This window comes from Stegodyphus dumicola, chromosome 7 (genome assembly GCF_044657685.1).
Source record: "Stegodyphus dumicola isolate Sdum_Otavi_A_Nest chromosome 7, ASM4465768v1".
Taxonomy (NCBI): Eukaryota; Metazoa; Arthropoda; class Arachnida; order Araneae; family Eresidae; genus Stegodyphus; species Stegodyphus dumicola.
In genome coordinates, this window is record NC_140774.1 from 119,018,499 (window position 1) to 119,162,677 (window position 144,179).

Genomic DNA, 144,179 nt, shown 5'->3' on the forward strand with positions numbered 1-144,179 from the left:
GATAAAAATTAACCCTACCCCCCTTTTGTGTGGGAATGTTGTCTCACTGTTTCTAAAAATAGACCATGACTCATTCTAGGAATTATATGTTTTAGAAAGGATGAGTCATAGTCTTTGGGTTTCTCCATTCCAATGTAAACAAAGTGAAGACATCAAATTAATAGAAAAAAAGGAAGAGTTTTTTTTTTTTTTTTCAGCTTTGGAAATATTTTTCCCATTCAACAGCCAAGAAATATTTCCAGCCAATACAATTTCATTTTTACTTTCACTTTCAATTCATTTCTTATATCTATAAGAACATTTCATGTTTCTGTTCAGATCAGTGTGGGTCGTTCAAGATGCAGCAACTCTACTCCATTCCACAACCAGGAAAAAAAAAGATGTTCTTTCATGATGAATTCTTTTGGCTTTCGAAAACAATGATGACATGATGATTGTAATACATTTCTGTTCTCATGTCCCATGCTTGAACTCAGAATTATTTCCAGAATTCTGAAAATTTTTCCTAGTCAGCTCGATAACCCAACTTTCGTATATTTATTTTTTAAGCCACTCGAGTTTCGACTTCCCATCCGTGTGTGCTGTGCATTCAACCTAGAGACACATTCCCTGAGCTCTAAGAAAATGTTTCCCAGCCCACTCAATCCCTGAAATGGATTAAAAATAAATTCTTTCATACATATTTAAACCTCAAGAGTGTTAGCAGTCATGGAAAGAACCTTTTTTCCCCTGAGCTCTAAGAAAATGTTTCCCAGTAGACTCAATCGCTGAAATGGATTAAAAATAAATTCTTTCATACGTTTTTAAACCTCAACAGTGTTAGCTGTCATGGAAAGAACCTTTTTTTCCCCTGAGCTCTAAGAAAATGTTTCCCAGTAGACTCAATCGCTGAAATGGATTAAAAATAAATTCTTTCATACATTTTTAAACCTCAAGAGTGTTAGCTGTCATGGAAAGAGCCTTTTTTCCCCTGAGCTCTAAGAAAATGTTTCCCAGCCGACTCAATCGCTGAAATGGATTAAAAATAACTTCTTTCATACATTTTTAAAGCTCAAGCGTGTTAGCTGTCGTAGAGCTGCAGATGAGGTAGAGAGAGAACAAGCATGTTGCACCATGGAGAGCCCGCACGGTTCTGAACAGAAAACGTGGAATGCTTTTATAGAAAAGAGTTGAAAGTGAAAGTAAAAGCCGATTGGAAATTTTTCACTTGGTTGCCGACTGGGAAAAAATTTTCAGAGCTCAGAAAAAAAAATCTGCGATGTAAAAAAAAAAAAAAAAAAAAAAAAAAAAAAAAAACTTTTTGTTAATTTTTATCATGTCTTCTAGACATGATAAAAATTAACCCTACCCCCCTTTTGTGTGAGAATGTTGTCTCCCTGTTTCTAAAAATAGACCATGACTCATTCTAGGACATTCCAAAGTAAAAACAAATTCTTTCATACATTTTTAATGCTCAAGAGTGTTAGGTGTAATGGAAAGAGCTTTTTCTTTTCACAGCCCACTCAATCGCTGAAATCGATTAAAAACAAATTCTTTCATACATTTTTAAAGCTCAAGCGTGTTAGCTGTTATGGAAAGAGCCTTCTTTCCCCAGCCCACTCAATCGTGTTAGCTGTTATGGAAAGAGCCTTTTCCCCCCCCCCAGCCCACTCAATCGCTGAAATGGATTAAAAATAAATTCTTTCATACATGTTTAAAGCTCAAGCGTGTTAACTGTCATGGAAAGAGCCTTTTTTTCCCAGCCCACTCAATCGCTGAAACGGATCAAAAATAAATTCTTTCATACATTTGTTTAAACCTCAAGACTGTTAGCTGTCATGGAAACTGAAATTTATGTCACGGTTTGTGTGTCACACGTCGTCAACGGTATGATTTGACGTGAAAATTGAAAACCCGGTATGAAAAATCTCTTTAACTTCACTTTAGAAGAAGATGTGGGATAGAGAGATTTCGTCATGGGAAAATGTCTTTCAATGTCCGTCATGGGAAAATGTCTTTCAATATCATGTCATCTCTTTTCAAATAGGATTGAAGGATTTTTCTTAAACTATGTTGAAATCTTGATGCATAAAAACCACGGATGGGAAATTCTAATCCATGGATGGATCATCCAATTTCGCTAGACCCTGATAAACGGTTGCTGATGAAATCCAAGCGAGGGGTCCTAGCTTTTTAAATGGAAAACATTTTTCCCTTAACGGAGGAATGATTTCTATTCTGTGAGACGTCAAAAATTTGAAAAACGCTTGTGTTCACAGAAGCTCTTTCTAGAAGAGTGGTCCTGGGTCCAGATGAGGTAGAGAGAGAAAAAGCATGCTGCACCTTGGACAGCCCGCACAGTTCTGAACAGAAAACGTAGAATACTTTTATAGAAAGTGTTGAAAGTGAAAGTAAAATTCTTGGCTGGAGAATTTTCACTTGGTTGCCGACTGGGAAAAATTTTTCAAAGCTCAGAAAAAAATTTTGAGATGAAAAAAAAAAAAACTTTTTGTTAAAGACATGATAAAAATTAACCCTACCCCCCTTCCCTAAAAGGAAGAGTTTTTTTTTTTTTTTTTTTTTTTTTCAGCTTTGGAAATATTTTTCCCATTCAACAGCCAAGAAATATTTCCAGCCAATACAATTTCATTTTTACTTTCACTTTCAATTCATTTCTTATATCTATAAGAACATTTCATGTTTCTGTTCAGATCAGTGTGGGTTGTTCAAGATGCAGCAACTCTACTCCATCCCACAACCAGGAAGAAAAGATGTTGTTTCATGAGGAATTGTTTTGTTCCTCATGGCGTGATGATTGTAATATATTTCTGTTCTAATCCGTGGGGTTTGTGGAAAATACATTCTCGGTACGCAATCCCCCACCCAGGAAGAACAGAAAATGTTTTAAAAGGAATACTTTGGCCTGACTTTTGAAAAAAACAATGATCACAGGGCTGTTGTGATAAGATTGAGAACCCATGATGATGTTGTGCGATGGGGTTAATCGTTTTTACTTAAACGGATCTTCTTCTAAACATCCAAGGTATGATTGTTTCCCTAGATGAAAGAAAACAATACTTTTTTTCTTTTTTACAAGAAAAGTATCCTCAATAATGTTACTGAAAAGATTAAAGCGATATTTTGTCATAGACCTATTGGACCCCTCGTCTATAGTAATGTTGCACCTTGGACAGCCCGCACGGTTCTGAACAGAAAACGTGGAATACTTATATAGAAAGAGTTGAAAGTGAAAGTATATCGCGTTGGCTGGAAACATTTCTGTTGGCTGTCGACTGGGAAAAAAATTCTCAGAGCTCAGAAAAAAATTCTGAGATGAAAAAAAAAAATCTTTTATCATGTCTTTTATCATCTTTTATCATGTCTTCTAGACATGATAAAATTTTTAATTAATTTTTATCATGTCTTCTAGACATGATAAAAATTAACTCCACCCCCTTTTGTCTGGGAATGTTGTCTCACCCTTTCTAAAAATAGACCATGTATACCAATATACTACAAACGGACTTGAACGCGTGTTCTCAGTATGTAGCTATACAAATTTGAAGGTAAAATTAAAAAAAAAAAGACATCTTTTTGGGGAAAAGGGAGTAAATTTGTATAGGAATATACTACAAACGGAATTTAAGGCCTGTTTTCAGTATATAGCTATACAAATTGGAAGGTAAAAAAAAATAAAAAAAAAAAGACATCTTTTTTTTTCGGAGGAGGGAAGGCAGTGAATTTGTATAGGAATATACTACAAACGGACTTTAAAGCCTGTTTTCAGCATATAGCTATACAAATTGGAAGGTAAAAAAAATTAAAAAAAAAGACATCTTTTTTTTTCGGGGGAGAAGACAGTGAATTTGTATAGGAATATACTACAAACGGACTTTAAAGCCTTTTTTCAGCATATAGCTATACAAATTGGAAGGTAAAAAAAATAAAAAAAAGACATCTTTTTTTTTTCGGGGGGAAGGCAGTGAATTTGTATAGGAATATACTACAAACGGACTTTAAAGCCTGTTTTCAGCATATAGCTATACAAATTGGAAGGCAAAAAAAAAATAAAAAAAAAAAAGACATCTTTTTTTTTCGGGAAATTAAGTGAATTTGTATAGGAATATACTACAAACTGACTCTAATGCCTGTTTTCAGTATATAGCTATACAAATTGGAAGGTAAAAAAAAATAAAAAAAAAGATATCTTTTTTGGGAAAAAGGAGTGAATTTGTATAGAAATATACTACAAGAACATCAATAAAAGAACATCATGGGTCCAAGAATTGAAACTGAAAGTCCAAAAACGAAATGTTAACGACTGGGAAGAAAATTATCAAAGCTGAAAAAAGATTTAAAAAAAAAAAAAAATCCTTTTTCTTTCTTAATTTGATGTCTTCATTCTTTTGACCTTGTAGAAATAAAAAAAAGTGAAGACATCAAATTAAGAAAGAAAAAAGGAAAGGTTTTTTTTTTTTTTTTTTTTTTTTTTTTTTTTTTTTTTAATGTGTTAAAATTTTTCCAGAGCTCTGAGAATTTTTCCCAGTCGGTTTCTAGAAGCAACTCGTTAATGTATTTAAACCACTCGCGTTTCAGTTTCAGATCAGTCTGTGCTGTGCACTCAACGTGGATACACGCTTCTCACTCTCCTGGGAAGAGCTTCTGTGAAGGTATGTGAACATTTTTTTCTTACTCTTTTGTATTTCATAGACTACAAATATTTATTGAGTAACACATTTTATAGAAATGTATTCTTATTTCCTTTCAGTACTTTGAGGTAGGGTAATATTTTTCCCCGTGCTACTGTTTTTGCTTTTCAAGGCTAGAAATGTTTTACTCAATAGCTGTTTTTATAGAAAACATGCTATTATTTCGTATACTGATATATTTTGTGAAACTTTAACAAATCCTTTTCAACAAAGCAAGATCATGTGATCCACAGCTGGCTAGACCCGTCAGTGTAATCGGATCACGATTGTTCCATCATATACTGATATATTTTGTGAAACTGTAACAAATTCCTTTCAAGAAACCAAGATCTCGTGATCCACAGCTGGCTAGACACGTCAGTGTAATCGGATCACGATTGTTACATCATATACTGATATATTTTGTGAAACTTTAACAAATTCCTTTCAAGAAGCCAAGATCTCGTGATCCACAGCTGGCTAGACCCGTCAGGGTAATCGGATCACGATTGTTCCATCATATACTGATATATTTTGTGAAACTTTAACAAATTCCTTTCAAGAAGCCAAGATCTCGTGATCCACAGCTGGCTAGACCCGTCAGTGTAATTGGATCACGATTGTTCCATCCTATACTGATATATTTTGTGGAACTTTAACAAATTCCTTTCAAGAAGCCAAGATCTCGTGATCCACAGCTGACTCCATTAGTCAGGAAAAACGGATCACGATTTTATCAATCGTATACTGATATATTTTGTGAAACTTTAACAAATCCCTTTCAACAGGGCAAGATCTCGTGATCCATAGCTGGCTAGAGCAGTCAGGATCAATGGATTACGATTGTCCCATCGTATACTGATATATTTTGTGAAACTTTAACAAGGCAAGATCTCGTGATCCACAGCTGGCTAGACTAGTCAGGATTAACGGATCACGATTTTATCAATCGTATACTGATATATTTTGTGAAACTTCTTTAACAAATCCTTTTCAAGAAGGCAAGATCTCGTGATCCACAGCTGGCTAGAGCAGTCAGTATAATCGGATCACGACTGTTCCCTCGTATACTGATATATTTTGTGAAATTTTAACAAATGACTTTCAAGAAGGCAAGATCTCGTGATCCACAGCTGACTAGACTTGTCAGAATTAACGGATCACGATAGTTCCATTGTATACTGATATATTTTGTGGAACTTTAACAAATTGTTTTCAACAAGGCAAGATCCTGTGATCCACAGCTGACTCCATCAGTCAGGATAACGGATCATGATTTTTTTCAATCGTATACTGATATATATTTTGTATATTTTGTGAAACTTTAACAAATCCTTTTCAAAAAAGGCAAGGTCTTGTGATCCACAGCTGACTCCATCAGTCAGGATAATGGATCACGATGGTTCCATCTTATACTGATATATATTTTGTGAAACGTTAACAAATGACTTTCAAGAAGGCAAGATAATGTGATTCAATAGAATTGTTCAATCGTATACTGGCATATTCTGATAAAACAACAGAATGATCCAATTTTGAATACGATCCCAATATGTTTTTATAAAATCCATTTCATATCTTGTAAAACGTGAACGACTGACTTTCAAGCTGGCTGCATGGGTGTTTTTTTTTCGTGGTTTTTCCCCATGTGTAACGTGAATACGAGCCAGTTTCCCTTCCAAAGTCCTCCACGAAGGCATTTCTTAAGGCAAATAGCCCTCAAATGCTTTACCGTCCTCCAAATCGACTTGACCTCTCTCCAACTTCCACGGTGTCATTTGAACGATCGAGTCGGCTGTTGGAAAAAAATGTCTGACAGCTGAAAACAATATCTCCACACACCTTCACAAAACCTCTTTCCAGGAGGAAGAAGCGTGTATTCAGCTCCAGTGCACAGTACAGACTGATTTAAAGCTGAAACGCGAGTGGTTTAAATAGATGAGAACCCTCTATAGAAATAATTTGAATATATCTGGTTTTGTGAATCAAGCCGACTGGGAAAAAATTCTCAGAGCTCAGAAAAAAAATTCTGAGATGTAAAAAAAAAAAAAAAAAAAAAATCTTTTTGTTAATTTTTATCATGTCTTCTAGACATGATAAAAATTAACTCCCTTCTCTTTTTGTCTGGGAATGTTGTCTCACTCTTTCTAAAAATAGACTATGACTCATTCTTGTGGAATTCTGTTGGGCTTTTACTTTCGATTGGGTTTTGAATTTGTTTCAATTCCCCAGTTATCTATAAAAGCATTCCGTGTTTCACTTCAGATCCGTGTGGGCTGTGGAAGAGGCAACACATCTCTCTCTTTACCCAATCTCATGATATTCTTTAAGAATTTCTTAGCCATTTGTCAAAGAAGGGGACTATAATTGAAGAATTTATGAATTAACTACCCCCCTTTTTTGTCTGGGAATGTTGTCTCACCGTTTCTAAAAATAGATCCCAACCCATTCTTTTTCTTGGAATTGTATTTTTAAGAAAGGATGAGTCATGGTCTATTTTTAGAAAGTGGGAGACAACATTCCCAGACAAAAAGAGAAGGGAGTTAATTTTTATCGTGTCTAGAAGACATGATAAAAATTAACAAAAAGTTTTTTTTTTTTTTTTTTTTTTTTACATCTCAGAATTTTTTTCTGAGCTCTGGATCTCATTTCGATTTTCGACTTTCACTTTCAAATCTTCTCTTTTCTATAAAAGTATTTCGAGTTTCTGTTCAAAACACTGTGGGCTGTTGAAAAGGTAACACGTCTCCCTCTCTACATTAATGGGGAATCCAAGATGTTCTAAAGACGAATTGTTTGAGAATCTCTTAACCTTTCTGAACTTTAGAAGAGCTAGCTGGATATTTCTTCATTTCTTTTTCAAGTATGGGTTCAAAGGATTCTTTTAAATAGTTGCAAGTAAGACGTTGTATTATTTTCTGTTGATCATGAATCTATTAAAAAATTTCAATGCCTAATTTTAGGGCAACCTATACCCAACATGATTCATATGTTTTACTCTACGTTTTAGATGAGAGCCTCTCTTAAAAACATGATTTTCCTATTCAAAGTTGAAATGAGTTTCCAAAAGCATGATCCTTTTAAAAAAACATGTGTGTTTGTGTAGGTGTGGTGGGACGGTTAGCTTTCTTTCTTACGAGATAGTCATCTCCACGAGATGTGTTTTGGATATCTTCTCCACCCTCTCCGTGTCACTGAAATCTCGTGATGGCTCAAGTGAAAAGGGTTCGTTTATTTTGACTCACAACCACGTTATATTTTTTTGGATATCTCCTCCAACGACTCGTGGAAATCTTTTCCCTGAAATCAGGTATGTTTAGCAGCGCACGCCCTCTGAAGTGAAGCTCGGAATACTTTGACAAATCCTGTCGAGTGGATTCTGAAATCATTTTTAAAGGATCTCAGAGAAACACCCATGAAGACGATACCAACGTGTCGTTTTTCAGAAAGCATGAAGGTGGCTCATGGTGAGAGATGAGGTGGTAAAATAGTTTTTTTCTTAGAAGGTTGAAAAAATTGAGAGTAGTAAGACACAGTCTCTTTTTTCGAAATTGAGTAGGAGGGTCATTTTGAGATGAGCTGGAAAATATTTTCTGAGAGATTTGAAAAAAAAATTTTAAAAATAAAAAATATATATATTATATAATATATATATTATATAATATATATTATAAATACTTTTTGTTCATTTTTATCATGTCTTCAGACATGATAAAAATGAACGACATCTCTCTTTTTTCTTTGAAACCTCTCTCAACCTATCTCGTCCTGTTTCTCAAGTAACATTCCTTTCCTGAAAAGCTAATTTCTTTAGACACGTAAGACAGCAGGTAGAGACATACTTCGAACCAAAAAGAGAGTAGAGATCCTTTTGAATAATGTCGAATAGACAAAAGACGGCTAGCCATTTCAGTTCTATGCTTTTTTTTCCTATGGACGATCCACGAAAGGGTCCTCTTTTGTTCACGACCCGTGGTTAACCCATGAATTAAACACGTAGGCTCGAAACTTTCTAACATCTCTACCTCCACGGTGCAGTTTGAAAGGAAGGTGACCCACCCATCACCCCATCTATGAAATGAAACGTCAAAACAGTGCACACGTTCTGAATCAGAACCCTTGTAGACATTTGGAGGCTCTACAGCACAGACTCAACAGAAACAAAACGATAAAAACTTTTATACATCCCAGAGAGTGGATGCTTAAAAATAAGGTGATGTCTCGTCGATCAAATCAGCTGTAAATAAATGTCTAAGAGCTGTGAAGAATGGATGGTCTACCTTCACAAAAGCTCTTTCTAGGAGGGAAAAGTGTGTATCCAAGCAGAATACACAGCACAGACTGATGTTAAGTCGAAACTGGAGTGATATCAATACACAAGTATGAATTCGTTCTAATAACCCTTTAGATAGGTCTCATTTGACTCATCGAGTCGAGGGGGAAAACATTGACGTGTTGCCTTTCCAACAGCCCACACTGTTCTGAACAGAAACGTAGAATGCTTTTATAGATAAGAGAAGAATTGAAAGTGAAAGTAAAAAAACGAAATCAGATCGGCTGGGAAAATTTCTGAGCCGAGAAAAAATTCTGAGTCAAAAAAAAAAAACTCTTCCTTTTTCCTTATTAATTTGATGTCTTCACTTTTTGACTTTCTACAAGGTCAAAAGAGTGAAGACATCAAATTAATAAAGAAAAAGGAAGAGTTTTTTTTTTTTTTTTTTCAATCTCATAATTTTTCCTGAGCTCTGAAAAATTTTTTCCCAGCCGATCCCATTTCGTTTTTTGACTTTCACTTTCAATTCTTCTCTTTTCTATAAAAGTATTCCGCGTTTTTGTTCAGAACAGTGTGGGCTCTTGAAAAGGTAACACGTCTCCCTCTCTCTTTACCCAAATCTGGAACCCATGATGATCTTAAGAAGAATTCTTTAAGAATCTCTTACAATTCCTGAACCTTACACAAGCTGAATGTTTCTTTTTCGTATTTCGAAGCTATTGATGGATCAAAGAAGAAGATTTCAATGGAATGACTTCATCGTTCTAGGATAGAATATTTTTTCGAAATCTCTTCCTACTTTCGTCTACACAGAAATGCTTTTCACGAAAGTTAGGTCCTCTTTTACATTTACTTTTTAAATAGTTGTTCAAAGGGATTTTCGTTCTGCTGATTCAGGTTTCCCGCGCTTCACGCTACCCATCCTCACCCATTTCTAAAGGATCTCAGAGAAAATTAAAAGGGAAAGAAATAGCCTCTAGTGAACACAACTCCAACAACGACAGTGGATAGTTTTTTTCTGTCCTTCCAGAGATATCACCGGTGACCGATAGGTTGTTCAGCCACACGGGTGTCGTGAAAAGGCACACCATACCTGTTCCCCTCCCAAAAATGTTTCTTCGGAAAAGGGAAAGTTTTTTCCCACCCCTTTGGAGATTCCTTTTCCGCATCGATACCCAAACCCATCGGCCAGAAAAATAAATTTTTTTAAGAACATTTCCATTCTTGAAACTCAATATAAGATACGTATTCATTTTAATATTTTTAATAAATCACGCATACATATATTTTACGAGCTTATCTATTATTTCTTACAATGCTTCGTCAATCTTACGTAAAGTAGCTTGGAAGAACCGTATTATTATTTCTTTCTTCTAACCTCTTACAACTATATTGTTTAAAGTTTCTAAGGAATTTCTAATACATTGTATATACAATTTAGCTAAAACCTGTGACAAGATGAATTTAATTCCCCCCCCTCAAAACAATTTATATACAGTCAGTTTGAGTTAGCTGGATCCGTGTAAATAGTTAGATAATATTTATGTCGCGTAAATTATTTGCTAACATAACATATTTTTCCTTCTTATCATGCTATTTCAACCATTTTGTTTAGCAATCATCCATCTCAAATAAAAAGGATTTGACGAGACACAATATACTTAAAAGATTGATGAAATAACACTAAAATCTCATGTTGTTGGAATCATTTAAGAAATTTAGAGTTTACAGACTACTTCATCCAATGAAGGTAAAATATTAAAATGAATACGTATGTTTGTAATATATTTCAGAAACCTAATGTTCTTAAAAAAAATTTATTTTTCTGGCCGATGGGTTTGGGTATCGATGCGGAAAAGGAATCTCCAAAGGGTTGGGAAAAAAATTTCCCTTTTCCGAAGAAACATTTTTAGGAGGGAAACAGGTATGGTGTGCCTTTTCACGACACCCGTGTGGCTGAACAACCTATCGGTCACCGGTGATATCTCTGGAAGGACAGAAAAAAACTATCCACTGTCGTTGTTGGAGTTGTGTTCACTGGACGCTATTTCTTTCCCTTTTAATTTTCTCTGAGATCCTTTAGAAATGGGTGAGGATGGGTAGCGTGAAGCGCGGGAAACCTGAATCAGCAGAACGAAAATCCCTTTGAACAACTATTTAAAAAGTAAATGTAAAAGAGGACCTAACTTTCGTGAAAAGCATTTCTGTGTAGACGAAAGTAGGAAGAGATTTCGAAAAAATATTCTATCCTAGAACGATGAAGTCATTCCATTGAAATCTTCTTCTTTGATCCATCAATAGCTTCGAAATACGAAAAAGAAACATTCAGCTTGTGTAAGGTTCAGGAATTGTAAGAGATTCTTAAAGAATTCTTCTTAAGATCATCATGGGTTCCAGATTTGGGTAAAGAGAGAGGGAGACGTGTTACCTTTTCAAGAGCCCACACTGTTCTGAACAAAAACGCGGAATACTTTTATAGAAAAGAGAAGAATTGAAAGTGAAAGTCAAAAAACGAAATGGGATCGGCTGGGAAAAAATTTTTCAGAGCTCAGGAAAAATTATGAGATTGAAAAAAAAAAAAAAAAAAAAATCTCTTCCTTTTTCTTTATTAATTTGATGTCTTTACTCTTTTGACCTTGTAGAAAGTCAAAAAGTGAAGACATCAAATTAATAAAGAAAAAGGAATTTTTTTTTTTTTTTTTTTTTTGACTCAGAATTTTTTCTCGGCTCAGAAATTTTCGCAGCCGATATGATTTCGTTTTTTTACTTTCACTTTCAATTTTCTTCTCTTATCTATAAAAGCATTCTACGTTTCTGTTCAGAACAGTGTGGGCTGTTGGAAAGGCAACACGTCAATGTTTTCCCCCTCGACTCGATGAGTCAAATGAGACCTATCTAAAGGGTTATTAGAACGAATTCATACTTGTGTATTGAAATCACTCTAGTTTCGACTTAACATCAGTCTGTGCTGTGTATTCTGCTTGGATACATACTTTTCCCTCCTAGAAAGAGCATATGTGAAGGTAGACCATCCATTCTTCACAGCTCTTAGACATTTATTTACAGCTGATTTGATCGACGAGACATCACCTTATTTTTAAGCATCCACTCTCTGGGATGTATGAAAGTTTTTATCGTTTTTTTTCTGTTGAGTCTGTGCTGTAGAGCCCCCAAATGTCTACAAGTTTTCTGATTCTAGAATTTGTGCACTGTTTTGACGTTTCATTTCATAGCTGGGGTGATGGGTGGGTCACCTTCCTTTCAAACTGCACCGTGGAGGTAGAGATGTTAGAAAGCTTCGAGCCTACGTGTTTAATTCATGGGTTAACCACGGCTCGTGAACAAAAGAGGACCCTTTCGTGGATCGTCCCTAGGAAAAAAAAGCATAGAACTGAAATGGCTAGCCGTCTTTTGTCTATTCGACATTATTCAAAAGGATCTCTACTCTCTTTTTGGTTCGAAGTATGTCTCTACCTGCTGTCTTATGTGTCTAAAGAAATTAGCTTTTCAGGAAAGGAGTTGTCTCAGGTTTCTAAAGAAATTAGCTTTTCAGGAAAGTAATGTTACTTGAGAAACAGGACGAGATAGGTTGAGAGAGGTTTCAAAGAAAAAAGAGAGATGTCGTTCATTTTTATCATGTCTGAAGACATGATAAAAATGAACAAAAAGTATTTATAATATATATTATATAATATATATATTATATAATATATATATTTTTTATTTTTAAAATTTTTTTTCAAATCTCTCAGAAAATATTTTCCAGCTCATCTCAAAATGACCCTCCTACTCAATTTCGAAAAAAGAGACTGTGTCTTACTACTCTCCATTTTTTCAACTTTCTAAGAAAAAAACTATTTTACCACCTCATCTCTCACCATGAGCCACCTTCATGCTTTCTGAAAAACGACACGTTGGTATCGTCTTCATGGGTGTTTCTCTGAGATCCTTTAAAAATGGTTTCAGAATCCACTCGACAGGATTTGTTAAAGTATTCCGAGCTTCACTTCAGAGGGCGTGCGCTGCTAAACATACCTGATTTCAGGGAAAAGAGTTCCACGAGTCGTTGGAGGAGATATCCAAAAAAATATAACGTGGTTGTGAGTCAAAATAAACGAACCCTTTTCACTTGAGCCATCACGAGATTTCAGTGACACGGAGAGGGTGGAGAAGATATCCAAAACACATCTCGTGGAGATGACTATCTCGTAAGAAAGAAAGCTAACCGTCCCACCGCACCTACACAAACACACATGTTTTTTTAAAAGGATCATGCTTTTGGAAACTCATTTCAACTTTGAATAGGAAAATCATGTTTTTAAGAGAGGGTCTCATCTAAAACGTACAGTAAAACATATGAATCATGTTGGGTATAGGTAGCCCTAAAATTAGGCATTGAAATTTTTTAATAGATTCATGATCAACAGAAAATAATACAACGTCTTACTTGCAACTATTTAAAAGAATCCTTTGAACCCATACTTGAAAAAGAAATGAAGAAATATCCAGCTAGCTCTTCTAAAGTTCAGAAAGGTTAAGAGATTCTCAAACAATTCTGCTTTAGAACATCTTGGATTCCCCATTAATGTAGAGAGGGAGACGTGTTACCTTTTCAACAGCCCACAGTGTTTTGAACAGAAACTCGAAATACTTTTATAGAAAAGAGAAGATTTGAAAGTGAAAGTCGAAAAACGAAATGAGATCGGCTGGGAAAATATTTTCAGAGCTCAGAAAAAAAATCTGAGATGTAAAAAAAAAAAAAAAAAAAAAAAAACTTTTTGTTAATTTTTATCATGTGTTCTAGACATGATAAAAATTAACTCACCCCCCTTTTGTATGAGAATGTTGTCTCCCACTTTCTAAAAATAGACCATGACTCATCCAATCTTTTCTTGGAATTCTATTCTTTAGAAAGAATGAGTCATGGTCTATTTTTAGAAAGAGTGAGACAACATTCCCAGACAAAAAGAGAAGGGAGTTAATTTTATCATGTCTAGAAGACATGATAAAAATTAATAAAAAGATTGTTTTTTTTTTCTTTTTTACATCTCAGAATTTTTTTTTCTGAGCTCTGAGAAATTTTTCCTAGCCGATCCCATTTCGTTTTTCGACTTTCCCTTTCAACTCTTCACTTTTCTATAAAAGCATTCCACGTTTCTGTTCAGAACAGTGCGGGCTGTTGATGAGGCAACATGTCTCTCTCTACCCAAATCTGGAACCCTAGTCACGAGAGAATATGAGACTAGAAAAATAGTTTAGCTTATTGATTTAAAAAATGTCCCATGCTAGAACTCAGAATTATAATCAGAGCGGGGCTTTCCAGTATCCAGTGCCAAGATTTTAGATTTGCCATGGTGACATGTTCCCAAATTCATAAATTCTTCAATTATAGTCCCCTTCTTTGACAAATGGCTAAGAAATTCTTAAAGAATATCATGAGATTGGGTAAAGAGAGAGATGTGTTGCCTCTTCCACAGCCCACACGGATCTGAAGTGAAACACGGAATGCTTTTATAGATAACTGGGGAATTGAAACAAATTCAAAACCCAATCGAAAGTAAAAGCCCAACAGAATTCCACAAGAATGAGCCATATTCTATTTTTAGAAAGAGTGAGACAACATTCCCAGACAAAAAGAGAAGGGAGTTAATTTTTATCATGTCTAGAAGACATGATAAAAATTAACAAAAAGTTTTTTTTTTTTTTTACATCTCAGAATTTTTTTCTGAGCTCTGAGAATTTTTTCCCAGTCGGCTTGATTCACAAAACCAGATATATTCAAATTATTTCTATAGAGTGTTCTCATCTATTTAAACCACTCGCGTTTCAGCTTTAAATCAGTCTGTACTGTGCACTGGAGCTGAATACACGCTTCTTCCGCCTGGAAAGAGGTTTTGTGAAGGTGTGTGGAGATATTGTTTTCAGCTGTCAGACATTTTTTTCCAACAGCCGACTCGATCGTTCAAATGACACCGTGGAAGTTGGAGAGAGGTCAAATCGATTTGGAGGACGGTAAAGCATTTGAGGGCTATTTGCCTTAAGAAATGCCTTCGTGGAGGACTTTGGAAGGGAAACTGCTCGTATTCACGTTACACATGGGGAAAAACCACGAAAAAAAACACCCATGCAGCCAGCTTGAAAGTCAGTCGTTCACGTTTTACAAGATATGAAATAGATTTTATAAAAACATATTGGGATCGTATTCAAAATTGGATCATTCTGTTGTTTTATCAGAATATGCCAGTATACGATTGAACAATTCTATTGAATCACATTATCTTGCCTTCTTGAAAGTCATTTGTTAACGTTTCACAAAATATATATCAGTATAAGATGGAACCATCGTGATCCATTATCCTGACTGATGGAGTCAGCTGTGGATCACAAGACCTTGCCTTTTTTGAAAAGGATTTGTTAAAGTTTCACAAAATATACAAAATATATATCAGTATACGATTGAAAAAAATCATGATCCGTTATCCTGACTGATGGAGTCAGCTGTGGATCACAGGATCTTGCCTTGTTGAAAACAATTTGTTAAAGTTCCACAAAATATATCAGTATACAATGGAACTATCGTGATCCGTTAATTCTGACAAGTCTAGTCAGCTGTGGATCACGAGATCTTGCCTTCTTGAAAGTCATTTGTTAAAATTTCACAAAATATATCAGTATACGAGGGAACAGTCGTGATCCGATTATACTGACTGCTCTAGCCAGCTGTGGATCACGAGATCTTGCCTTCTTGAAAAGGATTTGTTAAAGAAGTTTCACAAAATATATCAGTATACGATTGATAAAATCGTGATCCGTTAATCCTGACTAGTCTAGCCTGCTGTGGATCACGAGATCTTGCCTTGTTAAAGTTTCACAAAATATATCAGTATACGATGGGACAATCGTAATCCATTCATCCTGACTGCTCTAGCCAGCTATGGATCACGAGATCTTGCCCTGTTGAAAGGGATTTGTTAAAGTTTCACAAAATATATCAGTATACGATTGATAAAATCGTGATCCGATTTTCCTGACTAATGGAGTCAGCTGTGGATCACGAGATCTTGGCTTCTTGAAAGGAATTTGTTAAAGTTTCACAAAATATATCAGTATAGGATGGAACAATCGTGATCCAATTACACTGACGGGTCTAGCCAGCTGTGGATCACGAGATCTTGGCTTCTTGAAAGGAATTTGTTAAAGTTTCACAAAATATATCAGTATATGATGGAACAATCGTGATCCGATTACACTGACGGGTCTAGCCAGCTGTGGATCACGAGATCTTGGCTTCTTGAAAGGAATTTGTTAAAGTTTCACAAAATATATCAGTATATGATGGAACAATCGTGATCCGATTACACTGACGTGTCTAGCCAGCTTTGGATCACGAGATCTTGGCTTTTTAAAAGGAATTTGTTAAAGTTTCACAAAATATATCAGTATATGATGGAACAATCGTGATCCGATTACACTGACGGGTCTAGCCAGCTGTGGATCACATGATCTTGCTTTGTTGAAAAGGATTTGTTAAAGTTTCACAAAATATATCAGTATACGAAATAATAGCATGTTTTCTATAAAAACAGCTATTGAGTAAAACATTTCTAGCCTTGAAAAGCAAAAACAGTAGCACGGGGAAAAATATTACCCTACCTCAAAGTACTGAAAGGAAATAAGAATACATTTCTATAAAATGTGTGACTCAATAAATATTTGTAGTCTATGAAATACAAAAGAGTAAGAAAAAAATGTTCACATACCTTCACAGAAGCTCTTCCCAGGAGAGTGAGAAGCGTGTATCCACGTTGAGTGCACAGCACAGACTGATCTGAAACTGAAACGCGAGTGGTTTAAATACATTAACGAGTTGCTTCTAGAAACCGACTGGGAAAAATTCTCAGAGCTCTGGAAAAATTTTAACACATTAAAAAAAAAAAAAAAAAAAAAAAAAAAAAAAACCTTTCCTTTTTTCTTTCTTAATTTGATGTCTTCACTTTTTTTTATTTCTACAAGGTCAAAAGAATGAAGACATCAAATTAAGAAAGAAAAAGGATTTTTTTTTTTTTAAATCTTTTTTCAGCTTTGAAAATTTTCTTCCCAGTCGTTAACATTTCGTTTTTGGACTTTCAGTTTCAATTCTTGGACCCATGATGTTCTTTTATTGATGTTCTTGTAGTATATTTCTATACAAATTCACTCCTTTTTCCCAAAAAAGATATCTTTTTTTTTATTTTTTTTTACCTTCCAATTTGTATAGCTATATACTGAAAACAGGCATTAAAGTCAGTTTGTAGTATATTCCTATACAAATTCACTTAATTTCCCGAAAAAAAAAAGATGTCTTTTTTTTTATTTTTTTTTCCTTCCAATTTGTATAGCTATATGCTGAAAACAGGCTTTGAAGTCCGTTTGTAGTATATTCCTATACAAATTCACTGCCTTCCCCCCCGAAAAAAAAAGATGTCTTTTTTTTTTATTTTTTTTTACCTTCCAATTTGTATAGCTATATGCTGAAAACAGGCTTTAAAGTCCGTTTGTAGTATATTCCTATACAAATTCACTGCCTTCCCCCCCGAAAAAAAAAGATGTCTTTTTTTTTATTATTATTTTTCTTACCTTCCAATTTGTATAGCTATATGCTGAAAACAGGCTTTAAAGTCCGTTTGTAGTATATTCCTATACAAATTCACTGCCTTCCCTCCTCCGAAAGAAAAAGATGTCTTTTTTTTTATTTTTTTTTTACCTTCCAATTTGTATAGCTATATACTGAAAACAGGCCTTAAATTCCGTTTGTAGTATATTCCTATACAAATTTACTCCCTTTTCCCCAAAAAGATGTCTTTTTTTTTAATTTTACCTTCAAATTTGTATAGCTACATACTGAGAACACGCGTTCAAGTCCGTTTGTAGTATATTGGTATACATGGTCTATTTTTAGAAAGGGTGAGACAACATTCCCAGACAAAAGGGGGTAGAGTTAATTTTTATCATGTCTAGAAGACATGATAAAAATTAACAAAAAGATTTTTTTTTTTATCTCAGAATTTTTTTCTGAGCTCTGAGAATTTTTTTCCCAGTCGACAGCCAACAGAAATGTTTCCAGCCAACGCGATTTACTTTCACTTTCAACTCTTTTCTATATAAGTATTCCACGTTTTCTGTTCAGAACCGTGCGGGCTGTCCAAGGTGCAACATTACTATAGACGAGCGGTCCAATAGTTCTATGACAAAATATCGCTTTAATCTTTTCAGTAACATTATTGAGGATACTTTTCTTGTAAAAAAGAAAAAAAGTATTGTTTTCTTTCATCTAGGGAAACAATCACACCTTGGATGTTTAGAAGAAGATCCGTTTAAGTAAAAACGATTAGCCCCATCGCACAACATCATCATGGGTTCTCAATCTTATCCCAACAGCCCTGTGATCATTGTTTTTTTCAAAAGTCAGGCCAAAGTAATCCTTTTAAAACATTTTCTGTTCTTCCTGGGTGGGGGATTGCGTACCGAGAATGTATTTTCCACAAACCCCACGGATTAGAACAGAAATATATTACAATCATCACGCCATCGTGGTTTTCGAAAGACAAAACAATTCCTCATGAAATAACATCTCTTCTTCCTGATTGTGAGATGAGGTAGAGATGTTGCATCGTTCACAACCCACACTGATCTGAACAGAAATGTGGAATGTTTTTATAGATATAAGAAATAAAGTGAAAGTGAAAGTAAAAATGAAATCGTGTTGGCTGGAAATATTTCTTGGCTGTCGAATGGAAAAAAATTTTCAAAGCTTAAAAAAAAAAAAAAAAAAAAAAAAAAAAAAAAAAAAAAAAAAAACTCTTCCCTTTTTTTCTATTAATTTGATGTCTTCACTTTGTTTACTTTGGAATGAAGAAACCCAAAGACCATGACTCATCCTTTCTAAAACATATAATTCCTAGAATGAATCATGGTCTATTTTTAGAAACAGTGAGACAACATTCCCACACAAAAGGGGGGTAGGGTTAATTTTTATCATGTCTTTAACAAAAAGTTTTTTTTTTCATCTCAAAATTTTTTTCTGAGCTTTGAAAAATTTTTCCCAGTCGGCAACCAATTGAAAATTCTCCAGCCAAGACTTTTACTTTCACTTTCAACACTTTTCTATAAAAGTATTCTACGTTTTCTGTTCAGAACTGTGCGGGCTGTCCAAGGTGCAGCATGCTTTTTCTCTCTCTACCTCATCTGGACCCAGGACCACTCTTCTAGAAAGAGCTTCTGTGAACACAAGCTTTTTTCCAATTTTTGACGTCTCACAGAATAGAAATCATTCCTCCGTTTAGGGGAAAATGTTTCCCATTTGAAAAGCTAGGACCCCTCGTTTGGATTTCATCAGCAACCGTTTATCAGGGTCTAGTGAAATTGGATGATCCATCCATGGATTAGAATTTCCCATCCGTGGTTTTTATGCATCAAGATTTCAACATAGTTTAAGAAAAATCCTTCAATCCTATTTGAAAAGAGATGACATGATATTGAAAGACATTTTCCCATGACGGACATTGAAAGACATTTTCCCATGACGAAATCTCTCTATCCCACATCTTCTTCTAAAGTGAAGTTAAAGAGATTTTTCATACTGGGTTTTCAATTTTCACCTCAAATCATACCGTTGACGACGTGTGACACACAAACCGTGACATAAATTTCAGTTTCCATGACAGCTAACAGTCTTGAGGTTTAAACAAATGTATGAAAGAATTTATTTTTGATCCGTTTCAGCAAATGAGTGGGCTGGGAAAAAAAGGCTCTTTCCATGACAGTTAACACGCTTGAGCTTTAAACATGTATGAAAGAATTTATTTTTAATCCATTTCAGCGATTGAGTGGGCTGGGGAGGAAAGGCTCTTTCCATAACAGCTAACACGATTGAGTGGGCTGGGGAAAAAAAGGCTCTTTCCATAACAGCTAACACGCTTGAGCTTTAAAAATGTTTGAAAGAATTTGTTTTTAATCGATTTCAGCGATTGAGTGGGCTGTGAAAAGAAAAAGCTCTTTCCATTACACCTAACACTCTTGAGCTTTAAAAATGTATGAAAGAATTTGTTTTTACTTTGGAATGTCCTAGAATGAGTCATGGTCTATTTTTAGAAACAGGTAGACAACATTCTCACACAAAAGGGGGTAGGGTTAATTTTTATCATGTCTAGAAAACATGATAAAAATTAACAAAAAGTTTTTTTTTTTTTTTTTTTTTACATCTCAGATTTTTTTTTCTTAGTTCTGAAAATTTTTTCCCAGTCGGCAACCAAGTGAAAAATTTCCAATCGGCTTTTACTTTCACTTTCAACTCTTTTCTATAAAAGCATTCCACGTTTTCTGTTCAGAACCGTGCGGGCTCTCCATGGTGCAACATGCTTGTTCTCTCTCTACCTCATCTGCAGCTCTATGACAGCTAACACGCTTGAGCTTTAAAATGTATGAAAGAAATTATTTTTAATCCATTTCAGCGATTGAGTGGGCTGGGGAAAAAAAAGGCCCTTTCCATGACAGCTAACACGCTTGAGGTTTAAAATGTATGAATGAATTTATTTTTAATCCATTTCAGCGATTGAGTCTGCTGGGAAACATTTTCTTAGAGCTCAGTGGAAAAAAAGGCACTTTCCATGACAGCTAACACCCTTGAGGTTTAAAAATGTATGAAAGAATTTATTTTTAATCCATTTCAGCGATTGAGTCTACTGGGAAACATTTTCTTAGAGCTCAGGGGAAAAAAAGGTTCTTTCCATGACAGCTAACACTCTTGAGGTTTAAAAATGTATGAAAGAATTTATTTTTAATCCATTTCAGCGATTGAGTCTACTGGGAAACATTTTCTTACAGCTCAGGGGAAAAAAAGGTTCTTTCCATGACAGCTAACACTCTTGAGGTTTAAAAATGTATGAAAGAATTTACTTTTAATCCATTTCAGCGATTGAGTCTACTGGGAAACATTTTCTTAGAGCTCAGGGGAAAAAAGGTTCTTTCCATGACAGCTAACACTCTTGAGGTTTAAAAATGTATGAAAGAATTTATTTTTAATCCATTTCAGCGATTGAGTGGGCTGGGAAACATTTTCTTAGAGCTCAGGGGAAAAAAAGGTTCTTTTCATGACAGCTAACACTCTTGAGGTTTAAAAATGTATGAAACAATTTATTTTTAATCCATTTCAGCGATTGAGTCTACTGGGAAACATTTTCTTAGAGCTCAGGGGAAAAAAAGGCTCTTTCCATGACAGCTAACACTCTTGAGGTTTAAAAATGTATGAAAGAATTTATTTTTAATCCATTTCAGCGATTGAGTCTACTGGGAAACATTTTCTTAGAGCTCAGGGGAAAAAAAGGTTCTTTCCATGACAGCTAACACTCTTGAGGTTTAAAAATGTATGAAAGAATTTATTTTTAATCCATTTCAGGGATTGAGTGGGCTGGGAAACATTTTCTTAGAGCTCAGGGAATGTGTCTCTAGGTTGAATGCACAGCACATACGGATGGGAAGTCGAAACTCGAGTGGCTTAAAAAATAAATATACGAAAGTTGGGTTATCGAGCTGACTAGGAAAAATTTTCAGAGTTCTGGAAATAATTCTGAGTTCAAGCATGGGACATGAGAACAGAAATGTATTACAATCATCATGTCATCATTGTTTTCGAAAGCCAAAAGAATTCATCATGAAAGAACATCTTTTTTTTTCCTGGTTGTGGGATGGAGTAGAGTTGCTGCATCTTGAACAACCCACACTGATCTGAACAGGAACATGAAATGTTCTTATAGATATAAGAAATGAATTGAAAGTGAAAGTAAAAATGAAATTGTATTGGCTGGAAATATTTCTTGGCTGTTAAATGGGGAAAATATTTCCAAAGCTGAAAAAAAAAAAAAACTCTTCCTTTTTTTCTATTATTTTGATGTCTTCACTTTGTTTACTTTGGAATGGAGAAACCCAAAGACTATGACTCATCCTTTCTAAAACATATAATTCCTAGAATGAGTCATGGTCCATTTTTAGAAACAGTGAGACAACATTCCCACACAAAAGGGGGGTAGGGTTAATTTTTATCATGTCTAGAAGACATGATAAAAATTAACAAAAAGTTTTTTTTTTTTTTTTTTTTTTTTTTTTTTTTTTTTTTTTTTTACATCTCAGAATTTTTTTTCTGAGCTCTGAAAATTTTTTCCCAGTCGGGTACCAAGTGAAAAATTTGCAATCGGCTTTTACTTTCACTTTCAACTCTTTTCTATAAAAGCATTCCACGTTTTCTGTTCAGAACCGTGCGGGCTCTCCATAGTGCAACATGCTTTTTCTCTCTCTCTACCTCATCTGCATCTAGGATGTTTTTCCTTCTTCAAGAAGTGGAATTCTTTGGGAATACCTTACAATTTCACGAGCTAGCTGTTTCTTATATTTCGAGGAGATTTCAATAAAATTGTTTATAGATGTCACCTATTGCAGATCGGGAAAAAGTCTATACTGGATCGCTGGAGACATCTCATCCAGATAGGTCACGTTATATTTTTTCCCACACCTAAATAAATTGGACATGAGCCATCCTTTTGTTTTCTCATCCAACAAAGATAGACACTGCAGACCGTTTTGGGTTTTCACTCTTCGCGAACCGAGACGAGCCGCAGCGACACTTTGCGTTTTCTATGAGCGCAATAATGGATCACGTGAGCAGCCATTTTGTTTCCCATCTGCCCCAGATAGGTCATGTTGTATTTTGTTTCATGCACCTAGCCAATTTTGGACATGAGCCATCCTTTTGTTTTTTTTTCTATCGAACCAAGATGGACAATAGATTACTTTTGAAGGAATGGATTATTTGAAAACATTGTAACTGTAAGAATTATTCTCTGACGTTATTACTGAAAAAGCGGTTGAGAGCATAATCTTTGGCTATGCGCTTTAAGCTGTATTAAAACCATTTTGAAATGTAAGGCCTACAAACTGAAACTTAACTTTATCTTATTTCTGTACTATTCATTAGAGTTATATACATTCCCATCAATAGATACTGAATGGCTAAATATTCTGCTTACCCAAATCAGTTATTTTTTTCCTCCCTTCTTTTTCTTAATTTTAATTAGTCCGGAAAGTAAAGCTATAGAGAATTTCACTTCTTCATTAGAAATCTGATTTAGAATTTTGTTTTCGGAGATAAAAGTTTGAATTCTTTATCCCTTTTCTAAACACAAAGATTGAAAAACGTAACATCGAAATTTTGAAAACATTTATACACTAATAGAAGGGAAAAAAAACAGAATATAATGCTTCAGCAAGCATGTAAATATCTCTATCACTTAAGTTTCAGCTATGTTTGTTATAGTATATTCAGGCGTATAAGGCGCACTTTTAAAAGAAAATGCAAGATGGAAATTTATGGGTACGCGCTGTACGCCAGCTATAAAAATGTTATGTTTAGAAATATGGAAAAAGTGAGCATACGAAAATTAGATTTCTGCGTGTAATTAAATGCTTTTTATTTAAGAGAAATAACATAGTTTATGTACTTAAAAATTTTCGTTATCGGATTCTCTTTCATTTTTACCTTCACCTCTGATCCATACTTGCATAGACAGATCCAAGTTCCTCATATACGTCTCAAGCTATAACTTTAAGCACATCTTCGAATTCGGTTTCAGTTTTGCCGTTACTTTTACTCTGATCCACACATATATAATCATCTTTCGTTGCATCTAAACCGTCAGATATACCACATAAATTAAACGGGTTTAATTTTATTACGTGATTTTATTATCTACTGACACACTATTTATGGATTGGCATGACGTATTTGGTCTCCATTTGTAATTGTTTTTTTCACCTTCACTTTTGTTCGAGTATTCCACTAACGTTTAAAATATTCTATCGATGATTTATTGACATATATGTCTAATATCTGAACTAATGGCAATAATCCGCTTGGATAAACTGTCATATCTGTATAACACTCTTTCAACAACATATTTGTGTTATCCGTTAGATGGAGGCTGAACATGTCCCAAAGTATTAGACTTTCTTGATTATCTGAGGCAAAAGGAAGCTTTTGCCAAATATTTCTTATCCACAGTTTCACAACATTTTTCTCCGCCGATCATTTCTCGTGAATACGGATGAAAACACTTTCGGGAAACTGCCCTTCAGCAAAGTCTTTCTTTTCAAGATATCGATGAGCTTCTAATTTCGTACGGTCGGCTAAGCAGGAGATCAGTACGGTGAGGTGAGATTTCTCGTTGGCCTATTGATTTTATGTTAACCGTTATTTTTCTTTCATATCATTGTTTCTTTATCTCCTACTATATCAAAACTACAGGAATGACATCCATATTTGCAACACGTGATAGTAAATACATTTTTACATATTTTTAAAAACTCATCAAAGTTTTATCTCTATATTTTCGAAGCCTTTGAAAAAATTTTATCCCTTTTTCTCGGAGAACTGAATTATTCCGTGAAGTAAATCGAATACACAACCTCAGTTTGCTTTAGAGTTTTCACTTCCATTTGCACTCCTTTTTTCTATTTTTAAGGCAAAGAAACGTACGCTGTTTCTTGTTACAATTAATCCATTCTAGTGATGATGGGGATTTTCTACAATGCAGTTTCCAACACTTTCGCCGACGAAAAGCTATTTCATTACTTCTTTATGCAATACACATTTATGATTTGGCGCAATAATCATTGTAAAATTTCATGCCTCTTCCACTCGTGTACGAAGAATTCACGAAAACCAAACTGCATGATTTCCATTTTCTTTCGCAAACTGAATGACTTAACATTTGAAACTTGCATTGTGTTTGTTTCGTTCGGCGAAAGCCATAACTACTGCTGAAGAAAGCACTGGATGAACTACACTTCACTAAAATCAAATGTGATATCGTTAAGTCTTTGATGTTGACATCAGAACCACGGCTTCAAATGACTACAGAAAGAAGAAACATGACTCCTAATTCCACAAATTCACTTTGGTCGAAAGTGCACTCTTATCCAAATTATGTTCCTTATTTCTCGAAGTCCTAGAATAACATTCTCTTCCACATCCAGAATGAATACAAATCACCTCCTACCTTGCAGAAATATTTTCCCCGATAATCAATTCTCCTGCGCACTACCTTATCGCTTGCCAAACTGCAATGTTTCCGCAATTGACATATTTGCTCGTGTTTCCTAAGGTATGAAATAATCAAGAAGAGCTGTTGCGGGATATGATGTTTTTGGTATTGCCAATCCACCATGTGTATTTTATTGCTTTCTTTATTTACTAAAGATCTGATGCATTGTAATTAAGCGATATAAGAACTTGATTTATATGCGATTACGTTTTCTTATACAAAATGTTCCATCAATGTGCTTATGCGTTGTAATTTCATTTATTCAAAACTCAGTCTAGTTATATTTATAAAATTTTCAATATCAAACGAATGTTTTAAGAAAACAATTTAAACGTTTTGGGTCAAGATACATTTCAAAAAAAGTCTAATCCAAGAATTATTTATATGAGAAATTTTATGTAAAAACAAATGGCGCACATTTTTAAGTTTGAAATTTACTGGCATATTCCATGACAAATTTAGTAAGAGATTTTAGGTTTTTACCAGCTATAGGAAGTCAAGGATTTCTAGAATACTTTACAAAGTCAAGGACGAGTTCTGTCTATTGTTAATTGGTATTTTCATTTCCAAAATAGAACGTTGAAATTAAATTTTGAGAGAAGTCTTTTTAAATTTTTTGGCACGCTGCATAATGAGTTCATTTCAAAAAAAGCTGAAAATAAAAGTATCAGTTTTCTACATTTTACTAATTATTCTTTCCTCCAATACCTAGACATCATTTCGGAAACTTTCCTTTTGGTTATAATAAATAAATCACAAAACAATTGACTGATGTCAATCGAAATCAGACGGAGATACTTATGTTCAAAATTATTTCATAACGAGTGCAAACATTTTCATCATAAAATTATGAGTGTCGGAGAAACATATGAAGAGCTAGGTTTCGTAATTTTTACAAAACAAATGACTTTAAATTTAAAAGTACCAAAGCGCAAACATTTACGTTTTTCAAAACACATTTGTACTTGCAAGTCAATGCCTACCACAAACGACCAAGATCCGGTCTGAACTTTTGCGGACAGTGCACAGACATGCGTTTCGAGTACTTTTTATTTTGGTTATTTGCGTATGCCATATAACCTTCTCAAATATTCTCATGCTTGTGACTCAGAATTGAATTATCATTTTAACTGATATTTTTATGTGATGTGTAACAATAATTTTGTTTATTTTTCAGGATGAAGATTCAGGCCCCCTTTGCGCATACCGACTGTAATTTGAATAGCCAGTTTACAATAACAAGCTTAATAGTAACAGACCGTCATAGGAAGACGCCCGAGGCTTAAAGGAACGCGAATCTCTATCAAAGTTGCAACTTGTGTAAATGCAATTTTGACTTTTAAATTCTTTTATTTTCCCTTTCTCGTGTCAAAAATGTTTTTCTCTTCAATATTTAGTTTAATAACGTGAAACTTTAATTTAAATTTTTCTTTTCGCTATTTTTACTTTAAAAAGATTTTAAGTTCTTTCATTTTACAAAAGTAATACTGATTTTAAAAACTATAAATATTTCCTTTTGGTTTTTTATTTTAAAAAATTGCTTTTAAATGCTCACTTTATTTATTTTACAGAAATATTATATACTCTTATAAGCTAAACATATTTCTTTTTCGTATTTCCATAAATGCTATTTTTTAAAAATATTTTACTCCTTTTTATTAAGGGGTGTTGGAAACCCTATAGCAACAATGTTGAATTGGCCATTTTTGGATTACCTTTTCTGAAAATCTGCTGTTCTTACAGGTTTGAAGGTTTTTACGTAATTAAGGTACATCTATCACCTCGCGCTCTTTCAACCACGAGGCAGGTTCGTCTATGCACTCGCCATAGTAGGAAAATAATCTTTGAAATTTTATCCTCTAATTTATTACACATAACGGTACACAATATACAATCAAACAAATATCACTAGTATAGTATACATTTAATTATGTACATAATATAAGGCGTGCAAAACATGTTTTAAGTAATCTCAACTATATACATAATATAAAGCGCGCAAAACATGTTTTAAGTAATCTCTTTCCACACGGCATGGCTGCCGGTCCAATCGCTAAAGTACCAAGTCTCGTATTCACGCCACCAGCCTGCCTCGATCGGTTTTTCCGAGGAATCTCGAATTCTTTTATTACGGTGTCTTTAATCATAATATTGTTATTTCAATCCATTTCATCGAGAGTCACGATCAAACTTTTAACTTTTGTTTTTAAACTCTGCAAAATATTTTTCCCTTCTTCAGATATTTTATAGAGATTAAGAATCACTTCAGCATGATGTAAAAAGAACAGCCATTTCTCAGCTTTCGATGGTGGGTCAAACATAACTCCTTTCATTATTTTTAAATGTTTCAATAATCGTTTCCCTTGCTCTAAGAATCTCCTATATCTTGATAAAAATAAGAACCTTAATTTCTCATTTCCATATAAAATATACTTTCTCGGTGTTTACTGGCTTTAACGCCTGACATTCGAATCATGTTATTAACAGACATAAAAACAATTATAATTTTCTAAGTTAATATGGTTAATATATAAATTAAGAAGGACTTACCTTTGATCCCGATAGTGAAAATATCGAACGAAGAGCACAACTTGACGCTGTTAACTTTAATCATGAGCACACTGCAGTGGCACGTAACTTGACATGATTACAACACGGTAATTCACATTACCCCTGATTTAACTTTTCACGATTTCACTAGGATAATGAACACTGATGATCCCATTTTACCACTCACTGGCTGTTAACTTTTTAGCACATCACGCTTTCACAAATCGGATGAATTTATTCGCACACATGGCCCTAAACGCGCCATTTTCTTTCGTCATAAAAATCTTCTCTCATAGTAGATCCATTCGTGAACTATCACCGAATTTCATTTTATAACTTTCAGTAACTTTTTACAACCATATTTATTTATTATTTTCACTATTTAGTGATTTCCTTTTTCACAATCTTATCCAATCGACTGCGCCGATTTGCACCTCGCGCCGTTTCAACTCCGAGGCGGGTTCGGTCATTTCTCATGCACTCGCCATAATAGGAAAATAATCTCCATCAGCTTTGAAATTTTATTACTAATTTACTAAACAATACACAATAAAACAAATACCACTACTATACATTTAGCTTAAGTTATCTCTTTGCACACGGCATGACTGCCGGTCCAACCGCAAAAGTCACAAGTATCGTATTCTTCCCACCAGCTTGCCTCCACTCTGTTTTCCGGCGTAACTACGTCCCTTCCTTTAACCGTCTTTCGCCCCTCGCGGATAAAATGTTCTGGAAACGTCTTTCGCTAAGGGAAGGAACATCACAATACCTAGCTGAATATCCTGAAACGAGATTTTTAACATTTTAAATTTTAGAGTATTTTACAGTATATTTTGTTACGCATAGTAAAATTTAGCACTGATTATAATCAAAAGCTCTTTTCGGCAAATAATTGGAAGCGTAGTAAATAAGGTATAAAAATTTCAGATACCTGTGAGCAGTAGTTCTTGAGAACAGGTACTACATCGAGTATAAAAAATCACGTTCGGGGGAAAAACGCGATTTTATGTAAAAATTCTCAATTATCAAAGTATTCAATGACAAATTAAAGCTAGATTTTGTACAGTCCTAATTTTCATAGAAATTAAAGAACGGTGTTTTAAGAAAGCTAAAATTGTAGAGAATTTGAAAATGCAAATATCAGAAAACCTCATTTTATGAAATGTTCTTACTTTCAACACCCCTTCAACTATTCTATTCTTTAAAGTCCTTTCTCTGTTTTTCTATTCTGGTAAAACTTGATATATAAATTTAATTCTTTGTCTTTTAATTTTTAATTTTATATCTCTGGTCGCATTTCTCTTTAACGATTAACATTTTGCATTTGGCTTATTATTATTATATTAAAATTATGCGAAATGAACAAACACTAAATAATGAGATGCTCAATTAAAAACAAATACAGATTTAATGATAAAAGGGAAATTTTTAAAGTCATTACAAACAAGATTTCAAGGGGTTCAAGAGACCGTTGCCTAAAAAAAAAGAAAACAATTCGTCGTTTCCGGAAGAAATGAAACTTTAAAAAATATTTTCGTTGTCACAAAAACCAAACTTTTTGAAACATTACGTTATTCAAACTCTTACGTCAATTCCGAGTGTCACGTTATCTAAGATGGCATAGGTTTCGGCTACGTCTCCAAGCCTCTGGCATCTCCTGATTGCGGTTGGTTACTACACCTGTACCAACGATAGTGAACTTCCGGTGATATCTTTCTGTCTGTACCTGAATGAAACTGGCTCTATTTGACGGCACACTAGCGAAACACTAAAAGGTCATGATTTAAACCACGATGATTTGAATAATTTAACTGGAATTTTGAGGACGGCAATTTAGATTAACTGCTGATGATTTTTTATTTAGGTGATCGTGAGTATATGGTTTAGTGATGAAGAGTATGAGTAATTGAGTAGGATGATAATAAAACTTTAGGTGATCGGGCTTCGTATCTAGGTGAAGTTCTTTTATTCTGACGACGACTTCAATGATGATGATGAAGATGATACATAGGATGGTTTAGAATGACTGATGTGATTTGGGTGATGATGGTTTATCTTATTCTGACGATGATCATGATGACGCGATATACATGATGGTTAAAATGACGATGTGTATTAAGTGATAATAAATATTTAGATGAATTTGATGGTGACATAGTTTTGACTGATGACGAATTTATACATGATGTGAGAGTGATTTATATAATAATTTAGAGGAGTTAGACAATGAAGACGATGATTATATGAGGATGAAGAAGATGATGATTTGGTTGATATTGCTTTCTATTTAAATAATCTGGAAGATTATGATTTATCTCTCTCGACGATGATAATGGTGATGATGACATATACGACGGTTTAAACTGAAGGTATGATTTCGATGATGATGATTATTTAAATGATGGTTTTGAATTATCTGGTCATAATTTTATAATTTTTTTCTTGGTTATTCAGATAACAATTTTGATGGTGATTTAGAAGGTTGAGGTGATGAAGACGATGATCAAATGAGAATCATATTGTTGATGGTGGTGATTTAGATGATACTGCTTTTTATTTAGTTGATTTGAGCTATGATGATTTATCTTAATTTGGCGATATTTTCAATGACGATGATGATGATAATATATATATGATGGTTTAACATGAAGATGTGTTTTGGGTAGTTATGCTTAGTTAGATGTCTTAGATTAGCAGATGAACTTGATTGGATTTAGAAGGAAATTTATATAGATGTTGATTTCAATGAGTTAGATATTGATTTAGATGAAGGTATATTCATTTGATAATGATTATTTAAACAATAAGAGGGTCTTCCGAAAAATTACTTTGCCGTAAACCATAAAAAACAAAGTCTTATTACCTGGAAAAACCTATTGCAAAAGATATAGCTATATTTCTGCTACTTCTCAGCATAAGAAACATCGGAACTATACCAATTGTCATAGCGTCGGTTACCTATTTCGATTAGAGTGTCATAGAAGTCTGTCGCCTGGGAAGAAAGGCAGCCCGTCACATTTGTCTGCAACATTTCACCTGTAGGAAAGTGTGCCCAGACAAGAACGTCTTCAGGTGCAATAACACGTGGAAGTACTTAACAGCAAGATCGGAACCATAGAATGGATGGTCAGACATCTCCCAGCGAAACGTCTGCAACATATATTTTGTTGAATTCCCCGTATGCGTCCGATGTTGTCGTAGGACACCACAACACCAGCACTGAGCATCCCAAACCATTTGTTCTGAATGGCTCTTCAGATGTTCTCTAGTAAAGCGTAATACAGATCAGCTTTCACCGGAGCACCACTCGCCAATACGTCAATGAGCAGAATGCCTTTACTATCCCAGAATACCGTGGACTTCAATTTCCGTGCATAGACTGAGGATCGTCCGGCGCGTGGATCCCTGTGACGCCAATCAATCGTGAGTTGCTGTTTTCTGTGGTGAAGTGAGCTACCCACATCTCATCACCTGTAACGATTCTGTTAAATTGCGTTCAATAAACTGATTTATGTATCTGCTGCCTCTAGTTCTTTGTGTTTAAGTTTTGAGTATTCGAAATGGAACTCAAATACAATCAATCATATATATAGATTACATATCAATTCATATATTTGAATTAAATACATATTTACTTACCGGCCCGAAACATTCTTAACACGTTGAGCGCGGTGCCGGTCTCTGGGGACCGACAGTGAACTTTCCGTGTGGCCGGCGTCGGTCCCTGGGAACCGGCACTGGAATTTTCGTTTGCCTGGCGTCGTTCCACGGAACCGACAGTATAAGTTAAAAAATAAATATAGTCTCAAAGAAATGTGATCAAATTTAGCATTAATGAAATGTATTGAAACATTCTAAAATAAATACGGCTTAGCTTTAAGGCTTAGCTCGCTGCCGGCTGAACGGAAAGGACAGCAAATTCGGCGCCGAACTCAACGTGTTAATTAGAAAGCTACCGCTCGGCCTTAAAAACGCACAGCAGTTTGGTTTAAATAACCCTTGATAACACTATTCTATAACGTTCTTTGTACGTTAAAGTACATATAGCACAAGAGTGTGCAAGGAAACTGATAATTAACAAATTTATTTAATATTTTTCATATAATAAGGATAATTTCAAACTGTAAACATAATTCTAAAAATCCATGACATTATCGAATTGAGACCTGTTTCGATGTCAGATATATCTCGTAATGAAATCTGAAATTTTTTGAAATTTAACAACTAATTTTTCGAGGTATTTGACAGTCCAATCTGTATAAGTTTCATTTATTTGTTTAAATGTTTGTAAAGTGTTATCACAGATTTTCATAAAAAAGGGTGTGAGAGATAAATGATAAAATTGATGGATAGAAATGGAGGGAATATTATGCATTTGTTCAGAAACATAAACGTAGTATTTGTGAGATTTCTCGCACAGCCAAGTTATAATTCTTTTGTTAAATTCTTTTTTTTTTTCATATTTAATTCTTTTAAATTAATTTCTCAAAGTTTGTCATAATTTATGTGACTCAACTAGGTACGAAAAATTGATTCGGAATGTAAAAGAAATATATGTATTCTGTAACATTATTTTTTGTAAAGTTTAATTTTTTTTTAATTAACAAGGTCTGTAACCAATGTTTGCACTTATTTAATGCACGGAGTTCCAAGCAATTTCACTCATCATCATACAAGCTGCAATAAACACAAAAACACAACTCTGAAAATGAAATATCCTAACAAGGATTGTAAAGCCAAAGGCATATAATTAGTCTCCTCTCTATGCTCAGATCATTCAATATGATTTCTCTAATAGCTTATAGATTTTCAGATGAGTTACTCACGTTCGTTTTTAATGGTAATCAAAATAATGTAAAACTGCATTTAAAAAGATTAAAATTTCGACCAATTGACTAAATGAAAAATATATTCGCTGGTCGCTTAAAATTGCTTCAACGGTACCTAGTTCCAAATTGCAAGACGGGTATTCCACACACGGATAATCGAGAATTAGTATAACATTCTACAGCAAAATAATGCAAATTCCTGGTTTTTTTCATATAATGCATTCATGCTGTCAGATTTATTATGTCTAATCTTATAATATTATTGTAAAATTACTGCCGGTAGAAATCATTCCTTGAAAATGAAGGTCCCTTGCCACCTTCTTGATGCCTAATTTCAAATGGATAATTCAAACGTGGCCAAAGGAGGAATATTAAAATTTTCAAAAATTCGTGTTTACGGTTTTTTAATACCTAGATTTACCACTGCTAACTAATATTATGATATAATAATATATTAATAATTAGTCAAATGAAATTTATGTGGCTTCGTGTCAACCACTTGGTATTTTTAACGCTGTGTTTGAGCAAAAACAGAATATTGTTTATTTAAGCTATAATAAACATCCTACAGTAACATTTAGTTATTGTACATTGTTTTTTATCAGCACTTACGAGCTGAAGTTTCGTCTTATTAAACTATCCATATTTGTGTTTTTCATGCTCCTATATTGTTTTTGTATATAAATAATGGAAATTACAATTGGGATGATCAGTTCCATAAAACTCTCAGTATTCTGCAATCCTAACCACATGACCAATGGTGCCCCAAACATACAAGAAACAAACAGGTATTTACAAGTAGGAATGATTTTCGAAACGTTTGCTTAAACTCAAAACAAAATAAAACAAAAGGGTCGAATCAAAATGTTAATGTTTCATAAAAATGTGCAGGATAATGTTAGATGTAAAGCCTGTTTTCGTTTCCCTGGCAGACGTACTAGGAAGTTTCATAAATGAAAGTTTTCTCTTTTGGTGGGATAGTGGCTGTGACCTATACATCGAGCATTCATTGCTGGACAGTACGTGTATAATTACAGATAGATAGAGATAAGTAATTAATAGAGTATTTGACATATATAAACTCATCATTCAGATCTTCGAAAGTGTTCAAATAGTAAAAACACGATACCGTATGCTTTCACCACTTCACTTATGATGTAGACTATGCCCATATGAGGTACTTCTCCCTGTTAGAGTTAACTAAATCTTAGCTATTGAAATATAGCATTTTCATATTCTTTCCATTTGAATTTAACATGAATAATTTTACTCTGATCTCTCTCTTTCTTTTCTGTTTGTTTCTTACTTCTAGCCATCTATATCCAGATCTATATCTTCTACTTGTGCCTCTGATATTTAATGTAACGGCATTTTGCTTTAGAGTAAATAGATTTAAAATAATTAAAAATTGCATTCCTATTTTCAAAATACTTTTATTAATATTTCAAGGTAAACATTTTGATATTCGTCAAATGGAACTTTAACCTAAAATTTAATTTTTATTAAATCTTTAATCTATTTCCAGCACTATGCATAAAAATGCCCTTTATGTAAAATTTCTCAATTATCAAAGCATTCAATGACAAATTAAAGCTAGATTTTGTACAGTCCTAATTTTCATAGAGATTAAAGAACGGTGTTTTAAGAAAGCTAAAATTGTAGAGAATTTGAAAATACAAATATCAGAAATCCTCATTTTATGAAATATTTTGGCTTTCAACACCCCTTCAAATATTCTATTCTTTAAAGTCCTTTCTCTTTTTTTCTATTCTGGTAAAATTTGATATATAAATTTAATTCTTTGTCTTTTAATTTTTAATTTTATATCTCTGATCGCATTTCTCTTTAACGATTAACATTTTGCATTTCCCTTCTATTATTATATTAAAATTATGCGAAATGAACAAACAGTAAATAATGAGATGCTCAATTAAAACCAAATACAGATTTAATGATAAAAGGGAAATTTTTAATGTCATTACTAACAAGATTTCAAGGGGTTCAAGAGGCCGTTGCCTAAAAAAAAAAGAAAACAATTCGTCGTTTCCGGAAGAAATGAAACTTTAAAAAATATTTTCGTTGTCACAAAAACCAAACTTTTTGAAACATTACGTTATTCAAACTCTTACGTCACTTCCGAGTGTCACGTTATCTAAGATGGCATAGGTTTCGGCTACGTACCCAAGCCTCTGGCATCTCCTGAGGGCGGTTCGTTACTACACCTGTACCAACGATAGTGAACTTCCGGTGATATCCTTCTGTCTGTACCTGAATGAAATTACCTAAATCGGAAATCTTAAGAAGATGAGAATTAGTACCAGAATTCCACAGCTATACTTTTAAGAAGTATAGAGCTTTCTTAAAAGCCAGAGCTTTTAAAAGTGCGACTAAGCGAGCTTTGCAGTGAAGCACGAAAATGAGTAGAAGCGTTTGCATAAGAATGAAAAAACTCTGTATCATGGCTGTATACATGGTTTCCTGGATATACACAATATTCTTGAATATATACGAATAAATGAGAGACATATCTATATACACAAGTCCTATATACAAAAATGTTTATAAATTTTCCTATTTCTTAGCTTCGTGAAATTGTTCAAAGCAAGTCACACCTTTTTGATGGAAGCACAAACCAACTAAGATTAAAATAGTTAACTACGATTAATATTAACAAAAAAGAAAAATAAGTTTATAATATATAGATACACGAAACATATCTACACAATTATTGAAAATAAACGGGAATGAGACTAAAAAGACAGCAAAAAATTCGCGTAGGTCTAAGTAAAGATGAGTCAAGCTACTAATGAAATTCCCGCCTAAAAACTACCCCCAAAAATTTCGAGATGCCAATATTAATGCTGTCATAACACAAAAACCACCTCGCCCCTCAATGCTGCTTTGTTTGAATTCATTCCCTCCCCCCAAAAAAAATCAACGGAAACAGAAAACGAAAACAACGGATGTTCTCTCCTAAGAGCACAGACGTTCTGATTAGTAACAGCATGAGATTGCTAAAGGCGCAGTGTTCCCGCTAATGGAACACCTGGTTTTATTCAATGATTCTGCGTATGATTTTTGTATGAAAGATTAAAAAAATAATTTGGAGTACAGCCAAAAAAATTATGCCTATTTTTTCTCCAAATAAAATTTTTATATCATTAAAAATAGAGAAAATTACTTGAAAAAAATGGATTTTAATAACACATAATAAATTAAAGTTATGTGTCTCCTTGTGATATGCTGCTATCTACGGTTTAAAAAGAAAAGTTCAAAGTATATTATAAAAGCATTTTTATCTATTTACGGTTGAATTTAGAGGCTTTCGAAGCGATTCAATTTGGGTGTTCCATGTAGTGGCACACTGAGACACAAAAGCTTAACCATATTTTAGAATCATTTATAAAAATATATAAATGTAAAGTTAAATATAAAATATTCGTTTCAAAGCGATCTTTAACGATTCCATATCTCTTTAGTCTTCCGTTGAAGTGGTCATCTTAGAGAGACATTGTGAAATACCTATATTTACTTATTTTCTCAGAAACATCGGTCAACTTAGGATGGTACTCGACAAGAGGATTTATTGTACCTATATTTTCTTTTTGTAAAATTCTGCGTTTACATTTTCTAGATCTAAATTTAAATTTGATCTTTCTCAAAAAAAAAGTGTGAAAAATGATTGCATTTCCGTTAATAATCTATTCCGTTAATAATTCTATCTGGCCGCAGTGGTCCAGAGGTAATGTCGTTGAACGCTGGTAGCTAGACCCAGCACAAGAACACGCTGCTTGAGAATTTTGTGGTTTTCCTAATGTGTAATGTGCGTACGAAACTTTTCCTGAGAAAGTCCTCCCCAAACGCTTCCCTCCCCTTAGGAAAAGAGCCCTAACGTGCTCTTCCAATAATCCAATAAATATAAATACGGTACTGAAATATTACGTAGTTCATCCTGACTTGCGTCATCACAACTAACGAATCGCAACATCCAAAGGATACTTATATAAAAGATTACTTTGAAGAAGCTGAAGGAAAAAGAACAAAAGAAGTCTTAATTTTATTCAAAGAACATAATATTAGAAATTTCACACATGCATAAACCTTTTAAATACATTTAATCTAAAGTAAATGCTCCTTTTTCCTTTTTTAATTTTTTAAAAATATATTGTTCATGAAGAACTCCAATACAACTTTATGAAAGTACTTAATTAAATAATAACGTTTAACAGTTAAGTAAATAAATTTAAAATTCTCTTAAAATAAAAAATAAAAAACTGCGTAGTACTCCCATACGTATCATTAATTTTCTACTTCCTTTCAACTTTTCAATGCAAGAGTTCCTTCTTGGATTTTTAGCAAAAAATTATTAATGAAAGGAAATGTATGAAATATAGAGGTAAAAATATTCCTCATTCTTACTCGCACCTAGAATTCATTACTCGAATACGCACCAGCACCTTTTAAAAGTAGAAAAGATATATCTGCAGAATAATCGCCATGCGATTATTTTATTTACTCTATTTTATAGGAATATATTTTCCACGACGATATTTTTAAACTGCGAAGTTTTGGAACCGCTTTCTTTTCTTCATCGATGTTTTGTACCACGATTGTTTTCTTCGATGATGTTTTAGACTTACGATATGTTTTCCTCCTTCTTTTCTCCCACATGTTTTCTACAACGAAGTTTCCGTCTTACGTTGTTTTCTCCGCTACGTTTTCGTCCGCGATGTCTTCTTCGGACCTCCTAGAATTCACTCGCAAGCAAGCGAAGTAATCGTTCCATTTAGACTCTTGTCCTTCGACAAAATAATACCTGGCCCATTATGGATTTATGCAAATGTACAGAGACGTATAAGATTATGGAGTTCATTTAAAAATGACTTTTGAGTCCACTTTCATATTAGTTTGATTACTATTAAAAACGAACATGAGAAAGGTGTCTAAAAATTTGCGTCTTAAAATTAGGAATTTTTGAATAAGATTACAATCAAATTTTTTTTTCTCATGGTTGGCACTTGCCTATGTCGGCATCGTCCTGCCCTAAGGCCAGATCGGTAGTCTCTTTATCATGGAGGCGCCTAGTAGGTGGGCCATCATTGCCTCCTATGAAGGGACAGACAATTTTACATCCATGCCTTCTCCGGGATTCGAACCTGAGCCCTACGGTATCGCACTCAGGTTTCCCTAACCACCATAACGCTAAAAAAAGGCTTGCAGCTACAGATTTGATTTTATTCATGACTTATCATTATAGTCGTTAGAATATTTTATTCTCACAAATAAATATTTTTTTTTTTAGCTTGTACAACGATGATTCAAATTTTAGTGTTTTTCCAGCATCAAATCGGTGCGCACATTGATTACAGACATGTTGTTTAAAAAAATAAAATTTACGAAAAAAAAATGCAGATAAATTTTTGAACAGTGGGTATCAATTTTTCGTAACAATTTCAGTAGTGTCAGTTAGGTCAGACTTGTAGAGATTAATATTAAAATATTAAAACTGAGACTCGGTCTTTCAGAAAGCCTCACAAGTACTTTCTCTCTTTCCATAACAATGTATGTTATTGTCGTTATCATTGATCAATACCAGTATTGATCACCGATAATTTTTAAGAAAATCTGTGATAACTCTTTACCGACTTTTAAACAAAGGAATGAAGCTTATACAGTGTGAGCTGTCAAGTACTTCAGAAACTGTGTTCTTAAACGTTTAAAAATATTTCATATCTTTTAATGAAATACATCTGACACTGAAGCATGTCTCCATTCGATGATGGCACCGATGCTTGAAATTATAATCACAGTTTCAGCATGTTTATAATAAAAATTGTAACCAATGTGTTACTCACTAGTTTTCTCATATACTCCTGCGCTTTATGTACTTTAAAATTACAAACGGCTACAACTGTGTCTCTGTTCACCTTGTTTATTTAATCAAACTACTTTGTCTTTAACTGACAGAGTGGTGGCTTTATAGTAATATATACTTCTCACACTTCTGCTGCTTTGTTTTGTGTTTAAAATGTTTCTTCAGTTTTATTTGGACCGTAAACGCTTTCAAGAAAGTAATTCAGAAATCTGATTTAGAATGTGCGTGTTGATGACTGACTGATTCAGATGCTTGATTATTTTGTGATTAGATCTTATTTGCGTCTGCAAGAAGTGCCAATAATTAGGTAATAAATCTATGCAGACTTTTCGTCAGAACTCGTTGGTATGCAAGTAAATAAAATGCTTGCACAAATGAATAAAATACTCCCCATATTACCATTTCGACGTTTCATATACAGGTAATTTGACTAAAACCTGATAATAATTTATATTTTCTCTCTCATTGTAATGTTTCTTTATACTTTTATAAACGTTCTTCGAAATAAATGTTTCCACAAAATTATTACAATAGATTCTCAAGCATTACCCTCTTAACCTTCTAAACCCTGGCCGAAATTCTCATATTATAGCCTTCAGACCGGCGCTCATCCGAAACAGTTTTGCCCCCTCTTTGACATTTTCCTAATGAGAAAAGTCGTTAGTTCCCCTCCATGGATGAAGTAAAATTTACATGTTTGTCGGACGCTTACGTCCCATAGTAGAGGAGTTGCTAGATTTGCAATTTTTTCGATGATTATTTTTCTTTCATTTAAATGAAGTTCTAAATAAAGTTCTAAATAAATAGTGCATAAATAAATGTGCAGTACTGGATGCATATCCAGTGCACACTTTATTTAGAACAAAATGTATGCAATGTTTATATTTCATTCATTATTTCTAATCAATCTCTTAAATAATTTGTGAATTTTTTAACTTTGTTTTCACTCTTCATTTATATTCGCGTATTTTCGTATTAGAAATTAGAAAGCGAGAACAAAATTTAACAAAATATAGTAAATACAGACTAGATCTGTAAGTCTGCAGGCCGGAATGCGATTTTTAATAACATATTTTCATTAATAAAATAATGGTAATGACTAATTTAATGAAATAATAATAATAATATTTATTACCATTAGATGATTAGAATGAGATTCAATACAATTAGATTTTGAGATGAACTTACAGCAATAATAAAGCTTTACATAACAATAACAGAGATTTAAATCTGCTTTTTTCGATAATTTTGTTATTATAATATAAAAATCAAAATCCGAGATACATTGGTTGCGTTTAATAATTAATTTTAACAAATATTACATTGGACTATCAGGCAAAGAAGGTATATCTTTAACGAGAATTTTTCTTTGTAAAATTGGCTTTTGTTTATGTTAGCCGAGAAAACAATTCGTGACTTATACATGCAATCATCAAAAGAATTTTGAGAACAGTTTTAAATGTTCATGAAGAATTAATTATACGTCAATTTCTTTCCATAGGTAGAAATTTCGTCTAAAACTATCGTTAAATCCAAAAGTTGAAGTCTATTTCATTTTCAACGAATATTCTATTTCCACATAATATATTTTCTAATTTATTTTAGAAAGAGTAATCTTTCACGTTTTCTAAAGAATAAGGAAATATTGGGTGTTGACACCATGTAGTAAATTTGTTTTTTATATTTCTTCCAGTAATGAAAACGATTACCCTGCAATATTTTCAAAGCAAAATTAAGAAAACCGTTTACGCCAAATTTTGCATAAAGTATCTTCTCGTGTATTTTTTTATTTAAAGTGTGGAATTTTCTCTTTGAAAATATCAAAAATCATGAAGAGCAAAATTAATTCATGAGAAAAAACTTTGAAATGCAATAATTCCATTGTAATATGAAATAGTGGTGAAAAGTGCAATACAGTTTATTTATTCACAAATAATCCCCCTCATATGCGTAATTTATGTACTGTCGATTGAGAAATATAGGTTAGTAAATTAAAACGGTTATTTCAATACTTTTTCTTTATCAATATTTTTACGAGCTCTTCAGTAGCTTTTCAGTATCTGATGTTTGGATTCAGTTTAGAAGTAACGTGAGCTTTACTGATATTTAAATATTTTTTGGCAGATCTCATCCTAAAAGAGGGTTTAAAGATAAATTGATTTTATTTAATTTACAATCAATGAAAATCATTGAAAGCAATCACTGAATGAATGAAAATCAGAAAAACTATTATGCATACAATTGTCTCTTATTTATCTCCTGATAAATCAGACAAAATTGCCTGCATAATAGAAGCACTTTGAAAGAGTTGACAGTTCTTAAGGGTTTTATGCACTCCACAAAACAATGTCAAAATAAAATCTTATTATTCATAAGTATGAAAAGGAAGTAAACGAGTAAACGATAAAAACGGTTTTACCTATTTTCTAAAAGGGCATTAAATCTAAAATATTAATCTATTCTTATTTGTTATGATTAAAGAACATTAAATATGGTAAGCTTTGCAAAATCGCTGACGTTTTAATCATAGCAAAAGTCAGTACTAAAAAAAATAGCATTAAAATTATGAGACAGATTGAGAAAGAGATGGCCTCTATTTAATTTTCAAGTATATTGGCGCGAGAAGAAACCTGCGGTTTTTGCCAAAATGTAGCTAAACTGATAAGAAGAGGGAAATAATGCGTAGCCAGCGGCTACTCTAAGCAGCGACAATGGACCACCCAAAGATCTACAGATAGGCAATTCTCTAAAATGGGGAGGGCATGGATGGTACGACAGTTGTACCAATGCCGGCGTCTGAGAAAGTCATTCTCCTTGTACAACTGCTGTACCAGCCGGCTTCGAGAGGTTAATCGCATTTACGTTTACTCGGCTGGAGAACTCAGTAAAGCACTTCTTACCACAATGCCCACAGTTGGATAATCTTCGGTTTCTGGCAAGTACTATCTTAGCTGGTAAAAGGCAGCAGACCAACAATAAAGTGCTATTCACATTCAATGTTCCCATGTTTAGCTATTGTCTATTTTGCCTTTCTGCTCACTTTTCGAATATTTGATTTTGAGTGAAACGATCGTTAAGATAGTAGGTGCTTTGAAATTTATAATCATTCATCCTTTGGTATTTAATTAGGAAAATTCTCATCGGAAGACTCAGTGTGAAAGTAATTCAGCTAACAGGGAAGTACTGCTATATGCGGTAGAATTACATTTGCATAAAGGTATAAAACCGGCCCTTTAAAAGAGCTTCAACGTTTTCATATGAACGTGTATTTCTGTTGAAATTCAACTAGTTGCAAAAGCAGAAATCTTCATAATTATTTTGAGATGGTGGAAAAACAGTGCTGATGTGTTATCAAGCTAAAAAAAAAAAAAAAAAAAAAAAAAAAAAAAAAAAAAAAAGGAGGACTATGCTATATCTCCCGTTCTACTGGGCCGATTGACAAAATTCAAACTGCGTTTTTCATGTCTCGAAAGCGCGACTTAGGAATATATTAGATTTATACATAGCACTATTCTAACATAGGCATGTGTTGAAATCTTACTCCAGCTTTGGATTAGCGTGAAACGTGATTGTTTACAAGCTCTTTTGCGATTTCTAAATTTCTTTTGACTTTTTGAAGGTGTTTTTATTATAACATTGCAGTTTTTGTTTAGTATTTTTATCACCTGATAATTATGGAAAATTGTGAGGAAGATGTAAAAAATAAAAGATCTTATATTCATCGACCAAAGAAAAGAAAGTTCCAGGGAAATCAGCATAATGATACAATGAATAAGAAGTGTGGTGTCAGTTCTTCGTTTAAAAAATTAAATAGTGACACTGTTTTGCCACCAAGAGATAAAGATAACTTTAGAGCCTAATTTTAGTGGTTATAGACTATTTGATTTGGATATCCTATTTCAATTTATTGAAAATAATTTATGTTGTAAAATTTGTAATGTTCATTTAAGTGAACTATTTCATCATGGTTTAAGCTCAAAATTTGAGTAACTGTGCTCAAAGTGTTCATGTAAAAGAACTTTCAGAAACTCTAATATGATGGGTGTCCGAAAAAATATATCAGAACTAAACAGAAGATTTACGTATGCAATGCGAACTCTTGGTCAAGGGAAAGCTGCTATGCAGAAATTCTGCTGCGTTATGGATCTCCCTCCTGTGATTGCACATCGTTCTTTCAAATTCGTCGTTAAATGTGACTGTAAGTGGAGACGGTACATGGAAGACTCGAGAACATACGTCTTTGGTTGGAGTCTGTTCCGTAATAGGGTCAGAAAGCAACACAGTAATCGATACAGAAATACTGTCTTTATATTGCAAAGGTTGCGAGTCATTTCTAGGAAATGGCGTAAGTGAACACAAGGCCTGTTTGGAGAATCATGCTGGTTCTTCAGGAAAAATGGAAATGAATGGAAAGATAAACAATATTTCATGTTCCATGGAAAAAAGAGGTGTAAAATATACTTCTTATATTGGTGACGGTATCAGGTTCAATGTTCTGTCTTACTTTCTTCGGGAACATGCAAGGACCTGACTCGGAACAGAGAGCTTACTAAAGCTATGTTCAATAACTGTGGGAAGTAGACAGGATACACAAGAAGAGTATAAAAAACCCTTTGTTTTTCTCTCTTTACAATAATTTCCGTACTTCGGAATACAAAGACCCACTACTTGCGGTCTAAACGTAAGAATATAAAAATATTTAACTAAACTCTAACTTAACTTTGGAATAATAAAAGTGGAAGTTTGGCCTTATATTAACAGGAGGCCGTATGTAGTACAGAGAACTGTTAACACTATATACGTTTAAAAATTATCACGAGGATTAAAATTCTGGCCTGGAAGGCAACCAGCAACTGAGTAAAACTTCTAAGGTAAGCGGCCTGCTTCGACTAACTCCATCCTCTCTCTCGCTTGGCAAAAAGCCACAACTTAAGTACTTGGCGTTCGCCAGACAAATTTTGCATAAATAAGTTAACGCTTTTAATTCTGGCCGGAAGTAGAAAATAAGAAGTGATAGTAAAGATTTAAAATAAAATAAACGTTAGTAAAACTTAAGATCCTTACATACTTCCCGCCAGAGTTAATTAGTTTTAAACTGAGGTCTAAAACGACCTTGATGAAAACATTTAGCTCTAGAATCTAACGCGAGGCCAATCTTTTACATACATTTCTCACTAGAAACTAGAAATTAAAAAAAAAAAAAAAAAAAGAAATTTGTTTTTACAATAGCAGCTCCAAGGACACGCAATTTTTCATCTGTACTGCATCTAAACAGGAGCTTTTATTCAAATCTGGTTCCTTCCAGAGGAAGGAAAACTAGTTTAATGAAATGTTACACAATGAAATGGCAAGTAACATGCGTATTTATATTTCTCTTAACATTCTTATTTCATTCATGACTATTTTAATTATCTCTCCCCGTGCTCTCTGACATGTGTTGTAAAAGAACACCAAACACGACTGTGTTTATGTATACGTGTTCAACACTTCCTCCTACAATCAAAACACTAACGTGTTAAAAATTCAACATACCAAGACCTCGTAACACACCCTAACTTCAACTCTAAACCCTGAGGTACTATTCTGAAAGTGGCTAACTCTGAAGTGTAGCGTCAGAGAGCCTAACTACATTCATTCAACCTTTAACACATATTCACCATGATTTGGTCTTTTTACAGTCACACGAATAAAAAAAATTTTTAACATTACTTTCACTTTTACCATATCACGGTATTTCTTAACATTTAAAATAACAGTTCACATTGTATATAAGAACATATTAACATGCCGTTAATTTTACGCATTTTAAAACATACATTAGTAGTACATTGTTAACTTCTATTCTTTTCAAATCAAGTGCCAATTCTTGTACATTGAAATACTACATTTCAAAAAGTCTTTCAGACTAAAACTTCTTTCTTGCCAGAATGTTTTAAATAAAATTTATACAATAACTTTTACAATATTTAAGTCTTTACATATTCCTATTATACATCAACTTTAGTTTTACGCGCGAGTAATTGAAAAACATAATACCAAAATCGGTAACAACTCATTTCTCGCCTTTTTGGCGATATTGGTAGACCTCGCATGACGTAAAACTTCTTGAAATCTGCCACTTGCAGTAAGAATGAAAGATTAACTTAAGTTTGCAAAGTAACATAAAATTTTACTTATCTTTGTTATATTCGGACATTCTTTTCTGAGCCCAGTCCTGGAAGGTAGCGCAGATTCTCGTTTGATTTATCCTCCTTCTTGTGCGGGCTCGCCCTTCAGTGCCTTCCTCTAGAAGCTTTCTTTTTTCTCCAGTTCGTTCACCCTTGAATACCTTCTTTTTCGCCTCTGCCTGTGGTCTTGGCCGTTTGATGGCAGCTGGTCATGGCGGAACCGGGAGACTTCTTTCGCGTTCCTGCTTGGACCTCGTTGCTGGCCGTTCAAATTTTCCTTGTAACTTTTCCTCCGCCGCTGGTGGCCCTTCCGCAGTTCGGCGACATTTGCTGCGGAGAGACCTGTCGGATGAGTAGATCTTCCGTTTTAGAGCCGGATTATAGTTGCCGTCATTTCTGCTGACTCTCTTTGCATATGTCGTCCTTCTCCCTTCTTCATTCTGGGGGTGTTCGTGAGCTCTCTTTTCTGGACGGTGGAACGGCTTCTTTTTCTTGTTACCTTTAATTTTCCCGCGGGGAAACTTTCTTTTCACTTGCTCCTGCCTCTTAATGGCTTGCCCTTGTACTTGTCGTTGTTCCACCTCTGGAGCTTGTGCCCGCCGTGTCTGCCGTGCCGGATCCTGCAAAAGATCTGTAAATATTTGCATTTTATTACGATCATAGTAGGGTTTGATTTGATCAATGTTTGCGGAGCAGGTTTCACCATTCCTGGCTTTTAACACTACTACAGCGTGAGTTATTTTTTCTATGACATATGGTCCTTCAAATCGTGGAAAAAATTTGGCAGTTTTATCTTCTGGTGCTGAAGAAAGTGAATGCTTAATTTTTAACACTTCATCCCCTACTTTATAAGTTACTCCCCGTCGTTTCAAGTCATAATACAGCTTTTGTTTTCTCTGTGCTACTTCAGTATTCTTTTTTGCTTCTTTAATTAGTTTTTCTATATCACCCATTTTAAATTCTGGGGCTCTTTGTTGCACATAAAATAATTTATCTAACGGCGTTATAATCTTTCTGCCTAAAAATAACTCAGCCGGAGTTTTGCCCGTTGTATCATGTTTTGCGGTCCTAAGGGCGAAAGCAAATTCATTGACATAGTTATCCCAGCTTCTATGAAAATTGTTAACATAACTACGGATAATTTTGACTATATTTCTGTTCACCCGTTCCGCTATATTTGATTGCGGTCGATACGGGACTATTTTTAAATGACGTATGCCCAGTTTTTGGCACATGTCTTCAAATACATTACTTACAAATTGAGGACCATTATCCGATATAACTTTTAGGGGCGCTCCGTATTTTAAAATATATTTATTTAAAATAGAATCAGTAACTAATTTCGCGGAGGCTCGTTTTAAGGGAACAATTTCGGTCCACTTACTAAAATGATCAACCATAACAAGGAGATAGCGACTTTTATTTAACTGACTTTTTGGGAAAGGGCCCAATAAATCGATGCCAATTATTTCATTTGGAAATTCGGATTTAATACTATTTAGAAACCCAGCCGGGCGAAAATTAATATAATTAACTGCTTGACATGTTGGGCAGGACTGGACATACGCCCTTGTTAACTTTTGCAGTTCAGGAAAATAGACTGCCTCGCGTACGCGTTGGATAGGTTTTCGAATACCAGCATGAGAAGCTAAAGGGCTGTCATGGAGCTCCTGCAGGATATTTAATCTAAGACTAGCTGGGATAACAGGTCGAAATTCGTTGTTGGAATTCGTAGTTTTTGTATAAAATAATAGACAATCTATTAGTTCGTAATGGGCCGCCCTATTTCTTATCGTCACAATATCTTGGTGGCTAAAATTTTCAGGATCATTTAAATACTCATAAATGCTTCCAAACTCAGGATCCTTACCCAGTTCGGTTATTACAGTTTCTCGGGAATTTATTGTACATGCTGTGAGCATTGCCACCTTTACAGTATTACCTTCTTCATCTATTTTAATTCTGGATAGGGCATCTGCTACGATATTTTCCTTTCCGGGGGTATGCTTGATTACCAGATTATATTCTTGTAGCTTGAGTGCCCATCTTATTAACCTTGGGGATAAGTTTTTCCCTGAGTACAATCTAGTTACCGCCGCATGATCAGAGTACACTGTTATTGGACTTTCCAAAATAGACTCGGAACTTTTGCACTGCTAACAGAACTGCAAGTGCCTCTCTGTCAGTCGCGGAATAATTTCTTTGTGTTTGATTTAAAGTTCTACTAAAAAATGCCACGGGCTGCTGATTTTGCGAAAGTACCGCTCCTAGCGCATAATCCGAAGCATCCACTGAAATTTCTAAATTCTCATCGTTTTCAGGAAATTTCAAAGCAGGGGCTTGCGTTAATACTTGCTTTAATTTTTCGAAAGCACTATTGGCTTCGGCCGTCCACGAGAATCTTGAATTTTTCCTTTTTAATTTTAACAATGGTTCAACAATAGCTGCCAAATCTTTTATAAAATCTTTGGAAGAGTCAATCTTTGGAAGAGTCAAATTTTTTACAATAACTGTATTTAACTTGAAGAAAGAGGGCTTTTCTTGGCCTTCGGATTTCCGCACCCTCACGTCAGCAGAAATCCGTTTTAGTTTAAATTTTCTTTCTTCCTTTCCATGCCTTCCTTGTTTTTCCGCTGGCCTTCAGACGTTTTTCTGGCTTACTATTGAACTGTCGACGTTCGCCGGTTGTTTTTGGATACTCAGGTTTCCTTACCCTCTGATTCGATTTGCTTCCGTAGCCGTGTTCTTGCCTTTGCTGTGGTCTTGGCGCACAAAATTGCCTTCGTTGCTCATACTGGCGTCTTCATTCGATGTCCGCCGTTCTTCTACTTTCAAACTGGATTGTTAGCTCAAATAACTTTTCCAGTGTAGTCGGATTCCTTAATTAAATAAAGTCTTGTACTTGGGGAACTAAACTCGGCAAAATCACTTGGATTATCTCAGGATCCGGACAGTTTCCATACAAGAGTTTAAAGACGTGAATTTTTCTTAAAATAAAGGTGGAAAGATTTTCGATTCGTTGCTGGTATATGCTGAAGAGTTCCGTTTCTAAACTTGCACGATCTCTTACGACAGGGAAGGCTTTTACTAAGGCAGTCTTAAAATTTTCGTAAGTATAGGTGGGACTTCCCGCTTGACCCAAGACGCTTCTTCCTATACATTTGAACCAATTAAGCGCTTGGCCCCTCAAAGCGCTGGTAGCTAAGGTGACTTTATGGAACTCATGGACTGGATACAGCATGAAGTGGTCATCCAATTTTTCCAAAAAACTGCTTACCGGTGAGTTTCCATTAAATGTTGCTTCTGGTTTCATCGATGCGCGCATGGTCTGTACGATGTACCCAAATCCTTCCACGGCGGCAGCTGGCATTTCTGGATTCTGAGCCGCTTCTGCAGGCACCACAGGTTCTTCTTGAAACTCGGCCATGGTTATTGTTCTTCGTCGGGCGCCACTATCAGGACTTGTATTCCTCTTTACTTGCTTTGGAAACATGAACTATCCTGACTCGGAACAGGGAGCTTACTCAAGCTATGTTTACTAAATTACGTGATTGAAATCTTATTTATTGCAACAACTTAAACTGTTATGACACTTTCAATTGCAAAAGTGGCCCTTGATTTTACAACTGCATTTATTTGTGGAACACTTCCTTTTGCAATAACAGTGTGTACATATACTCCGCTCTTTTCAATCTACACCAGAGTATATCTGTGATTATCGACATACACCGGTGAGGGTCCGAATGTAGAAGAATGTAATGCAATATTTGATCTTTGACCGACGTATTTGGTGAATGTTGACATTCTCCGGTGAAAGTCGATATTCTCCAATTTCGGTCTTTCACGGTAACATATGTTTATAAGATTATATATATATATATATGTAATGATATTTTTAAATTAATTGATTAAATTAAATTCTATTAATATTGCTTAATAATGTGTTGGCGATTCTCTACCTAAATTGCATCCCTGTTCCTAAATTTTGGCGAAATCCTTTCTTTAGTATAAAATATATTAACCTGTCGGCGCCCGCCAAATCGCCAAACTCATAAATCTGTCATATTACATAAAGTACTTAAGAACACTCCTGATGAGAAGATAGCGTCACCTCGTGATTTCAATTAATATCGCTGATTGGAGGAGCTTCGTGACGTACACATATGTATAAGTAGGACTTCTGCTCAAGGTACGAGGAGAAGCTTACGAGATGGATGCTAAAATAAACCTACCACTTTATATTCCAAAATTTGTCTCATTCCTGTTGCCCCGGCTGCACAAAACAAATAATGTATGAGAAATTACATTTCAGAAAGCCGGTAGGATACCACCTTCAAAGGGATTTTCTAAAAAAGAAAATACCCCAAGGATTATACGGATAAAATGTTACGCACTTTAGATGAATTTGCCGCTGTGCGACTTCTATGTTTCTACATTTTTCGCTAGGCGTTCTTGCTTCAAGAGAATCATCCTTCTGTTACCTGTATTCTGATATTCTGCAGATTATTTTACGTCCAGAGAAGCATCCTTCTGCCCCCTGTGATGTGTGATTTGTGTTTCCATCGAAAGTTCGTCGTTCATCAAATGTGCTCTTACCGTTGACCTACTTTTGAGGATGGAAATCTTTCCCTACGTCTACGGCGTTTTCTGTGTTGCTCTCGAGAGCTTTGTGCTTGTGTGGTGATTGATCGTGTTTTGCGAAAATCTAATCAAGAGTGCCCAAAAATGTGTATTTTCGTGTCGATTTCATCACTCGTATTCTCGTCACAATAAGTCAAACAGAAGCAATTAGTAAAAAGATTGGCGATGCAAATGATATTATTACTATTGAATTATAATTACTGATTTAATAATAGTGTTTTTATTTTGAAAATTTTAAAAAGTATTATTTTGGTATAAATGTATTTTAAATTTGGTATTTAAAGGATGTATTTTGGTTTTAATATTGTTTTGGGAAAATTTAAAGAGTATTATTTTTGAATTAGTTATTTATGAAAGTATTATTAGTTTTATTTATAAAGTATTATTAGTTTTATTTATGAAAGTATTATTAAAAGAATAATGGCTAATGAAAACCTCTCTGATCCTGATGATTCATTAAGGGCAGCTAGCGCTGAACCTGAAACAAGTATAATTCCCTTTGACGCGCAGAATGATATGGATATAAATTCATGGCTTGAGTACTTTAACAAAACTCATTTAGATAAAGATGAAACGTGGAAGCTTAATAATGTAGCTCGATATCTAAAAGGTAATGCACTTAGCGTATATGTCAAAAACTGCCATAAAATTACTAAATATGTGGAATTAGTCCAAATTTTAAAGGAAAATTTTTTCGACCCCACTTTAACTACGTTTGGTGATTTTGCCAATTACAAGTACAATCATAAAGAGGACATAACGCAATATTTTCGCAAAAAATTAGATATTGGTAAAAAATTAAATCTAACTCATGAAATGATCTTGGAGGGTCTGACGGATGGCCTTCCTATAGAATTAAAATCCTTAATGACGATCAACGCACCCTCTGACCCCATCTCTTGGCTTACTCATGTCCATAAGCTTATTAAGATTAGCGAAAATCAACAAATCAAAAGTGCACCTCCCAGATTTGTTACTCCGATTGGGAACAGTTCTCAAGATTACCATCGATTTAATAGAAGTAGAATTTCAGCTACTGTGAGACAAGATTCTCCTAGACCCAACGATTTCCAACGTTTTCAGAGACCAAGTAATTTTTATAATCGGTTCAGTGGTCCAGGATTTACAAGCCATCATAATTATAATTCTCAAAATAGATTGCCATTGCCACCTAGTCCCTGTAGACTTTGCACCCGGAACGGAATCCCAAATGCTTTTCACTGGTTTCAGGTTTGTCCTTTCAGAAGGGAGAGATCTGATACACCTAATGTTACGCCCCTTGCAATAGAACCAACCCCAGAAACCCCTCACAGTAGTTAACTATTAAAGGTGTCGGGATATTTGCCCAATAAGAAACGTCTAGAGTGTGTTGTAGACAGTGGTGCCACCATATCAATAATTTCTTCCAAAACAGCTAGACAATTACGTTTAAAAGTACAAAGAGTTAGATCATTTTCAGTAACCCAAACTAAAAGAAAAATAATCTTCAACAAAATATGTTGTATACAAATGAAAATTGGACGGATTAGTAACCAAATTACCTTGTTTGTTCTTGATAATAATTTGAATTATGTAATTTTAGGACTTTATGAATGCAAATTATTTGAGTTGAGTATTGATTGTACTAATTTAAAAATTAAACAGAGAGCTATTGTATTTAATGATGACTGCCATTTTGACAGCCGACCCATATCTCTACACCTCCAACTTCAAGGTGGTACAACAAATGTTTATCCATGTGTTAATAATAATGATGATGATGTAAGAAATTTTCCAACCTGTAAATCTCGGACTACAAATCCAAAGGAATTAGTTTCTCAGTCTAACATTTATGTGAAAAATGCTGTTTCTAATACTGTCGATAACAAAGAGTATAACTTGGAAAAATTGTTAAATGATTATTCGTCTGTGTTTTCTAAAAATAAGTATGATGTAGGGAAAATTAATATTGAACCTCAACGAATTAATTTAAATTCTGATTTACCTGTATCGTTAAGACCTTATAGAACATCCCCTATGGAAGAAGAGGAAATTAAGACCCAAATTGATCAATTATTACAAGCAGGTATAATTAAAGAAAGTTGTAACCCATATTCGTCCCCCGTGACTTTAGTACTTAAACGTGAGGAAGGAAAAAAAAACTAGATTGTGTATAGATTATCGAAAATTGAATTCCCTGGCTAAAACAGATGCAAACCCTCTTCCTCGCATTGACACTTTGTTAGTAAGTAAAGCAAAAGTATTTTCTACAATTGATTTGAGATCTGGTTTCTGGCACATCCCGATTCACCCTGCAGATACTGAGAAATTAGCTTTTTGCACGAATTTTGGATTATTCGAATGGTTAAGACTCCCTTTTGGTTTCAAAAATGCTCCTGCAATTTTTAACAGAACAATTAGACGAATATTAACAAAAAATAAAATTAATTTCGCTTGCAGTTACTTTGATGATATAATCGTTTACTCTTCCTCTGAGAAGGAACATTTAGAACATTTAAAAATTTTATTTGAGGTGTTTAAAGAGGAGCATATTAAATTGAATCGAAACAAATGTGTGTTCGCCCGAGATCAGATCACATTTCTTGGCTATGAAATAAAAAATGGTAGAATAATTCCCAATAACCATAATATAGAAGTTATTAAGAAACTTAAAAACCCCAGTAACACCAAAGAGTTACAAAGAGTTTTGGGAAGTGTGAATGTGTATCATAGATTCATTCCGAATTATGCAACTATTAGAGCTCCATTAAACAGACTCTTGAAAAAAGATGTCAAGTGGGAATGGGATGACCAATGTCAAAAAGCTTTCGACGAAATGAAAAGAATACTGATTTCCAAACCTGTTTTACAATTGTATGATTCCAGTAGGCCATGTCATATTTTTATTGACGCTTCTCAAACTGCTGTTGGAGCTGTTTTGAAACAACCAGATGAAAATGATGTCCTTCACCCTGTATCATATCATTCCCGAACTTTAAGAAATTATGAGAAAAATTATACGATTACTGAGTTAGAATGTTTGGCCATAGTAGATGCCCTAGACAAATTCTATTACTATCTGCATGGACAAAAATTTGTTATACATACGGACCATGCGGCCCTCGTTTGGCTCAAAAATGTTAAAAATTTAAAAGGTAGACTCTTCCGTTGGTCACTCAAACTAAGTATGTTCAATTATGAAGTAAAGTATCAGAAGGGCTCTACCAATATTGAAGCTGACATGCTTTCTAGACATCCTGTTTCACAGCACCTCCAACATTATGTACATTTACTTGATAGAAATGAAATAATCCAACAACAAAAAACTGATAATGTCTGCGGAAAAAATTACCAAGAGATAAATGATATGATGGTAATTAAGAAAAAGAATTTTTATAAAATTGTAGTACCTAAATCTTTAAGATTAAAATTGTTGAATAAAACCCATGAAAATTTTGGTCACCCGGGAGTTCAAATTATGCTTAACTTAATCACCCCTCAATATTATTGGCCTCATATTAGCGAAGATATCGGAAATTTTGATAAACACTGTCATACTTGTCAACTTAATAAAAAGAAAAAACAGAAAAAATTTGGTCTTATGCAAGACGTACCCCCAACCGACAAACCTTTCGAATGTCTCTCTATTGACACTGTGGGAGGATTTAATTATTATAATTCTACAAAAAAATATTTGCATATAGTTATTGACCATGCAACAAGATATGTCTGGGCGTTTCCCTCTAAAAGTGTAACTTCAGAAACCTATGCCAATTGTCTAAAACAAATATTTCAAATACAAGTCCCCGAAAAAATTCTGAGTGACAGGAATGCAGCCTTCACTTCCTCTAGATTCAAAAAATTTCTTAAAAAGCATAATGTTAAACAACTTTTAACTTCATCTCACCATCCCCAGACAAATGGTAAAGTAGAAAGAGTAAATCAATCAATAGTAAGTCGACTAAAATGTAAAGTAAATTCTTCTTCTAAAAAAGTACCGTGGACTAAAGTGCTAGAGCAAGTTGTTATCGAATATAACAACTCCCCTCATACGGTAACTAAGTTCACCCCAGCATACTTACTATTTGGTAACCTCCCTTTTGAATCTCCAATTGATCAAAATAAATACCCTTCCTTAAATGAAGCAAGGGCTTTAGCAAAGAAAAGAACTATCGAATACCACCGAAAGAATAAAACTAGATATGACATCAGATTTGTAGAATCTAAATTTCAACCTGGAGATTTTGTCCTTTACGAGGAATTTGAATACCCAAATACTAGAAAATTGACTTCACCCTATTCAGGCCCTTATCGGATTATGAATAAATTATCTGAAGTTAATTATGAAATCGACAGGGAAAATTTTCACACGAAGAAACCAACTGAGATTGTACATGCGTCAAAATTAAGGTTCTATTATCCACCCGAGAACTTTAAATTACATCATGAATAAATCAAAATTTATAAATCAATAAACTATCCATAACCCTTCTTTTAGTTTTCATCCTGTTGTCCCCCTTAATAATTGATTTATCTCTCAGTGTCTGAAAAGTTTGTCTGCCCTTTTCTTTTACTGGGCTCCTTCAAACTTGAGTTTCAGGTTCAATGCACTTTCCGTGTGGGAAACACTCAATTGAGGCTATACTACAAGTAGAGTACTATACCCTCACATTTCCTTGAGCTCATGGTTTCCTATGTTTGTGTTATAAATTGTAGCAACAGTTGAAAAAGTTAAATTTCAGTTGTTGAAATTTCTGAATTTCATTTTGTTTCTGCAGCATCGTGTACAAAAAACTGGTATGGATGTTGGAAGTTAAATTTTGTTTTGTTATCATTAATAAGAGAAAAATAGAGTGACAAAATATGTTAAAAACCTAGCAAAATGTGTATTTTCAACAAGAGATAAGAGCTCTAGTATCGTGACATAAAAACTCAAATGTTTTCAGTGCCAATGCTGATCCATAATTCTAGCGCTAATTAAATGATCCGGAGATCTCCAAAGACCAGTAAAAGACTGAAGATGAGACTGAATGACAACTCTAATGATTGTATGGACTCATACACAAACTGTGAATGGCATGCCCTAAGATATAAACTTACAAATTCAGTTATATTACTATTTCCTATTGCCGCGTAGCTAACCAGCAATGTGTTATTAGTGCTTTATTTGTTCTGCACTTAGTTACTATATTATAATTTCATTAATCATTTATTATATTTTATATACTGTATTAATTATATTCAAATATTTTATGTCATATTTTATGTAAACATTTTGTGTCCCTTGAGGTAAATACAATCAGTTTTCCTACTCACTTAATTTCCTAATAACTAAATTTTCTGTTCTCACTATCTGGACTGTCTTGGGTCGACGGCCGCGACAGCAAGCCTTTTCAGATGGGGGGATAATCTGTAATGATATTTTTAAATTAATTGATTAAATTAAATTCTATTAATATTGCTTAATAATGTGTTGGCGATTCTCTACCTAAATTGCATCCCTGTTCCTAAATTTTGGCGAAATCCTTTCTTTAGTATAAAATATATTAACCTGTCGGCGCCCGCCAAATCGCCAAACTCATAAATCTGTCATATTACATAAAGTACTTAAGAACACTCCTGATGAGAAGATAGCGTCACCTCGTGATTTCAATTAATATCGCTGATTGGAGGAGCTTCGTGACGTACACATATGTATAAGTAGGACTTCTGCTCAAGGTACGAGGAGAAGCTTACGAGATGGATGCTAAAATAAACCTACCACTTTATATTCCAAAATTTGTCTCATTCCTGTTGCCCCGGCTGCACAAAACAAATAATGTATGAGAAATTACATTTCATATATATATTGTTTATATATATATATATATCGTTTATATATATTGTTTATATATATTGTTTATATATATATATATCGTTTATATATATTGTTTATATATATATATATATATATATATATATATATATATATATATAATCGTTTATTGCAATGCATTGTCGGAAAAGCTTTCCTGGCCCATAGTGACGAGAGACAACACAAGAAAAATAGGGTACGAACATTGTAAAGATATTTTTTATTTTCCTTAGCGCAGCGGGAACCAAGAAATAAGAACAAAAGCAGGGGATCGCCATCAAAGAAAGTATTCGAAAGTTCCTTCGGAACGTATCCTAAACAGGGGTTTGGTAGGGATAGTCCAGTGCATTGTTCAGGAAGATCACGAGACCTAACTTGCATTATCAGTTTGTCTCGGGGTACTTCAATACATAAGTGCACGAAACCCCAGTTAGAAGTCCAACAGGAACTTGTGGCACATATTGTGGCAGGTGCTGGGAAAGTCCTGGGGATGCACGGTATTTTCCAGAACATCTCATGTTGGATGTGCGAGAGATGGGATACCTGTAACAGGGTGCAGGTCGTAATTTCGAACACCTTTTTTGAGGTCCATAAGTGTCTAATTTTGTTCCTACTTTTTAATTTCTCTTGTGCTAAGCATAACTGGTGTCCGATCTTTCTTGTGTTTTGTGTTGTTTGCACCGGCCAGGAAAGTGTTTTCGGCCATGTTTTGCCATTTAATTTTTCGTCATCGTCGTCTCTCTCATATATGTGTATAATTACTTATGACTCAAGTGTTGCTACTATATGATGACATTTACAAACACGGTGTTTAAAATGCTACATATTCCCATCCGAAAATATCTTTTTCTTTTCCTCTTGCCCTTCAAATACGATATATCTGTCCTTCATTGCAAAATTTCCTGGAACTTTAATTTTTCTTTTTTCGAGGACAATGGAGAACATATTTCAGTATAGGCAGCTGTCAATATTCAAACATCAAATTGTAAAAGCCATTAAAGTGTGGCCGAAATGATCAGAAGGGCTAAATTCGCATAAGGATTTAGGAAATACATTTTGAAAGATTTGTAAATTTTCCTTCAATAAATTTAATGGAACAGGCAAAAGAAATTACAGGGAACAATAAATATAGGAGAAAACAGGTATATCTTTTCCTAATTTACTTTGCTTTGATTGATTTCTTTCTTTCTTCCTGTATAAATAAATAAAATTTAAGAATGCAACTGAAGAATGAGAATAAAAGTTTCAATTGAAAACAAATGGTGGCAAAAATCCTAGTGCGGCTCTGCTGGACGACGAAAAAGACCAGCAATATGATCCGAATTTGGAATAACGAGAGAAAATTTTAAATCTGTGCAGCCAGCGATGCAAAGAGACTCGTTAAAATACAGGTTTTGCTGATTCAGAAAGAACGTTACGTGTATATCTTCTAAAATGCTTTTTCCATCCTTTGTTTGTAGTTGTTTCCCTTTTCATTTCAGTTTTTCCTTTTTTCCTCCTATTTTGCAATTTTCGTCATTGTTTCCCTCTGTTTTTAAGCCACCTGTTTATTATTTCTGTTATTATTACTGCAACTTATGTAAAAATTAAGTAAGGAAAACTAAGGCACTGAAACTTTCAAATTATTACGCTCTACGTGAGATTCATGGAGGCCGCTTATTGCATACAAATAACGCAAAATGCTTTAACTTATCTGCTTGGCTTTAGGTCAGAACAACGAAAACAACAAATTCACCCTTTGTAGAAAACAATTCTGCCAGGCAATAAATCTACGGGAAGTTTTTTCCCTATGAAACTGAGCCAAAAGTGTTATATAGTATCTAAATATGGAATTGTTGTACATGTAAAACGTGATCGTCATTGCATTACTTTCACTATTTTACTAATGAAATAAAGATATACCGATTATTTTGTAGATTGGAAAATCCTCCTTATGATCATGAAAAGGAGCAAAAACTGGAAAATTAGAAAGAACTGGAAAACGAGAAGGAACTGGAAAAGAAGCGATAACCGGAAAAGATGCAAAAACTAGAAAAGATGCAAAAACTAGAAAAGAATCAAAAACTGAATAAAAAGGAAGAACAGGAAAAGAAGGAGAAACTGGAAAAGAAGAAAGAACTGAAAAACAAGAGAAAACTGGAATTGACACAAAAACTAGAAAAGAAGCAAGAACTGAAAAAGAAACAAAAGCTGGAAAAGATACAAAAACTAGAAAAGAAGCAAGACCAGGAAAAGACACAAGAATTAGAAAAGAAGCAAGAACTGAAAAAGAAGCAAAAATTGGAAAAGAAGCAAGAACTGAAAATGAAACAAGAGCAGAAAAAGAAGCAAAAACTGGAAAAGAAGGAAGAACTGAAAAACAAACAAAAACTGGAAAAGCAACAGAAACTAGAAAAGAAGAAAGAACTGAGAAAGAAGCAATTACTGGAATGGATTCAAAAACTAGAAAAGAAAGAAGAACTGAAAAAGAAGAAAATACGGGAAGGAATACAAAACTAGAAAAGAAAGAAGAACTGAAAATGGAGAAACATATTGAAGAGATGCTAAAACAAAAATGAACTGGAAAGGCAAAAGTTGAGGGAAAATTTGCAAAAACCAAAAAGGAGAGACCTGAAAATGAAGAAGGAACTGGAAAAAATGCAAAAACTGGAAAAGAAGCAAGAGCCGGAAAAGATGCCAGAAATGGAAAATATAGAGGAGTCTGAAAAGACGCAATACCTGGAAAAGAAGCAAAAAACGGAAAAGATTCCAAATCTGAAAGGCAAGCTGGAACCGGAAAAGAACTGTCAAACCCGTCAAGGAAACCGGTTGAACTGTGAAAAGAGCTAGAACTGGATACCGACTGTAGAACGATTGATTTAATGACCAAACGAAGCAAGACCCGGAAAAGAAAAATAGAACAAATAAATCATATACCTGCTTCATTTTACCAAAATTTATTATCAACAACATTTTTATTATCAAGAACTTTATGGTATTCTTAGTATATGGACGGCATTTGATAATATTTTGCTCGGTAAGTGTAACTACTGATATATTATTAACTAGTAATTAGTCAGTCTAACTTTAAGATACCAGTATTATTTTAGCAGCAACTAAGTACACTCTTTCGTAGTTCAGATCTATGTTTTCAGTGCCTTTCATGGCTGCGAGGTCTTCCGGTTTTACCTGGAAAGTCACAGTTTATTGACTTTTTTAACACATGACAGTATTTTTCAACAATAAATTTATGTTGTGCTACTGGCTTTAAATTGTGCAAATAAATATTACACGGCATATCTTTCATAATTGAACTCATGAAATTAATTTATACAAATTTCATTTTAAAATTTGTTTGACCCTGAGCTGTCTTATCCAACTGCAGATATTCATAGAACTTTATATCAAGGTTCAAAGAAACGTTCAAAAAGGAATGTTTATCCACTTTTAATTATGTGTTAATCAGCATGATTTGCATTACTAAGATTGTAATTCTAAACAAATTAAAAGCTATTGTAGTATGTACTTTAGTAAATACTTTTCATTTGCTTTCACCTTGTTTAAATTCAGTTTGACATACCACAGTTTCCGTCTCTACTCAGAATTTTTTCAGTGTAAAAATTCAAGATTACAAATTGAAATGAGCGAAAGAAATAACTTTTAAAATGTGTGTATACATTACATCAGAATCATAATATAATTAGATAAATAAACTGAATAATATGTTATAAAGCGAATTTATATCAATTTCGATTTCTTTCAAAATAGAGATTTCTTCGCACCTCACAAATCTCACAGAAACTCTCGGTTTGTGATCCGTGAGCTTTAGTTTTTTATATTTGGAATTTGGCAGCAATATGATTCACTGTTACGATGCAAATTCTTGCTTACAAATTGCTTATCTAACTAGAAAATGGTATAATTAAAATAAAATGAATATTATTAGATGGAAATGTTGGTTTCCTTTGCGTTTATCTGAATGGTATCGTATATATATAAACCTGTTGGAGACGTTTTTTTCCCACACATCGAATAGAGACACATAGTCACATAATACAAATAATATGAATACAAGAATATAGTGTAAGATGAAGCTCTACCACATTTCTCTATTACTTAAGACTGCGAAAGATTTGTTAAAGCATTACAGGATCATACTTTGATGGATCTCGCCGTTCTGTTTCATTTTCTTCCCTCGAAAACACATTATCTTAGTACAATAGATTACTTTTGAACGAATGGATTATTTGAAAACATTGTAACTGTAAGAATTATTCTCTGACGTTATTACTCAAAAAGCGGCTGAGAGCATAATCTTTGGCTATGCGCTTTAAGCTGTATTAAAACCATTTTGAAATGTAAGGCCTACAAACTGAAACGTAACTTTATCTTATTTCTGTACTATTCATTAGAGTTATATACATTCCCATCAATAGATACTGAATGGCTAAATATTCTGCTTACCCAAATCAGTTATTTTTTTCCTCTCTTCTTTTTCTTAATTTTAATTAGTCCGTAAAGTAAAGCTATAGAGAATTTCACTTCTTCATTAGAAATCTGATTTAGAATTTTGTTTTCGGAGATAAAAGTTTGAATTCTTTATCCCTTTTCTAAACACAAAGATTGAAAAACGTAACATCGAAATTTTTAAAACATTTATACACTAATAGAAGGGAAAAAAACAGAATATAATGGTTCAGCAAGCATGTAAATATCTCTATCACTTAAGTTTCAGCTATGTTTGTTATAGTATATTCAGGCGTATAAGGCGCACTTTTAAAAGAAAATGCAAGATGGAAATTTATGGGTACGCGCTGTACGCCAGCTATAAAAATGTTATGTTTAGAAATATGGAAAAAGTGAGCATACGAAAATTAGATTTCTGCGTGTAATTAAATGCTTTTTATTTAAGAGAAATAACATAGTTTATGTACTTAAAAATTTTCGTTATCGGATTCTCTTTCATTTTTACCTTCACCTCTGATCCATACTTGCATAGACAGATCCAAGTTCCTCATATACGTCTCAAGCTATAACTTCAAGCACATCATCGAATTCTGTTTCAGTTTTGCCGTTACTTTTACTCTGATCCACACATAAATAATCATCTTTCGTTGCATCTAGACCATCAGATATACCACATAAATTAAACGGGTTTAATTTTATTCCGTTATTTTATTATCTACTGACACATTATTTATGGACTGGCATGACGTATTTGGTCTCCATTTGTAATTGTTTTTTTCACCTTCACTTTTGTTCGAGTATTCCACTAACGTTTAAAATATTCTATCGATGATTTTTTCACATATATGTCTAATATCTGAACTAATGGCAATAATCCGCCTGGATAAACTGTCATATCTGTATAACACTCTTTCAACAACATATTTGTGTTATCCGTTAGATGGAGGCTGAGCATGTCACAAAGTATTAGACTTTCTTAATTATCTGAGGCAAAAGGAAGCTTTTGCCAAATATTTCTTATCCACAGTTTCGCAACAGTTTTCTCCGCCGATCATTTCTCGTGAATACGGATGAAAACACTTTCGGGAAACTGCACTTCAGCAAAGTCTTTCCTTTCAAGATATCGATGAGCTTTTAATTTCGTACGGTCGGCTAAGCAGCAGATCAGTACGGTGAGGTGAGATTTCTCGTTGGCCTATTGATTTTATGTTAACCGTTTTTTTCTTTCATATCATTGTTTCTTTATCTCCTACTATATCAAAACTACAGGAATGACATCCATATTTGCAACACGTGATAGTAAATACATTTTTACATATTTTTAAAAACTCATCAAAGTTTTATCTCTATATTTTCGAAACCTTTGAAAAAATTTTATCTCATTTTCTCGGAGAACTGAATTATTCCGTGAAGTAAATCGAATACACAACCTCAGTTTGCTTTAGAGTTTTCACTTCCATTTGCACTCCATTTTTCTATTTTTAAGGCAAAGAAACGTACGCTGTTTCTTGTTACAATTAATCCATTCTAGTGATGATGGGGATTTTCTACAATGCAGTTTCCAACACTTTCGCCGACGAAAAGCTATTTCATTACTTCTTTATGCAATACACATTTATTCTTTGGCGCAATAATCATTGTAAAATTTCATGCCTCTTCCACTCGTGTACGAAGAATTCACGAAAACCAAACTGCATGATTTCCATTTTCTTTCGCAAACTGAATGACTTAACATTTGAAACTTGCATTGTGTTTGTTTCGTTCGGCGAAAGCCATAACTACTGCTGAAGAAAGCACTGGATGAACTACACTTCACTAAAATCAAATGTGATATCGTTAAGTCTTTGATGTTCACATCAGAACCACGGCTTAAAATTACTACAGAAAGAAGAATCATGACTCCTAATTCCGCAAATTCACTTTGGTCGAAAGTGCACTCTTATCCAAATTATGTTCCTTATTTCTCGAAGTCCTAGAATAACATTCTCTTCCACATCCAGAATGAATACAAATCACCTCCTACCTTGCAGAAATATTTTCCCCGATAATCAATTCTCCTGCGCACCACCTTATCGCTTGCCAAACTGCAACGTTTCCGCAATTGACATATTTGCTCGTGTTTCCTAAGGTATGAAATAATCAAGAAGAGCTGTTGCGGGATATGATGTTTTTGGTATTGCGAAACCACCATGTGTATTTTATTGCTTTCTTTATTTACTAAAGACCTGATGCATTGTAATTAAGCGATATAAGAACTTGATTTATATGCGATTACGTTTTCTTATACAAAATGTTCCAACAATGTGCTTATGCGTTGTAATTTCATTTATTCAAAACTCAGTCTAGTTATATTTAAAAAATTTTCAATAGCAAACGAATGTTTTAAGAAAACAGTTTAAACGTTTTGGGTCAAGATACTTTTCAAAAAATGTCTAATGCAAGAATTATTTATATGAGAAATTTTATGTAAAAACAAATGGCGCACATTTTTACGTTTGAAATTTACTGGCATATTCCATGACAAATTTAGTAAGAGATTTCAGGTTTTTAGCAGCTATAGAAAGTCAAGGATTTCTAGAATAATTTACAAAGTTAAGGACGAGTTCTGTCTATTGTTAATTGGTATTTTCATTTCCAAAATAGAACGTTGAAAATTAAATTTTGAGAGAAGTCTTTTTAATTTTTTTGGCACGCTGCATAATGAGTTCATTTCAAAAAAGCTGAAAATAAAAGTATCAGTTTTCTACATTTTACTAATTATTCTTTCCTCCAATAGCTAGACTTCATTTCGGAAACTTTCCTTTTGGTTATAAGAAATAAATCACAAAACAATTGACTGATGTCAATCGAAATCAGACGGAGATACTTATGTTCAAAATTATTTCATAACGAGTGCAAACTTTTTCCTCATAAAATTATGAGTGTCGGAGAAACATATGAAGAGCTAGGCTTCGTAATTTTTACAAAACAAATCACTTTAAATTTAAAAGTACCAAAGCGCAAACATTTACGTTTTTCAAAACACATTTGTACTTGCAAGTCAATGCCTACCACAAACGACCAAGATCCGGTCTGAACTTTTGCAGACAGTGCACAGACATGCGTTTCGAGTACCTTTCATTTTGGTTATTTGCGTATGCCATATAACCTTCTCAAATATTCTTATGCTTGTGACTCAGAATTGAATTATCATTTTAACTGATATTTTTATGTGATGTGTAACAATAATTTTGTTTATTTTTCAGGATGAAGATTCAGGCCCCCTTTGCGCATACCGACTGTAATTTGAATACCCAGTTTACAATAACAAGCTTAATAGTAACCGACCGTCATAGGGAGACGCCCGAGGCTTAAAGGAACGCGAATCTCTATCAAAGTTGCAACTTGTGTAAATGCAATTTTGACTTTTAAATTCTTTTATTTTCCCTTTCTCGTGTCAAAAATGTTTTTCTCTTCAATATTTAGATTAATAACGTGAAACTTTAATTTAAATTTTTCTTTTCGCTATTTTTACTTTAAAAAGATTTTAAGTTCTTTAATTTTACAAAAGTAATACTGATTTTAAAAACTATAAATATTTCCTTTTGGTTTTTATTTTAAAAAATTGCTTTTAAATGCTCACTTTATTTATTTTACAGAAATATTATATACTCTTATAAGCTAAACATATTTCTTTTTCGTATTTCCATAAATGCCATTTTTTAAAAATATTTTACTCCTTTTTATTAAGGGGTGTTGGAAACCCTATAGCAACAATGTTAAATTGGCCGTTTTTGGATTACCTTTTCTGAAAATCTGCTGTTCTTACAGGCTTGAAGGTTTTTACGTAATTAAAGTACATCTATCACCTCGCGCTCTTTCAACCACGAGGCAGGTTCGTCTATGCACTCGCCATAGTAGGAAAATAATCTCTATCTTTGAAATTTTATCTTCTAATTTATTACACATAACGGTACACAATACACAATAAAACAAATATCACTAGTATAGAATACATTTAATTATATACATAATATAAGGCGTGCAAAACATGTTTAAATAATCTCAACTATATACATAATATAAGGCGCGCAAAACATGTTTTAAGTAATCTCTTTCCACACGGCATGGCTGCCGGTCCAATCGCTAAAGTACCAAGTCTCGTATTCACGCCACCAGCCTGCCTCGATCGGTTTTCCGAGGAATCTCGAATTCTTTTAATACGGTGTCTTTAATCATATTGTTATTTCAATCCATTTCATCGAGAGTCGCGATCAAACTTTTAACTTTTGTTTTTAAACTCTGCAAAATAATTTTCCCTTCTTGAGAAATTTTATAGAGATTAAGAATCACTTCAGCATGATGTAAAAAGAACAGCCATTTCTCAGCTTTCGATGGTGGGTCAATCATAACTCCTTTCATTATTTTCAAATGTTTCAATAATCGTTTCCCTTGCTCTAAGAATCTCTAAGAATCTCCTATATCTTGATAGAAATAAGAACCTTAATTTCTCATTTGCATATAAAATATACTTTCTCGGTGTCTACTGGCTTTAACGCCTGACATTCGAATCATGTTATTAACAGACATAAAAACAATTTTAATTTTCTAAGTTAATATGGTTAATATATAAATTAAGAAGGACTTACCTTTGATCCCGATAGTGAAAATATCGAACGAAGAGCACAACTTGACGCTGTTAACTTTAATCATGAGCACACTGCTGTGGCACGTAACTTGACATGATTACAACACGGTAATTCACATTACCCCTGATTTAACTTTTCACGATTTCACTAGGAGATGAACACTGATGATCCCATTTTACCACTCACTGGCTGTTAACTTTTTAGCACATCACGCTTTCACAAATCGGATGAATTTATTCGCACACATGGCCTTAAACGCGCCATTTTCTTTCGTCATAAAAATCTTCTCTTATCGTAGATTCATTCGTGAACTATCACCGAATTTCATTTTATAACTTTCAGTAACTTTTTACGACCATATTTATTTATTATTTTCACTATTTAGTGATTTCCTTTTTCACAATCTTATCCTATCGACTGCGCCGATTTGCACCTCGCACCGTTTCAACTCCGAGGCGGTTTCGGTCATTTCTCATGCACTCGCCATAATAGGAAAGTAATCTCCATCAGCTTTGAAATTTTATCCACTCATTTATTAAACAATACACAATAAAACAAATACCACTACTATACATTTAGCTTAAGTTATCTCTTTGCACACGGCATGACTGCCGGTCCAACCTCAAAAGTCACAAGTCTCGTATTCTTCCCGCCAGCTTGCCTCCACTCTGTTTTCCGGCGTAACTACGTCCCTTCCTTTAACCGTCTTTCGTCCCTCGCGGATAAAATGTTCTGGAAACGTCTTTCGCTAAGGGAAGGAACATCACAATACCTAGCTAAATATCCTGAAACAAGCTTTTTTATCATTTTAAATTTTAGAGTATTTTACAGTATATTTTGTTACGCATAGTAAAATTTAGCACTGATTATAATCAAAAGTTCATTTCGGAAAATATTTTGAAACGTAGTAAATTAAAAATTTCAGATACCTGTGAGCAGTAGTTCTTGAGAACAGGTACTACATCGAGTATAAAAAATCACGTTCGGGGGAAAAACGCGATTTTATGTAAAAATTCTCAATTATCAAAGCATTCAATGACAAATTAAAGCTAGATTTTGTACAGTCCTAATTTTCATAGAGATTAAAGAACGGTGTTTTAAGAAAGCTAAAATTGTAGAGAATTTGAAAATACAAATCTCGGAAATCCTCATTTTATGAAATGTTTTGGCTTTCAACACACCTTCAGCTATTCTATTCTTTAAAGTCCTTTCTCTTTTTTTCAATTCTGGTAAAACTTGATATATAAACTTAATTCTTTGTCTTTTAATTTTTAATTTTATATCTCTGGTCGCATTTCTCTTTAACGATTAACATTTAGCATTTCCCTTCTAGTATTATATTAAAATTATGCGAAATGAACAAACAGTAAATAATGAGATGCTCAATTAAAAACAAATACAGATTTAATGATAAAAGGGAAATTTTTAATGTCATTACAAACAAGATTTCAAGGGGTTCAAGAGGCCGTTGCCTAAAAAAAAAAGAAAACAATTCGTCGTTTCCGGAAAAATGAAACTTTAAAAAATATTTTCGTTGGCACAAAAACCAAACTTTTTGAAACATTACGTTATTCAAACTCTTACGTCACTTCCGAGTGTCACGTTATCTAAGATGACATAGGTTTCGCTACGTCCCCAAGCCTCTGGCATCTCCTGAGGGCGGTTCGTTACTACACCTGTACCAACGATACTGAACTTCCGGTGATATCCTTCTGTCTGTACCTGAATGAAACTGGCTCTATTCGACGGCACACAAGAGAAACCATAAAAATTCATGATTTAAATAATTTAACTGGAATTTTGAGAACGAGGATTTAGATTAACTGCTGATGCATTTTTATTTAGGTGATCGTGAGTATATGGTTTAGTGATGAAGAGTATGAATAATTGAGTAAGATGATAATAAAACTTTAGGTGATCGGGCTATGTATCTAGGTGAAGTTCTTTTATTTTTACGACGACTTCAATGATGATGATGAAGATGATACATAGGATGGTTTAGAATGACTGATGTGATTTGGGTGATGATGGTTTATCTTATTCTGACGATGGTCATGGTGACGCGATATACATGATGGTTAAAATGACGATGTGTATTAAGTGATAATAAATATTTAGATGAATTTAATGGTGACATAGTTTTGACTGATGACGATTTTATACATGATGTGAGAGTGATTTATATAATAATTTAGAGGAGTTAGACAATGAAGACGATGATTAAATGAGGATGAAGAAGATGATGATTTGGTTGATATTGCTTTCTATTTAAATGATCTGGAGGATTATGATTATCTATCTCGACGATGATAATGATGACATATACGACGGTTTAAACTGAAGGTATGATTTCGATGATGATGATTATTTAAATGATGGTTTTGAATTATCTAGTGATAATTTTATAATTTCTTTCTTGGTTATTCAGATAACAATTTTGATGGTGATTTAGACGGTTGAGATGATGAAGACGATGATCAAATGAGAATCATATTGTTGATGGTGGTGATTTAGATGATACTGCTTTTTATTTAGTTGATTTGAGCTATGATGATTTATCTTAATTTGGCGATATTTTCAATGACGATGATGATGATAATATATATATGATGGTTTAACATGAAGATGTGTTTTGGGTAGTTATGCTTAGTTAGATGTCTTAGATTAGCAGATGAAGTTGATTGGATTTAGAAGGAAATTTATATAGATGATGATTTCAATGAGTTAGATATTGATTTAGATGAAGGTATATTCATTTGATAATGATTATTTAAACAATAAGAGGGTCTTCCGAAAAATTACTTTGCCGTAAGCCATAAAAAACAAAGTCTTATTACCTGGAAAAACCTATTGCAAAACATACAGCTATATTTCTGCTACTTCTCAGCATAAGAAACATCGGAACTATACCAATTGTCATAGAGTCGGTTACCTATTTCCATTAGAGTGTCATAGAAGTCTGTCGCCTGGGAAGAAAGGCAGCCCGTCACATTTGTCTGTAACATTTCACCTGTAGGAAAGTGTGCCCAGACAAGAACGTCTTCAGGTGCAATAACACGTGGAAGTACTTAACAGCAAGATCGGAGCCATAGAATGGATGGTCAGACATCTCCCAGCAAAACGTCTGCAACATATATTTTGTGGAATTCCCCGTATGCATCCGATGTTGTCGTAGGACACCACAACACCAGCACTGAGCATCCCAAACCATTTGTTCTGAATGGCTCTTCAGATGTTCTCTAGTAAAGCGCAATAAAGATCAGCTTTCACCGGAGCACCACTCGCCAATACGTCAATGAGCAGAATGCCTTTACTATCCCAGAATACCGTGGACTTCAATTTCCGTGCATAGACTGAGGATCGTCCGGCGCGTGGATCCCTGTGACGCCAATCAATCGTGAGTTGCTGGTTTCTGTGGTGAAGTGAGGTACCCACATCTCATCACCTGTAACGATTCTGTTAAATTGCGTTCAATAAACTGATTTATGTATCTGCTGCCTCTAGTTCTTTGTGTTGAAGTTTTGAGTATTCGAAATGGAACTCAAATGCAATCAATCATATATATAGATTGCATATCAATTCATATATTTGAATTAAATACATATTTACTTACCGGCCCTAAACTTTCTTAACACGATGAGACCGACAGTAAACTTTCCGTGTGGCCGGCGTCGGTCCCTGGGGACCGGCACTGTAATTTTCGTTTGCCTGGCGTCGTTCCACGGAACCGACAGTATAAGTTAAAAACTAAATATAGTCTCAATGAAATGTGATCAAATTTAGCTTTAATGAAATGTATTGAAACATTCTAAACAAATATACGGCTTAGATTTAAGGCTTAGCTCGCTGCCGGCTGAACGGAAAGGACAGCAAATTCGGCGCCGAACTCAACGTGTTAATTAGAAAGCTACCGCTCGGCCTTAAAAACGCACAGCAGTTTGGTGTAAATAACCATTGATAACACTATTCTATAACGTTCTTTGTGCGTTAAAGTACATATAGCACAAGAGTGTGCAAGGAAACTGATAATTAACAAATTTATTTAATATTTTTCATATAATAAGGATAATTTCAAACTGTAAACATAATTCTAAAAATCCATGACATTATCGAATTGAGACCTGTTTCGATGTCAGATATATCTCGTAATGAAATCTGAAATTTTTTGAAATTTAACAACTAATTTTTCGAGGTATTTGACAGTCCAATCTGTATAAGTTTCATTTATTTGTTTAAATGTTTGTAAAGTGTTATCACAGATTTTCATAAAAAAGGGTGTGAGAGATAAATGATAAAATTGATGGATAGAAATGGAGGGAATATTATGCATTTGTTCAGAAACATAAACGTAGTATTTGTGAGATTTCTCGCACAGCCAAGTTATAATTCTTTTGTTAAATTCTTTTTTTTTTCATATTTAATTCTTTTAAATTAATTTCTCAAAGTTTGTCATAATTTATGTGACTCAACTAGGTACGAAAAATTGATTCGGAATGTAAAAGGAATATATGTATTCTGTAACATTATTTTTTGTAAAGTTTAATTTTTTTTAATTAACAAGGTCTGTAACCAATGTTTGCACTTATTTAATGCACGGAGTTCCAAGCAATTTCACTCATCATCATACAAGCTGCAATAAACACAAAAACACAACTCTGAAAATGAAATATCCTAACAAGGATTGTAAAGCCAAAGGCATATAATTAGTCTCCTCTGTATGCTCAGATCATTCAATATCATTTCTCTCACAGCTTATAGATTTTCAGATGAGTTACTCACGTTCGTTTTTAATGGTAATCAAAATAATGTAAAACTGCAATTAAAAAGATTAAAATTTCGACAAATTGACTAAATGAAAAATATATTCGCTGGTCGCTTAAAATTGCTTCAACGGTACCTAGTTCCAAATTGCAAGACGGATATTCCACACACGGATTATCGAGAATATAGTATAACATTCTACAGCAAAATAATGCAAATTCCGTGCTTTTTATATAATGCATTCATGCTGTCAGATTTATTATGTCTAATCTTATAATATTATTGTAAAGTTACTGCCGGTAGAAATCATTCCTTGAAAATGAAGGCCCCTTGCCACCTTCTTGATGCATAATTTCAAATGGATAATTCAAACGTGGCCAAAGGAGAAATATTAAAATTTTCAAAAATTCGTGTTTACGGTTTTTTTTAATACCTAGATTTACCACTGCTAACTAATATTATGATATAATAATATATTAATAATTAGTCTAATGAAATTTATGTGGCTTCGTGTCAACCACTTGGTATTTTTAACGCTGTGTTTGAGCAAAAACAGAATATTGTTTATTTAAGCTATAATAAACATCCTACAGTAACATTTAGTTATTGTACATTGTTTTTTATCAGCACTTACGAGCTGAAGTTTCGTCTTATTAAACTATCCATATTGGTGTTTTTCATGCTCCTAAATTGTTTTTGTATATAAATAATGGAAATTACAATTGGGATGATCAGTTCCATAAAACTCTCACTATTCTGCAATCCTAACCACATGACCAATGGTGCCCCAAACATACAAGAAACAAACAGGTATTTACAAGTAGGAATGATTTCCGAAACGTTTGCTTGAACAAAACTCAAAACAAAATAAAACAAAAGGGTAGAATCAAAATGTTATTGTTTCATAAAAATGTGCAGGATAATGTTAGATGTAAAGCCTGTTTTCGTTTCCCTGGCAGACGTACTAGGAAGTTTCATAAATGAACGTTTTCTCTTTTGGTGGGATAGTGGCTGTGACCTATACATCGAACATTCATTGCTGGACAGTACGTGTATAATTACAGATAGATAGAGATAAGTAATTAATAGAGTATTTGACATATATAAACTCATCATTCATATCTTCGAAAGTGTTCAAATAGTAAAAACACGATACCGTATGCTTTCACCACTTCACTTATGATGTATACTATGCCCATATGAGGTACTTCTCCATGTTAGAGTTAACTAAATCTTAGCTATTGAAATATAGCATTTTCAAATTCTTTCCATTTGAATTTAACATGAATAATTTTACTCTGATCTCTCTCTTTCTTTTCTGCTTGTTTCTTACTTCTAGCCATCTATATTCAGTTCTATATCTTCTACTTGTGCCTCTGATATTTAATGTAACGGTATTTTGCTTTAGAGTAAATAATTTTAAAATAATTAAAAATTACATTCCTATTTTCAAGATACTTTTATTAATATTTCAAGGTAAACATTTTGATATTCGTCAACTGGAACTCGAACCTAAAATTTAATTTTTATTAAATCTTTAATCTATTTTCAGCACTATGCATAAAAATGCCCTTTCTTGTTAAAATAACGAAACTGATTTCAGATTTACTAGTAATGAATCAAATTGCAAATTGCTTAGATGGCATTTTTCAGCTCTCAGAATACATTCCATTTAACTATGCAGTAAATCGAATGATTGTTTGCAGTTAACAATATGTAAAAAGCTGTTTGGACCAGGTCGAGAAACAGGTGGTTTACATCTGGAGGAAACGAATGTTTGACCATGTCTATATACTATATATAAACTAATTATTAGAAACTTCCACGTAATGCCCTTATGAAATAATTCACTGTGTATTAGAAAAGTACGAGAAACAGACGCATATTTTTTCGAATGAAAAAGATCGAAAAATTATGTGCTTAATAAAGTCAAAAATCTCAGGCGAACAACACATAAGGCCTTACAAGGCCTTATGTGTTGTTCCTTATAAGTTATGTGAATTTCCTTATAAGGCCTCTTAAATTATACACACTTTTTGCTGCTGATCATTTAAATTTATTTCTTCGAATTGCTCTTTCAAACTTGAATACCCGATTCCTAAAAGAAAGTTGCTGATTTTGAAATTACGTATACTGCGCAAATTTGGTCGTGCGTTTATGAATTTTTTCTAATTTTATTTCTTTATTAGCGGAAGTACCCGATGTCAATTAAGTTAGATTAAAAGCAATGTATCTAACAACAGAGAGAACGATACCGTTGTAATCCTTCTCTAACGATGCAAAAAATACGATTCATAGTTATACATTTTTCAGTCTGGTGCGATATGCAACCCCACATAAAAAATTTCGATAGAAAAATATAATTCTCTCTCATTGTATCAGAAGCAATGCCACTCAGCTTTTAGTGATTTTCGTCTTTCTAATCAAATGGTCATAACAGCTCAAGTTCCATCCAATATTTCACAAATATTCAACTTTAATCGATTCAATGTCGCAAAACATTTATCATAATTGATCAGAAATCAATAACCCAAACAAACAAACAAACACACAAACAGACATTCTTCTTTATATATATAGGTTATGTAAAATTTACAAATTTTTTTGTTAACAAAATGTACGATTTGCAAGCGAGCAGTAGCAACACTTTTCGAAATAAAGCAATTCTATCTCCAACGCCCGAGTCTGTTACCACTAATAAAAATGAGTGCGAAAATTAGAACTTTCAGAATTTTTAATTAGTATTTTTGGCTCATGAAAGTGGTAAAGATGAGAATAGTCGAAATGGCTTCCCTCGAATTTTCGGAATCGAGAATAACGTATTTAATGTTTGGGAAAGCTATTTTTATTTCATCTTTTATCTATTTTCGTATTTTAACAAACTCTAGGATTTGAAAGAGAGCAATGGTAACAACTTTCGAAATAAAGCAGATTTTCGTCTCCAGCTTGCGAGACTGTTGCCACTCGGAAAATGAGGAAGAAAATTATCGTTTTTCCGAGTTTTTAATTTATAGCTCTGATTTTAGCTTCTTTTTTTTTTTTTTTTTTTTTTTTTTTTTTTTTTTTTTTTTGAGAAAAGTGACGTCGACCTATTCCGGGACCGATAAAAGAATTGTAGACAGTTTGGTGGTGATAGCTATAGTAGTGACCGAGTTATGAGAGGATAAACACACAAACTTTCTTCTTTATATACTATATAGATAACAAGTACGAAACTTTCCCAAATGTAAGTATACGAACCGCGAGACTGTATTAAAATTTGGATTTACTTATTTGTCAAAAAAGAATTTTTTTAAAAATTTGACATCGCCAAAACATGAATATTTTCGTGATTTAAAAACATTTCAATAACTGGAAGTATATTACTACAAGCAACGATTGCAAAAATGAAGGTCGTGTAGGGACGTTTAAGCCGGATAAAGGATGTTGGTGTACATATACGTGAGCATATACATATACGTTTGGTACAGTTATGCGAGATACATACACACATATATTATATCTACATACATACAGAGAACAAGAAAAAATTCCTTTTGAATGCATTATAAAATATACTATCAAAAGGAAGAAGTCTTTATTCTGTTCGTATAAGATGTCGCGCAAAAATTATCCAAATGGATTCAGGTATGGACAAAATGGATATTTCCACTGAAATGTGATACTTTAAAATTTTCGTAATTATAATACTTCCTTTATATTGTAAAAGGCAGTAATAAAATATTACCTAAATGGGAAATCTTAAAAAGATGAGAATTAGTACCAGAATTTCACAGCTATACTTTTAAGAAGTGGTCGTAAAATAAAGTGGTTCGCTGAGAACTTCGTTCTAAAAGTTCAAGCAATAACAAAAAAATTTTCGAATAATTGTGTCTGAAAACTGTATGTTCCGTCGCTCAAAAGTAGTGGACTGTAAATACACTTGATGTTCCCTCAGTGTAGAACCCAAGAAACCTCAGAGTCATAATGTTGACCGAAACTACTTTATTGGCTTTCAAACATTAAGTTGGCTGAGGAACGGCGAAGAACACTTTGAAATCTCCGACTTCAGTAGCGGCTCACCAAGTAAACTCAGGAGAACCTCTGCTTAGTTGAAACTCACACCAACTTAAAAGCTCTAAACCCGAGCTTTACGATCCTAACAAATTTGTGTCTGCGCCTCTTCGGTACAAAGAGAGAAATACAATTTGCGTAACATAGAACTAAAACATTTAATCCTTTGCGGCGCACTGTACGTTAAAGTCGGAATTTCAGCAAGAAACGTTGTATTCAGTCTATTTAGTCTTAAAGGAGTATACAGGTAAAATGTTGTAAAAATTGCACTTGCCGTTTTAATTCTGTGGGTGTTCCATGAGGTGGAACACTGCGCCGCCAGAGCTTTTAAAAGTGCGACTAAGCGAGCATTGCAGTGAAGAACGAAAATGAGTAGAAGCGTTTGCATAAGAATGAAAAAACTCTGTATTATGGCTGTATACATGGTTTCCTGGATATACACAATATTCTTGAATATATACGGATAAATGAGATACATATCTATATACACAAGTCCTATATACAAAAATGTTTATAAATTTTCCTATTTCTTAGCTTCGTGAAATTGTTCAAAGCAAGTCACACCTTTTTGATGGAAGCACAAACCAACTAAGATTAAAATAATTAACTACGATTAATATTAACAAAAAAGAAAAATAAGCTTATAATATATAGATACACGAAAAATATCTACACAATTATTGAAAATAAACGGGAATGAGACTAAAAAGACAGCAAAAAATTCGCGTAGGTCTAAGTAAAGATGAGTCAAGCTACTAATGAAATTCCCGCCTAAAAACTACCCCCAAAAATTTCGAGATGCCAATATTAATGCTTTCATAACACAAAACACACCTCGCCCCTCAATGCTGCTTTGTTTGAATTCATTCCCTCCCAAAAAAAATCAACGGTAACAGAAAACGAAAACAACGGATGTTCTCTTTTAAGAGCACAGATGTTCTGATTAGTAACAGCATGAGATTGCTAATGGCGCAGTGTTCCCGCTAATGGAACACCTGGTTTTATTCAATGATTCTGCTTATGATTTTTGTATGAAAGATTAAAAAAATTATTTGGAGTACAGCCAGTAAAATTATGCCTATTTTTTCTCCAAATAAAATTTTTATATCATTAAAAAAATAGAGAAAATTACTTGAAAAAAATGGATTTTAATAACACATAATAAATTAAAATTATGTGTCTCCTCGTGATATGCTGCTATCTACGGTTTAAAAAGAAAAGTTCAAAGTATATTATAAAAGCATTTTTATCTATTTACGGTTGAATTTAGAGGTTTTCGAAGCGATTCAATTTGGGTGTTCCATGTAGTGGAACACTGAGACACAAAAGCTTAACCATATTTTAAAATCATTTATAAAAATATATAAATGTAAAGTTAAATATAAAATATTCGTTTCAAAGCGATCGTTGGCGATTCCATATGTCTTTAGTTAGTTGATGTGGTCATGTTAGAGAGACATTGTGAAATACCTATATTTACTTATTTTCTCAGAAACATCGGTCATCTTAGGATGGTAATCGACAAGAGGATTTATTGTACCTACATTTTCTTTTTGTAAAATTCTGCGTTTACATTTTCTAGATCTAAATTTAAATTTGATCTTTCTCAAAAAAATAGTGTGAAAATGAATGCATTTCCGTTAATAATCTATTCCGTTAATAACTCTATCTGGCTGCAGTGGTCCAGAGGTAAAGTCGTTGAATGCTGGTAGCTAGACCCAGCACAAGAACACGCTGCTTGAGAATTTTGTGGTTTTTCTAATGTGTAATGTGCGTACGAAACTTTTCCTGAGAAAGTCCTCCCCAAACGCTTCCCTCCCCTTAGGAAAAGAGCCCTAACGTGCTCTTCCAATAATCCAATAAATATAAATACGGTACTGAAATATTACGTAGTTCATCCTGACTTGCGTCATCACAACTAACGAATCGCAACATCCAAAGGATACTTATATAAAAGATTACTTTGAAGAAGCTGAAGGAAAAAGAACAAAAGAAGTCTTAATTTTATTCAAAGAACATAATATTAGAAATTTCACACATGCATAAACCTTTTAAATACATTTAATCTAAAGTAAATGCTCCTTTTCCCTTTTTTAATTTTTTAAAAATATATTGTTCATGAAGAACTCCAATACAACTTTATGAAAGTACTTAATTAAATAATAACGTTTAACAGTTAAGTAAATAAATTTAAAATTCTCTTAAAATAAAAAATAAAAAACTGCGTAGTACTCCCATACGTATCATTAATTTTCTACTTCCTTTCAACTTTTCAATGCAAGAGTTCCTTCTTGGATTTTTAGCAAAAAATTATTAATGAAAGGAAATGTATGAAATATAGAGGTAAAAATATTCCTCATTCTTACTCGCACCTAGAATTCATTACTCGAATACGCACCAGCACCTTTTAAAAGTAGAAAAGATATATCTGCAGAATAATCGCCATGCGATTATTTTATTTACTCTATTTTATAGGAATATATTTTCCACGACGATATTTTTAAACTGCGAAGTTTTGGAACCGCTTTCTTTTCTTCATCGATGTTTTGTACCACGATTGTTTTCTTCGATGATGTTTTAGACTTACGATATGTTTTCCTCCTTCTTTTCTCCCACATGTTTTCTACAACGAAGTTTCCGTCTTACGTTGTTTTCTCCGCTACGTTTTCGTCCGCGATGTCTTCTTCGGACCTCCTAGAATTCACTCGCAAGCAAGCGAAGTAATCGTTCCATTTAGACTCTTGTCCTTCGACAAAATAATACCTGGCCCATTATGGATTTATGCAAATGTACAGAGACGTATAAGATTATGGAGTTCATTTAAAAATGACTTTTGAGTCCACTTTCATATTAGTTTGATTACTATTAAAAACGAACATGAGAAAGGTGTCTAAAAATTTGCGTCTTAAAATTAGGAATTTTTGAATAAGATTACAATCAAATTTTTTTTTCTCATGGTTGGCACTTGCCTATGTCGGCATCGTCCTGCCCTAAGGCCAGATCGGTAGTCTCTTTATCATGGAGGCGCCTAGTAGGTGGGCCATCATTGCCTCCTATGAAGGGACAGACAATTTTACATCCATGCCTTCTCCGGGATTCGAACCTGAGCCCTACGGTATCGCACTCAGGTTTCCCTAACCACCATAACGCTAAAAAAAGGCTTGCAGCTACAGATTTGATTTTATTCATGACTTATCATTATAGTCGTTAGAATATTTTATTCTCACAAATAAATATTTTTTTTTTTAGCTTGTACAACGATGATTCAAATTTTAGTGTTTTTCCAGCATCAAATCGGTGCGCACATTGATTACAGACATGTTGTTTAAAAAAATAAAATTTACGAAAAAAAAATGCAGATAAATTTTTGAACAGTGGGTATCAATTTTTCGTAACAATTTCAGTAGTGTCAGTTAGGTCAGACTTGTAGAGATTAATATTAAAATATTAAAACTGAGACTCGGTCTTTCAGAAAGCCTCACAAGTACTTTCTCTCTTTCCATAACAATGTATGTTATTGTCGTTATCATTGATCAATACCAGTATTGATCACCGATAATTTTTAAGAAAATCTGTGATAACTCTTTACCGACTTTTAAACAAAGGAATGAAGCTTATACAGTGTGAGCTGTCAAGTACTTCAGAAACTGTGTTCTTAAACGTTTAAAAATATTTCATATCTTTTAATGAAATACATCTGACACTGAAGCATGTCTCCATTCGATGATGCCACCGATGCTTGAAATTATAATCACAGTTTCAGCATGTTTATAATAAAAATTGTAACCAATGTGTTACTCACTAGTTTTCTCATATACTCCTGCGCTTTATGTACTTTAAAATTACAAACGGCTACAACTGTGTCTCTGTTCACCTTGTTTATTTAATCAAACTACTTTGTCTTTAACTGACAGAGTGGTGGCTTTATAGTAATATATACTTCTCACACTTCTGCTGCTTTGTTTTGTGTTTAAAATGTTTCTTCAGTTTTATTTGGACCGTAAACGCTTTCAAGAAAGTAATTCAGAAATCTGATTTAGAATGTGCGTGTTGATGACTGACTGATTCAGATGCTTGATTATTTTGTGATTAGATCTTATTTGCGTCTGCAAGAAGTGCCAATAATTAGGTAATAAATCTATGCAGACTTTTCGTCAGAACTCGTTGGTATGCAAGTAAATAAAATGCTTGCACAAATGAATAAAATACTCCCCATATTACCATTTCGACGTTTCATATACAGATAATTTGACTAAAACCTGATAATAATTTATATTTTCTCTCTCATTGTAATGTTTCTTTATACTTTTATAAACGTTCTTCGAAATAAATGTTTCCACAAAATTATTACAATAGATTCTCAAGCATTACCCTCTTAACCTTCTAAACCCTGGCCGAAATTCTCATATTATAGCCTTCAGACCGGCGCTCATCCGAAACAGTTTTGCCCCCTCTTTGACATTTTCCTAATGAGAAAAGTCGTTAGTTCCCCTCCATGGATGAAGTAAAATTTACATGTTTGTCGGACGCTTACGTCCCATAGTAGAGGAGTTGCTAGATTTGCAATTTTTTCGATGATTATTTTTCTTTCATTTAAATGAAGTTCTAAATAAAGTTCTAAATAAATAGTGCATAAATAAATGTGCAGTACTGGATGCATATCCAGTGCACACTTTATTTAGAACAAAATGTATGCAATGTTTATATTTCATTCATTATTTCTAATCAATCTCTTAAATAATTTGTGAATTTTTTAACTTTGTTTTCACTCTTCATTTATATTCGCGTATTTTCGTATTAGAAATTAGAAAGCGAGAACAAAATTTAACAAAATATAGTAAATACAGACTAGATCTGTAAGTCTGCAGGCCGGAATGCGATTTTTAATAACATATTTTCATTAATAAAATAATGGTAATGACTAATTTAATGAAATAATAATAATAATATTTATTACCATTAGATGATTAGAATGAGATTCAATACAATTAGATTTTGAGATGAACTTACAGCAATAATAAAGCTTTACATAACAATAACAGAGATTTAAATCTGCTTTTTTCGATAATTTTGTTATTATAATATAAAAATCAAAATCCGAGATACATTGGTTGCGTTTAATAATTAATTTTAACAAATATTACATTGGACTATCAGGCAAAGAAGGTATATCTTTAACGAGAATTTTTCTTTGTAAAATTGGCTTTTGTTTATGTTAGCCGAGAAAACAATTCGTGACTTATACATGCAATCATCAAAAGAATTTTGAGAACAGTTTTAAATGTTCATGAAGAATTAATTATACGTCAATTTCTTTCCATAGGTAGAAATTTCGTCTAAAACTATCGTTAAATCCAAAAGTTGAAGTCTATTTCATTTTCAACGAATATTCTATTTGCACATAATATATTTTCTAATTTATTTTAGAAAGAGTAATCTTTCACGTTTTCTAAAGAATAAGGAAATATTGGGTGTTGATACCATGTAGTAAATTTGTTTTTTATATTTCTTCCAGTAATGAAAACGATTACCCTGCAATATTTTCAAAGCAAAATTAAGAAAACCGTTTACGCCAAATTTTGCATAAAGTATCTTCTCGTGTATTTTTTTATTTAAAGTGTGGAATTTTCTCTTTGAAAATATCAAAAATCATGAAGAGCAAAATTAATTCATGAGAAAAAACTTTGAAATGCAATAATTCCATTGTAATATGAAATAGTGGTGAAAAGTGCAATACAGTTTATTTATTCACAAATAATCCCCCTCATATGCGTAATTTATGTACTGTCGATTGAGAAATATAGGTTAGTAAATTAAAACGGTTATTTCAATACTTTTTCTTTATCAATATTTTTACGAGCTCTTCAGTAGCTTTTCAGTATCTGATGTTTGGATTCAGTTTAGAAGTAACGTGAGCTTTACTGATATTTAAATATTTTTTGGCAGATCTCATCCTAAAAGAGGGTTTAAAGATAAATTGATTTTATTTAATTTACAATCAATGAAAATCATTGAAAGCAATCACTGAATGAATGAAAATCAGAAAAACTATTATGCATACAATTGTCTCTTATTTATCTCCTGATAAATCAGACAAAATTGCCTGCATAATAGAAGCACTTTGAAAGAGTTGACAGTTCTTAAGGGTTTCATGCACTCCCCAAAACAATGTCAAAATAAAATCTTATTATTCATAAGTATGAAAAGGAAGTAAACGAGTAAACGATAAAAACGGTTTTACCTATTTTCTAGAAGGGCATTAAATCTAAAATATTAATCTATTCTTATTTGTTATGATTAAAGAACATTAATTATGGTAAGCTTTGCAAAATCGCTGACGTTTTAATCATAGCAAAAGTCACTACTAAAAAAAATAGCATTAAAATTATGAGACAGATTGAGAAAGAGATGGCCTCTATTTAATTTTCAAGTATATTGGCGCGAGAAGAAACCTGCGGTTTTTGCCAAAATGTAGCCAAACTGATAAGAAGAGGGAAATAATGCGTAGCCAGCGGCTACTCTGAGCTGCGACAATGGACCACCCAAAGATCTACAGATAGGCGATTCTCTAAAATTGGGAGGGCATGGATGGTACGACAGTTGTACCAATGCCGGCGTCTGAGAAAGTCATTCTCCTTGTACAACTGCTGTACCAGCCGGCTTCGAGAGGTTAATCGCATTTACGTTTACTCGGCTGGAGAACTCAGTAAAGCACTTCTTACCACAATGCCCACAGTTGGATAATCTTCGGTTTCTGGCAAGTACTATCTTAACTGGTAAAACGCAGCAGTCCAACAATAAAGTGCTATTCACATTCAATGTTCCCATGTTTAGCTATTGTCTATTTTGCCTTTCTGCTCACTTTTCGAATATTTGATTTTGAGTGAAACGATCGTTAAGATAGTAGGTGCTTTGAAATATATAATCATTCATCCTTTGGTATTTAATTAGGAAAATTCTCATCGGAAGACTCAGTGTGAAAGTAATTCAGCTAACAGGGAAGTACTGTTATATGCGGTAGAATTACATTTGCATAAAGGTATGAAACCGGCCCTTTAAAAGAGCTTCAACGTTTTCATATGAACGTGTATTTCTGTTTAAATTCAACTACTTGCAAAAGCACAAATCTTCATAATTTATTTTGAGATGGTGGAAAAACAGTGCTGATGTGTTATCAAGCCAAATTTACACTGCTCAAAAAAAAAAAAAAGGGAGGGGGACTGTGCTATATCTCCCGTTCTACTGGGCCGATTGACAAAATTCAAACTGCGTTTTTCATGTCTCGAAAGCGCGACTTAGGAATATATTAGATTTATACATAGCACTATTCTAACATAGGCATGTGTTGAAATCTTACTCCAGCGTGAAGCGTGATTGTTTACAAGCTCTTTTGCGATTCCTAAATTTCTTTTGACTTTTTTGAAGGTGTTTTTATTATAACATTGCAGTTTTTGTTTAGTATTTTTATCACCTGATAATTATGGAAAATTGTAAATAAGATGTAAAAAATAAAAGGTCTTATATTCATCGACCAAAGAAAAGAAAGTTCCAGGGAAATCAGCATAATGATACAATGAATAAGAAGTGTGGTGTCAGTTCTTCGTTTAAAAAATTAAATAGTGACACTGTTTTGCCACCAAGAGATAAAGATAACTTTAGAGCCTAATTTTAGTGGTTATAGACTATTTGATTTGGATATCCTATTTCAATTTATTGAAAATAATTTATGTTGTAAAATTTGTAAAGGTAATGTTCATTTAAGTGAACTATTTCATCATGGTTTAAGCTCAAAATTTGAATTACTATGCTCAAAGTGATCATGTAAAAGAACTTTCAGAAACTCTAATATGTTGGGTGTCCGAAAAAAAATATCAGGTCTAAACAGAAGATTTACGTATGCAATGCGAACTCTTGGTCAAGGGAAAGCTGCTATGCAGAAATTCTGCTGCGTTATGGATCTCCCTCCTGTGATTGCACATCGTTCTTTCAAATTCGTCGTTAAATGTGACTGTAAGTGGAGACGGTACATGGAAGACTCGAGAACATACGTCTTTGGTTGGAGTCTGTTCCGTAATAGGGTCAGAAAGCAACACAGTAATCGATACAGAAATACTGTCTTTATATTGCAAAGGTTGCGAGTCATTTCTAGGAAATGGCGTAAGTGAACACAAGGCATGTTTGGAGAATCATGCTGGTTCTTCAGGAAAAATGGAAGTGAATGGAAAGATAAACATTTTTTCATGTTCCATGGAAAAAAGAGGTGTAAAATATACATCTTATATTGGTGACGGTGATGCAAAAATTTTTGCAGGTATAACTGACGCCAAACCATATGGTTCATTAAATATACAAGAAATTGAGTGTGTTGGACATATTCAAAAACGAATGGGAACAAGGCTACGCAAATTAAAACTTGAAAGAAAAAAATTAAAGTTAAATGACGGTAAACCTCTGTCTGGGAAAGGGAGACTAACAGATAAGTTAATAAATGAAATAACTTCGTATTATGGTAATGCGATTAGAGAATATAATGAGTTCGTTAGTGATATGAGAAAAGCCATTTGGGCAATTTACTACCACAAAATATCGAGTGATGAAAAGCCGATTCATGACTTTTATCCTACAAATGAAACCACATGGTGCAAATACAATAGAGCTAAGCAAAATAAAACTGATTATAAGCATATAAATTCTGTACCAGTCGCTGTAATGGAGGCAATAAAGCCAGTTTTTATAGATTTGTCACAACCTTCGTTATTGAGACGTTGCCTTGGCGGCAAAACACAAAATAATAATGAATCATTTAATTCCTTAATTTGGAAATTTTTTCCAAAGACATGTCGTGCTGGTAGTAGGATAGTTCAAATTACTGGAAATGAAGCAGTAATTGCTTTTAACGAAAGGTCTGTTGGTAGACATTCTGTAATGAATGAGCTACAGCTTTTTAGAAGTAAGTTTTTTATTGAAGGATTTTTACAAATTGATAACAAGAGAATAGATAACGCAGAAAAGAAATGCTTGTCAGAAACAAAACAACAGCGTAAACTTAAAAGGCAGCAAAATATGTCAGAAGTGCAGGCCTCCATAAAAATGATGGGGATGTTTATTGTGGTGGTGCGTTTTAATTTGTAAATAAAATTTTAGCAGTTTAGCGTACAATTTGAAGTAAGTCGTAAAAGATTTTTTCACCCATGTTAAATAAAATATATATTATACAATATAATACATATCATATTCTTAAATGCATGAGTTTATTTAACTAAACTGGTTATATAAAAATAAATTATTTGTGCAAATATGCTACATGTATTTTAATATACGGCTATCATTCTGTCATGGTAATGTATATAGTAAGGTAAATTTAACGTGTATCATACTAACAAAAGCTTCTGCAATTTATTAGGATTTATACTTTTTAAATATATTTTGAAAATAAATATACTATGCACTTTTTATTAGAAAATTATATACTGAAGTATTGGCATTAAAACTCAAATTTCTTAAAATACGGTTTTTCGCAGTTGTATACATAGCATTTAAAGTATGCTAAAGTTACATTGTGGAAGAACTATTAAATGTTTTATATGTTTGATATACAGTAATATATTACAGAGAACTTTAGCTAAGACATTTGGCTATAAGTAAATTCTAATTTGTAAGGAAGTTTTAGTTGTATCATTCTTAGTCGGTATGTTATACTTCGATGAATGTAGCAGTTTAGCATACAATTTCAAATAAGTCGTAAAAGGTTTTTTCCCACCTATGTTTAAATAATATTGCATAACATGATACATTTCATATGCTTAAATGCTTGAAAGTATTTAACGGAAGTGGTTATGTAAAAATAAATTATTTGTGCAAATATGCTACACGTATTTTAATACACGGCTATCATTCTGTCATGTATATAGTATGGTAATTTTAATGTGTTTCGTATTGACAAAAGCTTATGCAATTTATTAGGATTTATACTTTTTAAATATATTATTTTGAAAATAAATATACTATGCACTTTATTATTAGAAAGTTGAATACTGAAGTATTTGCATCAAAACTCGATTTTCTTAAAATGCATTTTTTCGCAGTTGTATACATAGCATTTAGAGTATGCTAAAGTTACCCTGTGGAAGAACTATTAAATGATTTATATGTTTGATATACAATAATACATTACAAAGAACATTATCTGAAACAATTGCCTATAAGTAAGTTCCAATTTGTAAGAAAAATTTTAGTTGTATCATTGATTGCGTAGAAGTTTCAAATCATTTTTAGTTGATATGTTATACTTTGATGAAGGCAGCTTATTTTACATTAATTATGTTTATACTAACTATTGGAAATTGTATAATATTACAGTATCTTTCAGAAAATAAGCTTTTTATATATTTCATAACAAGAAAAGTATTTAAAAAAATATTTACATTAAAACTTGATTATCTCAAAACATGAATTTTCACTGTTGAGCGCATGATATTTTAAAAACGGTTCTTGGTACACACTTTAAATTTAATGGACTTCTTTATATGAGAATTATCATCTAACTGAACCAAAAATATATTGAATATTTTAATAGTCAAAAATTTTATGCATGGATATATTAATTTTTTTTTATTAAAATGCGTTGTATAAATTGAGTTTTAAATAAAATGAGAATTTAACATGATATTCTTAAGATTTTTGGTTCGCAGTAGTTTTCAGATGCTATACAAGCTATATATTAACTATGAAGTTAAAATATATAACAGAATGTTTTAAATTGTGTGCGCAAGGTGGGAGTATTACGTGAACATATAAAAAATTACCTCACAAAGAAGATTAAATTATAAAAATATCTGTGGCAACACAAACTATTTGCTTACTAATTCACAAAGCAGCTGTGCTATGTAGTCAGCTGTAAAAACCTGGAAGTAATTGCTTTAAAAATAAATAAGCTATCCCAATTCTTACAACAGGATCATGTTCAGAGATTTTGAGGGTTTTAAGGTGTACGAGACCCCTTAAGGTAGTTCAATGGAGAACGTGATGCAACCACTTCGCATTCCCCAATGACTTTCGCTTTGGCACTTACGTTTCAACCGTGACTGGAATGACGGCCTTGATAATTCAACGAAAGCACATATTACTATTACTCCTTTCGTGCTCTTAACGTTCTTAGCATATTTCATAATGGCTTACCGGAAATTTCTGTTTTCAGCTATAATCCTGGAAGGAAAACTTCTGTTCATGCTGGTTCTATCATCTCGACTTGAGGTTTTTGGGAGTTTTTAAAATAGCCTTAATTTGTTTTTAATTGCTAATAGGATTACATAACCAGATGCTGAATGCCATTCCATATTTTTAATGTAAAAAAATTAAAACAATATTTCCTTAGAAAGACAAATCCGAGCAAGGGTCGGTAGTGTTTGCCCCATAAGCCATGTGATGGTTGTCAAAAATTCCAAACGGGACATTATCGTATAATTTTTCATCGATGTCGCTTTTATCACCGAATACTTTCAAGGCAGGGCAAGCTTCAGATACGTTTACCTTCAATCGTTGAGCCAGAACTTTTCGGATGATGGTAAATTACTTCTGTATCGATTGTTATACTAAAGGAAATCTATTTGTATGCCTCATGATTGAAATGTCCATTATTGCCACCAGCCATAACAGAAATCTCAAAGGATTTTATGTGGGAATTCTCAATATCTGGCAATATCTGGCAAATTCCGCTCAACATCCACGATTTGTTTTCGTGACTTCTTGCTGATTAGCAGCATTATTATTATACTATTCTGTGTCCTAATGTCTTCTGCAGTTCTTTCGTAAGTGTTCATCACCACTGCAGTTCTAGCATTCTAAGGTCGCTTTCGTCTGACGTCTGTTCCACCTCAAGGCACTTACTTAAGTGGGTAGACTGTCTGGACGAGCTGTTACTTGTCCACTAGCTTCTGGGTTGCAGTAGTTCCGATTGGGCAATGGTGTGTGCAAGTTTCAGAGAAGTCTCAGAGAAGCTGCAAAATTTCAGGTTTTTCTTCGGAATCCTACCCATTTCCATTTGGAGCTATACAGAGCTGAGCCTTGTACATATCCCGAATGTTTTTTCCATCATACGTGTAAAGCATGAGAAATGGGTCGAAAAACATAGGTACCAATTTAAAGGTATCATATTCGTCTCCAGTAGTCATTATGAATGTGTTCAAACTGTCAGATTCTTTGGCGACAACAGCAGAAACGCTGTCATCGATTTGTTGTTCGACATCAGAAAGTCTTCCTTTGATTTGTAGTTTGACAGCATTAACTCTTTCTTTGATTTGCTGTTTGACAGAAGAAACACGTTCTTCAGTTTCTCTAACTCTAACTGTATTTACAGTAATAAACTGTATTTACAGTGGTACCTCGATATACGAGTGCCCCAACATACGAGTGTTTTGAGACACGAGCTACCGAGCGAGCGATGTTTTTGCTTTGAGAAGAGAGCAAGATTTGAGATACGAGGAATCGCACACTACACCGATGTACACGACCGCAACATGCGCGCGCATGTTGGTGTCGTGTGCAGCGTCTAACAGTTTCTCCCACCTCAGACTAGTCCTCAGTCTGAGTGCTTGTTTCCCTCGTTTTGGAAGCATTTTTGATAAGTTGGGTTCGCGTTTTTTGCTTTTTGTACATTCAGAAAACATTATCATATTTATTTTTATAACCATGGGTCCAAAGAAGAAGATGATGTCTATTGAATTAAAGCGTTAAATAATAGAAAACCATGAGCAAGGTGTGCGAGTAATTGACTTGGGGAGGATGTACGGGCTTAACACATCAATGATATTTACTGTGCTTGAACAAAAGGAGTTGATAAAGGATATAACGCCAACTAAGGGCGTTACAATAATTTTTAAGCTCCGACCTCTCTCCGTCAAGACATGGAGAAACTACTGATGGTGTGAGTGAGAGAGAAGCAGCTTCAAGGAGGAACCTTAACACAAAGCATCATATGTGAGAAGGCACTATTACGAGTTATTTACGAGCGATTTACGGTTATTTTCTAAAGAAGATCCCACACACTTCTACAAACATGGAATCGGAAGACCCGTTAAAAGCCAGTCGGGGCTGGTTTGACAAATTTAGCGAAAGGACCGGCATTCAATCCGTCGTCAGGCATGGTGAGGCAGCAAATCCGGATGTGAAGGCAGCTGATGTTTACATCAAAATGTTTTCCGAACAGATAGTAGCCAAAGGATACATACCCCCCAGCAAGTCCCCAACTGTGACGAGACAGGGCTTTTCTGGAAACGGATGCCGAATAGAACTTACATAACGGCAGAGGAGAAGATGCCAGGTCACAAACCCATGAAGGATAGATTAAATCTAGCAATTTGCGCCAACGCGAGTGGCGACTGTAAAGTCAAGCCTCTGCTAGTATACCATTCGGAAAACCCCAGAGTCTTTAAGTCATATAATATTTTAAAAGAAAACCTGCCAGTTATAATTTTAAGAAGATATGTGGAGGGCAAATCCGAAGGCGTGGGACAGAATGAAATTCTTTGTGGAGTGGATAATTCTGGTGTTCTGTTCTGGTGTTGGCCTCGACAATGCCTCTACTCACCCATCAAATCTCGAAGATGATTTACTCGAAGATTTCAAGTATATAAAATTTCCCTACCTACCACCCAACACCACTCCTATCCTGCAGCCCATGGATCAGCAGGTGATTTCTAATTTTAAGAACTTGTACACCAAGCACATTTTTCGCCGCTGCTTTGAGGTGACGGAGAACACAAACCTCACCCTTCGAGAGTTCTGGGAAAACCATTTTAACATCGTGATGCGCCTAAGAATTATTGTTCAGGCCTGGCTGGGTGTTACAACGAGGAACTGGGTGTTACAACGTCTGTATGGAAGAAGCTGTGGCCTGAGGCTGTAGCTAAAAGGGCATTCGAAGGATTGGAACCCAAAGTGTCAGTGGTAGAGGATCTTGTTTCTCTGGGAAAATCCATGAGTCTGGAGGTGGAGGAGAGAGATGTGAACGAACCCGTTGAGGAACAGTCTCAGGAGGTGACAACCGAGGAGTTACACGATCTGCATTTGCAGCAGCATACGGTGGTTCAACGAAAAATTAGTTTTGAAGAGGAGCCAGAGATGGAGGAGGTTATCCCTACAAGAGATATAAAACGGATCTTGAGAATGTGGGATAAAGTTGTAGAGTTCGTGAATAAAAATCACCGCGAAAAAGTTGCAAGTAGTCCTGCATCGGAGTTGTTCAACGAAACTTGCCTAACTCGATTCCGCAATACCTTGACAGGGAGGAAGAAACAAACCTCCTTGGACAGTTTTTTTAAACGATCTGCGGGTGAAAATGAGCAGATCATGACAAAAGGAGCGAAGACTAGTGACAAAAATTAAGCGCTTCCATAGGCACTTTTTCTTTTAATTATGTTTTTATAGAATATGTATTTGTTATTTATAAATAAATGTTTCTTCTTGTTTTTGAACAAGAAACTACATTTTTCTTATTCAAAAACACTTAAAAAAACAGCTGAGGTCGTGTTTTGGGAGCTGGAACGGATTAATGGCATTTCGATTACTTTCAATGGGAAAAATTGCTTTGAGATACGAGCAAGGTTACGAAACAAATTAAACTCGTATGTCGAGGTACCACTGTACTTAATTATATAATCGTTAGCAAGCAGATAGTAATAAATAATTTTAAAACTGTGCTGCTATCAATATACAAATTATGTTGACTAGTATAATTAATTCAGAATTATGCGAATACATATAATAAGATGATGTATGTTACTACAGATACGTGTTAAAATAATACATATATAAGTCTGTGCATATATATGAAATCATAATTCTTTTTATACCAGTTAACAGTTAGAATTACTGAACAACCATGAAAGATTCCCCAAGAATGAAATATGGTGTAACAATGAACACTTAGTTTAGAAATTCGATTCTATTATATATTGTTGTAAAAGTCATTGTAAGAGTGAAAATTCTTCATTCTGCCTTAATGCGGTTTTTTGCGTTTAATGCGTTGTTTGGAGATTTTATGATCCCGAATTATATTGATGTGATATATTAATACTGCATTTGTATCCCGAATTATATTGATGTGATATATTAATACTGCATTTGTAGATATACGTTTTTTGAGAAACGAGTCAAAGCGATTGATTTTTTGTAAAAATTTCCATTTATCCTTATTTTATTGACGTGCACCAGCACTGAATTGAGAATGGCTTGTGCTATGCTTCGATGGATGAAGAAGCGTTTGTAAGTAATGAATATTATGAACGATTGAACATATTTAAATGAATAGTATTAAAAGTATATATTTACTAATATCATATACTAATAGTTTATGGTAAATTTTTCATTATAAATCTCATCATAGTTTCATTTCTCATTCTACTGCATTTCTATAGCGGTACATAACTTTTTTGGTTTACATATTGTAGATTGCATCAGTTTTGCAGCGCAATTTATTCCTCGGTATGTTACTTGTAGTGTTATTAGAAATTCTATTATTTTTGTATTTTTTCTGCAGTTGGTAGTATCTGATTAGGAAATTTATGTTTTATTTCAAGATGTATATGAAGTTGGTTATATCAAGTGTTAAATAAACGTTGTTATTCGGGCCATAGCGTTAGCTTTATCGAGATAGATAAATGCAATTCTTATTTCTTAAATACTCAAGATATAAAGACACACTCGTAGTAGATTAGTAGATTCACTCACTTTACGTTTTTTAAGGGTTATATATATACATTAATGGTGTGTTCAAAACAACCATTGACGAGTAGTCTTGGCGTAATTCGTATTCATACCAAGATTATCCATTTCTCAAGGCTATAATTTTGTTATTTTTGCTAAACCGTTTACGAAAATATAATTTTTCGAATCCTGAACTCTTATGCATGGAAAAGTAGATTTTAAGATATTTGTTTTGCAATTTGATACAAAATTCGTATTTTTAAAACACTGATGTATATCTTCTTTTTTAAAAATTCTGCCAGTATATAACATTATATAACATTCTTGTGTTATCACCATTTATAGATGTCGCTTGCTGTACAGCCTGCTGAATACATTTTACTTTCTAGGTATCTACAATTACATCGTGTTGTTTCGGTACGAACAGGGGCGAAGTATTCATCACTTAGATACATTTAAAGATAATTAATTAATTTTTTCTGATTTTGATATCTATAATATATAGACAGGATTACTGATAAAAAATTTAAGAAAATAGTAAATGAAGAAGTAAATAGAAACATTTCTTTCGGGTATTGTGAGATGTCAATATAAACTTCATACATTTTACAAGGGGGCTGTTAACAAAGCAAAATCTTTACTATATATGTCTACGAGCTCTACGTATACAGTGTGTTGCTCAAAGTAAACTTCCTGCATTGTGAAGAGTAGTACGTGTATGTCGTGATGCGTTCATGCGAAGCTTGTTTCCTCGTATGAGCTCTGCCTCTTCGAACCGAAATTGTCCGTAATCTGCAGCGTCTTGAGTTGTTTATGCAGCCTCTTGAGCTGTTCTGGTATTTCCTGTCGAATCTGACGATGACGCAGACAGTCTTGTATCCTTCGTTTACTTGCGACTCCTTCCCTTCATCGCGCATATTCTTTTGACGTTCCGCTTGCCTAATGGGCCTCCGTTTCGCTTCTGCTTACCTTTCCGGAGCACGCAGTGTTTCTTGGTTTCGTGAATGTCTTTTGCGTCTGCTACTAGTTTCTGATACAGTTTGAGCAAGCGAAGTTTCTTGAGTTGTTGCTTGTCTGCTGGAACTCCTATTCGTTTCTTCTTCAGTTTCTTGAAAGCGTAACCTTTCTTGTCACTATGCTTGCCTGCTGAGTTTCTAGTTGTATCTTCACTCATTTTTGAAGCATGCAAGTTTTCTTGTACTTGCCTGCTGAGTCTCCTATTGCTTTTTACTTCATTTTTTCTGTAGCTCGCTATAACATTTGTGCTGTCTGTCTTCTTGCGTTCAGACATTTTAGTAAATTGAAAAAAAAATTATGTAACTGTAGTAAAGTAACATTGCATCTAAAATATGTTAAATACCTACAGAAGCTTAAACTTCTACTCAGAAAGGAACTATACAATAAAAGAAATTAAATTTTTATAAATAAAATTAGAATAGCATAAAATGCATAGAAACATTTCATTATGAAGAAAATGTATTCATTCTTTCCAAGCAACCAGCTATTCGTAAATAAATTTTTCTTGCCAAGTCAGGAAACAAAGACCTTTGACACTTGGGGTAATACATTTGAAGTTATGATTTAAATTTATTTTTATATAACAAATTTGCAAAATCTCAATAAAAGAATTAACGTAGCGATAGCATATCGTGTCACGTATCTAAAGGTGAAACATAAAAGTTGCCAAAAGCAGCTATTCATTTAAAATACTGAAATTAACGAAATATTTTTCGACATACAGTGACGTTATATGGAATCACGTGCTTTCTTCAACTCAGAATATAACCGTAAATAATAACAATAAGTTTCAAGTTTGGCAATACTATTTATTTCATATTTTTTTAACTTAAAAATTTCTCTTAAAAACTACGATTTGAGAGTGAGAAGAGCCATCATTTTTCTAAATAAAGCAATTTGATCTCCAGCGCTTTCCGAAATTTTATATAACATCTCGAGTGATAGTCGTAGGAAGATAACAATAGTCGAAAAGTTTTACCAAGAATTTTTGAAATCCGAGGGTACCTCCTTCTAAACTCAAATCTCCCCCCCCCGTTCCGGAGGATATGATATTACGAAGAAAAAAAACAAAGAGGCAAAATCCCACATATATTTAAACTGCTGATTCCTGTTTACAATATTCAATTTCCTTTAAAAACATTAAGCTTCATTTAAATAAAAGGAAAATAAATTCAGACATTTTCCCTAGCTTTTAAGCTTTTATTGTATTTTTAAATATTCTTTTTGTCACTGTTGCGCAAGTTTTCCGCGGCGTCATTAGGAGCCGTAGGTCTAAAACATATAAGAATCATTGCTGTAAATAATGATCATATGATAAATTACATACATATGAGATTCTTTTGATTAGAATTTGAGTACAATTCTTTATACATCAGCTACTATGCCCCTTTATGTAACGACAAGGATTATTTTCAATGATTATCCGATGAGAATGATTCTTTACAATGATTATTTGATGACAATGATCATTTGCAAAGAATATTAAAAGCCGATGGCTACGATTACTTAAATAGAATATGCATGTCATTCGATTACAACGATTATTTCCAAAGAATCTTCGATCCCGTCACTATTGTATATCGCTATACTTCTGGGGTTGGGGGGTTGTGTATTGTACTACGGCCTGTAATTAAGCGTTTTAAATGACATCAAAAACGTTAGTAAAACTTAGGATCCTTACATATTACCCGCCAGAGTTAATTAGTTTGAAACTGAGGTCTAAAACGACCTTGTTGAAAACTTTTAGCTCTAGAATCTAACGCGAGGCCAATCTTTTACAAACATTTCTCTCTAGAAACTAGAAATTAAAATGTCGTTTTTACATTATCAACTCCATGGACAAGTATTTTCATCTGTACTGCATCTATAAACAGGAGTTTCTTAGTTGAAATCTGGTTCCTTATGGAAGGAAAAGTAGTTTAATGAAATGTTACACAATCAAATGGCAAGTAAGAAGAAATTTTAGGTATTCCCCGTTCCGAGAAATTATTCTCACTACGGGTCCACTCTGCCTTAGGGCACATCGTGGTGGTTCAACCTCCACTATTACCCCTCAGGAGAGCAGCGCACCACCTGGAGCAAGCCCCAGGCAGCACCGGTCGTCTAATGCTCCTACCAGTCGCTTGGGCGAGCCCGTAGCAGCGGGACATTACCCAGCGACCCCGGGGGAGACCCCCGGGTTACTAGTACCACGGCGCGCTAGGACGTGCCAGACTCCGGGGCCGGCCAATAAGTGACCTTTCCCAGAGCCTTCAGAACCACCAAGTTCATAAATTTTATACCCCCGTGGCCGAGACTGCCTAGGTACAGATCCTAGCCAGTAGCTTCGCAGAGTTCTCTACGTCGACCCCCGGGGGGGAAATGGCAAGTAAAATGAGTATTTATATTTCTCCTTTAAAATTCTTATTTCATTCATGACGTTATTTAATTATCTCCCCGTGCTCTCTGACATGTGTTGTAAAGAAAAACACCAAACACGAGCGTGTCTATGTACAAGTGTTCAACACTACCGCCTGCAATCAAAACACTAACGTGTTAAAATTCAACATAATAAGACCTCAGAACACACCTTATATTCATCTCTAAACCCTGAGGTACTATTCTGAAAAGTGGCTAACTCTGAAGTGTAGCGTCAGAGATCCTAACTACATTCATTCAACCTTTATCACATATTCACAATAATTTGCTCTTTTTACAGTCACACGAATAAGTTAAAATTTTTGGCATTACTCTAATATTTTCACTTTTAACATATAAGAGTACTTCTTAACTTTTAAGATAACAGTTCACATTGTATATAAGGACATATTAACATGCCGTTAATTTTACGCATTTTAAAACATACATTAGTAGTACATTGTTAACTTCTATTCTTTTCCAAGCAAGTGCCAATTCTTCTGCATTGAAACACTACATTTCAAAAGTCTTTCAGATTAAAATTAATCTCATTTAATAATGAAAACACCTGCCTTAAATCCTGTACATGTTGGTCCAGATTATCACTAGTAATAATGATATCATCTAAATAGATAAATGTGGTCTTACCTAGAACAGGCCTTAGCGCAATGTCCATACATCGCTGAAATGTTGCCGGTGCCCCTGAAAAGCCAAACGGCATACGCAAGAATGCATAAGTGCCAGACTTGGTTATAAAAGCAGTCTTAGGCACATCTTCCGGTTTAACCCCTATTTGAAAATAACCAGTCGTTAAGTCTAACGTAGTCATATATTTTGTAGAAGTTATGTTTCTTAAAATTTCTTCAATAATAGGTAACGGATATACCGGATATTTAGTCATGGAGTTTAATTTACGATAGTCAATTGCAAAACGCCACCTTTCCTGATGTGTTACCATTATTTTTCTTACGTAACACAACCGGGCTAGCATAACTACTTGAGATGGCCGTAATGATCTTTTTACGTAACATATCTCGAATGTGCCATTCTATAATTTTTTCTTTATTCTTATCATACCGATATGGTTTGTGGCGAACTTTCAGTGAATCTCCGGTGTCGATACTATGGTTAGTAACTTGAGTTAATATGGGAATATCACTAAATAACGAAGGAAATTCACTTACCACTTGTCGAATTCTTTGTTGCTCTTCCTTAGGCAAGTGGTCGAGATTTAATGTGGGTGCTTCTTTTTTTCTTCCCGAACTGGTTGCATGGTCAGCTTAAGGGACGCTTGGTTGAAATCCAGCGTTGCTTCTGCCTCTGAAAGAAAATCTATCCATAAAATGACATGTGCTTGTAAATTTTTTACGATAAAAAGCATGATCTTTACTTGCTCGTCCTTGATGCGTATATATAATGGTATTTTACCTATGCATTTGCATCTTTCTCCCTGCGCAGCTAACACTGTCGTATTATCTGAATTATATATGCGGTATCTACGGAAATACTTCCTAAAAAAATCTTCTGCCACACAGGAACACTACGCGCCTGTATCCAGGAGTACGGTGGCTGGGATGTTGTTCACCAAAACTTCAATCTTTGGAAGAGTCAAATTTTTCACAATAACTTTATTTAACTTGAAGGAAGAGGGCTTTTCTTGGCCTTCGGATTTCCGCACCCTCCCGTCAGCAGAAATCCGTTTTAGTTTAAATTTTCTTTCTTCCTTTCCATGCCTTCCTTTTTTTTCCGCTGGCCTTCAGACTTTTTTTCTGGCTTACTATTGAAATGTCGACTTTCGCCGGTTGTTTTTGGATACTCAGTTTCCTTGCTCACTGATTCGATTTGCTTCCGTAGCCGTCTCCTTGCCTTTGCTGTGGTCTTGGCACACCAAATTGGCTTCATTGCTCATACCAGCGTCTTCATTCGATATCCGCCGTTCTTCTACTTTCAAACTGGATTGTTAGCTCAAATAACTTTTCCAGTGTAGTCGGATTCCTTAATTAAATAAAGTCTTGTACTTGGGGAACTAACCTCGACAAAATCACTTGGATTATCTCAGGATCCGGACGGTTTCCATACAAGAGTTTAAAGACGTGAATTTTTCTTAAAATAAAGGTGGAAAGATTTTCGATTCGTTGCTGGTATATGCTGAAGAATTCCGTTTCTAATCTTGCACGATCTCTTACGACAGGGAAGGCTTTTACTAAGGCAGTCTTAAAATTTTCGTAAGTATAGGTGGAACTTCCCGCTTGACCCAAGAGGCTTCTGCCGATACATTTGAACCAATTAAGCGCTTGGCCCCTCAAAGCGCTGGTAGCTAAGGTGACTTTCTGGAACTCATGGACTGGATACAGCATGAAGTGGTCATCCAATTTTTCCAAAAAAGTGGTTACCGGTGAGTTTCCATTAAATGTTGCTTCTGGTTTCATCGATGCGCGCATGATCTGTACGATGTACTCAAATACTTTCAGGGCGGCAGCTGGCATTTCTGGATTCTGAGCCGCTTCTGCAGGCACCACAGGTTCTTGAAACTCGGCCATGGTTATTCTTCTTCGTCGGGCGCCACTATCAGGACGTGTATTCCTCTTTACTTGCTTTGGAAATATGAACTATCCCGACTCTGAACAGGGAGCTTACTCAAGCTATGTTTACTAAATTACGTGATTCAAATCTTATTTATTGCAACAACTTAAACTGTTATGACACTTTCAATTGCACAAGAGGCCCTTGCTTTTACAACTGCATTTATTTGTGGAACACTTCCTTTTGCAATAACAGTGTGTACATATACTCCTCTCTTTTCAATCTACACCAGAGCATATCTGTGATTGTAGACATACACCGGTGAGGGTCCGAATGTAGAAGAATGTAATGCAATATTCGATCTTTCACCGACGTATTTGGTGAATGTTGACATTCTCCGGTGAAAGTCGACATTCTCCAAATTCGGTCTTTCACGGTAACATATGTTTATAAGATTATATATATATATATTGTTTATATATATATATATATATTGTTTATATATATTGTTTATATATATATATATATATAATCGTTTATTGCAATGCATTGTCGGAAACGCTTTCCTGGCCCATAGTGACGAGAGACAACACAAGAAAAATAGGGTACGAACATTGTAAAGATATTTGTTTATTTTTCTTAGCGCAGCGGAAACCAAGAAATAAGAACAAAAGCAGGGGATCGCCATCAAAGAAAGTATTCGAAAGTTCCTTCGGAACGTATCCTAAACATGGGTTTGGTAGGGATAGTCCAGTGCATTGTTCAGCAAGATCACGAGACCTCACTTGCAATGTCAGTTCCTCTCGGGGTACGTCAACACATTAGTGCACGAAACCCCTGTTAGAAGTCCATTAGGAACTTGTGGCACATATTGTGGCAGCTGCTGGGAAAGTCCTGGGGATGCACGGTATTTTCCAGAACATCTTATGTTGGATGTGCGAGAGATGGGATACCTGTAACAGGGTGCATGTCGTAATTTCGAACACCTTTTTTGAGGTCCATAAGTGTCTAATTTTGTTCCTACTTTTTAATTTCGCTTGTGCTAAGCATAACTGGTGTCCGATTTTCCTTGTGTTTTGTGTTGTTTGCACCGGCCAGATAAGTGTTTTCGGCCATGTTTTGCCATTTAATTTTTCGTCATCGTCGTCTCTCTCATATATGTGTAAATTGCAAAATTTCCTTCATTGCAAAATTTCCTGGAACTTTAATTTTTCTTTTTTCGAGGACAATGGAGAACATATTTCAGTATAGGCAGCTGTCAATATTCAAACGTCAAATTGTAAAAGCCATTAAAGTGTGGCCGAAATGATCAGAAAGGCTAAATTCGCATAAGGATTTAGGAAATACATTTTGAAAGATTTTGTAAATTTTCCTTCAATAAATTTAATGGAAGAGGCAAAAGAAATTACAGGGAACAATAAATATAGGAGAAAACAGGTATATCTTTTCCTAATTTGCTTTGCTTTAATTGATTTCTTTCTTTCTTCATGCATAAAAAAATAAACTTTAAGAATGCAACTGAAGAATGAGAATAAAAGTTTCAATTGAAAACAAATGGTGGCAAAAATCCTAGTGCGGCTCTGCTGGACGACTAAAAAGACCAGCAATATGATCCGAATTTGGAATAACGAGAGAAAATTTTAAATCTGTGCAGCCACCGATGCAAAGAGATTGATCTGAGAGAAAGATGACTTAACTGGGGAAACTCGGAGATAATTTAATGATGTTTAAGGTTACCTCTACTGGGATAATAATAAGAAAAGGTTAAAATACAAAATTCGTAAGTAAATTATACAAAAATTGAAGAAATTTAAAATATCCGGCATGCGTAAGAAATAGTAATTGATTCAAAAAATAAATGAATCCAAAGCTCTCGAACTTATAATTGTTTAAATACAGGTTTTGCTGATTCAGAAAGAACGTTACGTGTATATCTTCTAAAATGCTTTTTCCATCCTTTGTTTGTAGTTGTTTCCCTTTTCATTTCAGTTTTTCCTTTTTTCCTCCTATTTTGCAATTTTCGTCATTGTTTCCCTCTGTTTTTAAGCCACCTGTTTATTATTTCTGTTATTATTACTGCAACTTATGTAAAAATTAAGTAAGGAAAACTAAGGCACTGAAACTTTCAAATTATTACGCTCTACGTGAGATTCATGGAGGCCGCTTACTGCATACAAATAACGCAAAATGCTTTAACTTATCTGCTTGGCTTTAGGTCAGAACAACGAAAACAACAAATTCACCCTTTGTAGACAACAATTCTGCCAGGCAAAAAATCTACGGGGAGTTTTTTCCCTATGAAACTGAGCCAAAAGTGTTATATAGTATCTAAATATGGAATTGTTGTACATGTTAAACGTGATCGTCATTGCATTACTTTCACTATTTTACTAATGAAATAAAGATATACCGATTATTTTGTAGATTGGAAAATCCTCCTTATGATCATGAAAAGGAGCAAAAACTGGAAAACTAGAAAGAACTGGAAAACGAGAAGGAACTGGAAAAGAAGCGAGAACCGGAAAAGATGCAAAAACTAGAAAAGAATCAAAAACTGAATAAAAAGGAAGAACAGGAAAAGAAGGAGAAACTGGAAAAGAAGAAAGAACTGAAAAACAAGAGAAAACTGGAATTGACACAAAAACTAGAAAAGAAGAGAGACCAGGAAAAGATACAAGAATTAGAAAAGAAGCAAGAACTGAAAAAGAACCAAAAATTGGAAAAGAAGCAAGAACAGAAAATGAAACAAGAGCAGAAAAAGAAGCAAAAACTGGAAAAGAAGGAAGAACTGAAAAACAAACAAAAACTGGAAAAGCAACAGAAACTAGAAAAGAAGAAAGAAGTGAAAAAGAAGCAATTACTGGAATGGATTCAAAAACTAGAAAAGAAAGAAGAACTGAAAAAGAAGAAAAAACGGGAAGAAATACAAAAACTAGAAAAGAAAGAAGAACTGAAAATGGAGAAACGTATTGAAGAGATGCTAAAACAAGCACACAAAAATGAACTGGAAAGGCAGAAGTTGAGGGAAAAATTGCAAAAACCAAAAAAGAGAGACCTGAAAATAAAGAAGGAACTGGAAAAAATGCAAAAACTGGAAAAGAAGCAAGAGCCGGAAAAGATGCCAGAAATGGAAAATATAGACGAGTCTGAAAAGACGCAGTTTACAATATAAATAATATGACTACAATACTATAGTGTAAGATCAAGCTCTACCACATTTCTCTATTACTTAAGACTGCGAAAGATTTGTTAAAGCATTACAGGATCATACTCTGATGGATCTCGCCGTTCTGTTTCATTTTCTGCCCTCGAAAACACATTATCTTAGTACAATAGATTACTTTTGAAGGAATGGATTATTTGAAAACATTGTAACTGTAAGAATTATTCTCTGACGTTATTACTCAAAAAGCGGTTGAGAGCATAATCTTTGGCTATGCGCTTTAAGCTGTATTAAAACCATTTTGAAATGTAAGGCCTACAAACTGAAACGTAACTTTATCTTATTTCTGTACTATTCATTAGAGTTATATACATTCCCATCAATAGATACTGAATGGCTAAATATTCTGCTTACCCAAATCAGTTATTTTTTTCCTCTCTTCTTTTTCTTAATTTTAATTAGTCCGGAAAGTAAAGCTATAGAGAATTTCACTTCTTCATTAGAAATCTGATTTAGAATTTTGTTTTCCGAGATAAAAGTTTGAATTCTTTATCCCTTTTCTCAACACAAAAATTGAAAAACGTAACATCGAAATTTAGAAAACATTTATACACTAATAGAAGGGAAAAAAACCAGAATATAATGGTTCAGCAAGCATGTAAATATCTCTATCACTTAAGTTTCAGCTATGTTTGTTATAGTATATTCAGGCGAATAAGGCGCACTTTTAAAAGAAAATGCAAGATGGAAATTTATGGGTATGCGCTGTACGCCAGCTATAAAAATGTTATGTTTAGAAATATGGAAAACGTGAGCATACGAAAATTAGATTTTTGCGTGTAATTAAATGCTTTTTATTTAAGGGAAATAACATAGTTTATGCAATACCTGGAAAAGAAGCAAAAAACGGAAAAGAATCCAAATCTGAAAGACAAGCTGGAACCGGAAAAGAACTGTCAAACCCGAAAAGGAAACCGGTTGAACTGCGAAAAGAGCCAGAACTGGATACCGACTGTAGAAAAATTGATTTAATGACCAAACGAAGCAAGACCCGGAAAAGAAAAATAGAACAAATAAATCATATACCTGCTTCATTTTACCAAAATTTATTATCAACAACATTTTTATTATCAAGAACTTTATGGTTATTCTTAGTATATGGACGGCATTTGATAATATTTTGCTCGGTAAGTGTAACTACTGATATATTATTAACTAGTAATTAGTCAGTCTAACTTTAAGATACCAGTATTATTTTAGCAGCAACTAAGTACACTCTTTCGTAGTTCAGATCTATGTTTTCAGTGCCTTTCATGGCTGCGAGGTCTTCCGGTTTTACCTGGAAAGTCACAGTTTATTGACTTTTTTAACACATGACAGTATTTTTCAACAATAAATCTATGTTGTGCTACTGGCTTTAAATTGTGCAAATAAATATTACACGGCATATCTTTCATAATTGAACTCATGAAATTAATTTATACAAATTTCATTTTAAAATTTGTTTGACCCTGAGCTGTCTTATCCAACTGCAGATATTCATAGAACTTTATATCAAGGTTCAAAGAAACGTTCAAAAAGGAATGTTTATCCACTTTTAATTATGTGTTAATCAGCACGATTTGCATTACTAAGATTGTAATTCTAAACAAATTAAAAGCTATTGTAGTATGTACATTAGCTTTTCATTTGCTTTCACCTTGTTTAAATTCAGTTTGACATACCACAGTTTCCGTCTCTACTCAGGATTTTTTCAGTGTAAAAATTCAAGATTACAAATTGAAATGAGCGAAAGAAATAACTTTTAAAATGTGTGTATACACTACATCAGAATCATAATATAATTAGATAAATAAACTGAATAATATGTTATAAAGCGAATTTATATCAATTTCGAATTCTTTCAAAATAGAGATTCCTTCGCACCTCACAAATCTCACAGAAACTCTCGGTTTGTGATTCGTGAACTTTAGTTTTTTATATTTGGAATTTGGCAGCAATATGATTCACTGTTACGATGCAAATTCTTGCTCACAAATTGGTTATCTAACTAGAAAATGGTATAATTAAAATAAAATGAATATTATTAGATGGAAATGTTGGTTTCCTTTGCGTTTATCTGAATGGTATCGTATATATAAACCTGTTGGAGACGTTTTTTCCCCACACATCGAATAGAGACACATAGTCACATAATATAAATAATATGACTACAATACTATAGTGTAAGATCAAGCTCTACCACATTTCTCTATTACTTAAGACTGCGAAAGATTTGTTAAAGCATTACAGGATCATACTCTGATGGATCTCGCCGTTCTGTTTCATTTTCTGCCCTCGAAAACACATTATCTTAGTACAATAGATTACTTTTGAAGGAATGGATTATTTGAAAACATTGTAACTGTAAGAATTATTCTCTGACGTTATTACTCAAAAAGCGGTTGAGAGCATAATCTTTGGCTATGCGCTTTAAGCTGTATTAAAACCATTTTGAAATGTAAGGCCTACAAACTGAAACGTAACTTTATCTTATTTCTGTACTATTCATTAGAGTTATATACATTCCCATCAATAGATACTGAATGGCTAAATATTCTGCTTACCCAAATCAGTTATTTTTTTCCTCTCTTCTTTTTCTTAATTTTAATTAGTCCGGAAAGTAAAGCTATAGAGAATTTCACTTCTTCATTAGAAATCTGATTTAGAATTTTGTTTTCCGAGATAAAAGTTTGAATTCTTTATCCCTTTTCTCAACACAAAAATTGAAAAACGTAACATCGAAATTTAGAAAACATTTATACACTAATAGAAGGGAAAAAAACCAGAATATAATGGTTCAGCAAGCATGTAAATATCTCTATCACTTAAGTTTCAGCTATGTTTGTTATAGTATATTCAGGCGAATAAGGCGCACTTTTAAAAGAAAATGCAAGATGGAAATTTATGGGTATGCGCTGTACGCCAGCTATAAAAATGTTATGTTTAGAAATATGGAAAACGTGAGCATACGAAAATTAGATTTTTGCGTGTAATTAAATGCTTTTTATTTAAGGGAAATAACATAGTTTATGTACTTAAAAATTTTCGTTATCGGATTCTGTTTACTTTTCACCTTCACCTCTGATCCATACTTGCATAGACAGATCCAAGTTCCTCATATACGTTTCAAGCTATAACTTCAAGCACATCATCGAATTCTGTTTCATTTTTGCCGTTACTTTTACTCTGATCCACAGATAAATAATCATCTTTCGTTGCATCTAGATCGTCAGATATACCACATAAATTAAACGGGTTTAATTTTATTCCGTGATTTTATTATCTACTGACACACTATTTATGGACTGGCATGACGTATTTGGTCTCCATTTGTAATTGTTTTTTTCACCTTCACTTATGTTCGAGTATTCCATTAACGTTTAAAATATTCTATCGATGATTTATTGACATATATGTCTAATATCTGAACTAATGGCAATAATCCGCCTGGATAAACTGTCATATCTGTATAACACTCTTTCAACAACATATTTGTGTTATCCGTTAGATGGAGGCTGAACATGTCCCAAAGTATTAGACTTTCTTGATTATCTGAGGCAAAAGGAAGCTTTTGCCAAATATTTCTTATCCACAGTTTCACAACATTTTTCTCCGCCGATCATTTCTCGTGAATACGGATGAAAACACTTTCGGGAAACTGCACTTCAGCAAAGTCTTTCTTTTAAAGATATCGATGAGCTTTCAATTTCGTACGGTCGGCTAAGCAGGAGATCAGTACGGTGAGGTGAGATTTCTCGTTGGCCTATTGATTTTATGTTAACCGTTTTTTTCTTTCATATCATTGTTTCTTTATCTCCTACTATATCAAAACTACAGGAATGACATCCATATTTGCAACACGTGATAGTAAATACATTTTTACATATTTTTAAAAACTCATCAAAGTTTTATCTGTATATTTTCAAAGCCTTTGAAAAAATTTTATCTCTTTTTCTCGGAGAACTGAATTATTCCGTGAAGTAAATCGCATACACAAACTCAGTTTGCTTTAGAGTTTTCACTTCCATTTGCACTCATTTTTTCTATTTTTAAGGCAAAGAAACGTACGCTGTTTCTTGTTACAATTAATCCATTCTAGTGATGATGGGGATTTTCTACAATGCAGTTTCCAACACTTTCGCCGACGGTAAGCTATTTCATTACTTCTTTATGCAATATACATTTATTCTTTGGCGCAATAATCATTGTAAAATTTCATGCCTCTTCCACTCGTGTACGAAGCATTCACGAAAACCAAACTGCATGATTTCCATTTTCTTTCGCAAACTGAATGACTTAACATTTGAAACTTGCATTGTGTTTGTTTCGTTCGGCGAAAGCCATAACTACTGCTGAAGAAAGCACTGGATGAACTACACTTCACTAAAATCAAATGTGATATCGTTAAGTCTTTGATGTTCACATCAGAACCACGGCTTAAAATTACTACAGAAAGAAGAATCATGACTCCTAATTCCGCAAATTCACTTTGGTCGAAAGTGCACTCTTATCCAAATTATGTTCCTTATTTCTCGAAGTCCTAGAATAACATTCTCTTCCACATCCAGAATGAATACAAATCACCTCCTACCTTGCAGAAATATTTTCCCCGATAATCAATTCTCCTGCGCACCACCTTATCGCTTGCCAAACTGCAACGTTTCCGCAATTGACATATTTGCTCGTGTTTCCTAAGGTATGAAATAATCAAGAAGAGCTGTTGCGGGATATGATGTTTTTGGTATTGCGAAACCACCATGTGTATTTTATTGCTTTCTTTATTTACTAAAGACCTGATGCATTGTAATTAAGCGATATAAGAACTTGATTTATATGCGATTACGTTTTCTTATACAAAATGTTCCAACAATGTGCTTATGCGTTGTAATTTCATTTATTCAAAACTCAGTCTAGTTATATTTATAAAATTTTCAATAGCAAACGAATGTTTTAAGAAAACAGTTTAAACGTTTTGGGTCAAGATACTTTTCAAAAAAAGTCTAATCCAAGAATTATTTATATGAGAAATTTTATGTAAAAACAAATGGCGTACATTTTTACGTTTGAAATTTACTGGCATATTCCATGCCAAATTTAGTAAGAGATTTCAGGTTTTTACCAGCTATAGGAAGTCAAGGATTTCTAGAATAATTTACAAAGTCAAGGAAGAGTTCTGTCTATTGTTAATTGGTATTTTCATTTCCAAAATAGAACGTTGAAAATTTAATTTTGAGAGGAGTCTTTTTAATTTTTTTGGCACGCTGCATAATGAGTTCATTTGAAAAAAGCTGAAAATAAAAGTATCAGTTTTCTACATTTTACTAATTATTCTTTCCTCCAATACCTAGACTTCATTTCGGAAACTTTCCTTTTGGTTATAAGAAATAAATCACAAAACAATTGACTGATCTCAATCGAAATCAGACGGAGATACTTATGTTCAAAATTATTTCATAACGAGTGCAAACTTTTTCCTCATAAAATTATGAGTGTCGGAGAAACATATGAAGAGCTAGGCTTCGTAATTTTTACAAAACAAATGACTTTAAATTTAAAAGTACCAAAGCGCAAACATTTACGTTTTTCAAAACACATTTGTACTTGCAAGTCAATGCCTACCACAAACGACCAAGATCCGGTCTGAACTTTTGCAGACAGTGCACAGACATGCGTTTCGAGTACCTTTCATTTTGGTTATTTGCGTATGCCATATAACCTTCTCAAATATTCTCATGCTTGTGACTCAGAATTGAATTATCATTTTAACTGATATTTTTATGTGATGTGTAACAATAATTTTGTTTATTTTTCAGGATGAAGATTCAGGCCCCCTTTGCGCATACCGACTGTAATTTGAATAGCCAGTTTACAATAACAAGCTTAATAGTAACAGACCGTCATAGGAAGACGCCCGAGGCTTAAAGGAACGCGAATCTCTATCAAAGTTGCAACTTGTGTAAATGCAATTTTGACTTTTAAATTCTTTTATTTTCCCTTTCTCGTGTCAAAAATGTTTTTCTCTTCAATATTTAGTTTAATAACGTGAAACTTTAATTTAAATTTTTCTTTTCGCTATTTTTACTTTAAAAAGATTTTAAGTTCTTTCATTTTACAAAAGTAATACTGATTTTAAAAACTATAAATATTTCCTTTTGGTTTTTTATTTTAAAAAATTGCTTTTAAATGCTCACTTTATTTATTTTACAGAAATATTATATACTCTTATAAGCTAAACATATTTCTTTTTCGTATTTCCATAAATGCTATTTTTTAAAAATATTTTACTCCTTTTTATTAAGGGGTGTTGGAAACCCTATAGCAACAATGTTGAATTGGCCATTTTTGGATTACCTTTTCTGAAAATCTGCTGTTCTTACAGGTTTGAAGGTTTTTACGTAATTAAGGTACATCTATCACCTCGCGCTCTTTCAACCACGAGGCAGGTTCGTCTATGCACTCGCCATAGTAGGAAAATAATCTCTATCTTTGAAATTTTATCCTCCAATTTATTACACATAACGGTACACAATATACAATAAAACAAATATCACTAGTATAGAATACATTTAATATTATACATAATATAAGGCGTGCAAAACATGTTTTAAGTAATCTCAACTATATACATAATATAAGGCGCGCAAAACATGTTTTAAGTAATCTCTTTCCACACGGCATGGCTGCCGGTCCAATCGCTAAAGTACCAAGTCTCGTATTCACGCCACCAGCCTGCGTCGATCGGTTTTTCCGAGGAATCTCGAATTCTTTAATACGGTGTCTTTAATCATAATATTGTTATTTCAATCCATTTCATCGAGAGTCGCGATCAAACTTTTAACTTTTGTTTTTAAACTCTGCAAAATAATTTTCCCTTCTTCAGAAATTTTATAGAGATTAAGAATCACTTCAGCATGATGTAAAAAGAACAGCCATTTCTCAGCTTTCGATGGTGGGTCAATCATAACTCCTTTCATTATTTTCAAATGTTTCAATAATCGTTTCCCTTGCTCTAAGAATCTCTAAGAATCTCCTATATCTTGATAAAAATAAGAACCTTAATTTCTCATTTGCATTTAAAATATACTTTCTCGGTGTCTACTGGCTTTAACGCCTGACATTCGAAACATGTTATTAACAGACATAAAAACAATTCTAATTTTCTAAGTTAATATGGTTAATATATAAATTAAATAGGACTTACCTTTGATCCCGATAGTGAAAATATCGAACGAAGAGCACAACTTGACGCTGTTAACTTTAATCATGAGCACACTGCAGTGGCACGTAACTTGACATGATTACAACACGGTAATTCACATTACCCCTGATTTAACTTTTCACGATTTCACTAGGAGATGAACACTGATGATCCCATTTTACCACTCACTGGCTGTTAACTTTTTAGCACATCACGCTTTCACAAATCGGAAGAATTTATTCGCACACATGGCCTTAAACGCGCCATTTTCTTTCGTCATAAAAATCTTCTCTTATCGTAGATCCATTCGTGAACTATCACCGAATTTCATTTTATAACTTTCAGTAACTTTTTACGACCATATTTATTTATTATTTTCACTATTTAGTGATTTCCTTTTCCACAATCTTATCCTATCGACTGCGCCGATTTGCACCTCGCGCCGTTTCAACTCCGAGGCGGGTTCGGTCATTTCTCATGCACTCGCCATAATAGGAAAGTAATCTCCATCAGCTTTGAAATTTTATCCACTAATTTATTAAACAATACACAATAAAACAAATACCACTACTATACATTTAGCTTAAGTTATCTCTTTGCACACGGCATGACTGCCGGTCCAACCTCAAAAGTCACAAGTCTCGTATTCTTCCCACCAGCTTGCCTCCACTCTGTTTTCCGGCGTAACTACGTCCCTTCCTTTAACCGTCTTTCGCCCCTCGCGGATAAAATGTTCTGGAAACGTCTTTCGCTAAGGGAAGGAACATCACAATACCTAGCTGAATATCCTGAAACGAGCTTTTTTATCATTTTAAATTTTAGAGTATTTTACAGTATATTTTGTTACGCATAGTAAAATTTAGCACTGTTTATAATCAAAAGTTCATTTCGGCAAATATTTTGAAACGTAATAAATTAAAAATTTCAGATACCTGTGAGCAGTAGTTCTTGAGAACAGGTACTACATCGAGTATAAAAAATCACGTTCGGGGGAAAAACGCGATTTTATGTAAAATTTCTCAATTATCAAAGCATTCAATGACAAATTAAAGCTAGATTTTGTACAGTCCTAATTTTCATAGAGATTAAAGAACGGTGTTTTAAGAAAGCTAAAATTGTAGAGAATTTGAAAATACAAATATCAGAAATCCTCATTTTATGAAATATTTTTGCTTTCAACACCCCTTCAAATATTCTATTCTTTAAAGTCCTTTCTCTTTTTTTCTATTCTGGTAAAATTTGATATATAAATTTAATTCTTTGTCTTTTAATTTTTAATTTTATATCTCTGATCGCATTTCTCTTTAACGATTAACATTTTGCATTTCCCTTCTATTATTATATTAAAATTATGCGAAATGAACAAACAGTAAATAATGAGATGCTCAATTAAAACCAAATACAGATTTAATGATAAAAGGGAAATTTTTAATGTCATTACTAACAAGATTTCAAGGGGTTCAAGAGGCCGTTGCCTGAAAAAAAAAGAAAACAATTCGTCGTTTCCGGAAGAAATGAAACTTTAAAAAATATTTTCGTTGTCACAAAAACCAAACTTTTTGAAACATTACGTTATTCAAACTCTTACGTCACTTCCGAGTGTCACGTTATCTAAGATGGCATAGGTTTCGGCTACGTACCCAAGCCTCTGGCATCTCCTGAGGGCGGTTCGTTACTACACCTGTACCAACGATAGTGAACTTCCGGTGATATCCTTCTGTCTGTACCTGAATGAAACTGGCTCTATTTGACGGCACACAAGCGAAACACTAAAAATTCATGATTTAAAAAATTTAACTGGAATCTTGAGGACGAGGATTTAGATTAACTGCTGATGCATTTTTATTTAGGTGATCGTGAGTATATGGTTTAGTGATGAAGAGTATGAATAATTGAGTAGGATGATAATAAAACTTTAGGTGATCGGGCTTTGTATCTAGGTGAAGGCTTCAATGATGACTTCAATGATGATGATGAAGATGATACATAGGATGGTTTAGAATGACTGATGTGATTTGGGTGATGATGGTTTATCTTATTCTGACGATGATCATGGTGACGCGATATACATGATGGTTAAAATGACGATGTGTATTAAGTGATAATAAATATTTAGATGAATTTAATGGTGACATAGTTTTGACTGATGACGATTTTATACATGATGTGAGAGTGATTTATATAATAATTTAGAGGAGTTAGACAATGAAGACGATGATTAAATGAGGATGAAGAAGATGATGATTTGGTTGATATTGCTTTCTATTTAGATGATCTGGAGGATTATGATTATCTATCTCGACGATGATAATGATGACATATACGACGGTTTAAACTGAAGGTATGATTTCGATGATGATGATTATTTAAATGATGGTTTTGAATTATCTAGTGATAATTTTATAATTTCTTTCTTGGTTATTCAGATAACAATTTTGATGGTGATTTAGACGGTTGAGATGATGAAGACGATGATCAAATGAGAATCATATTGTTGATGGTGGTGATTTAGATGATACTGCTTTTTATTTAGTTGATTTGAGCTATGATGATTTATCTTAATTTGGCGATATTTTCAATGACGATGATGATGATAATATATATATGATGGTTTAACATGAAGATGTGTTTTGGGTAGTTATGCTTAGTTAGATGTCTTAGATTAGCAGATGAAGTTGATTGGATTTAGAAGGAAATTTATATAGATGATGATTTCAATGAGTTAGATATTGATTTAGACGAAGGTATATTCATTTGATAATAATTATTTAAACAATAAGAGGGCCATCCGAAAAATTACTTTGCCGTAAACCATAAAAAACAAAGTCTTATTACCTGGAAAAACCTATTGCAAAAGATACAGCTATATTTCTGCTACTTCTCAGCATAAGAAACATCGGAACTATACCAATTGTCATAGCGTCGGTTACCTATTTCCATTAGAGTGTCATAGAAGTCTGTCGCCTGGGAAGAAAGGCAGCCCGTCACATTTGTCTGCAACATTTCACCTGTAGGAAAGTGTGCCCAGACAAGAACGTCTTCAGGTGCAATAACACGTGGAAGTACTTAACAGCAAGATCGGAACCATAGAATGGATGGTCAGACATCTCCCAGCGAAACGTCTGCAACATATATTTTGTTGAATTCCCCGTATGCGTCCGATGTTGTCCTAGGACACCACAACACCAGCACTGAGCATCCCAAACCATTTGTTCTGAATGGCTCTTCAGATGTTCTCTAGTAAAGCGCAATAAAGATCAGCTTTCACCGGAGCACCACTCGCCAATACGTCAATGAGCAGAATGCCTTTACTATCCCAGAATACCGTGGACTTCAATTTCCGTGCATAGACTGAGGATCGTCCGGCGCGTGGATCGCTGTGACGCCAATCAATCGTGAGTTGCTGGTTTCTGTGGTGAAGTAAGCTACCCACATCTCATCACCTGTAACGATTCTGTTAAACTGCGTTCAATAAACTGATTTATGTATCTGCTGCCTCTAGTTCTTTGTGTTTAAGTTTTGAGTATTCGATATGGAACTCAAATGCAATCAATCATATATATAGATTACATATCAATTCATATATTTGAATTAAATACATATTTACTTACCGGCCCTAAACTTTCTTAAGACGTTGAGCGCGGCGCCGGTTTCTGGGGAACGACAGTAAACTTTCCGTGTGGCCGGCGTCGGTCCCTGGAAAGCGGCACTGGAATTTTCGTTTGCCTGGCGTCGTTCCACGGAACCGACAGTATAAGTTAAAAAATAAATATAATCTCAATGAAATGTGATCAAATTTAGCTTTAATGAAATGTATTGAAACATTCTAAACAAAAATACGGCTTAGATTTAAGGCTTAGCTCGCTGTCGGCTGAACGGAAAGGACAGCAAATTCGGCGCCGAACTCAACGTGTTAATTAGAAAGCTACCGCTCGGCCTTAAAAACGCACAGCAGTTTGGTTTAAATAACCCTTGATAACACTATTCTATAACGTTCTTTGTACGTTAAAGTACATATAGCACAAGAGTGTGCAAGGAAACTGATAATTAACAAATTTATTTAATATTTTTCATATAATAAGGATAATTTCAAACTGTAAACATAATTCTAAAAATCCATGACATTATCGAATTGAGACCTGTTTCGATGTCAGATATATCTCGTAATGAAATCTGAAATTTTTTGAAATTTAACAACTAATTTTTCGAGGTATTTGACAGTCCAATCTGTATAAGTTTCATTTATTTGTTTAAATGTTTGTAAAGTGTTATCACAGATTTTCATAAAAAAGGGTGTGAGAGATAAATGATAAAATTGATGGATAGAAATGGAGGGAATATTATGCATTTGTTCAGAAACATAAACGTAGTATTTGTGAGATTTCTCGCACAGCCAAGTTATAATTCTTTTGTTAAATTCTTTTTTTTTTCATATTTAATTCTTTTAAATTAATTTCTCAAAGTTTGTCATAATTTATGTGACTCAACTAGGTACGAAAAATTGATTCGGAATGTAAAAGAAATATATGTATTCTGTAACATTATTTTTTGTAAAGTTTAATTTTTTTTTTAATTAACAAGGTCTGTAACCAATGTTTGCACTTATTTAATGCACGGAGTTCCAAGCAATTTCACTCATCATCATACAAGCTGCAATAAACACAAAAACACAACTCTGAAAATGAAATATCCTAACAAGGATTGTAAAGCCAAAGGCATATAATTAGTCTCCTCTCTATGCTCAGATCATTCAATATGATTTCTCTAATAGCTTATAGATTTTCAGATGAGTTACTCACGTTCGTTTTTAATGGTAATCAAAATAATGTAAAACTGCAATTAAAAAGATTAAAATTTCGACCAATTGACTAAATGAAAAATATCTTCGCTGGTCGCTTAAAATTGCTTCAACGGTACCTAGTTCCAAATTGCAAGACGGATATTCCACACACGCATAATCGAGAATATATTATAACATTCTACAGCAAAATAATGCAAATTCCGTGCTTTTTTCATATAATGCATTCATGCTGTCAGATTTATTATGTCTAATCTTATAATATTATTGTAAAATTACTGCCGGTAGAAATCATTCCTTGAAAATGAAGGCCGCTTGCCACCTTCTTGATGCATAATTTCAAATGGATAATTCAAACGTGGCCAAAGGAGAAATATTAAAATTTTCAAAAATTCGTGTTTACGGTTTTTTTTTAATACCTAGATTTACCACTGCTAACTAATATTATGATATAATAATATATTAATAATTAGTCAAATGAAATTTATGTGGCTTCGTGTCAACCACTTGGTATTTTTAACGCTGTGTTTGAGCAAAAACAGAATATTGTTTATTTAAGCTATAATAAACATCATACAGTAACATTTAGTTATTGTACATTGTTTTTTATCAGCACTTACGAGCTGAAATTTCGTCTTATTAAACTATCCATATTGGTGTTTTTCATGCTTCTAAATTGTTTTTGTATATAAATAATGGAAATTACAATTGGGATGATCAGTTCCATAAAACTCTCACTATTCTGCAATCCTAACCACATGACCAATGGTGCCCCAAACATACAAGAAACAAACAGGTATTTACAAGTAGGAATGATTTCCGAAACGTTTGCTTGAACAAAACTCGAAACAAAATAAAACAAAAGGGTCGAATCAAAATGTTATTGTTTCATAAAAATGTGCAGGATAATGTTAGATGTAAAGCCTGTTATCGTTTCCCTGGCACACGTACTAGGAAGTTTCATAAATGAAAGTTTTCTCTTTTGGTGGGATAGTGGCTGTGACCTATACATCGAACATTCATTTCTGAACAGTACGTGTATAATTACAGATAGATAGAGATAAGTAATTAATAGAGTATTTGACATATATAAACTCATCATTCAGATCTTCGAAAGTGTTCAAATAGTAAAAACACGATACCGTATGCTTTCACCACTTCACTTATGATGTATACTATGCCCATATGAGGTACTTCTCCCTGTTAGAGTTAACTAAATCTTAGCTATTGAAATATAGCATTTTCAAATTCTTTCCATTTGAATTTAACATGAATAATTTTACTCTGATCTCTCTCTTTCGTTTTTGTTTGTTTCTTACTTCTAGCCATCTATATCCAGTTTATATCTTCTACTTGTGCCTCTGATATTTAATGTAACGGCATTTTGCTTTAGAGTAAATAGTTTTAAAATAATTAAAAATTATATTCCTATTTTCAAGATACTTTTATTAATATTTCAAGGTAAACATTTTGATATTCGTCAAATGGAACTTTAACCTAAAATTTAATTTTTATTAAATCTTTAATCTATTTCCAGCACTATGCATAAAAATGCCCTTTCTTGTTAAAATAACGAAACTGATTTCAGATTTACTAGTAATGAATCAAATTCCAAATTGCTTAGATGGCATTTTTCAGCTCTCAGAATACATTCCATTTAACTGTACAGTAACTCGAATGATTGTTTGCAGTTAACAATATGTAAAAAGCTGTTTGGGCCAGGTCGAGAAACAGGTGGTTTACATCTGGAGGAAACGAATGTTTGACCATGTCTATATACTATACATAAACTAATTATTAGAAACTTCCACGTAATGCCCTTATGAAATAATTCACTGTGTATTAGAAAAGTACGAGAAACAGACGCATATTTTTTCGAATGAAAAAGATCGAAAAATTATGTGCTTAATAAAGTCAAAAATCTCAGGCGAACAACACATAAGGCCTTGTAAGGCCTTATGGGTTGTTCCTTATAAGTTATGTGAATTTCCTTATAAGGCCTCTTAAATTATACACACTTTTTGCTGCTGATCATTTAAATTTATTTCTTCGAATTGCTCTTTCAAACTTGAATACCCGATTCCTAAAAGAAAGTTGCTGATTTTGAAATTACGTATACTGCGCAATTTTGGTCGTGCGTTTATGAATTTTTTCTAATTTTATTTCTTTATTAGCGGAAGTACCCGATGTCAATTAAGTTAGATTGAAAGCAATGTATCTAACAACAGAGAGAACGATACCGTTGTAATCCTTCTCTAACGATGCAAAAAATACGATTCATAGTTATACATTTTTCAGTCTGGTGCGATATGCAACCCCACATAAAAAATTTCGATAGAAAAATATAATTCTCTCTCATTGTATCAGAAGCAATGCCACTCAGCTTTTAGTGATTTTCGTCTTTCTAATCAAATGGTCATAACAGCTCAAGTTCCATCCAATATTTCACAAATATTCAACTTTAGTCGATTCAATGTCGCAAAACATTTATCATAATTGATCAGAAATCAATAACCCAAACAAACAAACAAACACACAAACAGACATTCTTCTTTATATATATAGGTTATGTAAAATTTACAAATTTTTTTGTTAACAAAATGTACGATTTGCAAGCGAGCAGTAGCAACACTTTTCGAAATAAAGCAATTCTATCTCCAACGCCCGAGTCTGTTACCACTAATAAAAATGAGTGCGAAAATTAGAACTTTCAGAATTTTTAATTAGTATTTTTGGCTCATGAAAGTGGTAAAGATGAGAATAGTCGAAATGGCTTCCCTCGAATTTTCGGAATCGAGAATAACGTATTTAATGTTTGGGAAAGCTATTTTTATTTCATCTTTTATCTATTTTCGTATTTTAACAAACTCTAGGATTTGAAAGAGAGCAATGGTAACAACTTTCGAAATAAAGCAGATTTTCGTCTCCAGCTTGCGAGACTGTTGCCACTCGGAAAATGAGGAAGAAAATTATCGTTTTTCCGAGTTTTTAATTTATAGCTCTGATTTTAGCTTCTTTTTTTTTTTTTTTTTTTTTTTTTTTTTTTTTTTTTTTATTTGAGAAAAGTGACGTCGACCTATTCCGGGACCGATAAAAGAATTGTAGAAAGTTTGGTGGTGATAGCTATAGTAGTGACCGACTTATGAGAGGACAAACACACAAACTTTCTTCTTTATATACTATATAGATAACAAGTATGAAACTTTCCCAAATGTAAGTATACGAACCGCGAGACTGTATTAAAATTCGGATTTACTTATTTGTCAAAAAAGATTTTTTTTTTAAATTTGACATCGCCAAAACATGAATATTTTCGTGATTTAAAAACATTTCGATAACTGGAAGTATATTACTACAAGCAACGATTGCAAAAACAAAGGACGTGTACGGACTTTTAAGCCGGATAAAGGATGTTGGTGTACATATACGTGAGCATATACATATACGGTTGGTACAGCTAACCTGCAATATAAAAGAGAGAAGCAAGTCTATCTTTAGGAAATTTCAATATTCTTCGGCTAATCGTTTTTGAGTTATGCGAGATATATACACACATATATTATATCTACATACATACAGAGAACACGAAAAAATCCCTTTTGAATGCATTATAAAATATACTATGAAAATGAAGAAGTCTTTATTCTGTCCGTATGAGATGTCGCACAAAAATCATCCAAATGGATTCAGATATGGACAAAATGGATATTTCCACTGAAATGTGATACTTGAAAATTTTCGTAATTATAATACTTCCTTTATATTGTAAAAGGCAGTAATAAAAAATTACCTAAATGGGAAATCTTAAAAAGATGAGAATTAGTACCAGAATTTCACAGCTATACTTTTAAGAAGTGGTCGTAAAAAAAGTGGTTCGCTGAGAACTTCGTTCTAAAATTGCAAGCAATAACAAAAAAATTTTCGAATAATTGTGTCTGAAAACTGTATGTTCCGTCGCTCAAAAGTAGTGGACTGTAAATTCACTTGATGTTCCCTCAGTGTAGAACCCAACAAACCTCAGAGTCATAATGTTGACCGAAACTACTTTATTGGCTTTCAAACATTAAGTTGGCTGAGGAACGGCGAAGAACACTTTGAAATCTCCGACTTCAGTAGCGGCTCACCAAGTAAACTCAGGAGAACCTCTGCTTAGTTGAAACTCACACCAACTTAAAAGCTGTAAACCCGAGCTTTACGATCCTAACAAATTTGTGTCTGCGCCTCTTCGGTACAAAGAGAGAAATACAATTTGCGTAACATAGAACTAAAACATTTAATCCTTTGCGGCGCACTGTACGTTAAAGTCGGAATTTCAGCAAGAAACGTTGTATTCAGTCCATTTAGTCCTAAAGGAGTATACAGGTAAAATGTTGTAAAAATTGCACTTACCGTTTTAATTCTGTGGATGTTCCATGAGGAGGAACACTGCGCCGCCAGAGCTTTTAAAAGTGCCACTAAGCGAGCATTGCAGTGAAGCACGAAAATGAGTAGAAGCGTTTGCATAAGAATGAAAAAACTCTGTATTATGGCTGTATACATGGTTTCCTGGATATACACAATATTCTTGAATATATACGGATAAATGAGATACATATCTATATACTCAAGTCCTATATACAAAAATGTTTATAAATTTTCGTATTTCTTAGCTTCGTAAAATTGTTCAAAGCAAGTCACACCTTTTTGATGGAAGCACAAACCAACTAAGATTAAAATAATTAACTACGATTAATATCAACACAAAAGAAAAATAAGCTTATAATATATAGATACACGAAAAATATCTACAGAATTATTGAAAATAAACGGGAATGAGATTAAAAAGACAGCAAAAAATTCGCGTATGTCTAAGTAAAGATGAGTCAAGCTACTAATGAAATTCCCGCCTAAAACCTACCCCCAAAAATTTCGAGATGCCAATATTAATGCTTTCATAACACAAAAACCACCTCGCCCCTCAATGCTGCTTTGTTTGAATTCATCCCCCCCCCCAAAAAAAAATCAACGGAAACAGAAAACGAAAACAACAGATGTTCTCTCCTAAGACCACAGATGTTCTGATTAGTAACAGCATGAGATTGCTAAAGGCGCAGTGTTCCCGCTAATGGAACACCTGGTTTTATTCAATGATTCTGCGTATGATTTTTGTATGAAAGATTAAAAAAATAATTTGGAGTACAGCCAGCAAAATTATGCCTATTTTTTCTCCAAATAAAATTTTTATATCATTAAAAAAATAGAGAAAATTACTTGAAAAAAAATGGATTTTAATAACACAAAATAAATTAAAATTATGTATCTCCTTGTGATATGCTGCTATCTACGGTTTAAAAAGAAAAGTTCAAAGTATATAATAAAAGCATTTTTATCTATTTACGGTTGAATTTAGAGGTTTTCGAAGCGATTCAATTTGGGTGTTCCATGTAGTGGAACACTGATACACAAAAGCTTAACCATATTTTAAAATCATTTATAAAAATATATAAATGTAAAGTTAAGTATAAAATATTCGTTTCAAAGCGATCGTTGGCGATTCCATATCTCTTTAGTTAGTTGATGTGGTCATCTTAGAGAGACATTGTGAAATACCTATATTTACTTATTTTCTCAGAAACATCGGTCATCTTAGGATGGTAATCGACAAGAGGATTTATTGTACCTACATTTTCTTTTTGTAAAATTCTGCGTTTACATTTTCTAGATCTAAATTTAAATTTGATCTTTCTCAAAAAAATAGTGTGAAAATGAATGCATTTCCGTTAATAATCTATTCCGTTAATAACTCTATCTGGCTGCAGTGGTCCAGAGGTAAAGTCGTTGAACGCTGGTAGCTAGACCCAGCACAAGAACACGCTGCTTGAGAATTTTGTGGTTTTTCTAATGTGTAATGTGCGTACGAAACTTTTCCTGAGAAAGTCCTTCTCAAACGCTTCCCTTCCCTTTAGGAAAAGAGCCCTAACGAGCTCTTCCAATAATCCAATAAATATAAATACAGTACTGAAATATTACGTAGTTCATCCTGACTTGTGTCATCACAACTAACGAATCGCAACATTCAAAGGATACTTATATAAAAGGATTACTTTGAAGAAGCTGAAGGAAAAAGAACAAAAGAAGTCTTAATTTTATTCAAAGAATATAATATAAGAAATTTCAGACATGCATAAACCTTTTAAATATATTTAATCTGACGTAAATGTTCCTTTTCCCTTTTTTAATTTTTTAAAAATATATTGTTCATGAAGAACTGCCAATACAACGGTATGAAAGGACTTAATTAAATAATAACGTTTAATAGTTAAGTAAATAAATTTAAAATTCTCTTAAAATAAAAAAAATAAAAAACCTGCGTAGTACTCCCATACGTATCATTAATTTTCTACTTCCTTTGACTTTTCAATGCAAGAGTTCCTTCTTGGATTTTTAGCAAAAAATTATTAATAAAAGGAAATATATGAAATATAGAGGTAAAAATATTCCTCATTCTTACTCGCACCTAGAATTCATTACTCGAATACGCACCAGCACCTTTTAAAAGTAGAAAAGATATATCTGCAGAATAATCGTCATGCGATTATTTTATTTACTCTATTTTATAGGAATATATTTTCCACGACGATATTTTTAAACTGCGAAGTTTTGGAACCGCTTTCTTTTCTTCGCCGATGTTTTGTACCACGATTGTTTTCTTCGACGATGTTTTAGACTTAGGATATGTTTTCCTGCCTTCTTTTCTCCCACATGTTTTCTACAACGAAGTTTCCGTCTTACGTTGTTTTCTCCGCTACGTTTTCGTCCGCGACGTCTTCGTCGGACCTCCTAGAATTCACTCGCAAGCAAGCGAAGTAATCGTTCCATTTAGACTCTTGTCCTTCGACAAAATAATACCTGGCCCAGTATGGATTTATGCAAATGTACAGAGACGTATAAGATTATGGGGTTCATTAAAAAATGACTTTTCAGTCCACTTTCATATTAGTTTGATTACCATTGAAAACGAACATGAGAAAGGTGTCTAAAAATTTGCGTCTTCAAATTAGGAATTTTTGAATAAGATTACAATCAAATTTTTTTTTCTCATGGTTGGCACTTGCCTATGTCGGCATCGTCCTGTCCTAAGGCCAGATCGGTAGTGTCTTTATCATGGAGGCGCCTAGTAGGTGGGCCATCATTGCCTCCTATGAAGGGACAGAGAATTTTACATCCATGCCTTCTCCGGGATTCGAACCCGAGCCCTTCGGTATCGCACTCAGTTTTCCCTAACCACCATAACGCTAAATAAGGTTTGCAAGTACAGATTTGATTCTATTCATGACTTATCATTATAGTCGTTAGAATATTTTATTCTCACAATTAAATATTGTTTTTTTTTTTTTTTTTTTTTAGCTTGTACAACGATGATTCAAATTTTAGTGTTTTTCCAGCATCAAAGCGGTGCCCACATTGATTACAGATATGTTGTTTAAAAAAATAAAATTTAAGAAAAAAATGCAGATAAATTTTTGAACAGTGGGAATCAATTTTTCGTAACTATTTCAGTAGTGTCAGTTAGGTCAGACTTGTAGAGATTAATATTAAAATATTAAAACTGAGACTCGGTCTTTCAGAAAGCCTCACAAGTACTTTCTCTCTTTCCATAACAATGTATGTTACTGTCGTTATCATTGATCAATACCAGTATTGATCACCGATAATTTTTAAGAAAATCTGTGATAACTCTTTACCGACTTTTAAACAAAGGAATGAAGCTTATACAGTGTGAGCTGTCAAGTACTTCAGAAACTGTGTTCTTAAACGTTTAAAAATATTTCATATCTTTTAATGAAATACATCTGACACTGAAGCATGTCTCCATTCGATGATGCCACCGATGCTTGAAATTATAATCACAGTTTCAGCATGTTTATAATAAAAATTGTAACCAATGTGCTACTCACTAGTTTTCTCATATACTCCTGCGCTTTATGTACTTTAAAATTAGAAACGCCTACAACTGTGTCTCAATTCACCTTGTTTATTTAATCAAACTACTTTGTCTTTAACTGACAGAGTGGTGGCTTTATAGTAATATATACTTCTCACACTTCTGCTGCTTTGTTTTGTGTTTAAAATGTTTCTTCAGTTTTATTTGGAACGTAAACGCTTTCAAGAAAGTAATTCAGAAATCTGATTTAGAGTGTGCGTGTTGATGACTGACTGATTCAGATGCTTGATTATTTTGTGATTAGATCTTATTTGCGTCTGCAAGAAGTGCCAATAATTAGGTTATAAATCTATACTTTTCGTCAGAACTCGTTGGTATGCAAGTAAATAAAATGCTTGCACAAATGAATAAAATACTCCTCATATTACCATTTCGACGTTTCATATACAGATAATTTGACTAAAACCTGATAATAATTTATATTTTCTCTCTCATTCTAATGTTTCTTTATACTTTTATAGACGTTCTTCCAAATAAATGTTTCCACAAAATTATTACAATAGGTTCTCAAGCATTCCCCTCTTAATCGTATTCGTGTTCACTCGGCTGGAGAACTCAGTAAAGAGCTTCTTACCACAAAACCCACAGTTGGATAATCTTCAGTTTCTGGCAAGTACTATCTTAGCTGGTAAAACGCAGCAGACCAACAATAAAGTGCTATATTCACATTCAATGTTCCCATGTTTAGCTATTGTCTATTTTCCCTTTCTGCTCACTTTTCGAATATTTGATTTTGAGTGAGACGATCGTTAAGATAGTAGGTGCTTTGAAATTTATAATCATTCATCCTTTGGTATTTAATTAGGAAAACTCTCATCTAAAGACTCAGTGTGAAAGTAATTCAGCTTACAGGGAAGTACTGCTATATGCATAAAGGTATGAAACAGGCCCTTTAAAAGAGCTTCAACGTTTTCATATGAACGTGTATTTCTGTTGAAATTCAACTAGTTGCAAAAGCGCAAACCTTCATAATTTATTTTGAGATGGTGGAAAAACAGTGCTGATGTACACTGCTCAAAAAAAAAAAAAAAAAAAAAATGGGACTGTGCTATATCTTCCGTTCTACTGGGCCGATTGACAAAATTCAAATTGCGTTTCTCATGTCTCGAAAGCGCGAACTAGGATATATATTTGTAGAATCAGAACTTAGTGTCTAGAAATATGATGTTTGTAAACTTACTTCCGATGTGGCTGTCTAGGATCTTGAAATGACTAATTCGACTTATGAATAACTCGAATATTTAATGAAACATAAATAGTTGCTACAGACTACAAAATGATTACATGCGTAGAAAGATGAATTTACATACATGATATATACAGATGAAGAGAATCGACTGTGTTTTACATCTAAACATCTTTCAGTCGCGTCATCGTCTTAATGACGGAATCGTCTGACTTCTATCATCGGAAAAGTAAAAGATTTATTCTCACAGCTTGTCGCGTCATCCGATTATAATGAACGATGCCATCCCACAAATGCTCGTCCATCCTGATGGAATGCGGACTCGCATTCTCGTAGCATCACCATCTACATCTAGGGATCTAAAAAATAAAATTAAAAAAAAAAAAATATATTTTAGTTACTATTGAGGGAAAAGTCGTCTTAAATGGTTTATTTCAGCCATCTTCCCTTATCATCTTAACATCCTCAGAAATAACGGCGTTAGCTCTTCTTAAATGCTCTTTCAGTGTTCGTTCATCTTGAACAGTCTATCTGAATACATGTATTTTACAAACACGTCTTCCTTTTATGTTGCCTGGAACAATTCATCTTCGTATTTACGTCTTCTTAAACATGAACTGAATACGTCTTTTGAATGCGTCTTCTTAGATACCGTCTGGATACGTCTTCTGAATGCGTCTTAGATATCTTCAAGATCCGTCATTCGAATGCGTCTTCTCAAAATCATCTTCTTTAAGCCGTCTTCCTTCATACATTTCATCCTTACAATAGTTCATTTGTCAAATAGTGAAAAATTAGTCAAATCGGGAGAAATTTGTCAACTTGGGAAAAAGTCTATAATCAGAAATCATCAAAATCGGTATTTCATTGTCAAAGCCTTTCGGGTTTCTTCCTATATCTTCTGAATCTGCTTTTTCGCTTCTTTTTTCTCATCTTCTTTAGTTTCTTTTGTTCCGTCTTTGCTATCTCTATCAGCGTCGTTGTCATCAGGTTTTCTGACTGACTTCTGCTTTTCAATCTTCTCTTCTTCTTCGGTGGTCTCTGTAGTTTCTTCGTCTCCAGTGGCTTCTTTTGCTTCTCTATTGCAAGGTATTTTACTGAAATTGTTCTAGTAGAATTCACATTTGATTCATCATCTTTAGCAACTGATTCTTCTTCGGAAAAATGCTTCTCTTTAGAATCTCCTTTTGATGTGGCGTTTCTCCTCGTTGGCTTAAGAGCTAATTGTATTGTGCTTGAGTTTCCTTTTTGCACTAATTTATCTTTAATAGCATAGTTTTCATTTACAGCAGAATCTGCATCACTCGGGACATCATCAGAATTCAAAATCAGGGAAGCATTGCCTCTAGCTTTGATTGTAGATGAAGTATCTAGTTTCATCACATTCTGTATTGTAACAGGAACTATACTAACAGGATCAGTTTCTGGTTTTAGAAGTAAAAAAACCATAATTAACAACTTTTTCAAATCCTTCTTCAGAACCATTTCCATTGCAATGAGCATTTTTATGCCCTTCGGAATCACTATCAGATTTTTTATTTTCTGCGATAACGCAAGTATTTGATTTAAATAAAGAACCATCAATTTGGAATTCATCTTCAAATCTCTCTATAGATTTGTTGCCAAATTCCGTTAACTGTAGCTCTGCCGACTTAAGTTCAGGAGAACCTATCTTCTTATGCATATCTTCTCGGATTAAGTTACCTGACTACCAGTATCTATTAAAGCATCAATTGCAAATTACCCAAATTAACAGATTTATGCATTTCTTTCTGACAAGTCTGAGTTATTGGAGTAACAGCTTTGGCATCTTTGGATATATTTAGATGATGTTTTCGAACAATCTACGGCTCTGTGTCCAAACAAATCGCATTTAAAACACTTAAATCCTTTACTCATATTGTTACAAAAATTCGACTTATGGCCTAAACTTCCACAATTATAACACCTTGGCTCTTTAATCTTACTAGGTACAGCGCGTGTTTTATTTTGTATGTTAGTACTTGAATAACCCTTATTTTTCGTATCTGGAACGCGAATTTTCTCATAAATTTTTAATTTCTCTCTGAATTCAGAAATAGTTTTACACCCATACAAAATAATTTTGTTACTACTCTGATCTAGTATCCCATTGATTACATAATCAAGAATTGATGAATCATCAACAGAACCGCGACTGGCTATTTCACGCATGGCAATTAGATATTCGGAAAGTGATTCACCAGGTTTTAAGTGTCGTTTCTGTAACAAATTATGAAGTTGTGCACTGTTTATTTTAGAACCAAATTCAGATAAAAGATTTTCTTTTAATTTGTCCCATGATATTATACCCTTCAAAGACCTAATAAATACTTTAGCAGAACCAGTAAGCAATTTTTTAGCAAACACAATTTTCTGTAATTCCGATAACTTAAATAATTTAAAAGATTCTTCTAAATCACCAATGAAGGATTCAACTGGATATGTATCAGTGCCATTAAATTCAGAAACAGTTTCTAAGATATCACGAAAATGTAGGGAAATATTGCTAGGCATTATAATGTTTTCATCCACTGAGTTATTTATGGGAGGTGATTCTGACCGAACAGAATTAATATCATCATTTTATCGGAATCATAAACACTTTCGTTTTCAGATAACTCATCATCGTCATCACTTTCGGATTTTAAAAGCTTAAAACCACAAAGACTATTCAATATTAAATCACAGTTTTTATCAGGATTTGAATCATAATTAAGATGTAACAAATTACACACAGAAATAAAATCATTTGCAGTAAGAGTTTCAAGTAATTTTTGTTTAGTTTCTTCAATATTAAAATCAGATGGAAAACCACAAAAGTTACGCAATCTAGCTCTTTATTTCGATCACCCAAAGTACCAAACACAATTTGATGTAAAAGTTTAATTGACTTAGTAGGCCCAGTCTTTAAAGAATTTGAAATTCTAGGAATAGAATTTAAGGTAGTCATCTTAATTCACAGTATCATAGAACACTATTCTTAGAAGTAACAATGTGGAAATAATCGAAACAAAACTTACTTCTCTTCTTTTGTAATATTCATCATGCTTCTTCCTAGGCTCATCGCGGCCCGAGCGCCCAAATCTGTAGAATCGGAACTTAAAGTCTAGGAATATGATGTTTGTAAACTTACTTCCGATGTGGCTGTCTAGGGGCTTGAAATGACTAATTCGACTTATGAATAACTCGAATATTTAATGAAACATAAATAGTTGCTACAGACTACAAAATGATTACACGTGTAGAAAGATGAATTTACATAGATGATATATACAGATGAAGAGAATCGACTGTGTTTTACATCTAAACATCTTTCAGTCGCGTCATCGTCTTAATGGCGGAATCGTCTGACTTCTATCATCGGAAAAGTAAAAGATTTATTCTCACAGCTTGTCGCGTCATTCGATTATAATGAACGATGCCATCCCACATATTAGATTTATATATAGCACTATTCTAACATAGGTATTTTGACACAAAATCGGACTTTTTCTGAAATAATATATCAATATTTTTCCATATTTCCATTCTACGACTCAAATTATCCCAGAATACCAAATTTTGTAAAAATCGTGCCAGTAGTTTTTAAAATATTAGCTCTCAAAATTTTAGCTCCTCAATGTTAATTGAATTTGGTAAATATTTTTTAATACATCTTTTTTTATTACACTTTTATTATTTTTCTTTCACATTTCGAAATTTAGGTTCATTCCAAATAAAATTTACCCATTTTTTGTGTTTTTTTTTTTTTTTTTTTTTTTTAATTTCTATTTTTAAAGAATTTTTATAAATTTTTCGAAAACTTTTTTAAATATAACCTATAAAATTTTTACCATCACCTTAAAATAGGTGTATTTTTAAGCATATTTGCAAAAAATTAGACTTTTTTATTCAAAATTTTTTAAGATATACACAAATTTACGTATTTTCGCGTTTTGAAATTTGGCATATTTTTTTTGAGCTATAATCACGCCAAATGCGGTTTATGGATTTTTGTTAATGTGAATTGCCACAGCTATTTTTAACCTTAAATTTCAAGTAAAATTTTTACGGAGAATTAATTATATGAAATTTTTCCCCTCAATGATGCATAATAAATATTTATTAATGCTATATGAAAAGCTATTTTTTTTAATTATAGATGATATTATTCAAAGTTTTAACTATTTTTTTAAAATTTCTCTCTTTCTTCCTTTTTTTTTAAAAACAAATATGAGTAAATTTTTGTAAGAGTAAATTTTTACCTTCGGCGTTTCATCGTCTGCTACTTTACTAATTTCGTTTAAATCAAATAGTCTAAAACTGAATATTTTCGTTTGATGTTTATTTGAACTTTATGAAAATATTTTACGACATTAACTGCATAATTTATTTCTAAACAAATTGTTGCTTATGAAGTGGCTGAAAGAGCGGCTGATACTGCCATCCATATTTTTAAAGCACAGTATATTTTATAGAAACATAAGATTTAGAATAATCATTTTTATAAAAGTCACATTATGATATAAACATACAAACCTGTAGAGACTGAATTAATAGAAGTTCAATGTTTATGTAGAGATAATCTGCACCTACTTAATGGCTGGATAATTCAGCAGGTTCTGTGGACAAGTAAGAATAATTATATAAACGACACCCAACATTCTGGATTCAATTAACAAAGAGGATACGATGTTTATTAAATGTTTATTAAATGAATTTAAAAAGTTTTAAAACATAAAAAATCGACTCATTTTTTATCCTAAAATGTATTTTAGTGCGTAGCGTATTTTCATTATATCCTTAAAATTTAGAATGTAATTGTCAAGAACTGAATCCTAATCATCAGTAATAGAATAAGTAATTATTACGAATATTAATTAATCCTTCTTATAAAGTAATTGCAAATATTTCAAAAAACTTTCTGTCTGAATGCAAATATTTTTCTATGCAAATATTTTTAATTTTATATTAATCAAGATTGCACACGATATTATTTATTTACACTTCAATTCTTACCATCAGCTCTAATAGAAGTTACAAATCAATTATATTTAATTAAGGATTGGATTAGAATGAATTATTTAATTATGGCAAAGCACACGAGGGCTGTCTCGTGCCCGAAGGTACTAAAGGGAGGGATGCCTTCGTGGAAGACTTTCTAAGGGAAACTGGCTTGTATACGCGTTACACATGGGGAAAACCACGGAAACGCCCATGCAGCCAGCCCGTTCGCGGGATTCGAACTACCAGTGTTCAGCGTCTTTACCGCTCTGCCGCTGGTGGGCTATATAATTAAAGAGGAAAAAATCTTACAAGAAAATGCAGATCAATTTTTGCACTGTGTGAATCAATTTTTCGTACCTATTTGAGTCACATCAGTTATGTCAGACTTGTGGAGATTAGTATTAAAATATTAAAACTGAGACAAATACTTCATTTCTCTTTCGAAGAAAATGTAGGATATTCTCGTTTATCACTTAGACTCTATATTACTACCGAGCTATTGTAAGGTGCAACTTTGCCGGTTCATGAAGTGATGCCCGAAGGTATATGACGTAATGAGCACTTGGATTGGAGTGAATCTCGGAGGAGAAATCAGAGGCAAGGGAAAGAAAAAGGAGGTTGGCCTAAGAGGACCAAAAGCCAAAGAGTGAATCAGACAAGTACCTGGAAACAAGACGAGATAGAAAAACCAAAAGTTATGCAATGATCCAGTAATGCAAATACGAGAAACAGTTAAGATACTAGATACAAAAAAAAATCATAAAGGAATACATACTAAAACACGATACTATACGATAAAAAAGGAAAATCTAAACAATAGATTTACAAATGTAGAAATTAATTCCATACAATTTCAAAATCAACAAAGTTTAAATCAGATATTTGAAAAAGTATAGTCAACCACCGACCGAGATGCTACGAAGCAAAATTATGGTCGCCTTCGATAACAGTGTGTTCAGCAAGAGATCTAATATTTTTGTTTTCGTGATGTATCTTGTGATTAAAAACTTATGCATAGTTAACGAAGTCGCATTGGATGGCTTTAGTAAAGAATTTCTCATTGGTCCTTTTGATGTATTCAGAGGTGGTGTCAAAAACCGTATACTAACTTTTAAACAAATGAATGGAGCTTATACAGGCCGGGCTGTCAAATAATTCGGAAACTGTGTTCTTAAAATTTTAAAAGTACTTTATGTTTCTTAATGAAATGCGTCTGACATTGAAACAGGTTTTCATTAGATGACACCATCGGTATGTAAAATTATATTCACAGTTTTAGATTAAAAATATTATAACCAATGTGTTACTCACTAGTTTTTTCATATACTCCTGCGCTTCATGTATTTGAAAATTGCAAACGTACTTAATACTTCATTGTTATTTTGGACGATTTGTTTTAATCAAACTGCTTTGTTCCTTTCAGGCAGAGCGGTGGCTATTTGGAATGAAATATATTTTTCTTGCATGTATTGCTTTAGTTTGTGCTTGAAATGTTTCTTCAGTTTCCTTTTCACCGCAAAAGTTTTCAAGAAGGTAATTCAGAAATCTGATTTAGAATGTGCGTGACGCTGTAAGATTGGTGATTGATTCAGATGAGTGATTATTTTCTGATTAGGTCTTATTTACCTCTGCAACAAATGCGAATAATTAAATAATAAAGGTATGGAGATATTTCGTCAGAACTCGTTGGTATACAAGTAAATACGTAAAATGCTTCCACGAAGGAATAAAGTGCTCCTTCTAGACCTTTTGGACTTTTCGTATGCAGATATTTTGCTGAGATCTAATAATAATTTAAATTTGCTCTCTCAAAGTAATGTTTGTTTATACCTTTATAAACTGTGTTATACAGAAATGTTTCCACAAAATTATTACCAATACAACATTAAGCATTCCCACGCCCTTACTCGTATTCAAGTTCCCTCGGCTTGAAAACTTAGTAAGGAAATTCTCACCACAACGCCCACAGTTGGATAATCTTATGTTACTACCGAGTACAAACTAAAAATTAGAAATTCAATATAATCACATATGTGTCAAAATATCGGTTATCTCTGACTCCATCTGAGCTGGTAAAGCGTAGCAGACCAACAATAAAGTGAAATATTCACAATCAATTTTTCCCATTTTTAGCTCTTGTCTATTTGCCCCTTTCTGTTCATTTTTTGAATATCTGATGTGAATTGAGACGATCTTTAAGGTAGTAGGTGCTTCGAAATTTATAATCCTTGATCCTTTGGTATTTAATTAGGAAATTGCTCTGCGCAAGACCTAGTGTAGAAGTATGTTAGGTTACAAGGAAATACTGCTATCTGCAGTAGAAATACATCTGCATCAAGGTATGGAAATCGGCTCTTTAATCTCTCTTTCAAATTACTCACGTGAGCGTTGATTGCAGTTGAAATTCAACTAGTTTCAAAAGAATAAAACTTTCAAATTTATTTTGAGATGGTGTGAAAACCGTGTTGATGTGTTATCCAGCTGCATTGTCTTATGAGCAGCCGAACAATAATGATGCTGAACACTGGTTAATAAGCAATAATGATGCTGAACACTGGTTAATGAACAATAATGATGCTGAACACTGATTAATGAGCAATAATGATGCTGAACACTGGTTAATGAACAATAATGATGCTGAACACTGGTTAATGAGCAATAATGATGCTGAACACCGAACAATAATGATACGGAACATTGAGCTCGATTCTAGACAGACGGGCGGATGGCATGAGCGTTTTCATGATATGCCTTCTTTTTAAGGAATATACTAAGTAGTTTCACTTAAAAATTCTTCCAAGAAGGCAGACAGTCTCCACGCGTGCTTTGCCATAATCAATTTTTACACCTATTTATTATGTTACACAAAGGATCTTGCCACAGGGTATATATTTGTCTTAAAGGTGTAAGTTGAAGGATTGGACAAACTCATTATTTGCAGCCATAATGTATAATCCATGCATTGTAAATAAATTGTTCTCTCCCACAGACTTTCTTCAACTACGTATAATTAAGTTAATATGTGTTTGCTTGTATAATACACTGCTAACCAAAAGTTCACACAAATATTTGATGTTTTCTATCATTCTTTGATTGTTTGCTTGTAAGGTGTTGCGTAGATAATGTTGCAGGAAGGTAAAATACTTACTATGTGTTAACACGTATGTGACTAATCAATTTAGGAAAGGGAGTACTAATGAATTTTTGTTTAGCATTGTTATGAAACAAAGAAGGAAGATACTGACTATGAACGAAGATATTTAGTCAAACATTGCCCAAAGATGTTGCTAATTTTTTATATAATATAATTTAGGGTAATTTATTTACCCATCTTTGCAGTGCAGAGAAATCTCAAATTTAATGCTTGGCAAAAACCAATGATGTCTTGAATTTCGTTCAATGGACAGTTTTAATATATTTCGAATATATCCCCCATTTCTTCACAAAACAAAAGCATTTTACTCACTTTTGGTCATAAAAATGAGACTGAAAAAAAAAATAAATAAAAGTAAGAAAGTTATATAAAGATTTTACCATGCGTTCTTAATACTTCTTAGGACATTTTCTTAGTAAAATGAAGTGCGAAATGTAAACATATATCAATAAAGCATAATACTGGAATATAAACACATAAATAATTGGTTTATGTTTAAAAGTAAAAATTTATTACTCCTGCTGCCAAATGATAAAACGGAAAATAAAATGCTGAATGAAATTAAGACAATGTTAATTTGTTTTAAAAAAAAAGAAATGTTAATTTTTATGTCCTTTTTTTTTTCAGTGTAAATGTTGCAAACGATTAAAATATTTTCAGAAACATTCTAGTGTCAAAAATATTTCTAACAAATTTATCAAATAAAGTATATAAACGATTGCAAATGTTAGGGACTGAGAAAGGCGAGTAAACAGTCAAATAATTCTAAAATAATATAGCCAAACATTTTTTAATGTCCAATCTTTTGCTCTCGAATTCGTTTATTTAAGCATCAAGAGTGCTATCAGGATTATATTTTTCCAACTTTACCGAACTAAAATAAGTATTATTATTATTTTTAGTCCAAAGGGGGCAGTTTTCCCAGAAGGATTATTATTTTCGTTTTCGCAGTTTGCGTTGTTTCATTATAAATGTTATTTCAATTTTCAAATTGTTGCCACCAAATATTACCGCCCTGCATTATATTTAAAGAGATTAAATGATGAAGAACCTGCATAAATGTATGCATGTTTCTGGCATTGTGATAAAACAACGGTACCTACAGCCATATAATTTTAAATAGCGAAATCCTCCTCCGAAATGGGTATCTGGAAGCCCAAATGTGGAATTTGTTTTATTGTGGATTTCATATTTTGTAAAACTTATTACATTTTTATATTGATGTATTATATTCTGAGAAATACAGATATCATCCAAAGTATTGTAAAGAAGAGGTCAACGCAATATTCGTATATTATTATTTCTCCACTAAATTATATAAGCTAGCTTTAAAGAGAGAGCAAGTATGCAACTTTTGAACTCTGTGTTAAATTCATAATTTGCAAGCCCCTTGTTCGTTTTGCTTGCTTTTTATGTAATATTTTTACTTATTGTTCCACTTTCTGAAAATTAGGGTTTTGTTTAAATTTGGTTTAGTGCATTGCAAATAAAATTTAAGCAGATGCTAGAAAGTACCATCCTTTGGCAATACATTTTTTAAGTTTCAAATTGTTAAACAAGCTGATGTGATGTGTAACCATTGTTTCATTTCCCAATTAAAAAACTGTAATACAATATTATAGAAATATATGCAATGAGATACAGTGTTATGTGGATATATTTATAACCAAACTAACTGTCACCAAACATTGTCTCCGTGTGTTATATTTAAAGAAATTAAATTATGAAGAATCTGCATAAATGTATGTATGTTTCTCGCATTGTGATAACGGAATCCTACACCGAATATGGGAGTCTGGAAGCCTTAATTTGGAATTTGTTTTATTATCGATTTGATGTTTTGTAACACGTTAACGATTTTGATTAACAAAATCAATGTTTCAAAGAGAGCAATGGCAACGTTGTACAGAAAAAAAAAAAAAAAAGTTTTTATCACCAGCGCGAGGTACTGTGTGTCGGAAATTCTAAAGATATGCTCATTTTAAATTATTTTGCGATATTGCTTTGGAACTGAATTTTATGGCTAAGTGCGAAGAACACAGTAAATAAAGGTAACACACAAAACGTTAAAAAATGTCCCTTTGGATGCCTCATTTTGTGAGAATTTTATAGATCATGCCTACCGAGAGATAAATATGCTTCAGTGCATGGTCATGCATTGTTCATTGTCATCATTATATGGCAGCACATATATTGTGAAAACAGCTCAATTTTTTTATCATTATATGTTGGTAAATTCTGCCTTTTTTGCTTTAAAAATGACTGAGTTCCATTGTTCTTATCTTATGGATAAGGTATTTATTCCTTTAAATAAGCTGCATGCAATACTTGTAGAATTATCGACAATTTATAAGTTGTTTAATAGCCTCTAAGCCTAATTTGTTTACCACAGCAGCCATATTTGTTTACATTTGAAACTTAGCAGAATAACGAATTAAGTCACTTTCTGTTCTTTCGATATCATTTTCCCGTAGAGGACCAAACGTAAAATTTCACTTTTGTGCACTGAACAATTTGCCTTCTTACTCGCTGGCCGAATTGCTTGTTTTTGCCTAGAAACTCTAATTCTAATTGGAAAATTCTTTTTTTTTTTTTTTTTTTTTTTTTTTTTTTTTTTTAAGTATTTTAACTGAATGTGGTGTTCTATACTTTTGATATTTTTAAATTTTTAATGAAGGTATTTTGAGGTTTTCATGTATTTTTGCCTTGCAAGAATTGAATTAATTTAATGAGAAATATAATATATTTTCCTCTAATTTCATTAGAGGAAAAACATTTAAATGAAATGCCGCACAAAATACGTATAAACTGAATATTCCCTACAAGAAATTCATGTGGTGTACACATCAGATATTTTTTGTTATTTGTTGGATAAATATGCAGCTTCGTCATTTATTGGAATACGTGGAAAATAAAAAGTTATTTTTTTATTACAGTGGGGAAGTCACTGGCAGCCGAGGGATGAAATTGCTGATCACTAGAACTTTTAATCCAGTTCGAATCAACAAAGGATTTATCATGGATTTTCGTTGAGACGAAAAAAAGAAGAAAATTTGCTGACAAAACTAGATTAATACGTAACACGTTTAAAATGCGTTTTGACATTTGAAATTTAAGCAAAAAGCCTTTAGTATTTTAAATATTTGAATTTTTAAGACTTTCCGGTGAAGTTAAAAAATATGCTTCTCAGTGAAACATTATTGAAGTTTTTAAAGCCTTAGTCATTTTGTTATAATATTTTCAAAAAATTTAAAATCTTCAAACTGTTAATTTTCTTTTACCTGAAGAATAGGCATTTACGCATATGCTTCAGAACGTATCTCTAGACAAGGTCTTCAGAAGTGTTCTAGAAGAATAGAATGATCGTCATACACACTCTAATTCAAATTTCTTAAACATCTTCAGGAAAGCTCTTGTCGTGAACAGAAAACTGAACAAAACCATCGAGCACAAAACAAACAAGAAAAATAAAATAATTGCAATTAAGTGCAAAGCCACCGCTCTGCATAAATAGGCAAAGCAGTTTTATTTAAACATACAGCCACGCAATTATCCGTTCGTCTGTTTCGCAGTTTTAAAACTTATGTAGCACGGGATGATATGAAAAAAACTGGTAAGCAACACACTGGCTATCTATTCTTTTCTTAATATAAATAGTCTTAAATTTAATTTAATTTAAAAAAAATATATAGCTTTATCGAATTGAAACTTGTTTCCATGTGAAGAATGAAGAAATCTGAAATTTTTTGAAACTTGAAAAACTAAATTTCCGAAGTATTTGAGAATCCAACCTGTATAAGCTGCCTTCATTTGTTTAAAAGTACGTAACGGTTGACCACAGATCTTCTTAAACAATTATCAAAGATAAATGCTAATTTGATCGATACCAATGAACGCTTCATCATCACGTTTTCCTTTCAGAGAATAAACTTAGGCTTTTTTCACCACATGGTACTCTCTCCTTTGAATGTCTCAGAAGTATTGCTCAGGCAATAGAAACCCAGAACAACACAATATCGCAGTAAGGACCAATGAACGACAGTGTCTCAGTGCTGTTCAATTAGGTACGGAAAATTGAATCTAATGCGAATATATTGATCTGCATTTTGTTAGAATATTTTGTATTGTAAATATTGAGATTTCAATCATCATTATACGAGCTTAAAAAAAATTGTAAAAAACAAATGTCATAGGATTAGAACCGTTGGTGGGGTTTAGTGAATATTGGTTCAATTTTTATTTAATTATAAAAACCATTAATCTTGTTAAGTCCCATTTAAGATTTGTTTCTTGGCAGCCAAAGTGAAATCTTCAAAAAACGACTGCACCCAGCTTTATTCTCTTATTACATTTTTTGCCTTTGACAGTAGCGAAAAGAATGCTCAGAATAACTTCTGTATGCCAAGTTCTTGTTGTTGCATGTAAAGCCCTTTGAATATGCCAGGAAAATATTTCATAGCAGCGTACAGTTAAACAAGCCAGCCTTTGCAGTAACTGTTAAATATGCTTTACAATTTGTCCTTACACAAATTACACACTTCAGACGTAAATTGTTTTTTGATAGGTCTCAGTCGCTTAGCTAATATTTCTAAATAGAGTATATTCACGCAATAGTACTTCTTATTTTCACATATTAATTTCAAAATTGGAAAATTGTTTCCATGACAGATGCATTTCATATAGAATTTTGATATGTTTTATTAATTTGAAGGTCTAAATTCTCGAAGTAATTGGCAGTGCAATCGTTAAACGCTGTATTCATTTCTTTAAAAGTTAGTAAAGTGTTATGACAGGTTTGCTGTTATAGTTACTCATCATCAGTGATAAATGCTGATGGTTGCTTGATGCATAGTCACCCATTTTTTTTTTTTTTTTCCATTTTAGATCCCGTTTGTTCTAGGTTCTCTCCATATCAAATAACGCCTACTATTGCTTGCTAGACTAAACCTGGACTCATCTATAAAGAGAACCGCCCTCCATTGATCAGGCGTCCAGTAGACATGTTGTCGTGCCCACTGAAAATGGTCCCTCCTATGGCGTGACGTGAACGGCACACAAATGGCTGGTCGCCTCACATACAGACCACCTTCGTGAAGCTTTCTACGCACAGTTGACGTTGACACGAACCTTCCGGTGGCTGCAACAAGGGAGGATCTAAGAAGAGTTGGAGTAGCGGTTCTATTCCTGCGTGCACATAATGTCAAATATCGATCATCGGCGCTAGTCGTAGCAGTTGACCGTCCTTGGCTGAACCTCCTGGATGCCGAATCTGTGGTTTGAAATTGCCTCCAAAGTCTATGAACCACAGAAGGACTCACATTTAGCCATCTGGCCACTTCTGTTTGACTTTGTCCTGCCTCTAGTCTCCCAAAGGCTCTCCATCGTAGTTCTGCAGGCAAATAATGCATGGAGGTCATTGTTACAAATTGGCTATCTCAGATTTCTGATGTCACTGTCACAGTGAAATATGTGGGCTTGCTCTCAAACATGGACTTTCATGCTCCTCGCAGATGACGTATTCTGAAAGCAGCCTCACTAATTTGCATATCGCAGTTTTACTCAGCTACTCTTACTTGGCAACATATTCAAATTTTACACGGTTTGGCTTATTTTTGAGGGAGTTATCGCTATTTTTGTGATTTTTCCTTAATTTATGATAACCAGTGTATGTGAATTCAATAACCATTTGGAAATATGTCATGTTAGTAATGACACATAAATAAAACCTTTTAATGTGCGAGGAAAATTTTCTGAGTTTCTAGTTGCCAATGATGCCAATGATTAAAAGTTACGGAGTGCCTATGTTTCAAAACCATGTACCTCCACATCATAAATAGAAAAAATGCATAAGTGATTAACTTGATGCTCAATAGAGGGAGCCACAGGCTCAAGAAAGGTTATTGATAGCGAGAAAAACAAAACTTAAACATCGTTAGTATTTTTATAAGTTTTTAGGATTTTGTAATTTTTTTGTAGTTTTATATTTTATACTTTTTTTTGGTTTTTTAAAATTTTTTATACACAATACAAACACTAAAGCAAAAAGCAGATAGGATAAAGAGTTTCTAGTTCAATTCGTAAAACGATTCTTGTACGTACTACTTTTAAAAAGGAAGTGTTAAATAATGTGAACTGCGGTCCTTATCTTTAGAGTTTTTCTAGAACTAATACATGTACTGTAGTGAATAGTGTGTGAAAACTAATGTATGTGTAACAAGGAACATGCGACTACAGTTGGTAAATAACAAGAAACAGCTTCCCACCATATTTTTATTGATCTATTTTTCCCTTCATCATTGCTTTCATTTCACCTTTTAGGTACTCAATATTTCAGGCCTATGATTACAAAAAATTATCACATCACACGCTATTCATGGCTACATCAGTGAAACACGTATTAATTTAAATACCCTTTTTTCACATACTTCAGTGGAGTCAGTCGCATGTCTCGACTAACTCTGCTGTGCCTGCAGTTCAAATTTTTCAACTTGCTGCCCTATGGGAAAAACCTGGTTTCGGCCCAAGGCCCAAGGCGTTTGACTTCCGGAGTACCTTTGCAACTTAATGCAATTACCTCTTACCTTTGCACCTTAATGCAATTACCTCTTACCTTTGCACCTTAATGCAAATGGAGTACCTTTGCAACTTAATGCAATTACCTCCACAACTTCGATAAGGAAACTGAAGTAATTAAGAAAGAGCATTGGCTAAAGGAAAAATGAACGAAACCGTTAAGGGTTTACTGCGAAAGAAATGAATAAGAAGTCCGCGCAAGGGACGAGTAATTCTTTCTGCTTTCAACTTGTTATCCAAGATTGAAAGAGAGAGAGGTGATGATTAAGGCGAATTCCTGAACGCATTGCGTTAATGGAATCGGAAAGGTTGGAAGAAAAACAGCCGGGAAACAAATTGTTCCAAGGCTTGGGAAAGGTAAATTAGGTAATACGGACAGCCGCAGTGATTGCTAATGCCTTGGGGATGAGCGGGGGGGGGGATAGAGTCTTGCGACTAAAACAAGTATCCAGGGATGGAAGAGCGAAGAGAAGGGGGGGAGATAATCAATTCAAGAAGGCGAAAAGTTCTCCGACCGCCTGTGGCGAGTAGAAGAATAGGAGCAACTTTTCGAGCGGAAAAGAACCGTGAGGAAAGTTAACTGCGAAAAAGACGGAGAAATCTTGGGAGAGGATTTAAAGGGAATAGAATAGAGCTAAAAGGAGGAAATGAGGGGAATTAAAGGAAGGAGGATTAATTAAAATGGTAAGCAAAATTAAAAAATTAAAGGATTAAGGTAGTGAAGTGATGAAATGCAAGCTTGTGATACCTAGGGAGAAAATAAGGATTTTGCATCTTAAAATCAAGAAAAGGTACTGTGCAGGAATAAATGTGTTTTAAATTAATTCTTGTAAGAATAATTAAGTCTTAGAATTAAAGAATTTTTGCAGAAAGTTGAGTTAATTTAACGAGTTAGTTTTTATTGCATATTTTAAAGTTAATTTAGATGCTGTGAGTCTGGTCCGTGATATTTGAAAAGGTGAGGTCCTGATAAATGGGGGGAGGTCATGTTTTAGTGGTACAGATTTAGTTTCCGATGAAAGAGGCCAGATTAGGTCTGGCGGGCAATTATGATAAGATAAGAGCTAATTAAGGGTCGCCGGGTTAGGCCCGTGAAGTGCTGGTTGAAATTTAAAATTAGAAAGAATTCCTAGTTAAGCAAGCACCTCCGCTTTGGCTTCCTAGGAAAGATATTAAATGTTCTATCAAGAACGCTCCTAGGTCGCTTAGCGGAGCTGGGCTCCGCTGGGTTATAGGCAGGAAGTGAATGCAAGACTGGGTTTTCAATCTGTGATAGTCTATTGAAAAACTTGGCCGAATTTTGCCGAAAAAAAGGCATCCAGGGGTAAAATTTTGAGATCGTTATGTAGCACTTCATTCCGGACGAAATAATGAGCATTGGTGAGTATGCGAAGCGTAACGCTCTGGAATACTTGGAGTTTCTTTAGGTGGCTATTAGCTGCAGTGGACCAGACGACGGCTGCGTAGGTCAGGATGGGGAGGATGGTACTTCGATAAAGGAGGATCTTGTTGCCTGGTTTCGGAGATGGGTCGGCTATGTCAGTTTTCGCCGTTAGCTTAGATAATCCCCTGTGGGAACGGCTCTTAACCCTTAGCCCGTCGAGTGATTTTCTGCGAATCCCTTTAAAACTGTCGCTAGTTTTGGACCGAACTTCCCGTAAAATATCGCGAAAATAACCCTAAACCTCTGAAAATTGTCAAGCAGTTCTTTTGTTATTTCCCATCCCTCCCAGAATTTTACTTCAATGATTCCGCTAAATGAGATTGATTACTAGATATTGTTCCGTACATGTCAGTTGTCAAGAGGATTCCAAAAGAGTCCGTAGAATCTCCGCGATGACCGTCTCAATGCCGCAGGGTACAGCTGCGAAACTTAAAAGTTTACTTCCCTAAAACAATCTTATTTTCAAATAAATTAATTTTAAAATTTACCTGGTTAAATTTTTAATTATTACGCATTTTTAACGTAAGTAACCTAAATCTGTATGTCCCTGATTATCACAGGAATTACAATGCAGACTGATTAAACTGCTATCACTAAAATTCTATTCTGTCAAATATCTGGTGCAACTTTCATATCTTCTGAAGATATTGCTGAGACATTTCTTATTATTTCCAATTTTCTGTATTTTTGTCATTAATTAAAAATCTTTAAAACTCTCAACATTTTCCTATATTCTTCAACTGCATGCAAATAATAATTATTTTAAATAATTTCTTTTTGCCTTAATTATTATGTAGTTTAAAGAGTAATAAACGAAACATCTGGGTGTTATTTAAGGGCGATATTATTAATATTAAATTTGCATTTTACTTTTTTATATACATTCAAGATATTCAGAAACGGAATTATAACTTGAAACTGTTTTCAGTGTATCATAAATTTATTGTTTCAAATTAAAAATTCTTGCTTTCCTGTCCAAGAAACACTAGTAAGCTTTATCTGAAATAGGAAAGATGAGCCATATTAATAAGAAACAAAGCAATTAATTTGGAAGTCAAACAACAAAATTTTTACAATATAATTTTCATTATATCTTATCTCGTTCATTTGCGCTTTTGCAGCTGAGGCTGATTGTTGTTTGACTTCCAATTTAATGTTTGTTCGGCTTGTTATTGTACCTTAATTAAGCGAAGCAATGTTGTTACTCATTAGCTTACAATATAATTTATTCAGTATGGTATTTTTGTAAAGAAAGAGTGTTGCTGTACATTTGGTAAAGTATTAATAAGCATTGCCTTTAATAATTATAACAGTTATTAATTATTTAATAATTAATCATAAGAATATGAATAATTAAATATTTTTTGGAGATATATTTTCCGGCGATATTTTTTTCTGGGGATCCCAGCATACATTTTTGAAACATTATGCTCTAAATAAATGTCTTCTTTGAACATAGCATTTATTATTCACACCAAATCTCCAACCAAAGGAAATACCTTACTAGGGAGGATATTCAAACAAAAATTTTTATTAGAATAAATATTTTCGTTATTTTAATACTACTAATAATATACAAACATTAGTTTAAGTTCACTATAGTTGAGTGAATAAGATTGCTGGATGTTGGTATTTTGTTGTTGGCAACCGAACAGTTTAGCTGCTTGTGGTCTTTATGATTTTCAGATGCGTAACGTGAATTCAAGCCAATTTTATTTAGAAAATTGCCCACGAAGGTGTTCTCTTAAAGCAGATAACCCATGACTTCTTAAAAACTGTAATATATAATCTGTGGATATTTTCCGTTATACGATAACACGAACAAAATGATTTCCTATACAAAAATATATGATCAGCGCTGTTATTGCCCGCCGTTTAATTAAATGCATCCATCTTATTCCTTACAATTAATTTTCCTTTTTCAAAGAAAGTTTGATTTCAGTAAAATGTACTATTTACAATGTGTCATTTTATTTTGCTCGTTTTTTATGCAAATATTCAAATTCAGTTAGATATTGCGTAAGTTCTGAAATCCATTTTCTTAATATCCAACCGAAGAGCTGAAGGGACGTACAATGATTAATATACAATGGGTGCCTTGAATTATTTTGCTTTATATGCAGTTTCCTTATATATGTAAAACAAAATAAACTTTCACCCATTCCAAGATTTTAAGAACTCACAGAGAGAGAGAGAGAAATATCTATAACAAATTTTTTTGCTGTCTGACTGATTGCTTCGGGAACAATAAGTCTTCCAACTCAATCTTCTAGCTATTCAAATACGAGCGCTTCTCAGAAGCCATTTGGACCGCATCTGAATCTAAATGTTTATGCCTATTTAGCACAAAATGCGTTTATTTGTGTTATAAATTTAACTAAAACCATTCTTATAACAGTATGTTGCCTTTAAACTGGGTAAAAGTGTTAAGTATATTTTATGATGGTATTGATATACTTGTCAAAGAAGTTCTAGAAACCTCAAATGTCGAAAGAGCATATGATAAGAGTCTCCTTTCCTATCGCTACGTCAGTTACAGGTTAAGGGGTGGAAAGAATGGATAAAGGTAATGTTTGTACAAAAGTATAGTAGTTCTATTTTGAACTGAGAAATAATTCACTTTTTGTCAATTAAGGAAACTTGTAATATTATTAAACAGAATGTCAGTGAAAGACATTGCGTTTGCATAGTGAATTATGAAGGTACTGAAAGGTAGTAAAGAAGGTGAATTAAAGAATTAATTTGAACAAATAAGGTAAGGCTATCATTAAAAGAAAAAACTGTTCAAAAGATGTATGTTAGAATTAAAAGTAAGATGTTAAAATTTAAAAAGATGTAACAGAGTAAAACCAAAGAATACTGGTATTTCCCATCTGGAAAACAGTAATTTGAGTACGATATTGAAAAAGTTGGTTTTAAGAATTTCTTTATGCATGTGATGCAAAACAATTGCTAGTTTATCATGAGTGCTGACATAGATGCAATTAGTGCAGGAAAAATAGTAAAATTAGTATAGTCAGTGTTTCTAAAACATGAAAAAATAATAGTGTGAGCAGTGTAAATTCATTTGAAGTACTGAAATATGACATAGACTAAATATCAGAAAATGTAAGAAATATTTAGGTATGTGTGGATGAAACACTGAACGTGGTTGTAAAATTAGAAATGAAAATTATCAACACACTTAAAGGTAATCGGGATTTAAAACTAAACATGATGTTAGAAACTTTGAAGACCATAAAACTATATGAGAAAGAAATGCATTTAGATATAAATAGTATTAAACTGTAAAGTTGTGAATGGAAATTTCTGAGTAAAACCTGTAGATGATCTATTATGATCGGAGAATAAAACAAGTATTTTAAAAATTGAAAGGAAATGTTTGAATATGGAGTAAATGAAAACAATTCATATCGTTACAATGAATAAAAAGGGATAAAATGTTGGAATTACGAATGATGAGACGGAAATAAAAACATTATAATAAATAAGTTAAACTAGAATTAAGAAATATAAACACAGAAGGGAAATCGTGAACGTAAAAAAAGCAATTAAGAGTTATAGACTTAAGTTTTTAAAAAAAAAAATATTCGGTAATGTAAGGAAGATATTGTTGAACATGTGAAAGAAATTAGAAATTCTGTAGAAAATTTAGTTATTTTACTAAGATCACGAAAAAAAAAACGTTTCTTTTTAAATAGAATTTCAAACCACTAAGTGTATATAGAATACTAGAATGTTTTAAAAAAAGTAAATGAAGTTAAAATTCAGAATATATTGAACATTATAACGTTAAAAAAAAGTGTGAAATTGCATTTAAAATTAAGTAATGTAACAAATAAACAGCATGTGCGGGAACGTTTGTGAAATATAACATATAAGTAAAAAATCAGGGTATGCTGAAATTTATGAAAGGTATGATAAAAAAATAGTATGTGGTAATTAAATAAAATATTACAAATTAGAAACGTATTAAAAAATATGACAGTAAATGAATATGTTATTATGAACAGAAAACCTGAGAAATAAGTTAAAGTTTCATGGAAAACTAGAAAGCATAAAAGTATCAGAATAAAATTGAGTAATAAAAACAATTTATCTTGTAGTTACATTTTCATAACATGATGAACTATCATTAAAGGAAAGTCTTTTTTATATTTGTTTCTTTTACATTGTTTTCAGAGTCGCGCATTGAATAATTTAACACCAGACTTAAAAAATATATTTCTAAAACATATAATTCACTTTTTCATTAATAGAGGGCAGCATCGCCATTTCATCAAAACTAAGATGCAGAAAATATTTCCTGCTGCCAATTTAAAAAACTAACTTTAAATGAAAAGCAGGAGGTTTACAACTCAATCAGCAATCTACCAACAGCTCAACTCCACTCGTGACCACGCCTCCTAGTGTGATGACGTTGCCTTTGGCTCCGCCCTCTGTGTGACGTCATTGACCACGCTCACACCGCACACCGCGTGTAGGTGAACCCCCATTTTTTATCTACTACTATAACAACGTATGATCCTGTTGGACTTTCATTTGTATAAAGTACCAAAGGGGCAAACAGTTGTAAAGCGATTTATCTTCATTCGCAAACTTTTAGTTGCCACACAGATAATACATACCTGCTGTCTGACAATGATACTTCACTCTCAGGACTCTTTCGTAAAGTGCTCTTTTCAAAGAGATTCACACCCCATTAAGCGCTTTGTGTCAACTGACAACCGCCTGCAGAAAGGTGGGGGAAAGAACACCAGAGCGCATCGTCTAAACACGTCTTAAGCATTTTTGGCAAAATTTGGGCTTCGAGTATACACGTCTTAAACATTTTTCGAGCGATTTTAAATTTGTGTAAAGATGTCTAGAGACGTTTTTACACGAATTGCACACCTCCATATGAAGACGTCTTTTTAAAGGAAACTCTGAAAACGTTTGAACATGTCTTAAGCAGTTAAAGGGTTAAAGAATTTTTTAAACCATGGCCAAACGCTAACTGGTTTGTTCACTAATGTTTAAACCACAGAGCTGGCTTCCGCCCCCTGTATACTATCTGGGTATACTCATACAGAATTGCAAGCCATTCAGTTGTCATACTGCATAAATCAATTAATAGGGGATTACAACTGAATATCGAAACACTTACAATGTTGTTGCATTACATATGGTTAAGAGATACATATGCGTAGATTTACATCGAGTTACAAAGTTAATAGACATTCATATGATATTGGTACAATTATATATATAGAAATTCAAACAATATATAGAGAAATGCTAGTGGTTACCACCTATAAGGTACACACAGAACAGTGTAGGAGCTTTACGACTATACATTAGTTGAGAGTTATGTACTCTGTGTTGTAGGTCATGTGCAAGTGCACACCTCCATATGAAGGTGATGCATTATAATGTAATTACCAGTTGACACATAGAAGTAGGTAGCCGTGCGGTAGCTGATGTCTCTAATTAGTAAGGTTTGATGAGTCAATGTTCGCCATAGTCACTGAGATACAATACGCCCAGCCAGCAAATGTCTGCCAGTGTGTATACATTGAGCCCGAAGGGCTTTTAAAATGACCATTATGGTCGTTACTGCAGATTTGCACTCCTGTTGCTGGGCTCTGCATTATTTGGCATTCATCTATTATAGCCTTGATCTTTAGCTGGTCTTGTCTTAGTCTCTTTGTAGTTTGGAACCATTGATGCCAGTAATTGTCATTAGGCTTTTTGAGCCTGTACTGGGCTCTGAGGGTGCATGAAAAGAATAGATGGTCTGGGACACCTACCTCACCACATTCGCAGGTGTCATTATCTACGAATCCAAAGTGAAATTTGTGCGTGAGGAATGGGCCATGTCGCAGTTGAAAACTGCGTCATAAAATGTGTGGGACTGTGTATCGGTCTTTACTTTTGGAATAAACTGAAAGATCCGACGACCCGTGGTGCCGTGATCCTATCTTTGTTGCCACTGAGAGAGTAATTGTTCTTGCGTCTGTCTTTTGATGAAAGAGATCGGCTTTAACCGTTTCGCCGTCCTCTCCTGTCCACGAAAATTTGCCCCCAGCGGCCGTCTGTTTTTCGTAGCGTGTCACGTTGTTTTCTCTGTACATCATAACTTTCCATACATGAGTTTCGTAGTGGATGAATGTCAATGAATATTAATTAAAATTATAAGGAAATAAAGCATAATGGGAAAATAATAATATCTCTGCTTATTTCTAACAGCAGGATAATTTCATAACATTTAACGCAGGCGGTTCACTCCTCCCACTTTGTTGTTGTAATCTTTTACAATTATTGTTTTTTTTTTTTTTTTTTTTTTTTTTTTTTTTTACAGTTCTTTTCCCTGTTCCAAAATCAATCATCGTTATTATGGACTATACTCATCAAAGTACTTCTTGTCTTTCCAATTCGGAACCTCATTTTTTTTCTCTTTTTCTGCTAGGTAGACGTTGAAGCCATCTCATCTCTCACTGTCTTGTATCTTATGTAAAATGGCGCAAATATTCATAAAATCCAGGGCAAATTCAATTAGAAATAGAATGCCTGATTAGTGCTACCCTCTAGGAGGTACAGAAAAGGGTGCAGCCCCCGTCCTCCTAATCGACTTGATTTAATGACTTTTTAGGGAAGCGCCGAGTCATAACCACAAACGAGGACATCCAGCAGCCCAGCCATGTTCCACCCTCTAGGAGGTATTAGAACAAACAAAAATAAAAACTCAAACAAGTAAACATTTAGAAAGCGTTTTAAACGTTTGAAAGTTTTAAAATGTAGAAGAACGCTTGAGCCGCGTTACGGGCGCCCTGCGGAAGTTTCACTTGAACGCGCTACACGCGTTACGGACGACGAAATTAATGTGCCTTTTTCATTGGCGTCAGTTGGAGCAGGCTGCCTCCTTTGCCGACTGTGGAAAACTACAAAGTCGAGAAAATACAATTAACATTTTCTTCTAATATTTGATCTAAAGAAATGTCCCTATGTTGTTTAAATTCACCCACTTCATTCTGCAAGGTAATTCTTATACTGTGTATATTATGGTACGTGCATTAAGTGAGTGTTGATATCACTAAAACGTGTGCGGAACGAATGTTTTGCACACTTTTTAAATGTACACATAAATACAATTAAATCATTCGCAGTAAATCAATAATAGAAACTTTTATTCTTTTATGAACTATTTACCTAACTTGTTAGGTTTTATGCATTTTTGTCACGCACATATATTTTCATGTCGTTTTACATATCTCCTAATTAATATTTCTTTCTTTCACTTTGTCATTTCCTGAAAACTAGTGCTGCTGTTTAGTGTTTCTTATTAAGTTTTCTTTAAAATATGTTCAAATTTTTACCTCATGTTATGTTACAAATAGGCATTATTTCAATATGTTTGGAAGATTCATATCTTGAATTCAGATCTTCACTTTATTGTAACATATACACATGATGTCATAAACTATGTCTTCAAAGTTATCCCTACTACTATGATGGTGAAAAATTGCAGTTGCTTATCATACTGTCAAGCTTAATTTTCCATCTGTTAAACTATTAACATGATCCAAGCCAGTCTGGTATTTATAAAAACATACTGAGGTAACACAGTTTAATGCATATATAATTATTTTCGATTTGGATGTAATGTGAATGCTTATGTCAAGACAGTACAGCTATTTCGTAATTGTAAGCATCTTCTTTTTTTAATTGCAGTCTATTGGTGTGAGGAAAATATAAAATAAAATTATGTAAAGTGTCATACACATATTTCACATAAACAGAATTACTTTTGCTTTGGATATATTGTTATATTTATGTCAGAATAATCCAGCTATTTTAGACTCATAAGTCACATTTTTTTTAGTTGCAATCTACTGGTATGTGGGAAAAGCATAAATAAAAATTATGTAATGAATGAGTGGTCAATGCCATCGATGGCACAATGTTTTTAAATTTTGAGTTATCTATCATACATTAAAGGTTATAAATACTGCATCATTTTTTTTATACAATAAAATTCTATTGTCTCATGGAATCTCTTAGATAACTGTAAATCAATAATATAAATTCTTTCATGCAGATGTATTATTATTCAATAACTATTTAACACGAATTAAACAATAATTGAAATTATTAATTCATTATGTCAACTTTTTCTAAAAATATCATAATGATCATTTCCAAGTTTTTGAAGGCTTTATATTTTCTCTGTTATTTGCATAACTTAGCATGCAGCCAAATGCCTACATATAAAAAGAACATTCATTGGTTTTCGATACTTTACTGGTGACCAAATAATGCTCCAGTTTGTGTTCACATACCTTTTCAAAACACAGACATCATTAGAAGTTGCTTTATATTTTCAAATAATCAAAAACAATATTCTTTTCAAAATTTCAGTTATTAATGTAAATGTTAACACTATTGCATTTTATATTTTCAGAAAATATAGACATACCAATGAAATATTAAAACATTAACCCCTTCTTCTAACAAAAATTTTAAAAAATGCAAAAATAATTTTGTTTTATTATAAAGTAAATAAAAAAAATCTCTCCATCTCAAGCTCCCACTCTCCAAAAACTGAATAAAATCCCCTATGTTATTTCACCATTTCTGATATTTTATACGAAACATTCGGCAGTATTCTGAAGTCCAATTATAAATACTTAAGTTCTGGTAATGAAATTTCCTGTATATCATTACATATTTTGTTCAACGAAATTTCTCTTCAATACTTTACGTGTTTAATAAACATTCTCTATTCGTAAAAAGCAAATTTAACTTTACTATATTCTTTTAAAATACTTCATGAGTTCATGTCTGAAGAGCTCTGTGTTCTGTATTCCTCGATAGCTATAACTTTTAATGGTTTATTATTAATTTGGAATTGAATATGCATACAAAGTTTATTTTGATTTATCCAGCAACGAATAAATTAATTTCTACAACATCTTCCACAATACGTTTTCATCTCACATGCAATTGTTTTTGTCACGTGACCAAACAAGTTACGCTATTATATATGAGTCATTCAGCCTATAGTGATTCAGCATTTTCTCCACAGAGGTACTGCGAGTACATGTTAGGAACATGCATATCGGATTACGCAGAACTATCCTTGCTTATCTATCATCT